This window comes from Schistocerca gregaria, chromosome 1 (assembly GCF_023897955.1).
Source record: "Schistocerca gregaria isolate iqSchGreg1 chromosome 1, iqSchGreg1.2, whole genome shotgun sequence".
Taxonomy (NCBI): domain Eukaryota; kingdom Metazoa; phylum Arthropoda; class Insecta; order Orthoptera; family Acrididae; genus Schistocerca; species Schistocerca gregaria.
Genome location: NC_064920.1, coordinates 863,992,161 through 864,113,293, shown reverse-complemented (window position 1 = coordinate 864,113,293; position 121,133 = coordinate 863,992,161). Strand labels below are relative to the sequence as shown.

The window sequence follows — 121,133 nt, the reverse complement described above, 5'->3', positions numbered from 1 at the left end:
CATCATATTTTCAAAATCATCTCCACCTGGTTCCTTGTTTTCCATTTTTGAGCACTTTCATTTTAACTTATGTTTATGTCCACTGTCCTGCGACAAACCAGGCATAGGGTCTTCTATTTCAATGTCTGCTTATTCAGTAGTGACTGTAGATTCAGGGACAGCCTCCTCATCTGACAATTGTTGACTCTCATTGTCTGAAAGTGAACTGAAGTTACTCTCCTCCAGCATCCGAAGTACGTCTTCATCGTTGATTACTGAAAATAATGCCATAAATAAATTTTTTATGTTTAAATAATCGAGATTGTAAACATTACATAACATTTTGCCACAACAATTGGATAATTATGAGGATTTCTTCACATAATACCATAACAACTAAAACTTCACAATGAATAAGGTAAGCAGGAAAACTTTGAGGTTGAGACCTGAAGTACACATACATGTAATTCGACTTTCGATGTCCACCGTATTCACAATAAGAGATAATTTGGAAAAAACATATATCAATCACATTTGTGACTATTTTTACATATGTAAAGCAAAAAATAAAGTAAAGTTAGAGTATAGAATAAGGTATTATTTTGAATTACCTTCAGAGTATGTACCGTGTGTAGCCATTTCGCTGACCCGTATCGTTAAAACATCACACAGGGCACTGCAAGCAGATTGTGGTGCAATCTGGCGGCATGAACTGAAACTGTGAAGCTTCCACAAACGTGCGAGTACGACAGGTAGTAATGATGCCCGGGCCATAAAAATGGGGATTTTCTGCCACAGCGTCGGATTTTGAACAATAAGCACACACTCACTGCACCCAGAATGAATACAAACACCACAGCAACTCTTCGATACATGGCACTCGGGTGAAAGTGTGACACTCCATGTGACATCAAAACCACGAAAATGAGTGCATGGAAATGCAATGGTAGCATATAGCATGTTTGTAGTGCTTCGAGAATTTCGGAGTAAATTCTAGAAGCATTCAGTCTTCCACCATTTCGAACACCCAATATTTTAGAGGTGTGTGGGAGAAATGAATACGCCATACTGTGCATTTCCTATTTGTATGTGCAGGTTTAGGGAAAAAAAAAACAGTTATGAGAAAAAATGGGTCTGGTGGCCGAACTGCGGTAGACAAGTATCTACTGTACAGTCCACAGAGTCTCCGTGTACAGGTCAAGAAGAACAAGGAAACTTTATGTAGTATTCTGCGCTCTTTAGTGTCTCTGTTGATTGTAAAAAGGCTAATGAACAACTGAATATAGATTTTTATGTTCATTCATGTATTTGACTCGTTTGAGACTAGAGACTTTTAACTTACTTCATGTCTTGGACTCGGAGAAGTCAAGACACATGTTCACATTTTTATGTGGTTTTTAAACTGTCTCAATGTACTTAATTATTTCTAAAGCTCGAGATATGAGTGAGACACTGAAGATATTTGTGTGTCTAAGAAGAGAATTTTATTCTGCATAGCAGTTCTTGTACGTCATTAATCAACGAGTGCGTTGGCACTAAAGTTCATATATGTGATCAATAGATTACAGAAATAAGAAGATATTATTTATGTCACCAAAAAACGTTAGAACGTGGCGACCCAAGTGACAGGACCTGAAGAAACTGGAATTTTAAAACAGAAACAGGAAGAAGATATTATGAGTTGCCATAGCAACCAGGCCAAACAAGATACGAGAACTGTTCCAAGGAATTGTATTGAGTCCAATAAACCAATGGAAGAAAGTTGTGAGTGCAACACAGTAAAAGACGTGAGAAAGTAATAGCAGCAAAAAAACAGAGAGAAGACCTCAACTTTTCGACTAAGAAGATTGGGAGTGGAGAGTAAGCAGTTTCCAGATACACACATCGCGCCAACATAGTAACCAGCCTCCGACGCCAACTGCACCAGGTGGTGCTCACCAGTGCTGACTCCGTGTCCGCTCGCAGACAATGATGCTGAAACCAACATTTGACGCTGCCAGTGCCAATGCTGTACATCGGCGCTGATTACACATTCGCTCACCAACACAGCTAGAACTCTACGCCGGGTGAGTGAAAAACAATAGTTGTTTGGTAAAGTCGAAGGAACTGTTGAATGATAAAGTGTTAGTATAGTTATTATACTCAGAAGGCAATTTTTTTAAAGATCACTAGGTCTAAAGGTATGACTATGGATCAGGAACATCAATTTGGAACAACTTCAGAGCCATCCATGGCTGGGGAAGTCGAGAGGGGAGTGCCAGACTGGACGGAGTTAGTAAAGTTAACAAGTGCCACTTTAAGCGAAAAGCTAGAAGTACAAAGTGCAGCTGCAAATGCACAAATTTGGACTTTGAAAAATTAGATGCACAGAGACAAGAACTAAATGCAAAGTTAGATGATCAAAGAACAGATTCAAATGCTCAGAATGAAGCTCTAAGGAGAGAAATAGGTTTAGTACATTCTAGTTTAAATGCTCCGAGTGAAACCTTGAACAGTCAAGCATCAAATATAGTTTTATTAAAGACTGACTTTGACAGTCTTAAAAATAAGTCGAGAATCTGAGGTTAGATTTAAAGTTTGAACTCAGAAGTTCTTTGAATACTCATGTTAATCAACTATTTACTGAATTTAATCAGAGACAGGATGAGCAACTTCAAGATTTTACTAAAAAAATAGAATTTGACATTGAAGATAAATATAATAATGTAGAATCTGAATTTAGTGAAAAATTAACATTTTGTTAAAATGTATGTAATGTTAAATTTAATTTCATAAGACAGGAAATGAATACTTTGAAAGAGAGCACAGATCGACCTACGGAAGTAATGTCGATTATTCAATCAAAAATCCCAGGTGTTACTACATGTGTTGTAAGTTCATGAGTAAATAATATAGGACAAAATTTTAAAGGAAAAACAGCCAGCTTTGACCTTGTAAATGTAAGTAGTTTGGTGGAAACATCCGAACTAATTAAAGATGAAGAAGTTACCAAGAGTATAATTTCCGGACACATTTCGACGGTTGCTTTTTCCGAACTTAATCATTTAGCAAGGTTCTGGATGACTTGTGAAAAGAATTAAAACTTGTCCATGACTAAGTAGAAAATAGAATAACTTTACCTAATGTTGTGTTACCTAGTAAAGTGGTAACTGTTTTGTTGTGGGGAGGCTTTCACACAAAATTTAATGAGAAGTATTGGTCTGTAAGTAATCGAGTGAGGTTAATGTCAGATCCATGGGATCCGGGCAGAGTCACATCTGTCTTTCAGGACGGTAACGTTCTGTGTTAGCGGACAGAGTTACGACCGTCAGATCCCTAGTTGTTTTTGGTGTTTCTTCTGTATTATTTTTCCTGCACCAAATTCCCTTCAAATCTTAAACTATTCTGTGATATTCTTGAATTATCTTATAAAGTTTGTAATTCGGAAACCACATATGACTACAAGATTGAGGCGGCCAATTTAAGGGAATCATGGATGAACAGTGATCTCTAGACATGAAGTGAAATTAATAGAATATTATATTAGTGGGAAGTATAATATGATGGTACTATTTAAACCGAGTGATGTCGAGATGACATAAACTGAATAGAGAATTTTATGTGTGTATAAAAGTATAGTATAAACTAAATGACTATGTTATCGTGTATAATTTTCTACTGTTATAGAACATTTTATACTTAAAGGGAGATGAAGTGGATGGAAGGATTTATATTAGTTTTGGAAGGGGTGGGTAGTGTAAGTACAAGCATGACTAACACTAAACACACACCACAACTATCAGACAACCCTCGCACACAACTGTGACCGTTTATTCACCATTTGCTGTTCAATAGTGGTTGCTAAGATTTTCTGGGTTGCTAAGATTTTTCTTCAGGGACTTCAACGGTGAAGGTGAGAATGTCTGTTCTGTAGGAGACGTTTAACATCATACCTCCTCCGGCTTCTCACTCAAGTACCGATGAAGTAGGGATCCTGGTGAAGGGGGGTGGAAAGGGTTTCCTGTCTATGAGGCTATCTTCTTTCTCTTCTTCAATCTTAGCAACCATTTCTACTTTTTCCTTTCTTACTTCTCATCTGAGTACGAGTCTATCTTTTCCTCTTTCCATATGCCTATACATCTATCACTGAAGTTCTTCTTATTTTCCATGGTTTCCAATAACTTTCAACTTATTTCTTATAAGCAGGCCAAAGAAACAGGCTACACAAACACACTTCCACATACACACACCATAATATGAAGATGCAAACAATGAAAGTACACATTAAAAGGATGTGAAAAAAGTCAAGTGTTGTAGCGGAAAAGAATGTGCACATAGAAAAATATGCACTTATGGTTGATTACTGTGATGGTTCTACATTGCCTAGTTACTTGGAAAAACTATCATGTAGCTATTTATTAATATTGATATATAGGAAATATATGTATAAGAAGAATGACAATTCTATATCACATAGGTACATAAGAATATAAAAACTATGATAATTTTATATCAAGTATACCTAAGTAGGAAGCGTGAATAAGGAAAGATAACATAAGCCAGAGAGGTCAGTCTAACAAATATTCTGGTGACTTGAAGGATAGTGGGACTCTTATAACCTAAGCAAGCATATTGTATATTGAATAATGTATGTAGGCATGAAGTAGATACTGGAAACGTAGAAATGGATGAGTAATGGAGTACTCTAGGGTATAAAAGAGAAGTATGAAAAAGTGAGCAAGAAGAATTTTACCAAGTAATATTATAGTGTACACAAAGGTGTATACTAAGGCAATGGACCATGCGTACCCAAGAAAGATAAGAGGGAGGGAAAGGTGGGGGGGGGGGGGGGGGGGGGGGGCACACCCAGTATGTATTAGATGAAAAGTGCAGATAAACAGACCTAAGAAAGGCTGACCTATACTGTGTGGACAGGAGCACCAAGAAGGGGATTGACCTGTGCCATAGGAAAATAGGAATTAAAAATGGGGCGTACCTGCCAAAATGGAAGGAGAAAGGGTACTCATAGGATCAGCCCCCATATGTAAGGTCTGATCTCGAGGGGAAAGGACAGTATCGTGACAAAATATTGTAGAAATTATTCTGGTAAGTTTGAATTATATAATTCACTAGCACTATTATGAATGTCAATAGGAACACTTTTATTTTGCCCTCAGTTCCTCCAGACTACAAAAAGTTTATAAATAATAAGATCATTGCCTAATAAAAAAGCAATATAAAGAATTAGAATAAAGTACTCAAATGCCATGAACACCTGGAGTTTGCGATTGGAAATTGAAGCAGAGTCCTAACGAATCCTAAATATTAGAAAAACTTAACAGATCATGATGGACCCTACAGAGTTGATGTCAAAATAGAGTGAGAGTAGAATATATGAAAGATTAGCTACAGTTTATTCTAAATGAGTACAAATATCTGTGTTGGAGAGTATATTGCTAGAACTGTATGTGATATAAATTTACATAATGATTGTATAAAATATCATGTGTTCGATTAAGGGGGCAGGGGGTCACAGAGGGGGGGGGGGGGGGGGGGGGGAGGGAGGGAATATGTAGAGCTTCAAGAATTTCGGAGTAAATTCTAGAACCACTAGGCCTTCCACCATTTCAAACACCCGATATTTTAGAGGTGAGTGGGAGAAACGAACACGCCCTATTGCGCATCACCTATTTGTATGTGCAGTTGAAAAAAAATAGTTACAAGAAAAAGATGGTCCCAGTGGCTCAACGGCGGCAGACAAGTATTTGCTGTATGGTCCACAGAGTCTCCGTGTACGGGTCGAGAAGAACAAGGAAACTTTATGTAGTATTCTGTGCTCTGTAGTATCTCTGTTGATTGTAAAAAGACTGATAAACAACTGAATATAGATTTCTATGTTCATTCATGTATTGGATTCGTTTGGGACTAGAGACTTTTGAATTACTTCAAGTCTTGGCTATTAATGAAGCAAGACACATGTATGCTATTTTAATATGTGTAAATGAGTCTAATGTTTAAGTAATAAGTTAGCTTGCAGTAGTTATTGTCTATGAAAGTTGGAAATATATAGTGATTGAACTGAAATGTATTTTATGAGTACCAAAATTATTTCAAGTATAGAGAAGTATTTAAATAAATTCCTTTAACCAGCTATAGTCTTCAGAGAAGAAGACTTTGGAAGATCGATGTAGCTGATTACCCAGAGAAGAGGATCGGCTACACACAATGTGCAAGTTAACTGAATCGAGAGACGTGTGTGCCTTGCAACCCAATACCACGCTGTCTCTTGTCATCCAAAAACCATTAGATGTTGACTGTTGGCAATTAGTTCTTGCCCCAAATCAGCCAGTGTGTCAGCATACAACCCAGGAGTGAGACTGGAGCAAACTGGACATTATTGTTAATGGGCTAAATTTAAATATGTAATGGACTTGCATATTACGAATATAATATTTTAATAAGATAAGCTGACATACCCATTCCATTAAATAAAAAAAAGAAGCCAACAATAAATGGCATCGACCCCTATCAAAAAGAGGGTGGGGGAACCCGCTGTATGTCTCCATACCATGTCAACGTACAGTGTGGGGGCAATTGTATAAGTTCATGATGAAAGAAGACCCCCAGGATGCCGCTAAGTTAATATTTATTTAAGAACAAAACAAAAATGAAACACCAACTGAATGTAATCATTGGCAAAGACGTTAATTGTGAATGTGTGGTGGGGCGCAGAAAAATGAAGGAACTTTCATTCAGTTATTTGTATATGATTTTGTTTTTCAGACAGTCTCTGTCAGGCTGTCCGGTATGCAGAAGTTTGGTTATGCTGTACTGCTCAGAGTATGACGGGCTATGAGTCTTTTGTATCATATCTGTTTCCGAAGTGTTAATCACTTTTATTAAAGTGAAATAGAACCAACTCAAGAAAAATTCCTTCATATTTTACATCATCTTGGGAGTCACTGTTGTTTCCTGGAGTCGGCTGCCCGCATCTACAATCGAAATGCAGGAAAAGAAGTCGACGGTAATATTTTCGTAAAATTAACAGAAGGAGAAACTTTCAGAAGACGAGAAATATTATATATACCGGTGGTCCATTGATCGTGACTGGGCCAAATATCTCATGAAATAAGCATCAAACGAAAAAACTACAACGAACGAAACTTGTCTAGCTTGAAGGCGGAAACCAGATTGTGCTATGGTTGGCCTGCTAGATGGTGCTGCCATAAGTCAAACAAATATCAACTGCAGTTTTTTAAAATAGGAAACCCCATTTTTTATTACATATTCATGTAGCACATTAAGAAATATGAACGTTTTAGTTGGACCACTTTTTCACTTTGTGATAGACGGTGCTGTAATAGTCACAAACATATGGCTCACAATTTTAGACAAACAATTGGTAACAGGTAGGTTTTTTAAATTAAAATTCAGAACTTAGATACGTTTGAACATTTTATTTCAGTTGTTCCAATGTGATACTTGTACCTTTGTGAGCTTATCATTTCTGAGAATGCATGCTGTTACAGCGTGATTACCTGTAAATACCACATTAATGCAATAAATGCTCAAAATGATGTCCGCCAACCTCAATGCATTTGGCAATGTGTGTAACAACATTCCTCTCAACAGTGAGCAGTTCACGTTCTGTAATGTTCACACATGCATTGACAATGCGCTGACGCATGTAGTCAGGCATTGTCGGTGCATCACAATCGCAAATATCCTTCAACTTTCCCCACAGAAATAAATCCGGGGACATCAGATCTGGTGAACGTGCGGGCCATGGTATTGTGCTTCGACGACCAATCAACCTGTCATGAAATATGCTATTCAATACCGCTTCAACCGCACGCGAGCTATGTGCCGGACATCCATCATGTTGGAAGTACATTGCCATTCTGTCACGCAGTGAAACATCTTGTAGTAACATCAGTAGAACATTATGTAGGAAATCAGCATACCTTGCACCATTTAGATTGCCATTGATAAAATGGGGGCCAATTATCCTTCCTCCCATAATGCCGCACCATACATTAAGCCGCCTAGGTCGCTCATGTTCCACTTGTCGCAGCCATTGTGGATTTTCCATTGCCCAATAGTGCATATTATGCCGGTTTACATTACCACTGTTGGTGAATGACACTTCGTCACTAAATAGAACGCGTGCAAAAAATCTGTCATCGTCCCATAATTTCTCTTGTGCCCAGTGGCAGAACTGTACACAACGTTCAAAGTCATCGCCATGCAAATGCCTATTGCATAGAAATATGATACAGATGCAATCGATGTTGATGTAGCATTCTCAACACCAACATTTTTGATATTGCTGATTCTCGCGCAGTCTGTCTGCTACTGATGTGTGGATTAGCCGCGACAGCAGCTAAAACACCTACTTGGGTATCATCATTTGTTGCAGGTCAATGGTTGATGTTTCACATGTGGCTGAACACTTCCTGTTTCCTTAAATAACATAACTATCAGGTGAATGGTCCGGACACTTGGATGATGTCGTCCAGGATACCGAGCAGTATACATAGCGCACACCCATTGGGCATTTTGATCACAATAGCCATACATCAACACGATATCGACCTTTTCCGCAATTGGTAAACGGTCCATTTTAACATTGGTAATGTATCATGAAGCAAATACCATTTGCACTGGCGGAATGTTACGTGATACCAAGTACTTATACGTTTGTGACTATTACAGCACCATCTATCACAAAGCGAAAAAAGTGGTCCAACTAAAACATTCATATTTCTTTACGTACTACACGAATATGTAATAAAAATGGGGGTTCCTATTTTAAAAAATGCAGTTGATATCCATTTGACCTATGGCAGTGCCATCTAGCGGGCCAACCTTAGTGCCATCTGGTTTCCCCCTTCAAGCTAGACAAGTTTCGTTCTTTGTAGTTTTTTTGTTCGATGCTTATTTCGTGAGATATTTAGCCTGGTCACTATCAATGGACCACCCTGTATAGTGATAAAGACACAGAAAAAGAAATGTCGCAAGGTTAAGTGAATGAACAATAGCACAGTGTTGTACATGCACAACATTTCATAATAATGCAATTGTACTAACATTCTCTCTTCATTGCAAGCAAAAGGACAATTATCAATCAATTTCTTCCATTTATTTCATTTAAAATTATTTTTTAATTATATATCTTTTTATCTTATACATGGCTGACAGTTATGTGGCACTTTTATTTATGTTGTATGCCAAGACAGATTTGGAATTGTGAACGAGTTGGAGGAGAGCGAAGTCATTTCTTCAACATTCATCAACTCTGTCAATATTTGACAAAAGATGATAACATTAACAAGCAAACATTATTCTGATTTTCCCCAAAAATTCCGTGAAAACAATTTTCTTTTCTCACTCCACTAAATTAATTTTCAGTTATGCAAATGTTAGATTACAACAACAAATTCAACTTTGTAGTTTATTTATTTTCATACTGCACCAATGAAAATTTTAAGAGGAGAAAGGAAATTATTGTACTGTATATAGGCAGGCAAGGGGATGGGGGATGAGGGTGGGGTTGGAAAGGGGGGGGGGGGGCGGAAGGCTGTTACATATACCTAGTGACAACAGTGTGCACGAGGTCGAGTGGTCAGGACTTGAGAGCGGGCATCCAGAGCTGCCATTAAATGACAGAACTGGAAATAGGTACAATAAAGAGAATATATTTCAGTGTATGGAATACAAGGGGCCTCGCCTATGGTTGGAAGTTACCAGGTTTAAACCAGTCTAGGAGGTCAAACAATTAACTGAAATGGGCAACAAAAGGGGAAGCGGTTCATATTAACTGTTATGGTCATTGGCCACTTGTTATGGTCTTCTGCACCATTTGTTAAGGCTGTTTGCTACTTGTTAGCAGCAGACACAGTGGCTGCACCAAAGACTGAGGCGGCATGGAGTTTTACAATTATTTATTGAACTTTCTTTACAATTTCTCCCTCGTCGTCACTACCCAGCCCTGCGGATCCCTCCACCTGGCTGCTGCTGTGTAGATTGTCCGACAATGCGTGCCACGCCCATCGCTGATCACACTCAGAGCCTCAGGCCACCAGTGCTCCGCTGAAGTCAGGATGCCCTGTGGTTGAGATGAACTCCTCGCCATGAGGTCAGCTGCTGAAACCTGCTGCACCGGCGGCTGGGAAGCCATCAGTCGTGATGTCCGCAAGGTCCCGTCATGGACGGACCACACGCTGTGGGGCCGAGTTGCCGTGGAGTCCGGTGCCTGTGACCAAGACCACGCTGCAGGCGGTCCTGCTGGAAGTTCCAGCTGTAGTTAGTCAGCCATGGTGCTGACCAAACTCGGGTCGACCCCCAGAGCTGAAGTTGACATCTGGCAGCGAACGCATGACTCCTGCAAGGTGAAACAGACTTCCGGAATTGTCACCTACAAAAATGGAACATTTGGACATGGACCACATCCGTCCTCATATACGAACTGCTTCCTAATGGCTTCTGTCTGTTGCTGCCTGCGCTCCACTATTTATATCCGGCAGGAGGACATTTTTGACCCTCGGTGGTAGCTTTTTGTTATTACTCCCACAGTATATTGCAGCGTAACTTAGCGTGCTGGCCTCACTTCTCCTAATTCAGCACTCTCCAGGCTTTGCTTGGCACTCGGTCTGCGTGCGTCCTTGCGTCAGCTTGTTGGTAGACTGCAACTGTCAGCAAGGCTATCTGTGCCGCGCTTACTTCGCTATGCCGCGGTGCCGGCTGCCTCTGTTTTTGCCATTCTCCATTGCGTGAAGCAACGCTTACTACATGTAGCCACAACACTGCCTCCTCCTAAAAATTAAATTCGTCCCTGAATTTACCCTATATGTAACTCTAGGTTTATTCTATATTCTGCTGCTTCCCTATATACATACAGGTTGCCCTGACTCATGCCCCACTGGTAATCCATTCTATAGGAATCTCATGGAGCAGTCTTGCATTAACATGCTGAATCCTCCATTTTAATAAGACATATACCACACCGATAAATACAATCAATATGGTAATAGTACTGGTTGAGATACCAATGGTCACTATGTTATGTTTCTGCCTGGTATCATACTCATCCACACGCCTTAATAATTGCTGCATTGAAATTTGACCTTTCTCCGAATCTACTAGTTTATCTATCATTCGCAATAGTGTAGCATCCAAGGTGTTGTTAATATACGTCACATTTTCTCCTGGACTGATACTGAATGATGTATCTGGCCAGTACAATGTCAGATGAGTATTTGTAACCTTGGTGACTATCGTGACTGTCGCTGGTAACCTAAAACGATCCCCTACTATTTCACAATTTGTCCCGTTGATTAGCAAAGCACTGTCCCGTAATTTCATCTCCGTGGCTGCTTTCCAATTCCCATTGTCATAACACTTGGCTGATATCCTGTCCGTATCGAATACATAATACAACCAATGCCTCCCAACTTGCTGAAAATGTGGCGTAGGCTTCACTATTATTCTCCGACACTCCAAAGCTTCTGATTCTGCCCTAAATAACTGGATCTCACATGCCCCTGGCCTGTGAAAACAATCTGTGATGGACAAATGGAAACTGACTCCGTTAGACATCTACTCAACTCTGAACTCAACATAGTAGCATGAGTATCCCCCTCCTTAGAAATTAATAAAATCTGCTGTGCCCTGAACTGTACGCCCTTCCCCATGCGCTCCCATCTGACCGGATAAGGATGCACTGTGTAACAGTGATATTGTCTCCCCACACTAGTTATTGGAAATCTAATCTCTATATACATCTTAACTAGATCCGTTGTTACCTTAATCCTAGACATATGATAAAAAAGGGACATGCTCACTTCAATTATTGGTACTACATGCTCTACCCCCTCTGGAAACTCTCTCTCTGCCTGCTTCAGACTCCATCTGAATTTTTCTGGTGACATCAATGTCACACTCACTTGCCCATGCACAAAAATAATACACACATGATAATTACTGCTAACTACACATCCCTTGAACGCAACTTATACTTGATACCCAGTTTATTGTATGCTTCCGACGCTTCTTTTCGCTTTCTGCCGGAAGGGGAAGTACGTATACACGAATCTACTACTTCCTGGAATGGCTTAACTCTACTAACGCGAACCACCGTTGTCTTGGCAGGCAATTGTAATTTTACATTGACAGATGATGTCATTTCCACTACCTGGTATGGTCCCTGGAACTTGTTTGTGAACTTCTTGGTTCTCCCTTTTGGAACATTTGGAACATACGGATTAGCTAGTAGCACCCATTGGCCTACTCTGTACTGTGGCAACTTCCTCGTTGTACCTCCCATCCATTCTTGTCGTTCCAACGCTTTCATGTTACCTCGTCTAACTCTCTGCCATACTTCCTTAATGGTTTTCGCAAATTGCCTTACGTGCTCATCCTCCGCTCCCAGCCTTGGACGAAGCATGTCAAAAGGTCTCGTCTAACTCTCTGCCATACTTCCTTAATGGTTTTCGCAAATTGCCTTACGTGCTCATCCTCCGCTCCCAGCCTTGGACGAAGCATGTCAAAAGGAGATGGCATCTTCCGCCCATACACCACTTTGAACGGCGACAATCCTGTCGACGTATGTACCTTACTATTATATGCACTGGTTATGAATTGCAAGCACACATCCCAGTCAGTGTGTTGACTATTTACATAGTGACTCAACATCTTAGTGATTGTGCAATGCACTCTCTTCGTTTGCCCGTTTGCTTGCGGATGGAATGGACTAGTCCATAGCTTCTTTACCTTCAGTAACTTACACAGCTGGTTCATCAGAGCAGATGTGAAATTAGTACCTTGATCCGAAAGAAAGACTGAGGTATCCCATACGTGAGTAACCAATTATTAACTAAAGCTTGTGCCACCATACTTGCTTTCTGATCTAGTAATGTGACCATGACTAAATACCTAGAAAAGTGGTCAATCACTGTTAACACATACTTATTGCCTGCTGCACTCCTATTAAGTGGACCTAATACATCGATTCCGATTTGTTGGAAAGGTCTGTCTGTCTCTGCCAATCTTTGAAGCTGAATGTTTTGATGGCTCAAATCCGCATGTTGTGCACATGGCACACAATTCCTGACTTACTCGTCCACATCCTGATGTCGTGTCCTCCACCAAAACTTCTCCGCTATCCGCCTATCCATAGCTCTTCTCCCACCATGTCCTGAAAGAAAATGGTCATGCACCTGTTGCAAAACTTCAGATCTTAACACTGCTGGTACGACGACGCGCGGGCCGCATTTCGTCGACCTACAAAGTAACCCGTCCTGTACTAGGAACTGCGGTTGCTTTCTGAAGAATTGGCAATCACTATCCATGGCTTGTGCCCTTTTCAACTCATCTTCAGTCACCCCTGTTACTTGTAATACTGCCACTTTCCTGCTCAATGCGTCAGCATTGAGTTTCAGCGCCCATCTCACTAGCCTACTTCCTGGGTCTTTCAAGACCTAATAACCATTTCAGAGCTGAATGATCCATCACAACCTTAAATCTTCTACCGTACAGATAACATTGAAAGTACGAAATCCCTTATATTACTGCTAACAATTCCTTCTCCATCCTAACTGATAACATGCCCAAGATAATTTACTTTTGCTTTCACAAAATGGCATTTGTCCAAACTTACTGTTAGCCGTGCTGCCTCTAATCTTGTAAACACCTCCTCTAACCGTTCCACATACTGCTCTATATCTCTTGAAAAAACTATAATGTCATCCAGATACACCATGCATTTTTTCGCTTTCAACCCGCGAAGGACTCCATCCAACAACCTCTGAAATGCTGCTGGAGCGTTTTTTAGTCCAAACGGCATTCTTATATACTCGAAGTGATTACAATGTGTCATAAATGCTGTTTTTGGCCTGTCCTCTGGACATACTTCAATCTGGTGATAACCACTTCCCAAATCCATAGTGGAGGAAAATTTACACTGCCCTAGGTTGTCTAACGTTTCTGTGATATTAGAAATTGGATATACATCCGCCACTGTCCATTCATTCAAGTGTCTGTAATCGCAACAAAAGCAAAATTTTTTCGACCCGTCCGCTGTCTTCTTCGGAACTAGGACCACACTACTAGACCAAGGACTATTATTGTGCTGGATTATCCTATCTTCCAGTTGTTGCTCTATTAATTGCTCTACTACTGGTTGTAATTGTTTCAGTAGTCTGTATGGCTTACGATACACCGGAGCATGATTCCCTGTTGGAATACGATGCTGTGTTGTCGGTGTAGCAGGTAACGTACCCTGTGCTTCAAACAATGCTTTATACTTTAGCAATAATACTTCCATACCCGAATGATCATTTTCTCTCAAATGATTTACCTTGTCACGAAGTGCAGATGTGCTCACGGTTTGGTTTACATCATAGTCTAGCTTCGAACTACCGATGTCCTCTTCATCCTTTAACTCAACTGTGGCTATTACTAATCCCTTCGGCAGATCGAAAGCAACCTGCCCGAAATTATCTAAACTCATTGGAACCATAAAATGTCCATTTATGTCCGTTACCCATGATACACTCCTATGAATAAAGCAATGCTTTTCGTCTAAAACCTCATTACTCGGTAGTGGCTCTACCAAAAATAAACCCTGCTGTGGCATATCGACATCCACCAGTACCCAGATGAACTTCCCTGTACCTGTTTGTACTTTGTCACACGAAATCACCTTCAATGCACTTGTACGTAGTTTAGTTGTATCACCTTAGCTATCGGTGCACCTTGTGACTGTGAAACATTTGCAACGGCTGTACCCATTGAGAACAAGTTCCCATCGAGTTCCAGCGTATGTTGGGAAAGGTCAATTTTGGCGTGATGTTTAATCAGAAAGTCCAACCCAAGTATCACTGAAAATTCCTGTCACACAGTTGACAACACCTCCATTTGCTCCCAGAACCACACGTTCCCTATCTTAAACTTGAGCTGTGCTGTCGCTAGTGCATCTAATTTTTTATTACCTACTGTGCGCAATCTGTATTTTGGAGCTTCCAATCCTTTCTTGTCCATGAGGTCCACACTGACAACTGATACATGCGCTCCAGTATCCACTAAAACTCTTCACCACTAATCTTTTATCGAAACCATCAAACTACAATCGGCCTCTTCGGGCACTCCCTGAGTATCTCTTTTTACTGGGAATGCCTCCTGACAGCAGGAACACTCCCTTTTTCATTTAACAGTTTTTTACCTGCTTTATCATTAACACGTTTCTTGGATTTGCACTGCTGTGCCTTATGCCCTATTTTCTGACAATTGAAACACTGCGGTTCCCAACATTGTCCCTTAAAATGATCTTGCTTCCCACAACGGTAACACTCTTTGGAAGACGAAAAAATTTTCTTATCATTGTGACTTCTAGTGGCGTTATCCACTTCCTGCAAATGTGTGGCTATGCGCAACGCTGCTGCCAAGTCACTAGGATTTTCCATCCATTTCCGGCATGAAAAATCCGGCGAGACCCCCTCGCAAAAATGCGTCTAAAGTTCTATTCTCTGCTTCTTTCAATAGAACTTCATTTGCACTCGCATCTTGCATTAACTCATATGTGTGTGCATTCATTCTCCTAATTCTGTCTGAAAATTCTTCTACTGTTTCACCATTTTTTGCATCATCCTCCCCAATTTTTCTCTAAAATCTGGCACTGTTTTGTTTCCTAAACCTTTGCAACAATCCCTCAGTCAACTCTGTGAATATAGTAGCATCCTTTAACCCTTCGTGGTATGCCGCATAAGTCTCTGCATCACCTACTAACCGTAACCTCGCCATGTGCAAACACATTTCATCTGACCAGCCACACAGCCTAGCCGTACTACGTACGTCACCAATGAAAACATGCACATCCTCTGATGTTTTACCCGAGAAGGAAGGTATCAAATTAGCCGCTAAACAATCTACCACACCGGAAAAGATAGTACCCTTGCATTCTACACTATCGCTTCCCAAGCTGATTTGAATATTTTGCAACAATTGTTGCTCCATCCTCTGCATGTGCTGCTTTTGCAACTTATTTTCATCAATCAGTTTCTTAACTTGCTCTTTCAATGTGACTACGGCATCACTTTTCCTGGTTGCACGTGTCTCTGTCATTTCCCATGTGGTATACCTCATCTCACAAAAATAAAATTGTATTACCCAGAAGCGAGTTAATTCCTTGCATGTCTAATGGCAAGCCATCTAGACTTACCACATTGCCCCATTACATGACCATAGAAGCCGCACACACCACAAGTGCTTGGTACAAATGTATTGCAAGGAGCGACATGACCTGTTAATCCGCACACTACGCATTTAGATGGTACTAAGTTAACATGACTATCATTCCCATGAAACTGTGGTAAGTCTACAGGGCTGCTAGGCCTATCAAATGACACTCTCACATCCCTTAACGTTACCCTTAACATGTCTAGCTACACAGAGGGAAGGCAGTTGCTGGATTCACCCTATTCGGTGAATAGGTCTGCACGGTGCTAGTCAAAGTCGTGGCATGGGTGCGCTTGACACCACTTGTTACGACAGAGGGCCATTTGTTATGGCTTCTGCACCATTTGTTATAGCCATTTGCTACTTGTTAGCAGCAGACACAGCGGCTGCGCCAAAGACTGAGACGGCGTGGAGTTTTACAATTATTTATTGAACTTTCTTTACAATTTCTCCCTCGTCGTCACTGCCAAGCCCTGCGAATCCCTCCGCCTAGCTGCTGCTGTGTAGATTCTCCAACAATGCGCGCCCGGAGCCTCAGGCCACCAGTGCTCCACTGAAGTCAGGATGCCTTGTGGTTTAGATGAACTCCTCGCCATGAGGTCAGCTGCCGACACCTGCAGCACTGGCGGCTGGGAAGCCATCAGTTGCGATGTCCGTGAGGTCCCGTCATGGACGGACCACATGCTATGGGGGCCAGGTTGCTGTGGAGTCTGGGCGTCAGTCACCTGCGGCGCCTGTGACCAAGACCGCACTGCGGCCGATCCTGCTGGAAGTTCTCACTGTAGTTAGTCAGCCATGGTGCCGACAGAACTCGGGCCGACCCCCAGAGATGAAGTTGACATCTGGCGGCAAACGGATGACTCCTGCAAGGTGGAACAGACTTCCAGAATCGTCACCTATGAAGATTGAACATTTGGACATGGACCACGTCTGTCCTCAGATCCGAACTGCTTCCTAATGGCTTCTGTCTGTTGCTGCCTGCGCTCCACTATTTATATCCGGCAGGAGGACGTTTTTTACCCTCGGTGGTAGCTTTTTGTTATTACTCCCACAGTATACTGCAGCTTAACTTAGCATGCTGGTCTCACTTCTCCTTACTCAGCACTCTCCAGGCTTCGCTCGGTGCTCGGTCTGCGTGCGTCCTTGCATCAGCTTGTTGGTTGACTGCAACTGTTAGCAATGCTATTTGTGCCACGCTTACTTCACAATGCCGCAATTGCCGGCTGCCTCTGTTTTACCATTCTCTACAGCGTGAAGAGGCTCTGCCTTCTGGAAAGAAATCTGTTCTGCTCAACGTCTGGATTACAAGAGAGAAGCAACTGTGTTCCACACCGCAGAACACTCTAGCATCCACACACGGATTGTATCCAATGCATGCTATCGCTAAAACCAATGGCATGAATTCCCTAGCAGCTTCAGCAGAGGTCTCAGGGCATCTCTTGTCAGCAGCTTTAACTGGACAGAACTGCCTTGGTTTTGAAAGACAGGCAACTTGTGTTATGCAGGCACACCATAAGTTGCTTTAGGAGTAAACTTGTAAAGATTTGACTGGGCCTTTGAAATTAATTTTTTAAATCAATTCCCTAAAATATTTCTTGACTGGCTGCCACCATGTACATTATTATTATTATTTTATGTCAAGCATAGGTAGAACATTCCAATACTGAATGGACTTCACTCCCTTGCAGTTCATGTACAATTCCACATCCTTCTAGCCTATTCCATCTCAGTGTCCTCTGCCGGCCTCAACCCTCTTAAAACTTTGAAATCCATACTAGCATTTCCACAGTTCCTCTCTTTTTCTTGATACTTTTCAATTCAAAAACTCCTGACTCTTGCTTCCAAAATGTTTATTATTTATTTAATACCTACCCTTTGGCAGCTCTCTTCCTTCCTTTATACTTTCATTTTCTCATTTGTCTTGCTGTATCTTACTCTTAATGATACTGGTTTCATCACTGTTAATAAGTAAACTATGGTGTTTTTAATAGAAGATAGTTTGTATCCTTTTATTTCCATATGTGGCAAGTATTGTCTTTTGATGCAGTAACTATAACGTCTCCTTTGTAATTAAAAGCACAAGAAAATACATCATCTTTGTGCCCTTCAAGAATCTGTAGACACTTCCCTGTTTCTGAATCCCACAGTCGTGCCGTATGGTCTGCTGATGCTGTCAGTAATTGAGAACCTGCTGGATTGAAACACACCTGCAACAATGAACAATGTAATATCAGCACTCTATTGCTGTATTTTTTTTTTACTACATTATCATTATAATAGGGAGTACATGCTAAATGCATTGTAATATTATGCAGACACACTGCTGTCACATTCTACATGTGATTAATGTAGGGTGGAACCAAATATCAGAAACTCGAAGTTGGAATATCAACAATATAGAAAGAATAGATATCTACTCAACATAAAGATGGTATGTTGAGTTTCAGACAGGTGCAATGAAAATATTGTTACTCATTTAGCTTTCAGCCAAAGACTTCTTCAGAAGAAAAACACACACACACACATTCATACACGCAAGCACACCTCTCACACAAGTGACCGCCATCTCCAGGAGCTCGGACTGGAATGCAACCATCTCACTGAATAAAAATGTAGGGTGGAGGCTGAAATGCAGCTGATGCAACAAATAATAACAAATGAGTGCCATGTACAGAAAGCTAAATCATTAATTATTAGTTTTAAAAACTCTGATAATTCTTCATAAAAGAACTAGAAAGTAAACGGGAGACAAAAAGAATTCTGGAAAGCAAGCAAATGTATAGTTCTTTCTCCCCTCTCTCTGTGCACATCTCAAAAGCAACCCTTAGTTAATGAGAACCTGAGATTCACGTTAATATTTGCAGTATTGGTACCCATTATTTTTAAAGTTATTGCTAGTATAACTATGACTAGTGTAAGTATGACTCTTCATTTTGAATTATCATCTTCCAGTATGCATTCAGTATTACAAACAAATATGTTTACAATTATACACATTTAGATGATGGTTATTAGAGATCCTGTAGTTAGACTAATAATGGATGAAAATACACTACTAGTTTAATGAGTTATACACCCGAACTTGGGTAAAACATACTAAACTCTGAGATTAGAAAATGGTCCATATCCAACACTGCTAGAAGTGGGCGCCTGTCAGAGCAGAAAGATTATTCCTGAAGCTCAATGCATTTTGTTTCTGCCTTCCACATACTTTATATACTCCAATGAAAAATCATATGATTATTTCTATAACTTCCACTAAAAATTTGGCCAAATATAAAGGACAGCAATGTCCTACTTTGTTGTTGTTGTGCTCTTCAGTCCAGAGACTGGTTTGATGCAGCTCTCCATGTTACCCTATCTTGTGCAAGTTTCTTTATCTTGAAGTACCTACTGCAACCTAGAACCTTCTGAACCTGCATAGTGTATTCATCTCTTGGTTTCTCTTTACAAATTGTACCCTCCACGCTGCCCTCCAATACTAAATTAGTGATCCCTTGATGCCTCAGAACATGTCCTACCAATGTGTTCCCTCTTTTCTCAAGTTGTGCCACAAACTCCTCTTCTCCCCAATTCTATTCAATGCCTCCTCATTAGTTATGTGAACTACCCATCTAATCTTCAGCATTCTTCTGTAGCACCACATTTCGAAAGCTTCTATTCTCTTCTTGTCCAAACTATTTATTGTCCATGTTTCACTTCCATACATGGCTACACTCCATAAAGATACTTTCAGAAATGACTTCCTGACAGTTAAATCTACACTCGATGTTAACAAATTTCTCTTCTTCAGAAACACTTTCCTTGCCATTGCCAGTCTACATTTTATATCCTCTCTACTTCAACCATCATCAGTTATTTTGCTCCCCAAATAGCAAAACTCCTTTACTACTTTAAGTGGCTCATTTCCTAATCTAATTCCCTCAGCATCACCCGACTTAATTCGACTACATTCCATTATTCTCGTTTTGCTTTTGTTGATGTTCATCTTATATCCTCCTTTCAAGACACAGTCCATTCTGTTCAACTGCTCTTCCCAGTCCTTTGCTGTCGCTGACAGAATTACAATGTCATCGGCAAACCTCAAAGTTTTTATTTCTTCTCCATGGAATTTAATACCTACACCCAATTTTTCTTTTGTTTCCTTTACTGCTTGCTCAATATACAGATTGAATAACATTGGGGAGAGGCTACAACCCTGTCTCACTCCCTTCCAAACCACTGCTTCCTTTTCATGCCCGTCGACTCTTTACAACTGCCATCTGGTTTCTGTACAAATTGTAAATAGCCTTTCGTTCCCTGTATTTGACCCCTACCACCTTCAGAATTTGAAAGAGAAGATTGCAGTCAATGTTGTCAAAAGCCTTCTCTGAGTCTACAAATGATAGAAACATGGGTTTGCCTTTCCATAATCTATCTTCTAAGATAAGTCGTAGGGTCAGTATTGCCTCACATGTTCCAACATTTCTATGGAATCCAACTGATATTCCCCAAGGTCAGCTTCTACTAGTTTTCAACTTCTCATTCACTTATCTTGAGTCTTGCATTGTTTTGCATTTTTTTTAAGCTGTTTATGTTCTTAATGTTTCCTGACACAATTTATGTTTCTTAAACAAATCTGTTACCAATAAAGTTAATTGGATGCTCATTGCATTCCTAATTTACATCACACTTCTTATGACTACCAAAAATTTTAACTGCTTTGACAGATACCAAAGTAGCAGGATTACACATTCTGATCAAGTGCCTGAAATCAATAGGTGCAAATACTGTTGGCATTTCAGCAGATTAATAAATAATTACTAACAGACTTACTGAAAATAGAACTTTTAACAAAGCTTCATTAAGCACCACTCTCATCCACTTATCTTGAGTCTTGCAATGTTTTGCATTTCTTTTGAGTTGGTTGTGTTCTTTATGTTTCCCAATGCACTTTATGTTTCTTAAACAAATCTGTTACCAATAAAGTTAACTGGATGCTCGTAACATTCTTTCTCAGTTTTTGGATTTCAGAATACAGTGTGAGGCAGTCCCCTAGATACATAACTTAAGATCAAACAATGTGCCATATAGTTTCAGTTTGTATTCAAGATACTGACTGTTATTTAAGTATACAAAAATAGTAGTCCCATCATGTTGAAATTTCCTGAACTCCAAGATGATATTCAGTCCTATCCACTTGTTTGTCTGTCTCTCTCTTTTTGTCCAGCCTAACATTCTGGGCACTGACCTGTGGTTCATAATATACACGATTCAAAAAGGGACATTTTGCCACCCTAATGAATGTGCTTGATGATGGTGATCTGTTTTTTATGGAAGCTTCTAAGCCAGCAAGTAAATTGAAAAATCAATTAAGAATGCAAGACTTTCAGTTATTGTTATGCTCTTGATCCCTTACACAAATGAATTCCTTGTATCACACATTGATGACTTATCTTGAGTATTCTGTTGAGGCATAGGACTCTCTGAGTAACACATCTACTTGCTTCAAAGAAGTTTGAAATTAGTGTGGAAATTTCATTCTGGATTCACTAGCTATCAAAGAAGTCTATTGAATTATTGCTCTTATCTTTTTGATAATCATTGAAATTGCTGTCCTTGAAATTAAAAAGTGTCATCTCAAATTTCTTACTTTTAATTTTCATTGGTTATGAACTGTAGATTAAAACTGAAGAAAATGCAAAAAGGTGGGAATTTAAGGAGATGGGACTTGGATAAACTGAAAGAACCAGATGTTGTACAGAGTTTCAGGGAGAGCGTAAGGGAACAATTGACAGGAAAGGGGGAAAGAAATACAGTAGAAGAGGAATGGGTAGCTTTGAGCGATGAAATAGTGAAGGCAGAAGAGGATCAAATAGGTAAAAAGACGAGAGCTAGTTGAAGCACTTGGGTAACAGAAGAAATATTGAATTTAATTGATGAAAGGAGAAAATATAAAAATGCAGTAAATGAAGCATGCAAAAAGGAATACAAACGTCTAAAAATGATATCAACAGGAAGTGCAAAATGGCTAAGCAGGGATGGCTAGAGGACAAATGTAAAGATGTAGAGGCTTATCTCACTACGGGTAAGATAGATACTGCCTACAGGAAAATTAGAGAGACCTTTGGAGAAAAGAGAACCACTTGTATGAATATCAAGAGCTCAGATGGAAACCCAGTTCTAATCAAAGAAGGGAAAGCAGAAAGGTGGAAGGAGTATATAGAGGGTCTATACAAGGGCGATGTACTTGAGGACAATGTTATGGAAATAGAAGAGGGTGCAGATGAAGATGAAATGGGAGATACGATATTGCGTAAAGAGTTTGACAGAGCACTGAAAGACCTGAGTCGAAACAAGGTGCCCAGAGTAGACAACATTCCATTAGAACTACTGACAGCCTTGGGAGAGCCAGTCCTGACAAAACACTACCATCTGGTGAGCAAGATGTATGAGACTGGCGAAATACCCTCAGACTTCAAGAAGAATATAATAATCCCAATCCCAAAGAAAGCAGGTGTTGACAGATGTGAAAATTACCGAACTATCAGTTTAAAAAGTCACAGCTGCAAAATACTAATGCGAATTCTTTACATACGAATGGAAAAACTGATAGAAGCCGACCTCGGGGGAGATCAGTTTGGATTTCGTAGAAATGTTGAACACGTGAGGCAATAATGACCCTACGACTTATCTTAGAAGAAAGATTAAGGAAAGGTAAACACACTTTTCTAGCAATTGTAGAGTTAGAGAAAGCTTTTGACAATGTTTATTGGAATACTCTCTTTCAAATTCTGAAGGTGGCAGGGGTAAAATACAGAGAGTGAAAGGCTATTTACAATGTGTACAGAAACCAGATGGCAGTTATTAAAGTCGAGGGGCACAAAAGGGAAGCAGTGGTTGAGAAGGGAGTGAGACAGGGTTGTAGCCTCTCCCCAATGTTATTCAATCTGTATATTGAGCAAGCACTAAAGGAAACAAAAGAAAAATTGGGTGTAGGTATTAAATTCCATGGAGAAGAAATAAAAACTTTGAGGTTCGCCGATGACATTGTAATTCTGTCAGCGACAGCAAAGGACCGGGAAGAGCAGTTGAACAGAATGGACTGTGTCTTGAAAGGAGGATATAAGATGAACATCAACAAAAGCAAAACGAGAATAATGGAATGTAGTCGAATTAAGTCGGGTGATGCTGAGGGAATTAGATTAGGAAATGAGCCACTTAAAGTAGTAAAGGAGTTTTGCTATTTGGGGAGCAAAATAACTGATGATGGTTGAAGTAGAGAGGATATAAAATGTAGACTGGCAATGGCAAGGAAAGTGTTTCTGAAGAAGAGAAATTTGTTAACATCGAGTGTAGATTTAACTGTCAGGAAGTCATTTCTGAAAGTATCTTTATGGAGTGTAGCCATGTATGGAAGTGAAACACAGACAACAAATAGTTTGGACAAGAAGAGAATAGAAGCTTTCGAAATGTGGTGCTACAGACGAATGCTGAAGATAAGGTGGATAAATCACATAACTAATGAGGAGGCATTGAATAGAATTGGGGAGAAGAGGAGTTTGTGGCACAACTTGAGAAAAGAGGGAACACATTGGTAGGACATGTTCTGAGGCATCAGGGGATCACTAATTTAGTATTGGAGGGCAGCGTGGAGGGTACAATTTGTAAAGAGAAACCAAGAGATGGATACACTATGCAGGTTCAGAAGGTTCTAGGTTGCAGTAGGTACTTCAAGATGAAGAAACTTGCACAAGATAGGGTAACATGGAGAGCTGCATCAGACCAGTCTCAGGACTGACAACCACAACAACAACAACAACAACAACAACAACAATTCCTCTAAATCACTGAATGTTAGTGATGGCAGCAAGGCATAGCAAATTGCTTACCCACCTTTGTCAACTTGAGATTGTGCTTCATCTCTAATAAATTTATCACTAGAATTGTTCTGCTGATTATCAGTATATGTTTTACAAACTTAGTATCACATCTAGGCTCTTAAATGTAAACAGCCACAAAACTGAGTGTATCTCATATACATTAAATCAGAGAATTAATGAAATGTATCGTTTGACTATGTTTTGCTGACCACACATTGTAAATATAAATTCAAGTCTGCATTGTCAGGAGCTTAAAAGCACTTAGAAGCTGCTAGTTTTTGCAAAAATAATTAAGAAAGATTTTCTAATATTATTTATTACCTTGGATACTTCCTTGGTGTGACCTTCCATAGTAGCAAGTTTGATTAGATTTCCGTTAACTTCCCATATTTGTGCTGTGGCATCACTACTTGCTGTAGCAAGCCGTCTTCCTGCAGAGTCAAATGCTATTTCCAACACCTAAGAGTAGAATGGTTGCTGATGTAAAAAACTTTGCTGTCACATACCAGGAAATATTGAAGATACCTAACTACAGCTGAGAAAATATAATAAATAAAACATAATTTACATTCACTTTTTACCCTATAAACTACTGGGGAAAGGATGGCAGAGTGTTGATCCAGTGGTTATTAAACAATGTTCCCATGAGTTCCCTCAGTATGGGCATGGGATGGATGCTGCTTCTGTGTGGGGTATGAATTTAGTTAGTATACAATGTCTGTGTCTCAATCTCTAGAAGTAGGGATTAAAGGAGGAGAAACAAAAAGATGTGGCAATACAACAGTGGACTCACATTTCACTCGTGGACCAAGTCCCAGTTTAAACATCCAGAACTTAAAGGTGGTCAAATGCAGTGCATTGTGCAAAATACCACATCCAGCTTGAATGGAATAGCAACACCCATCAGTTGAAACATAGGCATCATAATAACACCATGAATCTGGAAATATTATACCCATGTCCACTAAGGATGTTCCCTTGAACTTAAGATGAACTAATACTGACTTCAGGAATTTATAATTTTAAGATCTTTGCTCTTGTTTTCATATGGTGGTGTCATACACTTGTGCCCTGTAAAAGTTCCATTTTTTTATCAAAATACATTAATTCACCTAACTGAAATACAAGTTTAAAATCTTCAAATCACCTAAGGTAAGTCTGATATGTAAACTATTAAAAGTATTTACTCTTATAGTGAGAAAGAAAACTAGAACTACACTATTTACTCACTGTTTTATAATTATGGCTCCTTGACACACATATGATTTATAATTTTAAAAAATAAAAACAAAAAATAATGTCAATAAAATCGTTAAGCTTGGCAAGTGGCAGTCACAATGACTTACCAAGATATCAACTGAAGTATTATAAAGATGTGTTGAATAGAAATGCCTGCTAATTTTTATGCAAAATCTCTTAACACCTTATAAATACAACAAATATTATTAACATCCTACATCTTTACTCTTCATGTCTACATATTTACAGCCCTCTGCTGCTAGAGGGCTCTGAATAGTAGTGGGTAACATCGCAGTGTGTAACACAAATATTTCAGTGCATGAGAACCAGTGTGCTGTAGACAAGTTCTGAATTTGAAGAATTCATCCATGCATGGAGTACCATCTCCTTCAGCATGACAATACCAGACCACACACAAGCACTGTGGCATCTGCAACAGTGTGATGCCTTGCTTTCATTGTCAATGATCATCCAACATACAGCGTCAAATGAGCCCCATCTGATTTTTTGTCTGTTTCCAAAACTTAAAGAACACCTTTGACATTCACTTTGATAGTGATGAAGTGGTGTAAGCACAGGTGAAGTTGTGGCTCTGTCAACAAAGTCAAAACATTTTACAGTGATAGTAACAACAAACTGGTCTCTTGTTGGGAGAAATGTGTTTGCTGCCAAAGTAATTATATTGAGAAATAAACATGTAGACAAGAAGAATAAATATGTAAACTGATAACAGTGCTAGTTTTATTTAAATACCTTTCAGCGTTTTCACATAGAAAATTAAGAGGCACTACTTTTCAGCATGCCTTTGTAGTAATAATTTCAACTAAACTTAGTAGACATATGACTCACTAAATGGAATGAATAAATGTGATAGTGAGATACCCGAGGCTCCACACAGTTCCAATGACATTTAAATCCAAGTCTACTACAAGAGAATTCTGTCAATAAAATTCTTCTGGGTTTGAGCCGCATTGTCAACTATAAAATTCCAATCTTTCGGCAACTGTTGCAAGGCACCTTCCGCAGGGTGTATTGCTAACTGCTCATTCAGCAGTTAGGAAGGTTCCTTGCAACAGTCGCCAAAATGTCGGAATTTTATAGTTGACAATGCACCCTCAAACCCAGAAGAATTTTATTGACTTTGAAATCAGCTGCAGGAGCCCATGTTTACATTCAAAAGAATTCTGTTAGACTTTACAGAATGAACTAAACTGGGAAGAAAGAGTTCTCCCATATCTTTATGTTTTGTAAAGTTGGGATAAAAAAGTAACCAAGCAATGCTGGGTAAACTGAAAGTAATGTTCTGACATTTTCTCAAGTGATTATATATTGAGAGACATGAACAAGGACCGAATTGTTATGAGCCACATAGTTACATGTGAACATCATGTCATCTATAAATATACATTGCAGCCTTCTATTTAGAAATTTTCTGTCAAATGTAATGTTATACTGAAACAGGTGCTGTAATTTATGAGCCTAAAATATGTACCTTCCCAGCCCGCCCCCCTTCCCGCTTGATACCTCAGGCTTAATCTATTATACTATGCCAAAGCATTTTATTTATGTGACTATGTATTACTTCAATTTTTAAATAAATAAAAGCAAACATATTGATCATCCACAAAATTAGCAGAGCACTTTTTATTTCCTGTTTACATTGCTGGCCATTAAAATCACAATTAACAGATTATCTATGAAAGTAATATATAGTCACATAAATAAAATACTTCTGTGTGGTATAATAGATTAACCCTGAGGTTTAACGTGTGGTAATATGATTCCATTTTCATATCTAATCTAATAGTACATGTGACTGTGTCACGTACATAATGGTACACCATATCATCATGCCACATGCTGGGCCCGTGTGACGGTGATGGATGTTATCTGGCAATGTTCGCTTGCCTCAGAGCCTCTACGCATGGGTATGGGCATCAAAATGCTATATGCAGAAATGGTACACATCTGAAAAGACAGCAGTGTGCCGCTGCTGAGTCCAGTGTTTGCACTGGATGCACCACTGTCAACATGTCTCTCTTCTGCTTCATTGACAGGAGCTGCAACTACAGAAACTGTGCTGACGGCCCATAGTGCTCCAGACATCCTTGTATTATCCACGTGGACACTTGTCTTGCTACAAACAAGCCCCTTTACTGTCTCAAGAAATGTGACATGGCTGTACAATCCTGCATAGTGTCGAGCTGATCCTCCTGAACCCGTTGCTTCCACATTTATGTGACTGTCACTGGATCCCAACCAATGCAAGCAAGAATATCATGGAATGATAACCCAAAATATAGATAGATCAAAGTTCTTCCACTGTCAAATTCCACCACAAGCTGGTAGACATTTCTCACTTTTAATGAAAAAAATAGCATAACATGACCTTTTTGCAAACAAACAACATTCAAATCCAATTTCTGAAAGAGAAAATTGCTGTGTTATTTTCCTCAAATACAGAAAGTAGAAGGCTATACTACCTACTCTTCATGGTTATACTGAAATGCTTATCATCTGCATATTCAGGGATGTGGTAAACTTCAGGGCAATCTAACATTTGTTGTATACAACCTTCAAGGTGTTGCGATCTTAATAGCCAGCAATTTAAATCACTGTACATCTCTGTAGAGGTCAAGCTGCAAGAGAGTCCTTAAATCTTTGCCTTGCTTGGGCAAGTGCTCTACCAGCTGAGCTACCCAAGCATGACTCATGACCTGTTCTCGTAGCTTTACTTCTGCCAGTACCTCATCTCCCACCTTCTCATTCTGGAAACAGAGCCCTTATTTATGTCTGCAATTTCCTTTTGTTAGGTTGCTAGTGTTCCTCTTGTGTAAGTACTAACTAGCAGAAAGGCACATACTCTAATAGGAAAAAATCACAACACCAAAATGTAATTAATGTAAAGTAATGAAATGGTGGGAATATATTTGTCTAGGTAACACATTTAAGTGATTAACATTGCATGACCACAGGTTAATGTAAGTGCAAATGTGAAATTCTGGCACATCAATAACTGGTATAACCACCAGAAAGTTGAACACAAGCAAGCAAACGTACATGCATTGTATTGTACAGGTGCCTGATTTCAGTTTGTGGGTTGGAGTTCTATGCCTGTTGAATTGGTCAGTCAATGCAGGGACAGTTAATGCTGCTTGTGGCTGACGCTGGAGTTGTTGTCTGATGATGCCCTTTATGTACTTGATTGGAGGCAAATCTAGTGATCAAGCAGGCCATGGCAGCAAGTTGACACTCTGTAGAGCATGTTGAGTTAAAACAGCAGTATGTGAGCGAGCGTTATCCTTTTGGAAAACACCACCTGGAATTCTGTTCATGTATGACAGTGCAAAAGGTGATATCACCAGATATCCATCATACAAAATCACACCCCAGACCATAACTCCATGTGTAGGTCCAGTGTGTCTAGCACGTAGCCAGGCTGGTTGCAGGCCTCAACTGGCCTTCTCCTAACTGACACATGACCATCACTGGCACTGAGACAGGATCAGTTTTCATCAGAAAGCACAACAGACCTCTGCCTTTTCCTCTAATGAGCTCTCACTTGGCATCACTGAAGTCACAATCGGCAGTGCTTTAGGGTCTGTGGAATGCACACCACAGGGTGCCTAGCTAAGAGTTGTGTTTGAAGTAACCAATTTGTACCAGTTCATTATGTTACTGTGGTGCCAACTGCTTCTTAAATTGCTGCTGCATAAGCAGTACAATTTACCACTACCACACACCAAACATGCTAGTCTTCCCTCTTGGTAGTGCCACATGGCCGTATGGAGCCCAATCTTCTTGAGACCATACATTCTTTTGACAATTGCTGCTGCAAGCCATCACATACAGTGGCTACATTCCTGCAAAGTCTTTCTGCAGTATAGTAGACGGAACATACAGTTTGTCATATCTCTATTACAAGAACAGAAATTATTCTCAAAGGGCACAACATCAAGTGTGTTTTTTGACCACCAGCAAAATTGAGGAATTTATTGTGGTCGGTAAAAGACGACCTTGCTCATAGGAAATGTGGATGTATAAGATACCCTGGCAATGTGGAAAATCTTATATTAGGCACATATGGTGAACCATGTAAGAAAGTTGCATTAAACACCATTGTCATACACACCTGGGGCTACCTGAGATGTCAGCGGTGGCGGAGCATTGCCTGAACACAGACCATCATATGTTTCACAAGAAAGACTAAAATTTCATCCCTACTGTCATTGTGTTGTTAAGGAGGCCACACATGTCCATATGGCAAACAATTTTATCAAAAAGGATGCAGGGTTTCAGTTAAGCACCACCGGAAGCCTGCCATTAAATCAAACAGGGAAAACAGTAACTTTCAATTCACGACTCGACACAATGCACTGCTGAGATTTAATTCAGCTTTTAACTACAAAAGTGTCTGGCACCATAGTCATTGCCCACAGTGCTATGGAAGGCCTATCTGTGGCACCCAGCATGGGCACTAAAAGCACCACTTTCCTCCAACAGCAAGTGTCTTCCCTCGCATGCATATTGGCAGATCAAGGCCTGATTAATTCCAACGATGACATGCAATTATCGTCAGTCATGTCTTGCAGCAGTGACAGCATCAACTACCATCACCTCAAGATGTCAAGCAGTTGCATCGATGAAATATTGTGTGATTTACATCATACGATCTGGTGGTAAACCAGAGCAGTGTATTTGCTCTGAATGAATGTTTGAGCAGCTGTTTTCTTATTATTTTTTTTTTATAGCACTGCATTATCTGAAAAATGTCGTAGGTTATTATTAATATTGTCTTCTTATTTGATAACATGCAACATGAACAACAAGGGTACCAACACGCTTCCCTGGGGCACTCTATATCTGTTAAAGACTACCTATCCAAAATAATATGCTGTGTCCTCCCTATCAAGAAATCCTTGATCCAGTCTTCTTTTCTTACCACTATTTCATCATATTTTTATCAAAAAACAAAGATGCAGCAGAGAAGAGTGTAGTGCCTGGATGAGAGTGTACCTAGGAACACATGATGTTTCCTTGTCAGTGTTTCAATTTAATGACTACTTTTTGAATAACTTGAAAGTACAAGCATTAGGACACTGTCAGTTCCTGGCATTTCTACTGTTTCATTATTATGAAACATGAGGTTGTTTTGTGCAGCATTTGTACATACTGTGAGTACACATATTTAAGTGCTGTATGATATATTAACGCTGTTTGGAGGACACTGTTAATTGTTTAGTTACAGAGGTTTATGATGATTAATATTCTGTATATTTGTAAAAGTAGCTACATAAAGTGCAGACTGTTAACCCATACGTCACCAGTCACAAACCATCTTTTACCCTGAAATGGACAATGGTCCTCTACCTTAGAACACATGTAAATGAACTGAGTTTCCCTAAGGGCTTAACAGTCTTACCTGTCATGAAAACTGAAATTTGCATTAGTTGCCAGTAACTTCTATTTACTACTTCTTAATTTGATTTCACTTGGCGACTACTGGTGTGTAGTAGAATAACAATGTAACAGACTATTAAACACAGTATCAACAAGATTTTCATGATTGCAACATTTTATTGAATAGAACATTTGTTCCATGTTGTACCTTGGTATCATTTTTCAGATTTGGAAAAACCTTACTTTACTGCAGTAATTTTTGTAACTGTAGAGAAAGACTCCAGCACACATAAAGTGATTGCTATCAATTCTAAATGGAATTAGAAAATATATTAAATTTCTATTACAGGACTCACTAGGGTGAAAATCTGAGAAGTGTTCCAAGATACAACACTGTCCCTCACTGAATTGCATGATTTTTGGTAGTCAAGAAATACTGTACCTACCTGATTCCCTAAACCAGACAATGGACAATCCAGATGGAATAATGAAAATATTATGGAAAGGATAGATGTTGAGTCTCAGATAAGCAAACAGAAAGACTGCTAAAAAATAAACTTTTGGTCAGAAGGCCTTCTTCTGAATTAAACAACATACACACATTCATATAAATGCAGCTCACACACATGACCAGTGTCTCTGGCTGCCAAGGCCAGTCTGTGTTTGCATGAATGTGTGTATGTACGTTGTCTAATTCAGAAGAAAGTCTTTTGGCTGAAAGCTTAATTATTTAGTGGTCTTTGTGCTACGCCTGTCTGCAACTCAGCACTCCTCTATACAGTGAGTAACAACCTACCTGTTTCATAATATTCTCATGAGTCACTACATGGAGTTTAGCATTTCTGATTTTGATTTACAACTCTCATTTCAGTTTTTCCATCTTCCATGGGTATTTGAATACCCATTGTGCAGAAGTTACTGTTTCTTTTGAAATTTCTTCCCTAATGCAATGTCCCATGGAGAGTCTCTCCCAATGTAAACTCTCCTGTCAGGTACACATCTACCCTTTGTTTTGCCAGTTATCTTCTCCAAGCTCCACCCCAGAGTTAAATGTTTTCAGTTCTTCCCTGAGATATGACACTAATGCCTCTTTGTCTACTTTACTGAAAATGTAGATCGTCTTATTGGTTTTAATTGTCCTTTGTTATTTTTGGTAATCATTGTTACTCCAGATGCCTCAAAAGCATTGATTCGAGTTTAAACATGGACATCCTCAAAGAGATAAGGTGTATTCAAAGAGTCGGGCCTATTTGTTGTAATTAGGTTAATATAAACATATCAAAAAACGTTTTGCATCACCTTGGTTCAGTGTGTTCCTGAACCTGTACAGAAAACTAGAATAGAGTTCAACATAAACATCATTTCTGCCCATTTTATTTCTCATGAAAACCACACATGGCATGTTGCACTACCATACAGTGACACCTCCAGAGGTGGTGGTCCAGATTGCTGTACAGACCGGTACATCTAATTACCCAGTAGCACATCCTCTTGGATCGATGCATGCCTGAATTTTGTTTTTCTTTTTAAATTCCTAATGTTCTGTTTGATGTTTACATTTTGTTATCTATATGGTAGTCCTGTTACTGAATATTACAATTTATGCTATTTAATAGTAGTAATGAATATGTTCATGAAATGTCCAATGTTCTTTTCTGTTTCTTCTTTTAGTTGTATTTTAGGGTTTAACATTCCTCTTTTTCTGAAGGACATTGCTTCTAATTAAGAAAACATGTCTCACATGGTCAATATGGAAGACCTGCTCTATGTGTATGCACTATTTCATATATTAATTACTGGCTAGTCAATGATCAAACCTATTGCAGCACTGTGATGCATAGAAATTAACCGCATACATCCATCTAATACTTGAAATATCTCTAGCAAAAGGTAGTAATAATCTTTCATATCAGTAATCTTCTGGTTAAAAAAATGTGCTATGCTAAATTAATAGCATTAGTAATAACTGAGTTCACAAGCAGTCAAATGGCACACATGCAAGATGAGGAGTAGTCCTGATTTTGAATTCCAGTGTGCCCAGTAATTTAAAATGACTGGAGTAAAGTACCTGCAAAACACCTTCATTATGATTTTTCTCAAATTAGTTATGCATCTCCTGTTAGTACACAAAATACTCTCTAGAGACAAATAATAATGCACCAATAGTTCTGGTTGAAAATAATGAATTATTTAGGAATAAAGAGACAACTCACTGAAAGGCAGAAGTGCCGCATCGTCGACAGATACACAAACAGAAGGTAATGAGCTTTGCTTTGCTAGCTTTCGGAATGAAATTCCTTTCTTAAGCTGTTGGAGAAACATGCACACACACAAACACACACACACACACACACACACACACACACACACACACACAGATAAATGCGCATGCCTGTCTCCCTACACTGTGGTCATTCAACTGCCCACTCTTTCCTCGCCCACAGTGAATGTACTGGGGTGAGGTGGCAGTGTAGGTTGGGGTGGGGTGAGGGATGGAGAGAGATGGGATGCAGGGAGGGGGTTGGTGGGAAGAATCTAGCATCTCGTGGGAGAGTAGGGAGCCACCCATGGGCTGGCTAGGGATGCAGATAGAGGGGCAGGCGGCATGTGATTTCACAGACTAGGGAGTGAGATAGCAGCACACAACTATCTGACACATATTGAATGAGGACAATGGGAAAAAAAACTAAGGTAAATTACTGTCCCCTCAGTGTACACTCAATAGTGTGTGTGTGTGTGTGTGTGTGTGTGTGTGTGTTTGTATACCATACCTTTCCCACTACCCCCACCCAATATGTGTCAGCTAGTTGTGTGCAGCCATCTCACATCCTAATCTGTGAAACTGCATGCTCAGCTGTCTGCCACTGCCCCCTCAACCTGCACCCCTACCAAGCCCACAGACAGCTCCCTACTCTCCCACAAGAAGCTAGATGTTTCCCCCAATCCCCTTCCTGCTTCCCACCTCCCTCCATCTCTCATCCTACCCCATCCTGGATCCCCACCTCTCCCCAGCACACTCACGAGTACCAGAAAAGAGCTGGCAGTTGAATGAGCACAATATAGGGAGACAGGTGTATGCGTATGCGCATGTGAATGTGTGTGTGTGTGTGTGTGTGTGTGTGTGTGTGTGTGTGTTTCTCCAACAGCTTAAGAAAGGAATTTCATTCTGAAAGCTAGCAAAGCAAAGCTCATTACCTTTGGTTTGTGTATCTGTCGACGATGCAGCACCTCTGCCTTCCAGTGAGTTGTCTCTTTATTCTCAAGTAATTTGTAATTCTCTACAGACAAAAATTCACCAAAGCTAAATTCATATCAACCACTCAGTGGCAAAACACGCTGCTAAGCACATATCCAACTTTAATGGCTGCTTTACAAGCCGTGTCACCTAGATTCTCCCACATTACTGCCATCTCTTAATAATGCAAATAGGATATACCCTTATAACAGATCCTTTGATTCAGCTTTCCTCCTGGCCTCAATTTTCGCTGATCCCTGTGCCACACTCGTCTCCACCCATGTGACACAACACCCACTTCAACTCATTAATCTACACTCACACTCTCCTTAGTTCTCTTTTCTAACTCTCCTGCCTTCCTTTACAACCAATTCCCCATTTCAACACATATCAGTGGACTGCGGTGCTAGGACAAAGCTGTCTGGCCAATGTAGCTATGCATGTGCATGAGTATGTGTGTTTCTGTTAGCTCTGAAGAAGGACATTGTCCAGTAGGTCAGCTTGTAAAATGCTGAATGCCTGCACTGTTCAGTGAATGGGTTATCATTGCTCAATCCTTTATTTTTATTTCATCAGACACTTTTCATTATCCTTTTTATTTTGCTACCTAGTTGTTTATGTTTTATCAGATGAGCAGTTATTACTGTCAGGGTCAAGCATTTGATGCCCTGGCGTGTTTTCATTTTGTGATGATCAGGTAGAAAGTCGTTCATATGCTCACAGAATGCCACTATTCGTCAGTCTGAGACCGTTACACTAGGTAAGTGCCTTACAAGTGCAAACAAGTGCAAGAAACAGCAAAACATTAAAAAACTAAAGGAATAAACCAATTTATTTAGTTCAGTTACCTACAATTTTATGTACTGAGAGTCTAATCATAATGTATCAAAATGGTCACATTAAAAAAGTACTTATTTTAAAATACTTTCGGGGTTGGAGAAATAATGCTGTTCATTACTTCATAAGAAAAAAACCTGAATATTTTGAGATAAGACAAATACAAAGAAAGGAACTACATATGATACTATTTGTGTAAACATTCTACTTCTTAGCTCAGATAACCCTCGAGTGGGCATGCCTATGTATAAAGTGCGCCAACCACAAATAACACTGTCTTATACAGTTTCATTGTTGTTTTACAATTATGAACCCATGCCTATTCCTTCATTATTACTTTAGTTAACACAATGATAAATTGTTTTATCATACATCCAAGTGAGCAGAAGTAATATAAAATGAACAGGAAGCTACATGAAAAAAAATTACAATCAGTACTAGAAAATGACCCAAATTGTGACCTAGCAGCACGATCCCACAATGCAGCAGTTGCATATGGGCTAATTAGTTATCAAATAAGGAACTGGCTGGGCTATGATACAACGACACTGTTTAATGCTTCAAGTTGGTCATTAATCTGGGCTAACAGTTGTACATAGAAACAGAGTGACACAATGAAAGTTTATTTTATTATTGCTTCATTAAACAATGATGTAGGTCATATTACGCAAGTTTATTTTATCATTGTTGAACAAAACTAGGATTAATCTATAATTTTGCTCATACATGTTTACCTTGGTAATATAAAGACAGCTATTCTTTAAGTGTATACAAAGTGTTATGAAAATCAGTACACCTGCTCAAGGGTTAGTGGAGAGAAGATATGGAATATACCATTCAAACTATCCAAGCAGTGAGCTCTAACATAACTATGACTGAAGCATGGCAGTATAAGAGAACTCTCCTTTGTTCAGCTTTTATGAAAACTATTTGCGTAGTGGGAAAAAAATGAAGGAAGAGATGTAGAGTTTGCAGAAGAACTTGATGCAAGCTATAAATGAATGCCACTACTTATTACCAACAGTCTACTTCTTTGTTCTGGTTTGATATACATAATTAATAGCTGTACCTCATCGTCATGGCCTGATATGGATGCAATGCATGACATTGATCTTGGATCCCACACTTTAGCTGTTTTATCCATTGAACTGCTGGCAATAAGACTGCAGTCAAAATTGTATTGACATGAACTGATCTCTTCACTGTGTCCAAGCATAGTACCAATGCACCTGCAGAAAACTGTTGTGTATTTAAAAATAAGAAAAAAATGCATATTTAATGTAAGTTACACGCATGTCAATAACAAATCTATTTATGTCATTAATAATAGCCAATGACTATATTACCATCAAGAGTAACAAAATCCTACAATGAGACCAAGTCTTATGCTTGAAAATGGCAGAAATCCCAACATTTCAATAAAGAATTAAAAATCAGTCACAGCTTAAAACAAACATGATATCATTTAAAAATGTATAGATAATGTGACCCTTACTACAAGAAATTAACAAAAAATATAGTTGAGATCCTGTCTCTTTCCCAGTCATGGTGAATGTAATTCTTTTCAAGGTGTCTGATGTAAATTGTATTGTGTCATGCTGATTAATACATAAATTTTGAACTGAAATAGACAGGCTGTTAGAGAAAGAACAATACATAAAATTACTGATAAATTACTTTACTGAGAAGTAAATGATAGACCGAACTCAAAGCAACTCTCTGATAGTTACATAGAACAGTATTTCGACCCACAAAAACAATTATTGAAATATTACCACACTGAAAGAGAGTTTATCATTACTGTATATTAAATTTTAGTTTTATCACATGCTATAGGGCAATAAATGAAGTTTATATTGAAAGTATAATTGCTGTAAAACTCAGAAGAAAATCATTCGCCATCATTAGGTGTAATGATCTTAGTGTTTTATGACTGTTACAGATAGAAGTAGTAATACACTCTGTTGGAGGACATATGAAATTATAACAATGGTGACAGCAGTAAAAGAAGTTACAGCAGAGAAAAAGAGAAACAGACCATTAGTGGTAACAATGTCCATTTAAAAGATTACCAGATGATATAGTTGTGATTTTCATTGAATGAAAAGTATTAAGGTTTAATATCCCATTAACAATGAGATCATTAGAGATAATGACAAGTTTCTTTGGAGGGGAAAATAGTTCTTACTTTTTTCTAAAGGAATCTATCCTGGACCAGCTGGAGCGGCCGAGCGGTTCTAGGCACTACAGTCTGGAACCGCGCGACCGCTGAGGTCGCAGGTTTGAATCCTGCCTCAGGCATGGATGTGTGTGATGTCCTTAGGTTAGTTAGGTTTAAGTAGTCCTAAGTTCTAGGGGACTGATGACCACAGCAGTTAAGTCCCATAGTGTTCAGAGCCATTTGAATCTATCCTAACATCCCGTATATGATTAAAGGAAAAAACTTAAGTTTGGATGTTTGGGTGGAATATGAACTACTATTCTCCTCAATGTAAGTCCAATGTCCTATCTGCTGTGCCATCTCACTCAATCAAAAACTTACTGAAGAAATTTTTAAAAAGTAAGAGGAAGACCATTCTAATTAAATGTCGAAGTCTGTCCACATTACATCAAAACAACTGAATCTGTAAAACAACATAGGCATGTATTAACTGATCCCATGTAGATATCAAGTCATAACACAAAGAAATAAAATATAGCTATATCATCCTAATAAATGCATAATTAGAATGAGAACTATGCTTATATAAATGTAAATATTAATAAAATCTATTAAAAACAAAGATTCCAAGACTTACCAAGCGGGAAAGCGCCGGTAGATAGGCACAATGAATAAAACACACAAACACACACACAGAATTTCGAACTTTCGCAACCGGCGGCTGCTTCGTCAGGAAAGAGGGAAGGAAAAGGAAAGATGAAAGGATGTGGGTTTTAAGGGAGAGGGTAAGGAGTCATTCCAATCCCGGGAGCGGAAAGACTTACCTTAGGGGGAAAAAAGGATAGGTATATACACGCGCGCGCACCCACCCACACACACACACACACACACACACACACACACACACACACACACTAAGGTAAGTCTTTCCGCTCCCGGGATTGGAATGACTCCTTACCCTCTCCCTTAAAACTCGCATCCTTTCATCTTTCCTTTTCCTTCCCTCTTTCCTGATGAAGCAGCCGCCGGTTGTGAAAGCTCGAAATTCTGTGTGTGTGTTTGTGTGTTTTATTCATTGTGCCTATCTACCGGCACTTTCCCACTTGATAAGTCTTGAAATCTTTGTTTTTAATATATTTTTCACATGTGGAAGTTTCTTTCTATTTTATTTACATCATTATTAATAAAATCTGATATAAACAACATAAATCTTTTACCTATAAACAAAGCTTATTCTTCTAAACTACAAAAATTGCCTTACTTTTCTGTTCTGGCATCCCACAGTTTGAGTGAGTTGTCAAAGGAACCTGTAAGTAGCTGACGTCCATCATTGTTGAACTGTAAGGCTATAACTTCTCCTGTATGACCCTCAAGAACAGAAACTTCCTGCCCTAAAACAGTCAAAACAGTTCATTTATTCATGTATCAAAAGGAGAATTCATCACTTGGAAAAACTGTAAAATTCGAAAATGACCGCAGGCAAAAATTCAGTACTGCCAATAGACATATTTAAAAGTAGAGAAAACTATACCCAGGTTTTGAACTGTTGATTCTTTCCTCAGGGAGGAAAGAGGGATGGGTTTTGAAAGGATGTGAAGGAGGCACAAAAAATATTCAAATGTGTCTGTTGACAGAACTGGAATTTTGCCTCCTGAAGCTTATTAACTTCAGGAGGCAAAATTCCAGTTTGTCAACAGACACATTTGAATATAATTTGCGCCTCCTTCACATCCTTTCAAAATCCATCCCACACCATTCTCTCTCCGTGTAATTTTACATTAATTCATTCATCAAGTTCTGAAAGCCCCATCATAGAAGAGAATCATGAGGAATGATGCAAATGTCATTGTTTTATTCATCCGTGGATCAGTTTTATATGGATATTGGTCATGCCATCATGTTATGGTTTAAAAACAAACAAAATAGAACATATTTCATATGTGCAGGCCATTACATACCAACAGGTCTAGTTGACAAAGGTAGGACAGGTAGTCAGATGTGACCCAATAGTAGGAACCATCCCAGCATTTGCCTCCAGTAATTTACTGAAGCCATTGAAAACTTAAATAATGTTAGCCATCCTGCTTTGCACAAGTCCAGCAGAACCACATTCAATGCATCCTTGTTGTAAAATACCATTGTACTGTATTGCAAAAAGTCATTTAATAATATAAAAGGGTTGTGCTACACTGTCCATTCATCTCTAACTACCAGTCACTGCACACACTATGTACTTATTATTTCACAATGCAATACTATGCACATTGTCAGCCAAACAATATTAAAACTAATCATTATGTTACATAATTTTTAAATTTGTAATAATGTGACAAATTTTTAACAAATGTGTCAAATCTTATGAAATGTAGCTTAAGCACTGAGGCAGTGGCAACAATGTACATCAATGAATCAGTAGCACATTCACTAGATCCTTTTGGCACATTCTCAACATGGAATTTGGGATGGGCGACTCAAGTAATAGCTGTAGCAAGAAAAAAGAAAAATTGCAAATGTTTCTAACATTTACTAATTGACATAAATCTTACCAGCACTTTATTTTTATGCCTATTGTCAGCTTGCACTGTGTGCTGTGCTGTTCTGTATGAAAACAATTACCCCCATCAGGTTTTGGTTAATTCTGTATGGGACCACATCATTTTACATTGCTTGTGTAGCAAAAAATAAGATTAATTTACAGTATGCAAATAAAGTTTAATAAAAAGCCAAAGTGTGAGTATTCTGATAACATTATACAATACAATATTCCAGTGGTCCATGATGTCTCACACAGTGCCTGACAAAAAAGGTGAAGTGGCTAAGTTCATCTGCTTACACATCATCAGTGGTTAAGTAAATAATTAAAATTTAAATTCTCTGTGACAGACAGAATGGTCACCAGTGTGTGTTATTGTTGCTGATGTTTAATGTTGTTACCAGAACTTGTAGGGTATATAATGGACAGGAACAGAATCACATGTTGAGTGATCAGTGTGGATGTCATAGAGATGCCATTTAATCATGTAAAACAATGTTGTCAGTGCCTGACAGAGTTAGGGAAGGATCTGATTGTGGGTATCCATTTGGCCAGCTAGTCAAAACATGCTATATCCAGATTTTTGGGGAACTTGGATATGACAATGACCCGGTGTTCAGTTACATGAGGGCAAGCATACATGTTATCAAGGTTCCAGTCAATCAGAGCTGACCACCATAACACACACAAGAGAGGATCACTGCACCATGCACCAACCACATTGTAACCCCTCCACATCTTCATTTACCATCCAAGAACAAGTAATGGACTCCTTTCAACATTCACTGTCATTCCACAAGTTTGGTCAGAGGCTAGCAGCAGCTGAACTAGAGAATTACCATCCAATATGCAGGTTGCCATTAACCTTACAACGCAAATGGCTGTGTTTCAGTTGTGCCTTGACCGGGAAGCATGGACTGCTGATGACGGCACAGCATTGTGTTCAGCAATAACACACTACCCCAGATGACCATTGTTGGTGAGTTTGAAATGCTCCTTAATGCTATTTAATTGTACACTCCTGAAAATTGAAATAAGAACACCGTGAATTCATTGTCCCAGGAAGGGGAAACTTTATTGACACATTCCTGGGGTCAGATACATCACATGATCACACTGACAGAACCACAGGCACATACACACAGGCAACAGAGCATGCACAATGTCGGCACTAGTACAGTGTATATCCACCTTTCGCACCAATGCAGGCTGCTATTCTCCCATGGAGACGATCATAGAGATGCTACATGTAGTCCTGTGGAACGGCTTGCCATGCCATTTCCACCTGGCCCCTCAGTTGGACCAGCGTTCGTGCTGGACGTGCAGACCGCGTGAGACGACGCTTCATCCAGTCCCAAACATGCTCAATGGGGGACAGATCCAGAGATCTTGCTGGCCAGGGTAGTTGACTTACACCTTCTAGAGCACGTTGGGTGGCACAGGATACATGAGGACATGCATTGTCCTGTTGGAACAGCAAGTTCCCTTGCCGGTCTAGGAATGGTAGAACGATGGGTTCGATGACGGTTTGGATGTACCGTGCACTATTCAGTGTCCCCTCGACGATCACCAGAGGTGTACGGCCAGTGTAGGAGATCGCTCCCCACACCATGATGCTGGGTGTTGGCCCTATGTGCCTCGGTCGTATGCAGTCCTGATTGTGGCGCTCACCTGCACGGCACCAAACCCGCATACGACCATCATTGGCACCAAGGCAGAAGCGACTCTCATCGCTGAAGACGACACGTCTCCATTCGTCCCTCCATTCACGCCTGTCGCGACACCACTGGAGGCGGGCTGCATGATGTTGGGGCGTGAGCGGAAGACGGCCTAACGGTGTGCGGGACCGTAGCCCAGCTTCATGGAGACGGTTGCGAATGGTCCTCGCCGATACCCCAGGAGCAACAGTGTCCCTAATTTGCTGGGAAGTGGCGGTGCGGTCCCCTACGGCACTGCATAGGATCCTACGGTCTTGGCGTGCATCTGTGCGTCGCTGCGGTCCGGTCCCAGGTCGACGGGCACGTGCACCTTCCGCCGACCACTGGCGACAACATCGATGTACTGTGGAGATCTCACACCCCACGTGTTGAGCAATTCGGCGGTACGTCCACCCGGCCTCCCGCATGCCCACTATACGCCCTCGCTCAAAGTCCATCAACTGCACATACGGTTCACGTCCATGCTGTCGCAGCATGCTACCAGTGTTAAAGACTGCGATGGAGCTCCGTATGCCACGGCAAACTGGCTGACACTGACTGCGGCGGTGCACAAATGCTGCACAGCTAGCGCCATTCGACGGCCAACACCGCGGTTCCTGGTGTGTCCGCTGTGCCGTGCGTGTGACCATTGCTTGTACAGCCCTCTCGCAGTGTCCGGAGCAAGTATGGTGGGTCTGACACACCGGTGTCAATGTGTTCTTTTTTCCATTTCCAGGAGTGTATATCAAAAGCGTGGCGAATGGGAAATGTGATGTATTTGTCACAATAGACAAGACATTAAAATCCACTGAGACACAAGTAGAAACTGCATGTGAGACTATGTGGGCAAGATTCATTACCAGGAGTGGGTATAACATTGCAATCGGTTCCTTCTGATGTAACCAAAAGCTTTAGAGAAAACCTCAGTTTGCTTGTACACAACTTCTGCAATCAAATTGTAATGACTGGTGAAGAGTTTAATCATACAACAACAAATTGGGAAAAGTTACAGTTTTGTTAGAGGTAGGTATGACAAGAAATCCTGTGAAATAATACTAAATGCCTTCTCTGAAGACTACTTACAACAGATAGTTCAGAACCCCACTCATGATGGAAATATATTAAAACTAATAGCAAAAAAGCATACCTAACCTGTCTGTGGATGTCTACATCAAAACTAGTATCAGCAACCATGATGTAGTTGAGCCAACAGTGGTTATTAAAGTACAAATAAGGGCAATAGAAACAAGTAGAAAGATATAATGTTCAGTAACAATAATGGCAATTCCTGGATGGAGCAGTACATAAAATAAGAGAAAGGCAACCTCTCACCTATAACAGATCGATGCATGAAGCACAGTAACACATAACAGAAAACGACATTCACACCAGTTTTCAGGCACTATCTCTTTTTCCAGCAGTGATACACACATTCACACACACAACAATACTGACACCCAAATGCACACTCCTGTGGCCATGGCAAGACTAATTATGGATACTTGATTACTGAAAGCAGTTTCTTGAATTGATGGAGGTGGGAAGAGGTAGGGAAGGACGCAAGGTGGAGATCAAGGGAAAGAAACAGGTCTCGGGATGGATGATTTTGCAGTTGAACGAGAAGACTAAAAAAGTACAGAGGGTACAATGAGAGATGTAGGAAGAAGGTGAGGGGGACTGAGAGGATAAAAAGGGAGGGGGGAGAAGAGAAAGGAGAAGATCAAGTGGGAGAAAGGAAGAGGAGAGAGAAGGGAGAGGGGTTGAAAAGAGGTAAAAGGAGAGGAGAGAGTCGGGGAGGGAGAGGGAGAATGATCACATGGAGTGATGGCAAGAGAGGAATATTGGTGGGAGAAGGCACGAAGGCATGATTCACTTATGAAATTTTCATGACCTGGACTCACAGCAAGGACTATCTTTGATCTTTCCTCCATAACCTCAACACCCACCCCAAATCTATTTCTCCTAGTCCTTCTCAACTCATTGACCACCTTCCTAGACATTAATCTCCACCTCTCACATTGATCCAAAAACGTTTCAGTCCAGGTCAAGCACATCAAACCACCAACAGTACCTCCACCCTGACAGCTTTCACCTACTCCATGTCAGAATCTCTCTTCCTTATAGCCTTGCCATCTGTGGATGCTGCATCTGCAGTGGAAAGTAGGAGATGTCAAAATATGCTGATAAACTTACCAAAACCTTTACTCACAGACAATGTATTATCCAGCTCATCCATAAACAAGTCTCCCATGCCATTTCCTTCTCTGACACCAGTAAACCTGTTAACCAGCCACCAACCAGCACTCTGATCTTGACAATCTCAACCACATTGTCCACCAGGGCTTCAATGACCTGAGGTGAGGGATACTCTACACAAAATCTTACCTACATCCCACAAAGTAGTGTTCTGACGCCCACCCAACCTACAGAATATCTCTGTCCATCCCTAATCTAGTCCTGCTCCCAATCCTGCATCCCATGGGTCGTTCCCTTATAGTGAGCCCAGGTGTAAGACCTGTCCCATACACCCAGCCACCACCTCCTACTGCCATCTAGTCACATGCATTTCCTACCCAATAAAAGGCAGAGCCACTTGTGAAAGCAGCCATGTTATATATCAGCTATGCTGCTATTACAGAATGGCATTTTGTGTAGGCATGACAAGTAACCAACTTTCTGATCACATGAATGGCCACCGCAAAACTGTGGCAAACTGCAAACTTGACCAGCCAGTTGCCAAATACGCTGCATACAACAACACAAATGATGTCAGCAGCTGCTTTACTCTGCAGGCTGTTTGGGTACTCACTTCCAGCACAACTTACTCAGAACTATGCAGATTGTAATAGTCTCTCCAACACACTCTCCACTCTCACAATCCCCCTGGCCTAAAGCTCTGCTAACCTTTTCCATCTGACCCATCTTCCCTTTTCATTTCTCTCTTCTGTACAAACCACACCTTCTCCATCCAGACCATGCACTCACTACCTGCTTCCACCACTCTTCCTCACCCCCCCCCCCCCCTCCCATGGGCATTCTCTCTCTCTCTCTCTCTCTCTCTCTCTCTCTCTCTCTCTCTCTCTCTCTCTCTCCCCCCTTCTCTCCTTCTCCCACAACCTCTCCCTGTCCCTCTCTTTCTCCTCTCTCCCCTCCTTTTCTCCCTTTTCACTTCCAACTTTCTCTTATCCCCCCCTCCTCTTCCCCCTTCATTTACACCCCGCCCCCATCTCCCTCTTCTTACATGTCTTGTTGTGCCCTATGTAATGTTAATGTTTTCGTTTTCTTGTACAGCCACAAAGTCATCTGTCCAAAGACTGCCTCTTTCCTGTTGCCCCCACCTTGAGTTCTCCCCTACACCCTCCCCATCTCCATCAGCTCAGGGAACTGCTTTCAATAACAGAGTGTCAATAATTACTTTTGGTAGTGGTTTTGCCAGTTCCCATTAGATCACCAAAGTTAAGCACTGTTGGGCTAGGCTAGAACATGGATGGATGGCTCAACACCTGCACTCAGTCCTTCTGGGGCCAATTGAGGAGCTACTTGATTGAGAAGTAGTGGCTCCAGTCACAAAAACTGAGAATGGCCAGGAGAGTGGTGTGCTGACAACGTGCCTTTCCCCTTCCACATCCAGTGATGCCTATGGGCTGAGGATGACACAGCGGATGGTCAGTACCAATGGGCATTACACAGTTGTTCAGACAGAGAGAGGGAAAATTAGTCTTGCCGTGGCCATGGAGTGTGTGTTTGGGTGTCTGTGTTGTTGTGTGTTTGAATGTGTGTACTATCGCTGGAAAAAGAGGTAGCATTCAAAAGCTAGTGTGGATGCTCTTTTCTGTTATGTGCTATACATGAGCAGTTGCCTTTTCCTTATTTTACATATGCATTCAGTAAACTTGATAAAAAAGCAGTAGTGTTATATCTGAATGAAGAACTTCAAACTTTTAGCACAGGACAGGAGCATGCAGAGGAACTAGAGCTCAACTTTAAAAGAATACTTGACCATGCACTGAATAGTATGCGCCCAGTGGAACAGTTAATAATGTTAGGGATCCTCCATGGTCTATAGTTACTGTAAATAAACTTCTAAAGCAATGGAGCCCATTGCATATGAGGTGTAAAACAAAGCACAAGGCTATATTGTCAAATGATCTTTCACAAAGCTCAGAGAAATTCTGGCCATATGTAAAGGCTGTTACTGGCACCAGAGTTAGTGTTTGGTCATTTGTGGATGAGACAGGAACTGAAACTGAAGATAGCAAAGCAAAAGAGAAATGCTGAATTCTGTTATCAAATGTTCCCTTACAAAAGAAAATGCAGGAGAAGTGTCCCAGTTTAATATTAGTGCTATGAGTGCAATAGGTGTTAATGTTAGTGGTGTTGAAAAAAAGTTGAAATTATTAAAATTGAACAAAGCTTCAGGGACTGATGGAATCTCTGTCACATGCTATACTGAATTTGCAATTGAGTTAGGCCCTCTCTCCACTGTAAATAAAAAAAAAATAAAAAAAAAAAAACGTGCCCACCAGTTGGAAGAAAGCACAATTCACATTCATTTACAAGAAGGGTAGCAGAAGTGATCCACAAATCTGCCATCCCATATCCTTAACATTGATTTGTTGTAGAATCTTAGAACACGTTCTGATTTCAGACGTAATGAGATATCTTGAACAGAATAACTTCCTCTAGGCCAGCCAGCAAGAATTTTGAAAACTTTGATCATGTACAACCAACCCCAAACTTTTCTCAAATGATTTATTGCAAGCTTTGTATCAGAGCAGTCATGTAGACACAGTATTCCTTGATATCTAAAAAGCATTTGGGTCAGTATCACATCTATGATTATTATGAAAAGTAAAATAGTATGGGGTATCAAGATTCTGGGCCTATGTTATCAGATATAAAGTTGCAGGACTCCTCTTGGTAGGTCAGGGTTGCACAACACAAAGGAAGCCATTATTTGGCTACCAGAGTATTTGTAGAGTGCACATGTGGATTGTGCACATGTGGATTGTGTAGTTTGAAGTACTCCAATAGGTACTCAACACATGGATAGTAAAAGCAGACCATATTCAGAGTAAAGACACTTTGACTGTCAAAGTTTTATCAGTAAAATCTCAAAGTATTCGTGACAAAGATCCCAATGTACTGTCTTCCAAGAAATTTGTCAGGCTCAATTTATTCTTGGTAACAAGAGCTGACTGAAACACAAAGTAGAAAGCTCTGAAATATTTAGCAAATCATGGAATTTACATTGGATATATGCAGTTTTTGGCATAAGTCTATGGCTTGCAGAAAATAAACTAATGCTAAATCACAGTAAGACTCCAATTGAACAAAACCCAATGTTTTATTTTCACAGAAAGGGCATATGATTAGTGAAACTAAACAGTTCAAATTTCTAGATGTTCAAATAGATAGTAAACTGTCATGGAAAGAGCACATTCAGGATATTGTTCACACTTAATGCTCCCATTTTCACTATTCAAACAGTATCTGAAGTAAATGATAATTCAATATGAAAAGTAGTCTACTTTGCTTATTTTCATTTGCTTATGAAATATGGTATTATATTTTGGGGTAACTCTTCCCATTCTCAAAGGATATTTTTGGCTCAGAAATGGGCAGTTTGGGCAATAAGTGGTGCAAGTTTGCAAACCTTTTGTCAATCCCTGTTCATTAGTCGGGCATCCTCATATTGGCTTCTCAATGTATATATTCTTTATTGTCATTTCTTGTTAACAGTAGCAGTTTATTCCGAAAAATTAGTAGCTTTCACTCAGTTAACACTAGGCCAAAATCCAATCTACATTTGGATTGCACTTCCTTGACTCTTGTTCAGAAAGGTGTGCAGTATACTGCTGCATCCATTTTCAATAAGCTACCACATGAATTCAAAAATCTTAGCTGTTTCACAAGCTGCAGCATGGTAGAGAATTAAACAGAGACCTGCATTTCATTTACTTTACATCTGTGGTCACAAATTATTGTCGTCAGACTACTGGTTTCAGTCTCTAATGACCATCTTCAGATCTGCAGCAAACTATGGGAAAACATAAATACACTAGCAGATTGTCTATAGCTTGCAACAATAAAATAGTACTTTAAGTATGAAGAGGTGTACCTGTCCTAATGTACTGCATTTCACAATGCCACTATGGCTGCAGCACATTGAGACATGTTTTTATAAAACAGGTATGCCTCTTCACACTTTAAAGTGCACAAATGTGAATGTATGTCAGTATTACTTTTCATTATGGTCTATTTTATTGTCTTAAGCTGTAGACAATCTGCTAGTGTATTTATGTTTTCTCATATTTTGCTGCAGATCTGAAGACGGCCAGTATAGACCAAAACCAGTAGTCTGATGACAAAAGTTTGTGACCACAGATGTAAAATAACTAGACATGTAAAATAAAATAAATAAAAACACTAGTGCAACACATTCTTAAGGTGTTTGGGATCACCAGGTACACATTAATGAAAGACATTGAATTAAATTAGAGGTGGACTGCTAGATTTGTTACTGGTTGCTTCAATCAACATGCAAGTAAAACAGAGATGCTTCATGAACTCAAATGGGCATTCCTGGAAAGGAGGAAATGTTGTCCTTGGGAAATGCTATTGAGAAAATTTAGAGAACTGGCACTTCAAGCTAACTGCAGAATGGTCCTACTGCCACCAACTGCCAGTACTACTCAGTTAATTATGTCCTCGATTGCCAATGTTCTTTTCATTTTGGTAACACCAATTCCCACCCAATCACCCAAGTTAAGAAATGTTGGGGCCAGCTAGTGCTTGAATGGGTGAATGTCTGGGGAAAACCAGGTGTCACTGGTTTTAAAAACAGACAAGTTGCTGAAGTGACATCGATAGTTAGCCTCACAAGGCTGATTTCACCTTGTTCAGTTCTCTTGCCAGGAAAAACCCTTGGCATTATCGGGAATCGAACCTTGGTTCTCCCCTTGCCAGTCAGCTGTGCTGTCCCCTCAGCTATGGAGGCAGAGCAACAAACTATAAGGTAACTCTTAATATGAGAAAACTAACAACATGAACATCTATGTAAATAAAATACCTAAGACAACAACACATGAAATACAAAATGAGACCACAGGTAATAGTACAAAATTTTTAGATTTATATGTTGATCAGCATTTAAAATGGGATAAACATATCAGAAAAATTGGAATTAACAGAGAATGAATATTAACCACAGATAGTGCCTGAGAACAACACATACTTTGTACACACGCATTCTAGCATCAGTTATGACAAAATATTTTGGGGTTCAAATATCAAGAATATGGAAAATATTTTAAAGTGCAAAACATGCTGCCAGAATAATTAGCAGGTGGCAAAAGGGCCCACTGCATTGAGTGTTTTAAGAAATTGGGGTATTCTGAGAGTTCAAGGTGAATGCATCTTTCACACTATAGTTTTTATACAGAAAAACACTGAGCAATATGCAGCAAACAGCTCCATACATGATTACCGAACCAGATACAGCAGATGCTTTAAGCAGATAAAAATAATAAAGTTAAGACCCAAACCACTATATTTTACCAAGGAGTCAAGCTACACAACAAACTGCCAAAATTAATGAAAACTTGAAGGACCTGTGTAAATTTAAAATACATCGTGAAGCATATTTATTAAAAAATAGTTTTCACTTATTTAAAGAGTTCATGCAAAAATTTATTACAAATAAATAATCAAGTTGATCAATAACAAAACAGTGGAGTGTGTAATTAACAAAACAGTTTGCAAACGATTACATTTAATCCAAAAACCCAGGTGTATTATCAGACGGGTCTTGTGATTCATTTCAATCGTTTGAACCAGGATTCTTTCTCTCCCTTTAACGTTAACTAATTTAATTCAGTGATCAATAGTGTATGTATGTCTGTATCATTAATTTTTTATTTGTATCCCATTTTCCATTATATTCCTCTTATGTCACTATCGTCATCATCATCATCAACAGTTCTCTTCTATATTAGCAGCTCCTATGTACCTCTGTACATCACACAGAGTGTATCTGAAATGAATATATAAAATGAGAGTGCTGGTAGAGTGGGCCATAACAAATGCATTTCACATAGCAACCCTTAACCACATCCCTTAGCATATGGCATGAGCCATCGTTGAACAGCACCGTGTGCCACAATGAGGGTAGGCACCCAACATGCCATCTGAGCCATCATGTTAGCAGGTCTGCAGAGCAATGATTTTAATGTATTTCTGACATTGAAGGTAAAAAGACATCAGGTTGAAGTTTTATGACCTTTATTTACAAATGTGGAAGTCAATATAATTGTGGATTTTGCAGGTGGGACAACACTACAGGTTTTCCGCCTCATACTGGAATGTGAAAATGCTTTTACCTGTGCCAATGCATGTTTGATAGGTGATGCATAGACAGCAGCACTTGTGCACACTGTGGAGTCTGGTTTGCCCTGTGTCAGTTTGTCCTCAAACAGGGAAATGCTTGTGCTTGGTATTGTGTGGAGAGGACAGCAACTGGAGTGCTATTCTTGAGAGGAAATGGCAGACATGCACTGTGCCTATGGAGCAGCATATGGAAATGCTCATGCTGCCCAACGTCCGAACATTTGGCGGTTTCCAAATCATTGAATGCCAGCTCCATGCACATTTACTGCCATCCACAGGTCCCTACAAGAGACACGTTTGCTTAAAATACATTTTCCACTAGCACATTCTCATAGTGGCACATGTTTATTTAAGGCCTACTTCAAAACCTGGCATACTCATTTTGTGTTACAGGTATGAATGCCTGATGGATGCAGTCATCAACATACAGTGTGTACACCAGTACTTGAAGAACAGGCATAATCTCTGCTGGAAAACAAAACACACCCTCAACAAGCTCACAGTGTGTTGCATGGGAAATAGGTATAAGATATTCCATAATATGGCATGCGTGGCATGAAGATGATTTGACCCCTACCACCTTCAGAAGGTTGATGCCCTTAACCCACATGATTTTCCACATTGAACTGAATTCTGTCAGTGGTTTTTACAAAAGTGACCCCTTCAACTGGACTTCTTGAACTATGTACTTTTTACAGATGAGGCATCCTTTACATGAGAGGATATGTTCAACAAACTCAATGGGAAAGATCTCACACCGTCTATGTTCATGGTCACCAAGATCACTTCACTGTCAACATTTGGACTGGCTTTGTAGATGATAATCTGGTCTCTCTCCATACATGTTTGCAGAGCGACTGAACGCAAAGAGATATTTAATCTATTTAAAGAGAAACTCTTCCAAAGTTGTTGGAAAATTTTCCACTCAAAAGGCAACAGCAAATGTGATACCAATATCATCGTGCACCTGTGCACTTTGCACATGCAGTGTAAATGATTTTGGATGAAACCTTTGGTGAGAAATGGATAGGCGGCAGTGGGCTGGTGGCATAGCCTGCATCTTCTCACAACTTAATGACCACTGATTTTTCTTTTCTGGGGCCACCTGAAATCTGTTGTCTGAAACACCCACTGAGACTGATGAAGAGTTGATAGCATGCATTAATGCAGCCTCCTATGCAATTTCCAGTTCACCAGGAATGTTCTGTGTCACTCAAGCATCTTTGCACAGTGTGCATTCAAGCAGAAGGACATAATTTTGAGCACTTTTGTAACTGTTTTCAAATAGACATTATAAAACTTCACCCCTACTTCTCATTTACCGTGATGCCACAAAATACAGTGAAAACATTGCCCTGCAAACCTGCTACCATGACAGCTCAGATGGCATGTTGCGTGCCTACCCTCATGCCAGCGCATGACGCTGTTCAAAGACACCTAGTGCCATACGCAAGGGGATGCGGACATGTGTTGCTACGAGAAATTTGCTTCTTATGGTCTACTCTAGCAGCCCTCTCATTTTATACATTAATTTCGGATACAGTTTATACATACAGGTGTTCATTTTATTGAAGACATTTAAAAATCTCTCGAAAACTATACATAAGAGTAAAAAAAAGTTATACTTCCAGTTTGTTTGCCTCAGAGGGGCCTATCCAATTATACCACTCTCAACACCACCACCCCAACCCATGCATGGGTGGCAAAAGGCAGCTTCAAAATCTTCAGTGAAATCTCCCATTTTTTATTGATGGTTATGATTTTAAGGCAAAATCTACATATATTTTTTCTGAAGTATTTTCTATGTTTCACCACAGATGGCACTGCAATCGGAAGAATAGAAATGGGTATGCAATCATAATTTACAACATGCTACTCAATGGCCCTTGAATATCCAATGGCACTCAAGACCCCACCTCCATGCTATGAGAGTACGGCAGGCCAGTGTTTCATAACTTCTAATTGGAAATTCCATTCACAACCTTGTATTCACCTGACTTATTGAACAAGGGACTACTTGACGTGCCATCATGGCCATGTAGCGAACTACGACATATCATAACAGGCACTACACTGCAATTGGAACTCACATATTGTGCAGACATAGAACAGACAGCAGCTCTAAAAAGCAAGATACTTGCAAAGTGTTTATTGCCTGCACTTCAGCCTGATACTTAGAGAACAAACATGCAAGTGAAGTGGATGATAAATGTTCCAACTACAAAAGAAAAAAATTAAACAATCATGATTAAGGGAGAATGCTGAGTGCTTTCCACAGAAAACTTTCTCTCATTCATTCTTTTACAAGGTTGTGAATGCCTTTATGTCTGATGGCAGTGTACAGATCAGCAAAAGGAAATGAAGCAGACTTGTTACAGGAGAAGCTAATGAAATAGCTGCACTAACAACAATGCGCCACAATCCATGGACAAGTGCCTGGTAAATACATCGTGATTCCGCTACGTCTGTAGATAGTATTGTCCCAATACTGCTTCATTATAAGTATTACCATACCATGTGTCACTGTACCAAGAATGTCATGGTGCTGATTTCCATAATGAGGTTTTGTTCTGTGAATGAGCACATCCACAAGTGCGAATGACCCCTATGTTCTTTGCCAAGGTACTATTTTCTGATAAGTCTATATTCACAAACCATGGTAGCATTAACCAGGATAACAAGCATTACTGGAGTGTAGACAATCCCCACTGTTTATGACAAACTGACATCAGTGTCCTTGTTTGGTTAACATATGGTGTGGCATCATGAGGAACAAATTCATTGGCCCATATTTTGTTGTTGGCACATTAAATGGACACAAATATCAAATACTTCTACTATCATACTCATCATTTAAAGTCATTAAGACAGTACCTGCAGATTTTATTTAATTGCAATATTTCATTTATAAATTACTATGTTGCTTTAAAAATTCGCAATTTCTGAATGATAGGAACCTTCGACCATTTGATTCATGTGTGTATTGATATTGTATACTGTAGACTCAGCAGTATTTGCCTTGTAATGCGGCAACTACGTATCCCAGCCCCTAGACAATGAGACCAGGCAAAACTTTTAAAATTTTAACTCTGAGCCTGAGCGTACATAGTTGAGGGCCACAACATATCACCTTACATTTTTTATTTGAAAGCCCGCAATTGGGGGCTCATCCGGTATAATTTTAACTCTGAGCCTGAGCGTACATAGTTGAGGGGCACAACATATCACCTCACATTTTGTATTTGAAAGCCCACAACTGGGGGCTCATCCGGGATTTGTGTTCTGCAAAGTGGTAATTCCTTTGTCCTCTGTTATTCAGCGTACTATGTGAAGTGTCAAATCATTTGCAAAACCATTAGAGATTTCTGTAGAGTGAAAAAACACAGTGTGATATCGGTTTTATCCGCAAATAGGTTTCTGGAAACAGTGAAATTATGCAGCAAATTCCACAACTAACACATGCTATTGATAGAGGTCCTTATCTATCACATTAAAGGCAATTTGGATGGGGACTCAGAGTCTAAATAAGCTGAGCAAGGAATAGTAGCAGTTAGCACATTTAAAGGACAGCGGTATCGAAGACAGCTGTAACACACGGTAACCGGCAGCAATCACATTTACGTCAGGCAATCTTTTCCAGTGGCGGGTGCAGATCAACAGCAATACGACAGCAGTGCCTTCGAGTACTCCAGGGCAGTCTTCAATATCAACTTCCACTACAACTGACAGCAGCACCATGGCAGAAGAAACCATCTCAGATGGGCAAATAGTAAGATAGTGTTTGAGTCTTAAGTTCAAGCTCCACTTATAGATCTTGTGAATATAAAACAGTCACCTAGTATGTGTGATTCTAAAAACAGAAATAAGCCGGTCAGTCTGAAATCAGAGTGTGAAAGTGTAACTAGTAGGAATTCAGGCAAGGGGAATGAATGTAGGGGGAGATATGATGTATCAGCTAATGCAAATGATCCAGGGATTGGGAAATAATATGAATACAATGGCAAACAATATCAGTACAATTCGAACAGACATGGGTACAATGTGAACTGAAATAGGTTCCGCTGTGAAAGAGGAAGTTGAAAACATTATGGGTAACCTTGAAAAAGCAATTGATGATAAATTAAAATGTGTCCAAGTGGATATGGGGAAAATTACACGTGAAGTTGTAATTGTAAAACATAAAATCGAATCAGTGGAAAAAGATCTTGGGGAAAAATGGATAAGATACAGATGGAACTTGTGGGCAAGGTAAGTGACAGTATAAAAGCGCTAGATGCTCATAAAAGTGATATACATTTAGCAGTTAGTGACATTGCCAATCATGTATATAAAAAGTGATTTAAATTCGTTAGCCTTCCAACAGGCCACAATGGTTTTAAATATCCCTTGGGCAAATACCAGATCTGTGAAATGTTACACAGATGACAGAAGAAATCACTCAGTTAATTTCTTGGCTGCATGTAGGGACGCCTTTGTTCATGGTATGTCGGACGAAGCGAAAATAAAATATGTTAAATGGCATTTGGATGGAGACCCACAGTCATTAACTGTAGTTCGTGTGAATCATACAAAGAGTTTGAAAAGTGCTTTTTGAATAAATTTTGGAGTGAGGCAAAACAGATGCGGATCCAAAATGAATTTTTAAAGTGGCCGAGTTACAGGTATGGTAACGGGAACATGAGAGATTTTTGCAAGAGCGAGCTTGGCAAGCTTATGCTTGTGAAACATCTGTTGGGGGTTTTAAGAGAAATCATCATGTTAAAACTTGATTACCTGATATTTGGAGTGAGATCCCATGGACGAATTTCTAGAATTTGTAAAAAAATTAGAGACGGCTTTGAAATTCAAACCTCAGAGCAAACTGGGTGGTAGTTATCAAAATGGGAATCCAAATAATCACCACCAAAATAATAATTGTGAGAGGAATCCAAGGAATTCTCAGGGAGACAGTAGCTGGAATGAGCAGAATGATCAGAGAACAAACAGGAGTGATAACATTCAACAGGTTCCAAGTAAAGAATGCAGATTTGATGGGTGAAATTTGTGCAAAGTGCGATCGCATGACAGCCAGTTGGGAAACTGATGTTCGCCACATCTCAGGTCCGGGAATGGCAATCTAAACAGGCAATGAAAAGTACTGGAGATAATGGTAATGGCAGAAAAGTTGATAGGTTTGGAGAAAGGCAACAAATATGTAATATGGAGTATGTTAAAGAGGAAGGCTATATAGGTGGAACTTTCAAAAAAAGCAGGCGCGAATGGCGGAAGCATATATTTGTGAGAGATTTAAGTAAAAGTAATGGGAATAAATTTGCGCGGCATGATACATTCTAATGTCGGGTTTGGCGTGGCCACGCAGGCCCTCTTGGCGGGCCGTGGCCCGGCAGCAACCATATGATGCTGAGCATGAGGGGTAGCCCCAAGCGCGTGGGCTATTGGCCGCATCGCTGGGAATTTCATGGTGACGCTGTATTGATGAAAGAAACCATCATGGCAGACATTTCACAGTTAGTATAGAAATTAATAATAGCCAGATGATTCATGATACCTCAAAAAGAAACATGTACATTACCATTATTTGCACGACAATTCTGATGGTGTAATTAGATTTTCAATAGCTTATAAGTTTAAAATTTAGTATCTGACTGTAAATTATACAAGTAACACCCAGCAATGTATTTCCAAAATTGAAATGGTTCATCTGATTTTGTCGATCGACGTGTCTTTAGAAAACTCAGTGTAAACCTAAATTGGTATGAATTACAGATATGTAACTTGAAGAATACCTGTGTTATTGGAGGTCAAAGTGGCCGATTACTATCGATCGCATCAGGCCATAAGTACTCCACAGTTACACAAAAAAAGGTAGCAGCAAGCTTATAAATATATCTGTTCATCTATGTATTTGTTTATATCCAATGTATCCTATTCATGAAGAAATTGGTCAAATATTTACTGTGTTTTAGAAAGCACAGAGACATTAGGCTACTGGCCTACTTTTGCTTGCTATTCCTGTGATATATGTTTATTTGATTTGTTTATGTATTGAATAATATGTGTTAGAGAGTGTTTATGGTCCAGCCATAGGAATATTTATTTAATTTCAAGTTATTTAAATGTAAATCCAGTATTTTGTATGTGTTTCAATATGTTTGTGAATGTACGTTGGCTTGGAGACAGGGCGGGAACACTCTTACCAATCACTGCGATCGTTCCAAAAAGGACATGTGAAAAGACTGTATGGAGTGGAGGAGGAGGATCATTTTGGGCGCAGACAGTACGGTGCGAGTGAGAGAACGACAGGAGAGGAGGTGCTGGACTCTATGGCACGACAGACGTATGGTCGCTGGAAAGACTTGGAGAGTGTGGAGCAGTTTGCTTCGGAGTGCCGACTTGTGAACGTGTGAGATTTCCGTGGTGTCTACAGTGAAGATATAGTATACATTTAGAAGTGAATATCTCATGAGCTATGTTATCGTTCATAACTAATTACGTGAAATTGGAATCTATTGTTTCCCTTTATTCAACTTATATTTTATTTAATTGCTGGACCATTGACACCAATAAGTGTTTGCAGGAATATACCACATTCTCAAAAGTACTTCTGCTATCATACTCATCATTTAAAGTTGTTGAGATATTACCTTCAGATTTTATTAAATTGCAATCTTTCATATATAAATTGCTATGTTGCTTTAAAAATTCGCAATTGCCAAGTTTTAAGAATCTTCGACCAATCCGTACATGTGTATGCTCATATTGTATACTGTAGACTCAGCAGTATTTGGCTTGTAATGCGGCAACTACGTATCCCAGCCCCTAGACAACAAAACCAGCCAAAACTTTTAATATTTCAACTCTTGAGTCTGAGGGTACGTAGTTGACTGCTACAACACAACACCTCATATTTTTTACTTGAAAGCCCGCACCTTGCAGAATAATACGGTATGTGTGACACTATTTTTCAAATAAATTAAACAGACATTGTCATTAATTGTTCTAACACATGGCCTATTTGTGTTACACTTATTCCACCGTTAAGTTGATGCATTGTTGTTACTCTAACCAATACATATTTCCTGTCTGAAAATCGGCCGTGGCCTGACTGTTTTGGGAACAAAAACCAGTCCTTTACATATCCTCGAAATAATAGGCACTGAAACTACACATTGTTTGATGTTTAAGTTACAGAAATTACAATCAAAACATAACTCATTAAATTAAGTGAATACATCAAAAAATTCATCCTTTTTTAACAGTTCCTTCTATCACAAATGTCAGGATGAATTATTTGTTTAAATAATGAAATTAACAGATATAGTTATACAAACAATGTTCTTGACAAACCTGGTAATTATTTTGGAATTAATTAAGGGCTGGCTTTGCTAATATGTTTCAAAATAGAGCCAAATAAATACTTTAAGAATCCTTGTAGTTCTCCTTCCAAATGTTTATAATTATTACTAAACTTATATTTGTTTATAAGTCAACAATAGAATGTAAGTCACGAAACAATTGCTGATCCCAATCTATAACAAAAGGTATTAACTAGGGATAATCAAAATAAGTTAGGAAATTAATTACATACACAAAACTAAGCACAAAATTAGACCTGGTGCTATATTTCTTAAGACTGAGGATTAACCTTTCTCTTTTATGGAAATTCAGATTATACTCATGTATATTACTGGTAATTAGGCAAAAATGAAAATAAAATGAATTTAAGGAGACAGATGGCAAAACAAGAGAGAATGTAAAGAGATCTCAGCTTGCTTCATCACAACTTGTTTTGACTGCCAAAATAATTTTATCATCATCATCTCATGCCTTATCGAAGGTACCTTCAGTACCGGATGGAAGGTTTTGCATGTTCTAGTGAAGTTGAGGGCGACGCCAGTGGTAGCTACTGGCAGTGTCACCCGAGTCGGATGGGCCTCAACAGAGAAGCCAGCTGAAATGTGTCCCACCTAGGGAAGGGGGGTCTCTATAGACGTGGTGAAGCCAACCTTCCTAGGGGAGTAAAAGCTGATAACAAATCCTGGTCCTCCAAGTTGGGACTGGCTCAATGGGCCAGCACCCCATTATCCATAAAAAAACTTCTACGAGCTCTTGAATCTGAAGCGAAGCCTCGGAAATCGCATAGAAACTCTTTATGACAATTATTGACAAGGAAAAGGACATTGAGAGTTGGTACATGGAACATTTAAAGCCTGAAAAATAAACACACCGAAATAGAAAATTAAATTAGTCACTGAAGGTGGACATAATTATTCTGTCAGAAACAAAAAAGAAGGGACAAGGGAATGAGAAATCATCAATTTTTGGTCTGGAGTCAATAAACATAAATGAGCAAAAGCAAGTGTTTCCATTCTAATTAACAAAGCTCTAAATGCTTACATCACGGACTATGCTTGTATATGTGAAAGAATTGTCGCTATATCATCAAGTTATACGGCATTGAAACAGTTATAATAGGGGTGTATGCACCAAACGATAATGCGGCACAACAAACCAAAGACCATTTCTACCAGAAATTAGACCATCTACTCAACCAAGTCAAAAAGCACCAAGAAGTAATAACAGCACGAGATTTTAATGTGAGGATTGGCTCACAAGTAAATGATGCAATAGTAGGAAGATATGGAGAAAATGTCATTAATAGTTCTGGAGAAAATCTTGTAGAATTCTGTAACCAATATGACTTGAAAATTCTGAACACACACTATTCACACAAAAATATCCACAGATATACATGAGAGAGACCATCCTTACAGCGAAAATCAATAATTGATTACATAATTACCAAGCAATGGCCAAAAATGATAGTTCAAGGCTGTTGGGTCAAGTGGGGAGCCAACTGTGGGTCTGATCACTACTTAGTTTTAGCAAAGTTGACATACCCATTTAGGAGAAAACCATCAATAACTGGACAAGTGGCTGATCACAGCAATCATGAGAAATTAGAGCAGGCAAGGTATAAGCTCTTTCTCCTGAAGCAGTTCAGCATCAAGGATTTATTTCAACGTAGATTATAAAATGAACTAAAAGCGACTCCAGAAGACGACAATGTTGAAGTAGAATATGAAAATATTAAAAAAGCACTTACAAAAATTTCTCTATAGGTACTTGGGACAGAGAGTAAGAGTCTAGATAAATGGGATCCTCCATGGATGTCTGATGACCTGAAGATATTGATTAGGGAAAAGAAAAATCTCTACAAAAAATGGTTATCAACTAAATCACTTCAGGACAGGCAAAACTACCAGACAACAAATTACAAATTAAGAAACGGAATTAAATTAGCCAAGAACAAGATTGGGAACAGAAACATATTGAAATTGAGAGTCTAATAGGTGGATTAGAAACAACAGAAGTGTGAAGAACAATTACCAGTATGAAGAAAATACAAGTAAACAAAGCAGTGGACAACCTAATTCCCTTAAAGGAATGGTAAAAGCATTATGCAGACCTTTTAACTGAAGATAGGCCATATTACACGCAAAGAATTGAAGAGAAGATGGAGGTAATTGATCAAAATATAAGCATTGCAATAGAGGAAGTGAATTGTGCATTAATTAAAATGAAGAATAGCTGATCACCTGGTCCAGGAAACATTCCTGTTGAATAATTGAAGGTTGGAGGAAGATATCTGAAAAAAACAAATAACCTGCCTGATGAACAACTGTTGTAAAAGGACTGAAATTCCCTCAGAATGGAAAATGTCACATATGGTTTCTATTTTCAGGAAAGGGAATAGAAAAGACACAAACTGCTATAGAGTTATTAGTGTCAACTGCACAATGAGCTGCTTATTTGGCAAGATAATGTTTGAAAAAATTATACAAATTGTTGACCACCATATTGGGGAAGACCACAGCAGGTTTAGGCAGAACAGATCACATACGGATGACCTATTTATTTTACAACAACTAATGGAGAATTTAATGGCAGTACGGAAGAAGCTACACATTGCCTTTGTGGATTTAGCAAAAGCTTAGGATACAGTTCCTAGATATAAGCTGTAGAAAGTTATGAAAGATATAGGTATAGATGATCACCTTTTACAAATTATTATTGAATTGTACAGAGATAATGTTGTGCAGATTAAATGAGGTTCAACGTTATCAGAAGCTATTAATGTCACTAAAGGTTAGTGACAAGGTTTCAGTATGTCACCCATCTTGTTCAATTTATATGTAGAAGTAGCTCTCTGAAATTGGAAGAACAGCTGTAGAGGAATGGGAATCACTGTCAACGAAGTACAGATATTTTCATTAAATTTTGCTGACAATCAAGTTATTATAGCACAAGATGATTATGATATTGAGTTCATGATACAATGATTACATCAGGAATACAACAGATGGGGTTCTACAAATGAGTCTAACAAAAACAGAGTATCTGGTGGTGAAGTACACATCAATGACAAAGCAGTTATGAGACAGGTAGATAAATTTAAATATCTCAGGGCACATATTGATAAAAATGGATTGGGCCATACAGAAATAAAATATAGACTACAGCAAAGCAGAAAAGTGTTAGGGTGTATGAATTCTTTGTGATGGGATAAGAATATTTCCAATATCAGTAAGAAAAGAGTAGGTAAGATAATGATTGAATCAATGCTATGCTATGGATCAGAACTATGGGTCCTAAATCTGGATCTCAAAAGAAGACTAATAGCTGTGGAAATGGATTATTTGCTTAGGAGTGCCAGAATATCAAGAATCAAAAGGAAAACTAATGATGAAGTAAGAGCTAGAATGAAGGCAAATGATATAGTGATAGATAGAATTGAAATAAAATCATTAAAATGGTACGGACATATGATGAGAATGCCAGATCATCAGTGGCCAAAGAAGGTTTATGAATAGAAACCACCCGGCAAACATAAGCTTTGAAGACCACGGCGTTCTTGGACAGACCACATAAACAGGATAATGGAACATCGCATCATCGACAAGGAAGATGTGCTGGATAAAGAGGCTTGGTGGAGGATAACAGGAAAACAATAAGATATTGTTATTAATTAATATTTGTATTGATTAATCCTATTATAATAATAATCTCATGATGTGTTTTTGGATGAAAAATTGGATATAGTGCAAGATATTAAAAGAAGTACATTGCAACAACATAGTAAGAGTGAAGAAGACAGTTATTAAATTCAATACAGAGTATCTTGTCACTTAAAACCCCATAACACCTTCAGTGTCCAACTGACATAAGCATTTAAAAAAAAAAAAAAGAGCACACACACACACACACACACACACACACTCACACACAATTTCATCAAGGGCTGGCACTAGTCAAAGTAATACCTATGACATTAGGCATAATTGTTATATGATAACAGCATACTTCAAAAGTACGTATATTATTTACATTCTATATTTAAGGAAAAATGTCAGTAAATGGAGTCCAATTTGTACCAACAAGGCAGTAGCTGGAGCATTCCAAAGCTGATGTAATTGAATATTGGGAAGCAGCACTTACTGAAACAGCTTAGTAAGCAAATATACATCACAAAACCAAAATTATAAAAGGATCAGTAAGTATAAAACTTTTATAAACTGAAGAAGGAAGGGACATTCATTGTAATTAAGAGGAACCATTGACATTTATGGCCTAGTAGCAGGTCACAATTATAATATCGAGGCCATCAGTCATTACAATTACTTTATAAAATAGTGAAATTAGCAGTCAATTCAATTACAAATTTTTACCAACAAAGCTATAGCTGGGGGGCATCCAGCTGCTATAATTCAAACATAGGTATGTGGCACATATGGAATACTCAATATGTATATTTCAAGCAAACAACTCAGAAACAACAGTACGTGGAATAATAAAGATTATAAGACATTTAAGAAGAACCCGTGACATTTACCGCCTAATAGTGGGTTACACATATAGTATCATCACTGTACATTTCAATTACACTGCAAAGCATTAGGACAATCAGTCATTGTAATTTCATGACATGGCACCAATGGGATGCCCCACCCCCACCTAAAACAAAGCAAAGCAGAACCACAACCATGACACTGTGGAAGCTGCAGATCAGAGTGCACAGCACAGAATCCAAAATTAAATGTACGAGGGTGACCCCAAAAGTAAGGTCTCCAATTTTTTTTTAAAAAACTATAAAGAAATGTTTATTTATAACAAATTATAAATAGTTTTGAAGCTTGAACCTTTTTTCTATTTTTCCACATAACTGCCATTTTGATTGTTGATTGTTGTAAATGATGTAACAGTTTTTGTATGATCATGTCACATCAGCCCACCACCATGCAACTGAAGAAGCATCTGACCTCATCTTTCACTTTGTCTTCATCACTGAAGCACCTTCCAACCAAGTGTTTTTTCAACTTGGGAAATAAGTGGCAGTCACAGGGTGCTAAGTTCAGACTAAAGAGGGGAGAGGTGGTGACATCACCCCAAACTGTTTCAGAAGATTCATGGTTTGATTGGTGATACTGGGATGGACATTGTCATGGAGAAGCCTTAAGCCCTTGCTCAGAATTTCTCTTCTTTCATTCTGAATCGCCCATCTGAGTTTTTTTAATGCCTGGTGATACCTGTCAGTATTTATTGTTGTCCCAGGAATCATGAAGTTCATCAACAATATTCCCTTTTGACCCCAAAACACAATAGCCATGACTTTACCAGCTAACTGTGTTCTTTTGAATTTCCATGACTAGGATGAATCAGGATGCTTTTGCTACTGTGACAGTTGTTTTGTCTCAGGTGTGAGGAGTAAAGCCCAGGTTTCATCACCAGTGACTATTGAATCCAAAAGGTTGTCCCTTTCATCTGCATAACATTGAAGAAACTGGTGGTAAGTTTCAATGTGTTGCCGTTTGTGGTCTTCTGTCAGTGCTCTTGGGACCCATCTTGTGCACATCTTCCAAAATTTCAACACTACAATCAACGTCTTGTGAATGGTGCTTCGAAAAATCTTGGGAACAACCCTGCAGAGCTCACTGATGGTGACCCACTGATCCAGAAGCATGATTTGTTCAATCATTGTTATTGTCTCTTTGGGAATTGGCAGTCTCCTGCCTCTTTCCTCACAATGAATTCCAGTACAAACTATCTACAAACTCTCTACACCACTTGCAGATATTTTTGACATCCGTCAGTGACTCTCCATATACTTCCATCAACAGCTAGGTACACATCATTTCACTCTACTTCTCATCAAATACATTCATGTCAGAGTTCTCTTCTGTTTTGATGCAAGGTACATAAGTAATACACTAGCATGAAAATTTTGTGTGCAGCATTTACAAGATGAATGAGGCCTCCTCGAAGAAATATTAATTTTATTTTCCATTCACAAGTAAACTCATATTTAATATATGAGTCTGTAGAATATCCAAAACAGATTATAGGAGATGCTCGTGTAATATTAACACAGGGCTTAAAAGATTAGCAAAAGACATGAAAAGCTGGAGTCTAGCATCACACTACGCAAAACACAGATAAACTAAAAAAAAAAAAAAAAAAGAGAGAAGTCTGTAAAACAAGAGAGAGCCAAGAATTCAGTCTGAACAGACACATCAAAGATGAAGCAGAGCACATATGATCACCATGCAACATCGAAAGGAAAGAATTGTTTTGGTTTCACAAGAACATGGTTGTGAGTTGAACAGAATATAGAATAAATTTTCTTTACTTCATGTCTATGGTCACAAATTATTTGTGCTTGGACTACCAGTTTCGGTCTATAATGACCACCTTCAGATCTGTTTTATAAAAACATGTCCTAATACACTGGAGCCATAGCAGCAGCATCAAATGCTAAACACAAAATGCTTTGAACAGTAGTGTTGTCAACAAGAAAACTCTTCTGTTGTTGTTGTTGTGATCTTCAGTCCTGAGACTGGTTTGATGCAGCTCTCCATGCTACTCTATCCTGTGCAAGCTTCTTCATCTTGAAGTACCTACTGCAACCTACATCCTTCTGAATTTGCTTAGTGTATTCATCTCTTGGTCTCCCTCTACAATTTTTACCCTCTACACTGCCCTCCAATACTAAATTGGTGATCCCTTGATGCCTCAACACATGTCCTACCAACCAATCCCTTCTTCTAGTCAAGTTGTGCCACAAACTTCTCTTCTCTCCAATCCTATTCAACACTTCCTCATTAGTTATGTGATCTAGTGATCTACCCATCTAATCTTCAATATTCTTCTGTAGCACCACATTTCAAAAGCTTCATGACTCTTCTATATACCATTTTTTTTATGTACATCTGACGATTCTGGTGCCGGTTTTGTGTTTAGCATTTGATGATGCTGCTATGGCTCCAGTATATTAGGATATGTTTTTATAAAACAGATCTAAAGATGTTCATTATAGACCCAAACTGGTAGCCTGATAACAAAAAAAAATGTGACCATTGATGTGAAGTAAGGGAAATTGTCTTGGTGTTATTGTATTAATGACTGCAAAAATACTGACAATTTTAAATTAAAAAGTATTCATCAAGAGGGATTCTTTAATGTGTGACGTGTTTTGTACCATCAAATCACAGGTTCTGTTCAGTTTTTTTATGAAGAAATAGCTCATGTTAACAGCATACCTGGCTCTGTAATATATTTTTGATGATTTTTAGTTTACAATATAGAAGTTCTCTTCTTATTATACAAATTTACCTGTAAGTGTATTGTGTAAACGAGCAGTACAATCCATTGATGCTGTAGCTATAGTAGTATTCAGTGGACTGAATTGTGCACAGACAACTTCTGCTGTATGACCCCAGTATGTGTGAAGGCATTCTCCTGTGACTGATGACCACAAGCGTGCAGTTTTATCAAATGATCCTGTGAGGATTTTGTCACTGGCAACAAACAAACACTAAACCAAAGTTGTTACTTTTAAATTTACAACAGAGCTAATTTAATTTTTACATCCAAATACCTATGTGGGTTGTTGAAAGAAACTGCATACACAATGTTCTTATGTCCTTCCAGGTTAAGGAGTCCTTTGCCTGTCTCAACATCCCACATTTTACATGTTCGATCATAGCTTCCTGTAAGACACCTACAAAAGTTTGAAAGTACACATTAATGATACTGTGTAACAGGTATGGCCATAGACATCAGCATGGAGGGCAAGAGGAGGAATTTGCCCTCCCCCCCTCCACACCTGAAATATGGAGTACAGAGTTTTTATCCATTAAAGAATTCTCATGCACTTCTAGAAGTGAGTCGATAACCATAAGTTCTCTGGGATATAATAAGTTTTTTTGTATCATACGCAAAATTGGTTCTTGTGGCATAACACATCTTGAAACTGACCAACTAATTAATATGAAAATGGCAATTTTAGAGTCTTACTCCCACCCCTGAGTTGATTTCTGCAGGCATCTCCAAAGATGACTAAACAAGGTATATTAAACACCCTCAATCAGTGATCAACTTCGAAGGAAATAAGTATCACACAGGATCAGTGATCACAGATACTTCAAACATACTGTATTTTGAATTTAAAATATAAATGTGACTTAACAGAAAACCAGCCACAAGGCTGCTAACAAAGATAGTCTGAGTAACTCTCTTAGATTGCTTGCAGATGACACTGTCATTTATCACCTAGTAAAGTCTTAGAATTAATTAAAAGTGAGTTATACAAGACATCTGCATGTTGTGAAAAGTGGCAACTGACCTTGAACAATAAAAAGTGTGTGTACTTCCATATGAATCTAAAAAAAATTCCATTCATTTACACCAAAAAAATCATGCAAACTTGATGGATGTCAAGTCAGCTAAATATCTAGGGGTTACAATTACAAACAGTGTGAATAGCAACTATCTCATAGAAGATGTTGGGGGGAAAGCAAACCAAAGACTGTGTTTTATTGGCAGAACATCAGAAAATGCAACAAATCTGTTAGTCTGCCTAAACTACATTTATCCACTTACCTATCCTTACCAGATAGGATCGATGGAGGACATGAAAACAGATCAGAGAAGGGCAGCTTGGTTTACGGGATAGACTGTCACAGATACTATAAGCGAGATGGGAGAGGCAATCATTAAAATGAAATTATTTTTCTTTTTGGCAGGATTGTTTCACAACATTACAATCAGCAATTTTCTCTTCCAAATGCCACACATTTTGTTGACCCCCACATAATAATTAGAAATGCCCATCATGATGAAACAAGAGAAATCAGAGCTCATACAGTGCTAATTTTTCCATACGATATTTGAGAGTAGAAGTGTCAACCAAGAGTGTGAATGTGGTTCTATGAACCCTTAGCCAAACACTTCACTGTGAACTGGAGAGGAATCATGTAGTTAAAAAGCCCAGGATGTAATCTCAGCTGTATTATGAAAAGGATAGATTGCTACACGCCGTAAATATGACATGCTGAGTTGCAGATAGGAGCAATGAAAAAACTGTCACATATAAGCTTTCAGCCAAAGCTTTCTTCAGTAAAGAGAAATGCACACACATTCACACAAGCAAGCACACCTCCCCTGCACATGACAAAGTGGATCAACCTATGGCACAACATGCAATTGACACAAAATACTTTATTTCAATGACTGCTGCATAACCTGAGACATCTGGATCCTCCCCTCCCCTACTAGCTTTTCTGAGCTGCACATATGAGAGTTATCCTTACAACACATTCTCTGCTCCCAAAACCATCCCAGCCTCAACCTATGATAATTTACTGCCCTCCCACCCTCCACCCAACAGTTTCCTCCCTCCTGTCCTCTCCTCACAGTCATTGTGTGTTACACTCTATTGACACATCCACTGGTCTTTTCCCCTTATCTGTTCCTCTCCTTTCTATTACCAACTTTTTCCTCTTCTCTCCCTTCCCTACAATCTTCTGACAATGCCCCTGACAGACCTGTCCTGCCACATGTAATCCCCGCATGCTCTGCCAAGCACCACCAACTCCTCTTCCCCCACTTGTACCCTGCTATCCTCCCCTCTTCCCTGTCCCACTCTGGATTGTTGCTCTCATTCAGTGTGTTTCTTTTGAAGTCTGGACAGTGGACAACCTTTTAACATCTCACAGTCTTCACCATTGCCTCCCAGACTGATGATAACTCATAATCCCAAGAAACAGTCACAACAGTACAGTGTTCTCAACCTCTTGTCTGATGCACTCTCCCCTCTTGAATTATCTAAGTTATCTTAGGATCTCACTTTCAGCCATAAACATGCATTGGATCATGCTGCTTTGGTGAAAGACCTACTTTCCTTCATATGTAATGTCAACCCAATACCAAAATCTTTTCAACAGCGAACCCGACATTGAATCCTGCCTTGAACAGTTCTGACTATGATCTCAACTTGATCCACCCCCACTATCTCAAAATCATCCATTACAAACCTTCCAAGAACTCCTCACATAAAGCACTGCTTCACATCCCTTCTCCAGGTCCCTACAACATGACCCTAACCTGTTCTCTGCAGAACTCCGGGTTCTATGTTCCCTAGAAGCTGATGATGCCATCATTATCCTCCCAGCAGACGAAGGATCTACCACTGTGGTACTAGACCAAAGGAAGTATGAAGTATACTAGTGAAGGTCTATGCCAACTTTCTGACACCTCTACAAACAGCATGTGCCATATACCATCAATACCCCATCCCTGTGATTCAAACTGACCTGCAGTCCCTCCTTAAAATCTCAGGCCCCTCCCCTCACAGGATTAACACCTCAATCCACAAAACTTCTTAGTCCCCCCCCCCCAACCTCCCCCACCTTTTACCTTCTCCCATCCACAAACCCATTCATCCTGGCCATCCTATAGTTGCTGGGTTCAAAACACCCACCAGACACATATCTGCCTTAACTAGTCAGCATCTACAACCCAAAGTAAAAATACTTCCGTCCTGAATCAAACACAGCAACCATTTCTAGATTGTCTGAAATCCTTGGCCATCCCACTCCCACCCCATGCCTTTTCTGTCACCATTGATGCCATGTCCCTCTATATTAACTTCCCCCAAGTACATGGCCTGTCTGCTGCTGAACATATACTCAGTGCAGAATGAGATTTTCACTCTGCAGCGGAGTGTGCACTGATATGAAACTTCCTGGCAGATTAAAGCTGTGTGCCCAACTGAGACTCGAACTTAGGACCTTTGCCTTTCGCGGGCAAGTGCTCTACCATCTGAGCTACCGAAGCACGACTCACGCCCGGTTCTCACAGCTTTACTTCTGCCAGTATCTTGTCTCCTACCTTCCAAACTTTACAGAAGCTCTGGTGGGCAGCTTGCAGGTTTAAATCACCTCGCGGTATTGCCATGCGATGCATTTGACCTGCGGTCGATGCACGGTGATGCTGGCAGCAGCCCGCATACGCAGAGGTGTGTTGGTGCATGTCAGAGTGCAGTGCAGTGACTAAGTGTGCAGACATGTTCAGACATCTAATGGTGATTGCGTGTTGAAAATGGCTCAAAGAACACATATTGATGACGTTGTGAGGGGTAGAATACTAGGGTGACTGGAGGCTGGTCAAACACAGCAGGTAGTAGCAAGGGCCCACCGTGTGCCAAAAAGTGTGATCTCAAGATTATGGCAATGATTCCAGCAGACGTGTCCAGGCGCAACAGTACGGGATGTCCACAGTGTACAACACCACAAGAAGACCGATATCTCACCATGAGTGCCTGCAGACAGCCACGGAGTACTGCAGGTAGCATTGCTCGGGACCTTACCACAGCCATTGGAATAGTTGTCTCCAGACATACAGTCTACAGATGACTGAACAGACATGGTTTATTTGCACAGAGACCTGCAAGATGGATTCCACTGACCCCTGGCCACAGGAGAGCCCGTAAAGCCTGGTGTCAAGAACACAGTACATAGTCATTGGAACAGTGGTCCCAAGTTATGTTCATGGATGAGTCCAGGTATAGTCTGAACAGTGATTCTCGCTGGGTTTTCATCTGCTGTAAACCAGATACCAACCCCTTAATGTCCTTGAAAGGGACCTGTACAGAGGTCATTGTTTGATGGTGTGGGGTGGGATTATGATTGGTGCATGAACACCACTACATGTCTTTGGCAGAGGAACTGCAACAGGTCAGGTGTATCGGGACGTCACTTTGCACCAGTATGTCCGCCTTTTCAGGGGTGCAGTGGGTCACACCTTCTTCCTGATGGACGATAACGCACAGCCACTTCACTTGGCTCTCTTCAAACCAGTGTGCGACTTTCCTTGTCAACAACTTGCTCCTCTGTGATACCTCCATCCACACTCCTGTCGACATTAATCCCACCAACAACCAACAGTGTCTGCATTTCAACAGCTGTCATCCCACACAAAAAATCACTCCCACATAGACTGGCCACCCGGGAACGGTGTGTTTGCAGTGGTGGGAGCTCCACTGCCCAGTATGCTGAATGTCTTATGAAGACATCCACTGATAGACACCATCCCCCTGACATAGCCCACAAACAGATTTTCTGTGCCATATCCCCAAATAGCCCCAAGAATCAGTTATAAAGGAGCATCCTGTTCATCACCCAATACCACCCTTGACTGGAACAACTGAACCACATCCTTCATCAGGGCTTTGCTTGCCTATCATCAAGCCCTGAAATTATGGACATACAACCCAAGATACTTTTCACGCCCTCCCCCCCCCCTCCCCCAAGGAGGTGTTCTATTGCCCACCCAACCTTCACAACAGTCTAGTACATCCCTATGCCACTCCCAACCTCAACCCCTTGCCATAAGGATCATATACCTGTGGAGGACCCAGGTGCACAACCTGCCCATTCCACCCACCCAGCCGGCCGCAGTGGTCTCGCGGTTCTAGGCGCTCAGTCTGGAACCGTGCGACTGCTGCGGTCGCAGGTTCGAATCCTGCCTCGGGCATGGATGTGTGTGATGTCCTTAGGTTAGTTAGGTTTAAGTAGTTCTAAGTTCTAGGGGACTGATGACCACAGATGTTAAGTCCCATAGTGCTCAGAGCCATTTGAACCATTTGAACCACCCACCCAGCGCTTCCTATTCCAGCCCTGTCACTGCTTCATCTTACCACATCAGAGGCCAGATCACCTGTGACAGCAGAGACATTATATACCAGTTCTGTTGCAATGATTCTTCAATTTTTTATACTGGTATGGCTGCCAACCAGCTGTCTACGAGGACAAATGGCCACCACCAAATTGTGGGCAAGAGCGAAGTGGATCACCCTGTGGCACAACATTCAGTTGTAAACAACGTACTTGATTTTACTGGCTGCTTCACAACCCCCTGGTTCCTCCCCTCCACCACCAGCTTTCTTGAACTTCACAGACGGAAAGTTACACTTACAACACATTCTGCACTCCCACAACCATCTCTGCCTCAACTATGGTAACTCATTATCCCATCACCCTCCACCAAAATGTTTCTGCCCCCTTTGTCCTGTCACCTCCTGACAGCTTGCCTTCCCTACCCTCATTGTGTGCTCCCTATTGGTGCATCCAACAGTTTTTTGCCCTTCTCTGCTACTCTCCTTTCCATTCCCTGTTTTTCCCTCCTCCTCTCCCTCCACAACAACCTTCCAGTGCTGTTGTGCCTGTTGGCAAGTCCTAGTACCTCTAGCCACTGCAAGCTCCACCAGGCAGTGCTGATTCCTCTTCCCCCACATATACCCTGTTGTGTCTAACTCTCAACCCCCCCCCCCCCCCTCACCTGCTCCAGATTGTTTCTCCCATTCAATGCATCTCTGTTGCAGTGTGTGGTCATGTGTATGTGCAGTGTGGTTGCCTGTATGAATGTGTGTGTGTGCACGACTCTCTTTTCCTATGAAGTCTTTGGCTGAAATTTTATATATCATGCATGTCTGCAACTCAACATGTCATCTCTTCAGAGAGTAGCACTATCTTTTTCATAATACGGTAGAGTTATCACGTAGATGTAGATATAGACAACACACCTAAGCAAAGTATGGAATTTAACATTTGGCATAATGAAATATATCAGGGATTTAAAACACTACTGAATTATTATTTCTTTATCCAAATAAAATATTTAGCTTTTTAATTATTTTTCATCTGCGTCAACTTATATACATGACAATGCATTATGAGCATAACAGTAAATACTGTGTATCTGGTGAAAATCTTCCTATATATGTAGATGAAGAACAGTTAATACCAACAAGTCAGAAGAATAAAATGATGAATTAATTGATAGCAATGGGAAAATTATTTATTTAACAGTGACTAATTTTTAATAACTCTTCTACTGAAAATCTACTGAATATAACATATTTTGAAAAACACGCAGTTATTTATATTATGTGTGCCTCTCATTCTTTAGATGTCCATACTAATTTTACCTCTTTACAGTTAAAATAGTCAGAAAATTGATTTTTGTGAAACTTTAAAGTGAATGGCATTAAAAAATGCATGTATAATAAAATTTTACTTACTTTTTCCCTTCTCTATCAAATGCAACATTTGTAAGAGGTAGTAAATGAGCTTTAAGTACTAAGCATTTCTGAAACCGATGATCTACAGATTCCTTAAGTTTCTTCTGTAGCTTCAAAAGTAAATCTATTAACTGCTGAACAATTTTCTCTGTTATAAGTGGCTCATGTTTTGCAATTAACTCCACCAACTGCAGTACATTTGTCCTTTAATTGTAATTAGCATCACATTACAAATTTGAAATATTATACATCAGAAATCATTTATTTAAAAAAGAAAACATAAAATTGAATTTATGTGTTACAACAGCCATATAAGTTAAAACCAGTAATGGAACTGTACTCACTTGTCAGAAAAATTGATAAGATCATTCATCTTAATCTTAGACCGTCCGTGTTTCGTATATTCCCAGCCAACACCTAATTAAGAAAATATATATAAAATAATTAATTCTAACAAACTCAGTTCCAAATGAAGATAATGTAATGCAATAACAAAAAATAATTGTTAAAGGGATTTATTTTACAAATTTAGCACAGAAACACTTTTTAAAAACATACACATATATCTTCTTGACCTCAATGTCACATATAAAATTATTTATAGTTATATTTTTTTTCTTTATAAGTAAACTTAAACATCTATTATGACAAAATTATCAGTATGATTTTTTGTCAATGACTGTCCGCCTGCTTTGCCGAGTGGTAACATATTCGCCTACCGTGCAGCGAGCCGAGGTTCGATTCCCAGCTGGGTTGGAGATTTTCTCCGCTCCGGGACTGGGTGTTTTTTTGCCCTCATAATCATTTCATCATCACCATCACACATGTCACCCAACGGGTGTCACCGGAAATAAGACTTGCAACTCAGCAGCTGAACTTTCCTAGATGGGGCCTCCTGGCCAACAATGCCACATGATCATTTCATTACATTGTCATGACTCTGTATAAGGGCTAGTGTTAAATAAAAGCAGTTAGTTCATAAGATGCAAAAGAATTACAGACATTGGCTGTGAGCAGTCATTGATTAATTGGTAGTTGTTACTCAGTTGTTGCAGAGTTGTTGTAAGGCACCAGTTTTGTGACCAGTATGTGAATTGTTGGCTGTCCAAATTGTTAATAAATAAGGAAATCATGTAAATTTGAAATTTATTCAAAAATCACAAAAGCTTCTCCAAGTCATGTACATAATTGAAAAAAGAAAAATCCAGAACTTTCGCTGTGAAAAAGAATGAAGAATTATCACAGTCAACAATCAACGGCAGCATTGACCTTACAACTTAACTATGCGAGACATCATGTCACATTTCCTGTTTCAAAACTATTATTATATTGCAATAATCTCATATAATTACTTGAGAAAATTCAGTCAATGACTCAACATTTTTGTGTCAGCTTTTAAACATATTTGGAGCAGAGGTAATACAACATACGTTCAAACATGAATGGGATTCCACAGTGATATGGTTCAAGACAATGAATACACCAACAGATGAAAACAAATGTTCTGCAGTCCAGTTGTAGAGCATCCATAGTTCGTATCCATTATTTAGTTTAGCAATTTTCTTACATACTTCTGAGAAGAAGTGAATAGTGTATGTTCATTTATCTGTTTTTAGAAGTGTTATTTACTTTGATGTATTTTGTGATCACTAGTGCAGAGTGAAATAACTTCATCTTGCTGTTGCATGGCGCCATCAATGCTATTGTCACCTAATTTACTTGAATTTTGCAGCTGTTTCGCAGTAAAAAGTCAGTTGTGCTCCAGTTGTAGAGCATAGAGAACCTCACAGTGGCAGTGGCAGCAGCATCAGTAGTACTTAGTTCAAATATGTCATTTATTTTGACAGTTTCCTCATGTGCTTCTGAGAAGACCAACTGCATCAGAAGCTGTAGTGCAGAGCATTTCAGAGACAGCTTAGAGAATATCATGAGTAAGTTTCCTAATCATGTTATCATAACTGGAGGAGACTTCAACATTACAGCTATGGAATGGGAGAGTCATACAATCAAAACTGGCTCTGTGGGCAAGGGTTCATTTGAGAGTGTTTTTAATGTCAACATTGCTTGAAGCAGACAGTTTGGGAGCTTGCTGGTGAGAACATCTCAGACCTCCTGCTGCCTAACAGATCTAAAATTTTAGGACAGAGGTGGGTGTCAATGATCATGAAGCTATAACGATCACAGACATTACAAGGAATGGTAATAAAGATGGAAAATATTTTTGCTTTGCAAGAAGGGAAATATACAGACTGCAGAGTGTTTGAGTAGCCAACATCAAATACTTTACCTTTGAGGATGAAGATTTGGAGCACAAATATATAAAATTAAGAATTATTTTAGAACAGGCCTTCACCCCACCCCACATCCTCACCTCACCCAGTACACTCACCGAGGGCCGGTAAAGAGCTGGCAGTCGATTGAGCACAATGTAGAGAGATGGGTGTGTGCTTGTGAGTGAATGTGTGTGTGTCTTTGTGTGCATGTGAGTGAATGTGTGTGTGTGTGTTTGTGTGCATGTTTTTCCTACAGCTAGAAAAAGGAAATGCATTCCAAAAGCTAGCCAAGATCCTTATCATTTGTTTATGTGTCTATCAATGACACAGTGCTTCTGCCTTTTGGTGAGTCATCTCTTTTATTCCTAAATACACTCCTGGAAATTGAAATAAGAACACCGTGAATTCATTGCTCAGGAAGGGGAAACTTTATTGACACATTCCTGGGGTCAGATACATCACATGATCACACTGACAGAACCACAGGGACATAGACACAGGCAACAGAGCATGCACAATGTCGGCACTAGTACAGTGTATATCCACCTTTCGCACCAATGCAGGCTGCTATTCTCCCATGGAGACGATCGTAGAGATGCGGGATGTAGTCCTGTGGAACGGCTTGCCATGCCATTTCCACCTGGCGCCTCAGTTGGACCAGTGTACGTGCTGGACGTGCAGACCGCGTGAGACGACGCTTCATCCAATCCCAAACATGCTCAATGGGGGACAGATCCGGAGATCTTGCTGGCCAGGGTAGTTGACTTACACCTTCTAGAGCACGTTGGGTGGCACGGGATACATGCGGACGTGCATTGTCCTGTTGGAACAGCAAGTTCCCTTGCCGGTCTAGCAATGGTAGAACGATGGGTTCGATGACGGTTTGGATGTACCGTGCACTATTCAGTGTCCCCTCGACGATCACCAGAGGTGTACGGCCAGTGTAGGAGATCGCTCCCCACACCATGATGCCGGGTGTTGGCCCTGTGTGCCTCGGTCGTATGCAGTCCTGATTGTGGCGCTCACCTGCACGGCGCCAAACACGCATACGACCATCATTGGCACCAAGGCAGAAGCGACTCTCATCGCTGAAGACGACACGTCTCCATTCGTCCCTCCATTCACGCCTGTCGCGACACCACTGGAGGCGGGCTGCACGATGTTGGGGCATGAGCGGAAGACGGCCTAACGGTGTGCGGGACCGTAGCCGAGCTTCATGGAGACGGTTGGGAATGGTCCTCGCCGATACCCCAGGAGCAACAGTGTCCCTAATTTGCTGGGAAGTGGCGGTGCGGTCCCCTACGGCACTGCGTAGGATCCTACGGTCTTGGCGTGCATCCGTGCGTCGCTGCGGTCCGGTCCCAGGTTGAAGGGCACGTGCACCTTCCGCCGACCACTGGCGACAACATCGATGTATTGTGGAGACCTCACGCCCCACGTGTTGAGCAATTCGGCGGTACGTCCACCCGGCCTCCCGCATGCCCACTATACGCCCTCGCTCAAAGTCCGTCAACTGCACATACGGTTCACGTCCACGCTGTCGCGGCATGCTACCAGTGATAAAGACTGCGATGGAGCTCCGTATGCCACGGCAAACTGGCTGACACTTACGGCGGCGGTGCACAAATGCTGCACAGCTAGCGCCATTCGACGGCCAACACAGCGGTTCCTGGTGTGTCCGCTGTGCCGTGCGTGTGATCATTGCTTGTTCAGCCCTCTCGCAGTGTCCGGAGCAAGTATGGTGGGTCTGACACACCGGTGTCAATGTGTTCTTTTTTCCATTTCCAGGAGTGTAATTTGTAATTTTCAACCAGAACTTTCTGTACATTATTATGAATCTTTTCATGCTATTTTCAGACTACTTAGGCAGTGCTTCATCAAATTACGGATGCCAGCTGTCTTCCCCCAGGTAATTGTCCAGTGATGAATCATCTATAAGCTGACATGAATGTTATGGTATTGTTTAAGTTGGAGCTTGGTCCTGCCCTGTTTTGGTAAGCAGATGGGTTTCTCAACAATTATTCAAATACAGCTGCAATTCCAGAATTACATCTCACAATTCATGGCCTCTGTCTTCTAGTGATACACTGTGACAAAGGACAAATTAACATTTATATAAATACTAATTATGATACAGGTGGTAATAGGGTAACATTTATATAAATACTAATTATGATACTGGTGGTAATAGAGCTTTAGCTCTTGACTACACCATGTTCTCTATTTTACGGGGTGTCTCTTCTTTCCTAAAACAAGGTACTTTAAACCTAAAATGTATCTATATCTTATCTTTACTTCGGTTCTGTTTTGCCATTGTTAATTTTAAGTGGGCAATACTAAGAGGGCCGTAAAGAGAGAGACTTACTAATGACTGCATTCTCTGCAAAATGAACAAAGGAATGAAGTTCCAAAACCAGTAAAATACAGAAAACTACAATATCTCAGCCATGTAATGAGAAATGAAACAGCTATAAAACTGCTGCAGAGCATTCTTAATGGGAAGGTACCTGGTAAAACAGGATGAGGAAGAAGAAGGACATGTTGGCTTGGAAGCTTAGGGACACGGACTTCACATGTAAGTGAGGAACTCTTTCTGACAAACAAAATTGATATAGCTTTGGTGGTCACGAGTACCCAAAATGAATAGGCACTAGAAGAAGAAGTTTAAGGGGAAAAAATACTCAAAGTGCTGTAGGAATATGTTTGAAAAAGAATTAAATTTTCCATCTATACTCTCTGTCTTGTAAATCTCTCCCCAGCATTATTTTTGTAATTTATCTCTAGACCGAGTCACTGTTTATGATTCTGTAATATGATGGTTTTCTTTCACTACCTGTGCCTAACTGAACAGTATACTTTAATGTTAACATTTTAAGTTTCACAGTCAGATAATCTATTGTTTTATTGGTTCTATAGCTACACTGAGGAGCCAAAATACTGGTACATCTGCCTAATGTATAGGCCCCTTGTAAGCACGCAAAAGTGCCACAACATGACATGGCATGAACTTGACTAATGTCTGAAGTAGTGCTGGAGAGAACTGACATTATGAATCCTGCAGGGCTGTCCATAAATCCATAGGAGTACAAGAGGCTGGAGATCTTTTCTGAGCAACACATTGCAAGGCATCCCAGGTATGCTCAGTAATGTTCATGTCTGGGAAGTGTGGTGGCCAGCAGAAGTGTTTAAACTCAGAAGAGTATTTCTGGAGCCACTTTGTAGCAATTCTGGATGTGTGGGGTGTCACATTGTCCTGTTGGAATTGCCCAAGTCTGTCAGAATGCACAATGAACGTGTGTCACCTGTCAGAGTCATATCTAGATGTATTAGGAGTGCAATCTCACTCCAACTGCACATGCTCCACACCATTACAGAGCCTCCACCATCTTGAACAGTCCCCTGCTCCATCTCTAATGACCTCGTTGTCGACGGGATGTTAAACACTAACCACTACCACCACCACCAGTCCCCTGCTGACATGTAGTGTCTATGGCTTCATGAGGTAGTCTCCACACCCGTATACATCCATCTGCTCAATACTATTTGAAATGAGACTTGTCCAACCTGGCAACATATTTCCAATTATCAACAGTCCAATGTCGGTGTTGACAGGTCCAGACGAGGTGTGAACCTTTGTGTTGTGCAGTGATCAAGGGTACACGAGTGTGCCTTTGGCTTCAAAAGCCCATATTGATGATGTTTTGTTGAATGGTTCACATTCTGACACTTTCTGATGGCCCAGCAATGAAATCTGCCACAATCTGAAGAAGGGTTGCACTTCTGTCACTTTGAACGATTCTCTTCATTGTCATTGATCCCATTCATACAGAATCTTTTTCCAGCTGCAGCAATGTCAGATATTTTATTTGTTCTCTGGATTCCTGATATTCACAGTACACTCATGAAATGGTCATACAGGAAAATCCCCACCTCATCGCTACCTCGGAGATGATGTGTCTCAGCGCTCATGCGCCAACTATAACACAACATTCAAACTCACTTAAATCTTGATAACCTGCCATTGTAGCAGCAGTAACCAGTCTAAAAACTGCACCAGACAATTGTCTCTTATATAGGTGTTGCCAACTGCAGTGCCGTATTCTGCCTGTTTACATATCTCTGTATTTGTATTTGTATTTCTTTGGCACTTCAGTGTCTATCACTTAAGTTTGTTGGAGCTAAAAACAAATTATCAGATACTGTTACACTGTGTTCTTCAGTCTTTGTATTGAGACAGACAATCCAAAGTGGGACATCCTAATCTCAATCTGAACTGCCCGATGTCTGGTATTTCCACCTGATAGTCAATTAACTGTCAGTACTACATGCTTGTTTGTTTTCTGATCCAACATTGTGAACAGTATTGTAAATGATAAATAACATACACACAGGAAAATCCAGGATGGAATGTGTGTCTGGCTTTAGCTGCCAGAGACTGTAGTCATGTGAGTGTGAGTTGCTTTTGTGTCAATGTGTGTGTGGGCGTGTGTGTTGTCTATTTTCATGTGTGTGTATGTGTTTGTGTGTGTATTTGTTTGTGTGTGTGTGTGTGTGTGGGTGGGTGGGTGGGTGGGTGGGTGGCTGTGGGTGTTTTGTCTGCTTTCGACAAAGGCCTTGCTGGCCGAAAGCTCGCTTTCTGACAGTCCTTTCGTTATGCCTATCTGCACCTCAGCATCTCTGCTATATGGTGAGTAGCGACTAATATTGATATTAAACACAATTTTTTATGAACCTGAACGGCCTAGGACTTTGTTCCTTTTTTTATTATTCTTTTCATTTTATTATTTTTTTCATATGTATAAACTTCCTCCTTCTTACTTGTTCTAAAACCCATGAAAAGTACAATGCAAACAGGTTACAGACACCATAATCCAACAGCAGTCCTTGCAATATCAACCTTTGCAGAGAGCATCAGCAGGCTGATTGAAGACAAGGAGGTAGAACAGGACAGGTTTATCTTAGCCTAAAGAGAGAAGGCCAGAAGATGAGGCAGCCTTTTATTAAGCACATCTACTTATATACTCTGAAAACCAATGAGAAGTGCATAGCAGAGGGTATGCCTGTATGAGTTGACTGGTTCCAATAGTGATTCATTGGTATTATAGTAAAAGGATAATTTGTTTTGTTTTGTTTTGTGAAGGTGCACAATTTTACATCTCTGAACACTGAATGCAAGCTGCAAATTGCTGCACTACTCTGAAACCTTATCAACATCTAACAGAACATTTGGACAGCTTTTTTCAGACAGTAGGGAACTGCATCACCTGCAAAAATTTTGAGGTGACTATTTATATTGTCTCCAAGGTCATTCACATACAGTATTAACAGCAAGAGTCCCAACACACTTCCCCGGGGCACACCCAATCCTACTACTACATCTGTTGATGAGTCTCCATCCAAAATAACTAGCTACATCCTTCCTACCAAAAAGTCACCAATCCAGTCACAAATTTCGCTCAACACACCGTACAATCATACTTTTTTTTTTGATAATAATTGTAGATGTGGTACTGAGTAAAATGCTTTTCAAAAACTGAGGAACAATGTGTCTACCTAACTGCCCTTATCCATGGCTTTTAATATGTCACACAAGAATAGTTAGAGTGGGGTTTCACACAATTTATGTTTTCAGGATCCATGCTGGTTGGTATGGAGGAGGTTACTCTGTTTCAGATGCGTCACTGTATTTGAGCTCATAATACATCCTAAGATTCTACAACAAATCATTGTCAAGGACACTGAATGGTAGTTTTGTGCAGTTCTGCTACCCTTGTTGTACACAGGTGTTACTTGTGCTTTCTTCCAACTACTGGGCACAGCTTATTGTTAAAGAGATCTATGGTAGATCATAGTTTTTTTAAAAAAAAATGGGAATACCTCAGCCACAAAACTAATAAGTATTCAAAGACCTGCAGCTTGGTGTAATTTTAACGATTGAAGGCATTTCTCAATACCACTCATACTAGTATCTACTCCACTCATCTTTTCAGTGGTGTGAGAATTAAAATGTGCCAGTATTCTTTGTAAAAGATGGAGTTGTGCTATCCTCAGTTTCAGTTCCTGCCTCATCCACAAGTGACTGGACATTAACTCTGACACCACTAACAGCCTCTATATGCGAACAGATTTTCTTTGTGTTCTATTCAAAATATTTTGACAATATGCTGCTACAGCTGACATTGATGGTTTCATACGTCTCTCTCTTGCAGCCAAATGCTTTTCATTCAACATATGTGAATCTGTAGACCTCTGCATTGTTTTACACCTAATATGCAGCAGTCTATTTCTTTAAGGTGACTGCATACCATGGAGGGTCCCTCCCACTACTAACTGTTCTATTAAGTACATGTCTGTCCATAGCATGGTCAACTACTCTTTTAAACTTGAGTCATAGTTGTTCTACATGTTTCTGCCCTGAGTTGAAAGCTTCATGCTTTCCATTGATCTACACATTCTTTACCTAGTTTAATGAACATATAAATCTTTCTACTCATTCTAGTTGTCTGTTTTGCTTTTGTTTTTGCTGTCGCTACAACTGCCTCATAGTCACTGATACCAGTTTTGATGTGGGAATCCTGAAAGAGGTTAGTCTATTTGTTACTGTTAGATCTAATATATATCCATCACGATTGGGGTTCCATCCATCTGTTGTTTGTGGTTTTCAGAGAAAGCATTTAATAATGTTTAGAGCATGTCTTGTCATGCCCACCACTGAGTATAAACTAAATACAAAAAAATTATCATTGATGGTGTAGTTCATATGTATCTCGGGAGCACTTTATGATAATTTCTTATCAATACTAATTATTAATAAATACCTTTATCCACTACACATCGCCAGAGATTCTCTGTCATGATGGAATGTACAGAATACAATGCATGAACACTGCTCTGTATACATTTAGAATTCAGATGTTTGCTTTTGAATTCCTGTCTCTCATATTTACATTCATGGCATGCACAACACATTTTAAGTAATGAGTAATGCAGTATTGATGCTTAAACCATTTTAACCCTTCATTCATGAAGATGGACCAAGACCGAAACTGGTAGAAGTTGGGTTTAAAATAAAAACAGCTGATGATTCGCATATGCATTTTACACAAACCAGAAAGACTTACCTGAGAATATGATGAGACTATTATCAACAACACTTATATTATCATGGCACATCACTGTTATATGGAATATGATGAAAGGACTTACACAGTAATACATTTCTAGTCATTAAAATTGCAGTACCAGGAAGCAAGCAAATAATGAAATTCCTATTATACAGTATACTAGGAAGTGTACACTTTAAGCTTCTAGCTGATTTTTGGTAGGAGGGGGATACTGGGTGGGGTAGCTCTAATCCAGCTGGGTATCAACTGGTACAGTCGCTCAGGATGCTTTTTTAACAGTTAGGACGTCTTTGTACCACTTAGCACTTTGAAATGATAATTAAATCAAGACCCTAAGCTGTCGACAGGTGTTGATATACATCAACGGGGCAGTTGAAAATGTGTGCCCCGACCAGGACTCGAACCCGGGATCTCCTGTTTACTTGGCAGACACTCTGTCCATCTGAGCCACTAAGGGCACAGAGAAAGTGCAACTGCAGGGATTTATCCCTTGCACACTCTCCATGAGACCCACATTCCAAACTTAATGTCCACACAGTACATTTGTAGTGCCTCTGCCCATTACACTCATTACTCGCAGCAGACAATCTTACTGAGTCCCGTCAGAGTTTGGGCAATGCAATTTCATCCAGCACAGAAGAAGAAGGTCAATGGTCAATTAGCCTTAACTATATGAAGGTGGCATCTGTTCTTTCGGACATGTCCGAAAGATAACTGTTAATATATGAAGATAGTATCTGTTCTTTCAGACCTTCTTCTTCTGTGCTGGATGCACACGCATTGCCCGAACTCTTATGGGACTCAGTAAGATTGTCTGCTGTGAGTAATGAGTGTAACGGGCAGAGGCACTACGAATATAGTGTGTGGGCATTAATTTGAGAATGTGGGTTGCGCAGGGAGCGTGCAAGGGATAAATCCCTGCAGTCGCACTATCCTCTGTGCCCTCGGTGGCTCAGATGAATAAAGCACCTGCCATGTAAGCAGGAGATCCCGGGTTCAAGCCCCAGTCGTGGCACAGATTTTCAACTGTCCCGTTGATGTATATCAACACCTGTCGACAGCTTAGGGTCTTGATTTAATTAATATTTCATTCTAAGAGAGCTGCATGGTAACCAATGGTATATGTTCTTTTGGACATGTCTGAAAGAACAGATACCTTCTTCATACTTAGCACTTCTGCTTCAAATGGCTGCTGCTTCACCTTCTTGCATTATTTTGTACTGAAAGTAAATTTTTATAACATCTGTGATTTCTAGTTAGTATTTCAGCTATCTTTCCAACTCCCTACACGCTCTTAGGCTTGTGATTACCTTTTAATTGTGTTGTCTATAATGGGAACTTTTGGCAACAGTGATTTAAGTTGAACGATGTCAGGTCGATAAAAATACATTCGTATTTCAAAGTAAACCTGCAGTACTGACTTAACAATATTAATTTTTAAATCTTATTAATATCTGCTTTCCTTCTGGCATGATCTAAATTTAACCAGAGCATTAGACAAAGGAAAAATTTAAGCGTGGTCTTAAGTTATCCTGAATGACAGTGTACCTTTGTAACACTATTAAAATTGAAATTTTACTCTAACAGGGCATAGTTAGCATCCATTTTGCAAGTGATCAGTAACTACAAATGCTACAATGTCTTTTGCAATGTATAATTTATTTTGGGTCCAGTATTTTCAAAAAATTGTTAAATGTCATAGTAAGTTACCCCGATTGATTGTATGTCATTTCACGCTTCATTAATGCCATACCGAAGCTCATCATAATGGCTGGCAAATGGTGGTATGCCAGTCCCTCTGCAACTGATGACCAGCTGTTTCAATGGGTGATGAATCTGAGGAATGTGCTCTCAGGGCAATAATCATACATCCCCTGCATTCACATAACACAGGACAAAAAGGGCAACAGGAGGTCTTGTGTTACCATTCTTAAGATCTCAAAGACAGGACACTTTACAAATCAGGAAATGTTGATAGATACATTTCTTGTCACTCTGTACACACAATTAAAACTCATTTGAAAAGACAGTATGCTACCTCTCCTTTGTTCAGTACTGTCATTGGTTGCACCACTATCGGCAGGCCTGTCTCTGCTGACGCACACGGGGGAGCTGCAACAGTGGTTGCTGTACAGAAAGTCTGTTATGCCACAGACATTGTTGACCTGTCTGTGTGAATACTGGTTTTGCTGGAAACAAGACCAATTTCTACCCCAAGGTAAGTGATGTGGCAGTATGGTCCCGCACAATCAGGCAAACAATATATCTCTAGGTATGTGGGGCACTGACTTCCTGTATAACATTAAATATGGCCCTCCTAAACTCACTGATTCCATATTTTTATGATGGTTTTGGAGTCCTGACCAACACGAGCAGCAATACTACAGAATGATAAACTGCAGCATAGATCTGGAGCAATTGTTCTGCTGTTAAATTTCGACAATTGTTGGTAGATGTCTGTCCCTTTTTACGTGAGCCGTAGCACAACCTTCTCACAAATGAGCAACTTCCAAATGCAGTTACTGATTGTGTAACTCACTGTGTAATCTTTCCTTAGATACAGAATGCATGTGGCATTACTCCTACATACTTCATGTAGTTGTGCTGAAATGATAAATCTTTGCATATCCATGTATGTAGTACATTTTATGCCAATTTGACATTTGTTGCATGATGCCTTCATGCTGTTACAGTTTTAATGTCCAACAATGTACGTAAGTGGCTGCAATTTAGTATTCAATGTGTATGCATTTCTGACATACTGGTTGCAATCCTATATCATTCTATCAGTCACAAAGAAATAGTGCAAGAGATAATTAAAGCACATATTATTGGGTATAAGAGTCGAATGAGTACCTCCAACTACATTTTCAAGTAATCATAAAGGAACTGTGTAATCAGGTCCAGAGGACAACATGATATTGATTGGCTGCCATGTCATCTTCAACCATATGGAGTCATTTGGATGTAGTGTGGATGGTGCAAGGCATCAACATGCTGCTCACTCAGTTACAGTAGCTTTCCAGAACTTCAAGCCTTTACTTGTCAATCTAGCTGTTTCTCCACTGGACTTACAAGGCTAAGTGGACCCTGTTCCAGACATCATACCACGGAAAAATACCTGTCAGTGCCAGAAACTGAATACAGGTCCAACATATGGGAGTCAAATACAATGAATGCACAGCTGTGGTACTGGATGTTCAAGTTATATACCGTGTCATACGTCTGAATTCAAAATAATACTTCTGATAACACAGGCATACTTGTTGGAATTCTTGGTCATTCTATCAGCCACAGAGAAATAATGCGAGGGATAACCAAATCGCACGTTACTGGACATAAGGGTAGATGAGTGCCTACAGCAACTCTGTTAATTTTTTTTAATTAATTCCCGAGTGAGTCTACACCATCTGACGTGCTATGACGTCATGGATGATATATTTTAATTATTCGTCTTTGCCAACATTATTCCGATAGGATTTCTACGAATAATGTCTAAAGTTCGAAATAAATGTAAAAGGAACTCAAAATACATTTTAGCAACTTAACTAAATGTGATGAGAAATTAGAAATTTAGAACACTACTTAACACCTGTACAAACTGTGAGGTTTCTTAGCGCCAATTTTCCATTGTCATTGTAGGGGCTAATTGGAACATTGTGCAAAGGCGTGTTCAGTACCAATGTCCCCATCATATTTACAAAAGCCAATCAGGAGATGTTACAGTTTTATTATTGAATGACTACATTTCCGACGAATGTTCATTCGCATTACCCTTATTAAGCCGTCGCACCTCACAACAGTGATGACACAATATCAGAGAAAATAATATCGAAGTATGGCAAATTTGCTGCAAATTTAACCCCTCGGCGATCTGATGAAAACTGTGGAGGCTGACGGGTTTTTATTTGGCATTCGTCGCCGCAGTATCATATACTTTAAGTTCATGTAGACTGTATGGCTATCAGATTCAATAAAAACAAATCAATGTAATGATAGTACGGTCCCGATATAAATGAACGAATACTAAAATCTTTGGCGCACATTAATTACAAATGAGTTGTCCACACTAATTGCTTTCATCTTACCAACCTGGCGGAAAGTAGCGAAGCAGGAACTTATTAATCCTCATTTCTAAACCTTATACTGCATGAAAAAAACAAAAAAGTGATATGTACAGTCTCCTTGGCTACAGCATACAGCTTCTGTCTCACATTGTTTAACTCCTAACCGCATTCTGGTCTCGTTGAGTCGTTGTGCAACGGTTGCTACGAGCAACAGCACTTGATATCGTTGCCTGGCAAAACAATTAATTTGCTATTTAATACAGACTGTCCTTAATAACAAAGTTTTCTGTGTATTATTCACCGTTTTAATGTTCATCTCCCACATTCATACCCTAAACAACTGTCAGCTGCATGGAAGAGGCTTTTTCAAATTTTCTATTTCACAAATCTGCAAATATGAGGTGTTTTTTTAAAGACAATTTCATTGGCTTTCTATGAGGCGAGTTAACATGATACAATGCAATTCACAATTACAAAAACAATGAGAACACGTTTTTTTCTCATTGAACTATTCTGTCTGAGTTAACTGTCATTTTTCATAAATCTCCGTTCGGCAGGGACATACAAAAAGGAAATATCTGCATCTACATAATTACTCTGAAGTTCATAATTAAATGCCAGGCAGAGGGTTAAACTTAAAATTCATACAGACTGCACTGCTATCAAATTCAAAAAAAATACATGAAAGTAATGATAGTACGGTTCCAATACGAATCAACGAACACTAAACCCTTTGGCGTCACATTACTTACAAATGAGTTATCCAAACCGATTTTTTTCATCTTCCCAACCTGGCGGGAAACAGTGAAGCAGAAACTTAATTAATCTTCGTTTTTAAACCATATACTGGTACCTCAATGTCACAAACAAAAAAGTGTTAGGTACAGTTTCCTTGTATACTGTTTACAGCTTGTGTCTCCAATTGTTTAACTCGTAACAGTATTCTGTAATTTCTTATTTATCTATATTTCTATTGCGCGGCTATAAGTTAAATTTGGACGCCTCTTCTGCAGTAGCACTGTCTGGATTGAGGAGAAAGTTCATACTACACTTCACATTTGAAAGATATTTTTCACTATTCGTACAGGTTATGGTAATTTCTGAACATGCACAACATTAACATGAAAATGTCAGCTGATTTTTCCCACTTATCAGTTGAATACCATCAATCTTTTCGGATCGCTCTGAATAATGCTGAACAGTTTACAGCCAAAGTGTCAGCAGTAGACAAAATTTGTTTATCGTTGGGGCGATTGGAGAGCATTGTGCACAATGTAGGTATGGTATCGTACACCTACTAATTTGTTGGAGCTATACGTTGCGCTTTATAATAAGGATCATTTTTACATTTCCTTTTCGTCTCTCCATAAAAAGTATTGTTTCCATCAGCTGAAATAGTTGCCATACTTTTAACACTGAACTTTTCCAGGAAATGTAAGACATATAAAGTCAACATTCTGAGTATTCAACACCACTAATTTTCAATTCCAAGACTCGAACGACAATACATTTATCTGAAAGGTAAAACTCGGTAAATAAAAAACCAGTCTGTAATCTATGTGGCTGTAGCTATGGGAAGGATCATTTGTTAAATAAATTTTGCACCTTTGGGGATTCATAAATTGTTCCATAGTAAATTCTGCAATTACTTTCGTGTTAACTGATTTTGTGTTCGTTTGGGAGCAGGAAACCTTCTGGTTGAAAAGTGTTGATTGTGCGTTATAGTTGATATGGTATGTAGGTGACGCATCATTCACTGTAAATTTTTGTTCTAGGTTTGTGGCTGTTTTCACAGTTAGGTAAACTATTCCTCAGTTTCAATTCTCAACGATTTGTTTTGAACAGCGAGAATATGTTTGTTTTACTTCACATGATTTGGTGGGTTGCGATATTGGTAGCCTTCCGCGTCCAATGCTAAATTTTGCAATGCATACTTTATAGGCCTAGTTACCATTCTCATTCTGCCCTTTAACGAAAGGAAAGTCTTCCAGATATTTACTGTCCACTTTACAACTACATTTCCCCATGACTAACGGAGGAAATAATACGTTTTTACTTATCAGAGTAACAGTTTTAAGTACTAGAAGCAATTTTTAAACTTTAGAGATAAAAAAAACTGAGTGGTAAGAGAACATCAAAGTATGAATAAGGCACATGATGAATGAACAGCGAAACCCATGAATTTTCGAAAAAAAATCTGTGTAGTCCTACACAGGGTGTTTCATAAGTTCCATTATAGGCTTAGGGATTGCGAAGAGGACTTAGTAGATAAATAGCTGATGAGGAATTCGTGTCAATGAATGTACCATTTGGAAATAAAATATGTTTGACAATGGGATCACTTTCAAATCTTCTGATTCATGGAATGGTACGTAAATGCTAGAGCTGCACAACACATCAATCAAGCATGTTTCCCAGATCAGTTTATCACATGCAATTCTCACCTACGTACAACAACAGCTGCGAGAACTTTGCAACTAGGAGGTTGGACTATGGTGCTCGATGGACATGCCCTATTGTTTGTGGAAGGTGTGTATGAAAACGTGATTCGCAAATACACCTTATGCAATGAACAGCACAGCTGTCACGTGGTGCAGCTCCTGCAGAGCACACAGGTCAAAGCTCATTGTCTCCAAGTAATGACGATGGTTGCGAAAGTTAATAAATTCAAAAATTAATAAATAATGTCAATAGAGAAAAGGCTAGGCAGTTTATATGCTGGAAAGAACAGATAAGCAGTCATTAGCATCCTACTTAGACAATGACTGGTCATTATTTAGTTCCAGTATGATGGACATAAAGGAATTATGGGCAGGTTTTAAACTGTTCGTAAATCGCACACTGGAGAAGTTGTGCTGAGTAAGTAGATTAAGGGTGGAAAAGGGTGGAATAGTTTAATAACAAAATTTGGAAACTTCTGAGGAAACAGAACTGTTGCACTTTCATTTCAAACAAGAGTGCTTGCTGAATCCATGGTATTTTTGATAAAGCCACGTGGGCACGTGTGTCAGTCTAAACAACAAGTACCTGAGAGAGCCCAGTCTTCATTTGCTGGGTACTGGCTTAGCAAACTCAGGTTCCTGATCTAGGGACTGGTAAGTGCTGATAGTCTTCCGTGACCATGAGCTATGTGCATGCTTCAGAAACCACCATCCAATGCAGCAGTGGAATGTTGTGTGTCACAGTGAATTGGGGTATTGGCTCAACTGACCAGATTGAGAGAATGATGGCATCCCCTACAAAAAACGCAGCTTGCTGATGGCATGCATGGTGTGCAACATCACTAATAGGCAACCTCTGGGGAATCCATTGCACGTCAGTTGTATAAGGCTTTCACAAGCAAGTGGTTCTTTGTCTTGTTGGACCCTTACTTCCATAGCTTCTCATAGGACCAAGATGAAATCCTCAAACTATCGTTACCAACTTCCAGCTGAATGGGTGTACAGTTGGTGGGTATCAACAGTCCACCTAACAAGAGGGGTCGAGTAGCCAGTCCTCCTGACAGAGGGGCTATTCAAAGTATTTCCGTTTATAGCAACAGAACACATGCTGCTAGACAGAATGAGTTTTTAACAGTTAAAATAAAGAGGACAGTTGTGAGAAAGTTTCACCTTTCTGCATTCAAAAGCTTTTACAAGAAGAAGAAGAAACTTTAATCTCTGTAAAGCAATTGAGAAATGGGACATTGCTGGCTGAAGGTTCTAGTTCCCAACAAGCAACGAACTTCCATGCAGTTATAAATGTCTTGGAACATACAATGGAAAATTCATAGCCGCGCGGGATTAGCCGAGCGGTCTATGGCGCTGCAGTCATGGACTGTGCGGCTGGTCCTGGCGGAGGTTCGAGTCCTCCCTTGGGCATGGGTGTGTGTGTTGGTCCTTAGGATAATTTAGGTTAAGTAGTGTGTAAGCTTAGGGACGGATGACCTCAGCAGTTAAGTCCCTTAAGATTTCACACACATTTGAACAGGTGAACATTTGAAAATTCATACAAACACCTTGAACTACAGCAAAGGTGGTGTCTCATGCAGCGATATTATAAATGTTCCCAAAGAGAAACTGAAAGATGAGTGAGCTCAAGATTGTGTCAGTGACATGCAAAATATAACAAAATACACTCCTGGAAATGGAAAAAAGAACACATTGACACCGGTGTGTCAGACCCACCATACTTGCTCCGGACACTGCGAGAGGGCTGTACAAGGAATAATCACACGCACGGCACAGCGGACACACCAGGAACCGCGGTGTTGGCCATCGAATGACGCTAGCTGCGCAGCATTTGTGCACCGCCGCCGTCAGTGTCAGCCAGGGTTTGCCGTGGCATACGGAGCTCCATCGCAGTCTTTATCACTGGTAGCATGCGCGACAGCGTGGACGTGAACCGTATGTGCAGTTGACGGACTTTGAGCGAGGGTGTATAGTGGGCATGCGGGAGGCCGGGTGGACGTACCGCCGAATTGCTCAACACGTGGGGCGTGAGGTCTCCACAGTACATCGATGACGTCGCCAGTGGTCGGCGGAAGGTGCACGTGCCCTTCAACCTGGGACCGGACCGCAGCGACGCACGGATGCACGCCAAGACCGTAGGATCCTACGCAGTGCCGTAGGGGACCGCACCGCCACTTCCCAGCAAATTAGGGACACTGTTGCTCCTGGGGTATCGGCGACGACCATTCGCAACCGTCTCCATGAAGCTGGGCTACGGTCCCGCACACCGTTAGGCCGTCTTCCGCTCACGCCCCAACATCGTGCAGCCTGCCTCCAGTGGTATCGCGACAGGCGTGAATGGAGGGACGAATGGTGACGTGTCGTCTTCAGCGATGAGAGTCGCTTCTGCCTTGGTGCCAATGATGGTCGTATGCGTGTTTGGCGCCGTGCAGGTGAGCGCCACAATCAGGACTGCATACGACCGAGGCACACAGGGCCAACACCCGGCATCATGGTGTGGGGAGCGATCTCCTACACTGGCCATACACCTCTGGTGATCGTCGAGGGGACACTGAATAGTGCACGGTACATCCAAACCGTCATCGAACCCATCGTTCTACCATTCCTAGACCGGCAAGGGAACTTGCTGTTCCAACAGGACAATGCACGTCCGCATGTATCCCGTGCCACCCAACGTGCTCTAGAAGGTGTAAGTCAACTACCCTGGCCAGCAAGATCTCCGGATCTGTCCCCCATTGAGCATGTTTGGGACTGGATGAAGCGTCGTCTCACGCGGTCTGCACGTCCAGCACGAACGCTGGTCCAACTGAGGCGCCAGGTGGAAATGGCATGGCAAGCTGTTCTACAGGACTACATCCCGCATCTCTACGATCGTCTCCATGGGAGAATAGCAGCCTGCATTGCTGCGAAATGTGGATATACACTGTATTAGTGCCGACATTGTGCATGCTCTGTTGCCTGTGTGTATGTGCCTGTGGTTCTGTCAGTGTGATCATGTGATGTATCTGACCCCAGGAATGTGTCAATAAAGTTTCCCGATCTTCTACAGCCGACTCAAAGGAACCACAGAAACGATTAAAATTTATTAAAACATTTAACACCTAACTATTATGCCTAATTTCTTCGTTGTTGTTGTTGTGGTCTTCAGTCCTGAAACTGGTTTGATACAGCTCTCCATGCTACTCTATCCTGTGCAAGCTTCTTCATCTCCCAGTACCTACTGCAACCTACATCCTTCTGAATGTGCTTGGTGTATTCATCTCGTGGTCTCCCTCTACAATTTTTACCCTCCACGCTGCCCTCCAATACTAAATTGGTGCCTCAGAACATGTCCTACCAACCGATCCCTTCTTCTAAATGCTTTGGTCACATGTGTTCAGGAGTAGACAGGTCACATCTGCTTTAGTTTTATACTGTTTTTTAGAGGTTATGGCATGCACAGTGTATTGATCAGCAAGTTTCTTGCCTGAAAATCATTGATGTTGAGGATTAAGTAGGCTAAATTTGCTTAGAGGACTAGCCTCATACCCAGTCTCCATGCTGAGCCTGGGGCACTGCCACTCACATATGGCAGCAACTCATGGTGTTTCAAGCATGTAACTTGTTCATTGCTCCAAGCTTACCAGTATACCGTGCTGTTGCGTGTCCAGCTATGGAAGACCTTGGAAGTTGTCCATTATAATTACCAACTTCCAAATCTCATGTTTTACGTGTCTGTTACTCAAAGCAATTTTTGCTGTAATATCTCTGCCCACTAGGATGACTGTCCATGTGCTCAGCCCTACTTCTTCTGTCTTAACTAATGTCTTTGGAGTGAGCATTGACTCAGCAAATGAAAATTAAAGACGTTTGTGCAGACAGTACGGAATGCGAATTTGAAGGTGAATAAAGCTCCTTCTATCGAACCTGTTATGTTCTAAGTTACATGCTGTTGACTTCTTGTGGTGTTACAATGTGGTAAGAAACGTAGTTGCTATGAATTACATTGAAGTGGAAGGAGGGTGGTGTACAAATGCAGCCTGGGTTTAAACATGAGAAGTTATTATGACTGTTGTGTACAACAGTTTTCTATGATCCTACAATGGAAAAAAGTAACGGTTTTCTGGCAAACCATATTGGTACGAGGGGTTTATATTTGAACTGAGGTATGCTAAGTAGCGAAGTGAGTGTAACAGTTACGATTAATGTTGGCAAGTTTCCATTCTCTTCACATGATTTATTTGATTTATAATCGAGTTGAGCAAACACAGCCTTCAGTCTTGTCATGTTTCTTGCATTTCTGTTAGCTTCATGAGTACCTGTTCAGTAGACAAAATCTTTCTCTTATTGTGCTATCAGTACCACAAGTAACATTAATTGTGGTTCTTCCTGCAAACCAACTGAATCTTTTGGGCTTCAATAATTATCAAGCAATAAAAAGTCTTTCGCATTTGTTTACACATCATCACTTAATCAAACTGAGTGTAAGTGTACATCTCCATAAAGTTTGGCTATGAAGAACCATGGAATTATGCATGTATACAGACTCCAACTGTCGCCAGCTACTCACTGCAGAGCAGCAAGTATCTTACTTAGATCTTTCTGGGTTTTCTTAGTAGTTCCATGCATGTCTTTCTATCTAAAAGGTGTTTCTTGCATTTTGTATTTGTTAAGTGTTGATTCAGGCAGTCTGTAGAGCATTTGTTACTTATTTGTTTGTTTCAGCCCATTCTGTTTCCAAATGTCGACTATTTCACACTTGCAGAGCAGCAAGCTACATATTTAGCTTTTTCTTTGTTTTCTTAATGGTGTAAGTTGGATGTTTCTATGCTGTATGTGGACACAGGAGGAGCTGGCCACCGTTTCTGAACAGATGACGATTCCTTTGGCTGTGGTCAGCTATCTTGAGACAGCTGCCTGTGAAGCAGCAGCAGCAGAGCATGAAGCACATCTCCTGGCACACCTCAGTTTTGGTTTGTTTCGCCCATGGGTTTTGCTGCCAAGGCACCTTCCAGTTGATTCAACTTGGGGGATCTGCTCTCACTGGATTGTGAGTGTTGTTGGCTGCCAATGTGTTTGCATTGCTCTAGGCAGGGGGCTGTAGTGGACGCTGGCTGTCTGGCCTCTCCTGTTTACCTGGTGACTGGATGGGTAGCTGTTCCTTTAGCAAGGTCTGAGCAGGCACAAGGTGGGGGAGGGGGGGGGCAAGCTACTGGGAGCTAAAAATGTTAGCTCTTAAAGAAACAGTGTTCAGGGCCAGAAAGGAAGCCAATGGGCACTGGGTATTTCTGCTGAGAGGCCACATCTGACATGTAGAGCAACCCTTGCCTGTGGCTACTAAACGTGCAGGGTGCAGTCATCTGCAAGTTGTGGCTCATGTCGGCACCAATGATGCCTGTCAGTTGGTTCTGAGGCCATCTTCAGTTTATATGGGTGGCTCGTGGAAGTTGGAATGGTTGTTGGACCTGTGTGTGGGGTACAATCAGATATCGCAGTTTTCAGCATTGTTCCCAGGGTTGATCAGTGTGCTTTGATATTGAACCGGGGGGGGGGGGGGGTCTTAGCCAAAGGCTTCATTGAGTCTGTGGCGGTCTTGGCTGCAGATTTTTGGACTCCTCTTGAAGGTCAGGAGTGAACTACACAATGGAAGCACCTAATCAGGTAGTAGAATATTTCTGGAGAGCACATGGGGATAGTCTGAGGTACTCTGATGAACACTCACCAGTCGAGATGCAGATATTGAAATCAGACTAGATTCAGAGCAAAGACACTTCGACTGTCAAAATTTTATCAGTAAATTGTCAAGGCATTCGTAACAAATTTCCCAAAATTAATGAGATGCGGGGACTTTGATGCACTCAGATTATTCTCAGAACTGAGATCTGGCTGAAACCCAAAGCAGAAAACTCTGAAACATTTTTGACTCGTAGAATATACATCAGAAAGACAGATTAGCCACCGTACGAGGGGGAATGTCCATTATATTTGACAAAAATTTTGTCTCTAATGAGATGTATTTTGAGTTTGACCATGAAGTTATCTGGACATGTCTATGTGAAATGAAGTTAATTACAGGATGTTTTTACCAGCCACTGAACTCCCTATGGCAGTTTTTGAGTCCTCCAAAGAATATACGCACAGTAGTGTAAAAATGCCCAGATCATGCAATATTTGTTGGAGTTGACTTAACTCCTTGACTACAGACAGGGATGTCTATGGTATCATTCCAGGGCTACAGACAGGCAGTCTTGGTAAGTACGTTTGGAAATTTGAAAACATTTTCCAAAAGCTGTCTTGAGCACCTACACATGAAGCAAATAATTTAGGCTCTGTAGTTACAAACAGGCCTGACCTTGTCAACAGTGTCAGTACACATACAGGGATTAGTAATTATGATAACATCGTAGTGACAATAGTTACTAAAGTTAATAAATAATTCAAGAAGCCTAGGCAGGGATTTTTGTTAGAAACAGCAAATAAGCAGTTGCTAGCATCCCACTTAAACAATGAATGGAGGTCGTATGTTTCCCCTATGATGGAAGCAGAGAAATTTTGGTCAAAGTTTAAATGGATTGTAAACTGCGGTCTGTAGAGCTGTGTGCTGAGTTAGTGGATTATGACAGAAGAGACGCACCATGGTTTAATAACAAAATTCGAAAAGTGCTGACAAAGCAAAGACTTTTACACTTTTAGTTCAAAAGAGAACGCTCAAATGACAACAGGCAAATGTTAGTAGAGATTCTTGTGTCTGTAAAAAGATCCACGTTAGAGCGTACATCTACTACCATCACATCTTAGCAAAGGATCTAGCTGAAAACCTGAGAAAACTCTGGTCCTATGTAGAATCGCTGAGTGGTTGAAAAATTCAATCTAACCCCTTGTTAACTAATCTGGTGTGGCAACAGAAGATAGCAAAAAGAAAGCTGAAGTTTTAAATTTCGCGTTTAAGAAATGATTCACACAGGAGGATCATACAAACATACTGTCATTTGACAATCGCACAGACTATCAAATGGAAGAGATAGTAATAGGCATCCCTGGCTTAGGAAAGCAACTGAAAGAGTTGTAAACAAATACTTCACCAGGTCTGAATGGAACCCCAATTCGGTTTCACGAAGAGTACTCTACAGCATTGGCCTCTTACATAGCTTTGATTTATCGTGAATCTCTAGCCCAATGGAAAGATCCAAGCGACTGAAAAAAAGCGCTGGTAACTCTGTATATAAGAAGGGTAAAAGAACTGACCCACAAAATTACATCGGTTTGCTGCAGGCTTCATGAACACATTCTCAGTTCGAATACAATAAATTTCCTAGAGATAGAAAAGCCTCTATTCACAAATCACCACAGTTTTAGAAATCATCACTCATACGAAACTCAGCTGCCTTTTCTCACATGATATCCTGTGAACTGTAGATGAAGACCAACTGACAGCTTCCATACTCCTATATTTCCGAAGAACATTTGACGTTGTGCCCCATTGCAGAATGTTAGGAAATGAGCATACAGAATAGGTTCGCAGATATATGAGTGGCTTGAAGACTTCTTAAGTAACAGGACCCAGAACTTTGTTCTTGATGGTGAATGTTCATTAGAGACAGGAGTGCTCCTGGGAAGCGTGATAACCGCTATTATTCTTTCTGTATATAAATGATTTGATGGTCAGGGTGAGCATCAATCTACAACTGTTTGCTGAGACTGCTGTGGTGTGCTGTACTGTGCTATGTCCTAACTGAGTGACTGCAGGAGGATAAAAGAATGACTTAAACAGAATTTTGTGATGGATGATAGCTAGATCTAAATGCATAAAAATGAAAAGTTAATACAAATTAGTTGGGAAACAATCTCATAATTATCGAATATAGCAGTAGTTACATGCTACTTGACACAGTCAGGTCGATTAAATACCTTGGCGTAATGTTACAAGAACACGAAATGGAACAAGCATATAACGATTCTAATGGAGAAGGCGGATGGTCGACTTTGGTTTACTGGGAGAGTTTCAGGGAAGTGCGGCTTCATTTTATAATAAAACTGGTTGTAATGCATGTTTCAAAGATGATTTTGGACCAAGAGATCGATACGTGAGAGTATTTTCTTTGCCACATGTTATTATAGGTACGTTTTTGTTCTTGTTCAGTACAAGTTTGGAATGGGAGTTGGGAGTGCGAGTATGGAGTACAAGTTATATGTTTATTGTGTTAGCATGGTGGCTAATGTTAATTTTTATTGTGAAATGAAATGACTAAAAATATATCTATCCAACAACATAAACTGAACCAGTGTTGATCTTATTTAACAAAATGAAGTTGGCCATCCCCTATACCAGTATTTAAAGTGTCATTTCAGAATGGACTATAAGCCTAAAACTTTCAAAAATGAAAGACAATAAAAGATGAGTATAATGAAAACTGTTCATGCAGTTTCTACAGGTGCTACCGCTCTCTGCAGTGTATCACTATTTCAGCATGCCAACTGCTGCAAAAATGTGACCAGCTGCCCAATTTTAAACTTACTTCAAAATTTATAAATCGATTGTGGGTTATAATAGGGTGTTGACGGTCAGAATTTGTAAATGAGACCATATACAGGGTGGTCCATTGATCGTAACCGGGCCAAACATCTCACGAAATAAGCGTCAAACGAAAAAACAAAGAACGAAACTTGTCTAGCTTGAAGGGGGAAACCAGATGGTGCTGTGGTTGGCCCACTAGGTGGCGCTGCCATAGGTCAAACTGATATCAACTGTATTTTTTTAAAATAGGAACCCCCACTTTTGTGTTATATATTCGTGTAGCACTCAAAGAAATAAGAATTTTTTTAGTTGGACCACTTTTTTCTCTTTGTGATAGATGGCGCTGTAATGGTCACAAACATATGGCTCACAATTTTAGACGAACAGTTGGTAACAGGTAGGTTTTTTTAATAAAAATGCAGAACGAAGGTACGTTTGAACATTTTATTTCAGTTGTTCCAGCGTGATACATGTAGCTTTGTGAACTTATCATTTCTGAGAGCGCAAGCTCTTACAGCGTTATTACCTGTAAATACCACATTAATGCAATAAATGCTCAAAATGATGTCCGTCAACCTCAGTGCATTTGGCAATATGTGTGACGACATTCCTCTCAACACCGACGTCTGTGAGATTCTCGATTCTCGCGCAATTTGTCTCCTACTGATGTGCGGATTAGCCGCAACAGCAGCTAAAACACCTACTTGGGCATCATCATTTGTTGCAGGTCGTGGTTGACGTTTCACATGTGGCTGAACACTTCCTGTTCCCTTAAATAACGTAACTATCTGGCGAACGGTCCGGTCATTTGGATGATGTCGTCCAGGATACCGAGCAGCATACATAGCACGCTCCCGTTGGGCATTTTGTTCACAATAGCCATACATCAACACGATATCAACCTTTTTCGCAATTGGTAAACGGTCCATATTAACACAGGTAATGTATCACTAAGCAAATACCGTCCGCACTGGCGGAATGTTACGTGATACCACGTACGTATACGTTTGTGATTATTGCAGCACCATCTATCACAAAGCGAAAAAAGTGGTCCAACTAAAACATTCATATTTCTTTACGTACTACACGAATATGTAATAAAAATGGGGATTCCTATTTTAAAAAAAACGCTGTTGATATCCGTTGGACCTATGGCAGCGCCATCTAGCGGGCCAACCATAGCGCCATCTGGTTTCCCCCTTCAAGCTAGACACGTTTCATTCTTTGTAGTTTTTTCGTTTGATGCTAATTTCGTGAGATATTTAGCCCAGTCACTATCAGTGGACCACCCTGCATATAACACTAGCGGAAGCCATTGACGAGTCCTTCTCGAATGCTTAGGATCCCCACTAGGTCTGATAAAAAATACTGCTAGATTTGTTACCAGTAGGTTCGATCAACGAGCAAGCATTATGGAGACGCTTCAGGAACTGAAATGGGAATCCCTGGAGGGAAGGAGACGTTGTTGTCAGGGAGTCCTATTGATGAAATTGAGAGAACTACCATTTGGAGCTGACTTTAGAACGATCCAACTGCCACCAATGTACAGTTCGCGAAAGGACGACTAACGTACGGTAAGAGAAATTAGGGCTCGTACAGAGTCATATATATATATATATATATGCGCCAAAGAAACTGGTATAGGCTCGAGTATTCAAAAGCAGAGATGTGTAAACAGGCAGGATACGGCGCTGCGGTCGGCAAAACCTATATAAAACGTAAGTGTCTAGTGCCATTGTTAGATCGGTTACTGCTGCTACAATGGCAGGTTATCAAAATTTAAGTGAGTTTGAACGTGGTTTCATAGTCGGTGCATGAGCGATGGGACGCAGCATCTCCGAGGTAGCGATGAAATGGGGATTTTCCTGTAGGATCATTGCACGAGTGTACTGTGAATATCAGGAATCTGGTAAAACATCAAATCTCCAGCATTACTGCGACTGGAAAAAGATCGTGCAAGAACAGGACCAACGGCGACTGAAGAGAATCGTTCAACGTAATAGAAGTACAACCCTCTCGCAAATTACTGCAGATTTCAATGGTGGGCCATCAGAAGTGTCAGTGTGTGTACCATCCAACGAAACACCACCGATATTGGCTTTCGGAGCTGTACTCCCACTGGTGTACCCTTGATAACTGCATGACACACAGCTTTATGCCTAACCTGGGCCCATCAACACTGACATTAGACTTTTGATGACTGGAAACATGTTGCCTGGTGGAACGAGCCTCGTTTCAAATTTTATCGAGCGCATGGACACGTACTGGCATGGAGACAATGTCATGAATCCATGGACCCTGCATAACAGCAGGAGACTGTTCAAACTGGTTCATGCTCTGTAATGGTGTGGGACGTGTGCAGTTGGAGTGATATGGGACCCCTGATATGCCTAGATACGACTCTGGCAGGTGACATGTATGTAAGCATCCTGTCTGATCCCCTGCATCCATTCATGTCCACTGTGCATAACAACAGACTTGGACAATTCCCTCAGAACAATCGCGACACCCCACACGTCCAGAATTCCTACAGAGTAGCTCCAGGAACATACTTCTGACTATAAACACGTCTGCTGGCCACCAAACTCCACAGAAATAAACATTATTGAGCAAATCTGGGATGCCTTTCAACTTTCCGTTCACAAGAGATCTCCAACTCCCTCGTACTCATACGGATTTATGGACAGCCCTGCAGGATTCATTGTGTCCATTTCCTCCAGCACTACTTCAGACATTAGTCGAGTCCATGCCACGTCATGTTGCGGCAGCTTCTGCTTGCTCACAGGGGCCCTACATGATATTAAGCAAGTGTAGCAGTTTGTTTGGTTCCTCAGCGTAGATGTACATTGGCCAGCAAATCTGACTGAGTATACTACACTCCTGGAAATGGAAAAAAGAACACATTGACACCGGTGTGTCAGACCCACCATACTTGCTCCGGAAACTGCGAGAGGGCTGTACAAGCAATGATCACACGCACGGCACAGCGGACACACCAGGAACCGCGGTGTTGGCCGTCGAATAACGCTAGCTGCGCAGCATTTGTGCACCGCCGCCGTCAGTGTCAGCCAGTTTGCCGTGGCATACGGAGCTCCATCGCAGTCTTTAACACTGGTAGCATGCCGCGACAGCGTGGACGTGAACCGTATGTGCAGTTGACGGACTTTGAGCGAGGGCGTATAGTGGGCATGCGGGAGGCCGGGTGGACGTACCGCAGAATTGCTCAACACGTGGGGAGCGAGGTCTCCACAGTACATCGATGTTGTCGCCAGTGCTCGGCGGAAGGTGCACGTGCCCATCGACCTGGGACCGGACCGCAGCGACGCACGGATGTACGCCAAGACCGTAGGATCCTACGCAGTGCCGTAGGGTACCACACCGCCACTTCCCAGCAAATTAGGGACACTGTTGCTCCTGGGGTATCGGCGAGGACCATTCGCAACCGTCTCCATGAAGCTTGGCTACAGTCCCGCACACCGTTAGGCCGTCTTCCGCTCACGCCCCAACATCGTGCAGCCCGCCTCCAGTGGTGTCGCGACAGGCGTGAATGGAGGGACGAATGGAGACGTGTCGTCTTCAGCGATGAGAGTCGCTTCTGCCTTGGTGCCAATGATGGTCGTATGCGTGTTTGGCGCCGTGCAGGTGAGCGCCACAATCAGGACTGCATACGACCGGGGCACATAGGGCCAACACCCGGCATCGTGGTGTGGGGAGCGATCTCCTACATTGGCCGTACACCTCTGGTGATCGTCGAGGGTACACTGAATAGTGCACGGTACATCCAAACCGTCATCGAACCCATCGTTCTACCATTCCTAGACCGGCAAGGGAACTTGCTGTTCCAACAGGACAATGCACGTCCTCATGTATCCTGTGCCACCCAACGTGCTCTAGAAGGTGTAAGTCAACTACCCTGGCCAGCAAGATCTCTGGATCTGTCCCCCATTGAGCATGTTTGGGACTGGATGAAGCGTCGTCTCACGCGGTCTGCACGTCCAGCACGAACGCTGGTCCAACTGAGGCGCCAGGTGGAAATGGCATGGCAAGCCGTTCCACAGGACTACATCCAGCATCTCTACGATCGTCTCCATGGGAGAATAGCAGCCTGCATTGCTGCGAAAGGTGGATATACGCTGTACTAGTGCCGACATTGTGCATGCTCTGTTGCCTGTGTGTATGTGCCTGTGGTTCTGTCAGTGTGATCATGTGATGTATCTGACCCCAGGAATGTGTCAATAAAGTTTCCCCTTCCTGGGACAATGAATTCACGGTGTTCTTATTTCAATTTCCAGGAGTGTATTATGCCTTTCAGCATGATCATTATTTCCATGAGAATATTTTACTCACTGTACAGACTTCTTGAGAGTGTGAGATTGCTTATAACGTTATAGTAGATTGCTTTAGATTTAAAAAAAAAATGGTTCAAATGGCTCTGAGCACTATGGGACTTAACATCTGTGGTCATCAGGCCCCTAGAACTTACACTACTTAAACCTAACCAACCTAAGGACATCACACACATCCATGCCCGAAGCAGGATTCGAACCTGCGACCGTAGCAGTCCCACGGTTCCGGACTGCGCGCCTAGAACCACTAGACCACCGCAGTTGGCCTTTAGATTCCATCGAGAACTTCAGGTCAGCAGTTGTGACTGTGGTACCATGTTCCATGCAATGTTCTAGGAAAATTCTGTGTTATCAACTTCTTTATAGAAAAGTGTTGTGAATTACAGATGAGAGCCAACCACGCTTATTGCATCTGTTATGCCTATCAGGTGTATGATAGGAAATGTTTATAATGTCACATTTATTTTCTGTGATAGGAAGGTTACTCAGCACAAAAGAATAAGTAATTCACAGCCCTGATTTTACCATCACACTTAACATGTGTATCTGCTTTCTTCTTCTTTTGCTGTTGTCTTGTCCTGTGGTTTCACAGGATCGGTATGGTTAGGAAAAGATTTGGGAAGGTTAATTTTAAGGGGTGGCTGGATGCCCTTTCTGCCACAACTCCATACCCCCCCCAGGACGGAATTAGTGTACCCCAGCTGTCTGCATCTAGCGGAATCCATAGAATAGATTGAATATGTTCAGATGTCTGCTAGTCGTGTAACTAAGGCGGAACGTGGGGATCAGTCCAGTGTTCACCTAGTGGGATGTGGAAAACCGCTTAAAAACCACAATCACACTGGCCAGCACGCTGGCCGATGTCGGGAATCCACTGGGAGGATTCGATGCGGGCTGGCGCCCCTACCCAATTCCAGGAATCAGCACATTAGAGCTCTCGGCTAATATGACGGGTCACTTAACACGTGTATCTGTGTCAAGTTATTCCCGAAGGTTAGTCAGATTGTGTCATGATATCATTTTTATGGGTCAATAGTCACAAGGAAAGGAAGGTATTTTTCGCCATCCCAGTTTTCTGAGCACTTCAGTATCCACTAGTCCAGTTTCTATAAACTTCACAGACAGATTACAACATTTTCTCCAGTTGTTCATGAGCACCAACGCTGTCTGGGATTTGTGTGGAGAATTATAAGGACTGTGCTGGAATCACTCGGTGTAGGTAAAGTACAACCCAAATTCAGGAGAGGAACCGATTGCCACCCCAGTTACTGCAGAAGCGCAGAGTAATTTTAGATTGAAGGAGGCACAAGAGAGCTTGCAGACTTGCATCTGTTTCTAATTCAGTAATTTACAACATTTAAACAAGCACCACAACTGCAGAGCTGTATTCACAAGAGAGGCTACACAGGGGAACACCGTTGGTTGCTCTGTTGTTGTTGCCTAAAGACTTCACTGTGTTTGATGCAGAATCATATGTGATTCTGATGGCACTGGAGCAGAGGAGTTGTGTTGTGACTGCTAAATTCCTGCTCTGTGTCGCTGAGTGCCCTTGATTTTCTACAGTACCTTTACCCAACAAATAGGATAATCTGGAATATCCAGGTGTCTGTCTGCTGGGTGCACAGAGATGCTAAGGGAAATGAAATGAGAGATGTAGCAGCCAAGGTGGAACTTTCAGTAATTCGGTAGCTCAGTGTACCATCCCTCTAAATGCTATCATCTTATTGCTGAGGTACAGAGTACATCTAGATGGGAAGAAGAATGGCTGGGAGTGACAGACTAGAAACTATGTCCAGTAAAGTCAACAACTCTGCCACAGCGTACGTCCTTCTAGCTATGCAGATGGAATGAGGTATTCACTCATCTTTGCAATTGACGCAGCCCTATGATGCATAGCTTCTTGCTCCAGCGGGAGGATCCTTCAATGTACCAATGTGTGGTGCTTGTGGTGCACAGATCACAGTGCACCACATTTTAGTAGACTGTTTTTATGTTCAGACAAGGGGGTGGCAGCTAATTTACCAATAGATTTACCCTTTATTTTAATTGACAGACAGACGAATTTTATGCGCCGTTAAAGGCTTTGTGACATCTCCAACTTATTCGCTAAAATTCGAAGGAGAAATTTTTAATATGTTATCTGGGTGGATGGCTCACCTACGTTTTTTGTAGGTGGTCAGCCAGTCACATTTTCCTGTGTCATTATTTTAGTTTTCCTACTGCCTTACGCATATTTTAATTGCCAGTTTTAGAATGTCTCACCAGTATTACACTTCTTAAAATATGAGAGGCAGTGAAAGCGTGTGGGTAATTGTGAATGAAGTTGCGATTCAGTGAACATAATTGTGTCACAGCTACCCCTACTTGTTTTCTGATATTTTAATCATCTTCGTTCCTACATATTTTCATACAGGCGCTGAAAACCTAGCTGTTGAGCACCCACAAACTGTAACTACACGTTCATTCACGCACACTCAAACAGGCACACAGACAGACATGCACACACACACACACACACACACACACACACACACACACACACACACACACACACACACACTTGCAAAAGTATGTGTAAATTTAAACAGCCAAAATTTAATAGAAATTCATGTGCCTATAAGACGACTAATCCACAAAATATATAGCTACTTCGACCATCATACCATAGTGAAAGATATTACTGAGAACCCCAAAAAATTCTGAGCCAATCTAAAATCAGTAAGTGGGTCGAAAGTTTCTATCTAGTCATCCTCCATCAGCCCGAGTGACAAGAGAAGATAGCAAAAAGGAAGCTGAAGTTTTGAATTTCGTGTTTAAAAAGTCATTCATACACGAGAAGTGTACAGACAAGTAACTGTTTGGCCATCAGACAAACAAAAATGGTTCTGAGCACTATGGGACTTAACTTCCGAGGTCATTAGTCCCCTAGAACTTAGAACTAGTTAAACCTAACTAACCTAAGGACATCACACACATCCATGCCCGAGGCAAGATTCAAACCTGCGACCTTAGCGTTGAGCGGTTCCAGACTGCAGAGCCTAGAACCGCTCGGTCACTTCAGCCGGCGTCATCAGAGAGATCCCTGAACAGAGGGCATTAAAGTAAGTGTACCTGGAGTTGAGAAGAGGCTGAAAGAGTTTGGAACCAAAAAGTCTCCAGGGCAGGAAGAAATCGCAGTTCAGTTTTACAAAGAGTACTCTTGTGCATTGGCCCATTACTTAGCTTGCGTTTATCGCAGTCTCTCGCCAAACTGAAAGTCTCAAGTGAAGAACACAGGTGACTCCTGTTTACAAGAAAGGTTACAGAACAGACCCACAAAATTACAAATCAGTGTCCTTAATATAGGCTCGCTGCACAGTTCCTGAATTCATTCTGAGGTTGAATACAAAAAATTTCCTCGAGGCAGAAAATCTTCTGTACACAAATAAGCATGGATTTAAAAAGCATCTCTTCTGCGAAATTCGGCTTTCCCTTTTCTTGCACAATAATGTGTAATCATTGGACGAAGGGCAGCCGGCAGATATCGTATTCCAAGGTTTGTGGAAAGAGTTTGACAAGGTGCCCCACTGCAGAGTGTTCACGAAGGTTCAGGAGTAGAAGGGCAGTGACAAAACGAGCTCAAAGATTACTGATGTCAGCATCAGCATTCTAGGAATCACTGACGTAAGCATCAGCATTCCCGGAATTGCTAATGTCCACATTAACATTCATGTAACTGCTGACATCAGCATCAGTATTTCCGGAATTGCCAGCATTGATGACATATGCAGTATTCCTGGAATTCGCTCCCTTCCCAATTCCCCCTGTCACAATGATATTATACAATGTCACTGTGCTCTCAGGTAATCTCTATGAAGCTCCAAAGCACTGGCGTTTCAGCTGATGGCGTCAAATCTCAGCTCTCACTCCTCTAGCAGTTTTAATTTTTACAATTCGCTTGCATGAGGAGTATTATTTGTTTGCTGACTGCACATATGTCCTGGTCTCACTTGTTCAGTTGACGAGATGCTCGCACTGATGAAATAAAACTTCAACAAATCTATTTTTTATAAACATCTTTGAGAGAAATTTACTCACAGCTTTCTGCATCAAGGATGAAAATGCAGGATAACGGAGGAGTGTGTGACTGCAGACAAGAGGAATACTGTTCAGTAAATAATGTCATTGCAACAAAATAGCTGGAAGATGCATTACCTGGTTGGATCTGCCAACACAACATATTGCATTAGCTGAAATTGTATACCCTTTTTATGAGAAGCGATTATGAGCTGTTCTGTAAAAACCTGTCAGTCAGTAATCAGTCATCATTAACAGTATATTATGTGTATATATGAGTGGTTATTATCATAATTCTCATTTGTAAATGAATATTACTTATAAAAATTGTTTTATTTTCATTCATATTAACCAATAACAGCGCCCACACACCTGCAGTTTATAAAGTGCCAGCAGCAGGCTCTTGCAACTGTCAGCTGTATCACAGTGTATGTGCATCCTCATACATATCAAGTACACACACAGCACCATAAGTTTGAAGTTTGTAATGTAAATGGATAGAATACACACATAATTGTAGTTGCTGTAGTCGATCTACTTATGTTCAGATTTGAAGCAAGAATCAATTTGATGTACTTGCCCAATGCAAGACAGTCACTGAATGAGCACCAAGAGTGCTATTTGTGTGCTGTGACTAGTCTAGTTTTGAGGTGTGACTGCTCCTGTAGCCAGGGTATATACCTCCCACACATGGACTTTTCATGTGTAACTCCAATGTGATGTTACACCATTACAACACTATCCATATACTGTGCATACACTGATCAGCTAAAAATTATGACCACTGACCTACTATCATTATAAAACCAACCAGGCCACAGCAGCATCATCAGGTGAGGAATGACTGCTAGTCGGATACAACACACAGTGCATGTAGTATCAGTGAGAGTGCTGTCCATGAGTAGAATGGGGAAGATGAGCGATGTATCTGACTTTGACTGATGGCATATTATGATGGCCCAGAGACTTGCCATGAACATTTCAGGAACTGCAGGACTTGGTGGGTGTTTGAGGAGTCCTACGGTGAATGTCTTCAACACATGGTTAAACCAAAGTGAAACTATGACCAGACACTGAGGTGGTGGGCAGCCATCCCTCGTTACAGATGTCAGATGTCCTAGGCTGTGCGGATTGGTGAAACAAAACAGGCAGAGAACTGTGGTGGAACTTGAATGCTGGGCAAAGTACAAGTGTGTCTGAACACACTGTTCACTGAACACTCCTAATGAGAGGCCTCCGCAGCCAACAACCCATGCACGTGCCAGTGTTAACATATCAACATTAGCAAGTATGATTCAAATGGTCACATGACCATCAGCACTGAACATTGGCCCAACGGCAGAGCAGTGCATAGTCTGTTGGATCCTGATACCTTCTTCATCATGCTGAAGGGAGGGCGCAAATTCATCATCCTCCAAGGGAACAGCTCCTTGACACCTGTACCATGGGAGGGGACAGTTGTCAGTGGCTCCATTATGCTATGGGGAACACTCACATGGGCATCCATGGATCCCGAGGAGCTTATGAAAGGCATCATGATGGGCAAGGAGTATCGTACACTGGTTGTAGACCGTGTCACACCCTATCATGACAATCATGTTTCCCGCTGGCAGTGGCATGTCACTAGGCCAGAAGTGTGATGGAGTCGTTTGAGGAACATAGTGGCAAATTCGAACTGATGTGCTGGTTCCCCAATTCACCTGATCTGAACCCAATCGAACACATCTGTGATGTGATTGAATGTGGCGTCAGACCTCATTGCCCCATTCCCTGGAATTTACGGGAATTAGGTGACTTATGTTTGAAGATGTTGTGCCAACTCCTTACAGCGACTTACAAAGGCCTTATTGCTTCCATGCCATGATATGTTGCTGCTGTTATCCATGCCAAATGTGGACATACCGGCTATTAGTTAGATGGTTATATTGTTCTGGCTGATCAGTGTATTCTGCAATTACTCCATATATGCCACATTTTTGCCTCACATATGGAAGAATTACGCTACAAATACACCACAGTTGCATTGAACAGTGTTGTACATACACCACAATTACGCTGCATATGACGCAGTTATGCTATACATACAATGCACACAATGTGGACACATCAGTCCCTACTTTGCTTTTGAGACACAGTATCAAAGATAATAATTCATTATACTGGAACCTATATATTTACAGCCATCGATAAACCATTTAACCAGTTGTGTGAGAATTCTCAAAAGGCGAACACATCGAAGTGTATAGAGGTGAAACAGTCATCTTGTTAGTATTAGAATCGATGGTGCTAATCAATAAAAGTGCAGTAGACAATATATAATATGTTTAATTAATAATTTGTTCTTCTTTCCTCTTACAGACAAGGCGCCACCATTGTAGCAGCAGCAGTCACCCAATGGGAAACTAATGTTTTAGTGTAACTATACCTCCAGCTTCAACAAATATGGTATTAGAATTATGTTTTCGTGTAGGGATAAATTTGCATCGTTAATTCTAACCGGCAGCGCTATTTGAAAACCTACGATTTAGTGATGTCAGAGTAACAGTATCCCTGGATGACTGGATTCGTCTAACTGTAAGTGGTGTTTCAGTGCACATTTCTGATTTGTTTCTTGGAAACATACCCTCCTCCTCGGTGGCGCTGGGTGAACACACAGTCTTTGTAGGGTTGTTCACATGAAAAGTTAAAATATTTAATGACAGGGAGTGCACACATTTACAGGAGCACATCTTTAAAAATCTAATGCTTGCCAGCTACACAATTCAGCATGATCAGACTGTTGGGTCAGATGGCAACTGCATATCCATCTGTTCTATGAGAAATTGTGGAGCGATCTGTTGGAAATGCCATGAAAAACTTGTCAGCCATCAGAAGAAACCATCATTCAACTCTACAAGTCATGCTGTGTGTCAATACAAGCAGGAATGTATGAAGCACCTGTGCTGGATACAGGCTCTGAACTACAGTCTTATGTCATTAGATTAGATTAGATTTACTTTCATTCCAATTGATCCATAGTGCGGAGGTCCTCCAGGATGTAGAACATGTCTGAAAAACAACAATACATGACCAATATTTACAACAAGAACAAATAAGCTAATGTACCATTCCACAGGTCCCAAGTGGAATGATCGTCATTTTTTAATGAATACTATATGAAAGAGTCATTTTACAAATACTAATGCACTGAATTTAAAATAAAAAAAAGTTTTTTATTTATTTATAAGGTAATAAATGTGTAATACAACTACTATAATACTTATTTACAATGAACATATTACTGCACTGAAATAGTGCAGAAGTTAGATTGTACTTAACACACAAACACACACATACACACACACACACACACACACACACACACACACACACACACACACACAGAGACACACACACAAACACACATTTCCAATGAACACATTACTGCACTGAAATTGTGCAGAAGTTACATTATATCTACAAGCAACTGGTATATATATATATATATATATATATATAAATTCATCAATAGAGTAGAAGGAGTTGGCCACCAATAAATCTTTTAGGCTTCTCCTAAACTGATTTTCCCATCTTTGTGTATTTTGTGGTAAGGAGGAAACAAGATGGACAAATGGACAGCATGACGTTAATAATGATATATGCATTGTGAAGAACTCATGTTAAGTTTTTTCCACATGGCCTGTGGTAAGCAGAATCAGACACCTGAAGAAGCGTCTACACTGTTCTGTTATTCAGCCCACACTGGTCTGTACTTTGTCAAGTGTGTGCCTGTGTGCATCACATCATTCTAAAAATTTGGCCTACCGGTAAATTGTTGGCAAACCAACAGATGCCGAGCATCACTAGCTTGTGCTGGCTGTAAGTAGTGCTCATGCATTTTTCAGTGCAGCTGCCACAGTCTTACCGAGGCAGCAGGTGAGATGTTCAATGACAGAATTGAGGAAGTCAACGCAGTACTAATGGCTGTGCTTAGATTTATCAGGGTGTTAACGTGAAATAAATACAGGGTGTTCCACCTAACTCTGTGACATCAAATATTTCCAAAAAAATTAATTGGTCAGGGATGCACCTATAGTAGGGGCTCACACAATAGGTAGGAATGTACAATCCATAAATGTAAACAAGCATTTCTTTCAACAGAAAGTTATTTTGTTTTTAAATGGCACATGTACGTTTCATCTTCATAAAAGAAAACTAGAGGTACAAATAGTGATGGCAGACTTGGTTTCACTGCTCTTCACCTCATAACTCCTGCAATAGCAAACCTTTAAACGATGACAAAGCGCCACTGTTTCTGCAGTAATGCGCAGAGCAAGGGTTGCCTACTACAGGCTTCAGGACAGTGCAGGCAGTCCGCATTATGGCATTACAGCACTATGGCAGAAAACGTCTAAGTATTCCAGGAAGTATGAGATTTAGAGCAGTGAACCAAGTCTGCCATAATTAATTGTACCTCCAGTTTTCACTTTGGCAGAAAAAAAACAAACATGCTCCATTTAAGAAACTATAACTTTGTGTTGAAATAGATGTTTGTTTACTTTTTTGGGATTCTGGGTTTCTGCCCACTCTGACATAGGTGCATCCCTGGTCAGTTGCATTTTCGCATCATGTTTCGTTTCGGATGTATATGAGGGCACACAGACAGGTCACCCTATACTCGCCTAGTACACAACAGTGTACCGACAACAAAGCATAGGTACTGAAGCGCGGAAATAAGTTCGATGGAAATTACGACTGTTAAAATTAGGACAGCTATAACGAGAACAGCCTCTCTGAAACGGTTCTCACAAACTATGGATGGAGGAAGAAGAGCAGAAGAAATATGAGAAGACAATGAAAAAGAAGGAAACACTATTAACAATTACTTTAACGAACACGTTGATAGAGACTTTCAAGTGCATAACAGCTGCAAACTATGTATACACAAGATTAAATTTACGACTAACAGATTACATAAATTTTTTACAATGGTGTCAATAAAATTTGATTAAAAGAGTCTAAAAATTACATTTATGCTGTAAGCACAGCAATAGTCATCAATAAAAGGAACAAAAATTACGTGATCATCTAGGACTCGTCTCAGCTTTAGCCTTTTTTTTCTTTATTGTTATTTCAACCTTCCTCGGCCCATATGAGCGAAGTGGGGGAGGGGCAGGGTTTGTCATTGGTACAATCAACCAACTCTTCAGCCAACTGGCAAGAAAACTAAATGGAATGAAAAACACCAACAGAAAAGTGAGACATTTACGTTGAACTTAAAAAATTTTAAAGATGAAAATAAAATGGATATTTTTGTATCTGAGAGATAAATTTCTTCGCTTTTTGTTAAAAACAGTAATAGTAAAAGGTGAACATGAAACACAGTCAGACTAGATTTAAAAACATGTAAAACATATGCAAACCACTGATCTTAAAAAGAAACATTTCACTGTCATTCAAACTGGAAAGACCTGTCCTGGTATACTTGGTCTCTTGTTTTAGGGGAAAAGGATAGAGGGTGGTGATATAGAGATGAAGGACTGGTGAGTAATGTCAACAGGGTGAATACAAAGAGGGGGGTAGAGTAGAGAAGTATCAGCATGGTTAAAACTTGATTGGGAAAATGGAGTAGGCAAAGAAGGGCAGAAGGGGAAAAAAGGGGATAGGAAAATGTGAGGAGGAGAAGGAGAGGTAGCCCTGAATGGGTAGATTAGTTGGGAAGGATTTGTTAGGATGGGTAAATGTTGGGATGGAGTTCATAATCTGAGAGGGGTTGCGAGACTATGTGAAGTGTGCTTGCGTGTGAGGTCTTTGGGATGGTGCAGATCGTTCAAAAATAAGGAGAGGTGGAAATTTGACGAGTTGATAAAGGATCTTAGTGGAGGAAGGTAATAGGAAACGGAAAATGAGGAAGAGTGCAAGATGTTCCAGGATATGGAGGGACCCATAGAGCTTAGGTGGGGTGGATAATTCGCATGACAATGGATGGTCTGAATCAAGGTTTTGTAGGTCTGGAGAACTGCAGATATGCGCAGTCCCCAAGTTCAGCTGATAATCAGTTTTATTAGTTTCAGTCTATTGTGAGCTTCCTGTTGGATGTTTAATAGGTAAGATTTTTATGGTAGTTGCCAGACTATGGTTAGTCCAAGACATTTTAGTGTATTAGTTAACTGGATAGGACAGCCATAAATGGTAAAGTAGAATTCGTGGAGCTGGAAGATGTGGTTGGTGCTTTCTGTAGTTATTGCATGAGTTTTGGAAGGATTCATCTTGAGAAGCCATTGGTTAAACCAGGAGTTAAACTGACTGAGGTGGTTTCAGCGGGGTTGTTGTGACTTCTGGAGTGTAGGATAGAGGACAAGGAAAGTGATGTCATCAGTTTACTGGACTCATGTAGGTGGTTTGGGCAAATCAGCGGTGTATAGGAGACAAAGGAGAAGAGAGAGGACAGATCCTTGGAGCATGCCTGCACTGGGATGGAAGGTATGAGAATGGGTGTTGTTAGTGGTGCAAAGGATGGGTAGTAGAGAGAAAGGATGTAATGAGATGGAAATAATTAATTGGAAGTGCCTAAGTCTGAAATCTGTAAAAGAGACCTGAATGCCATTCACAGTTGTAGGCTTTATCTAGATCTAGGGAGACAAAAATAGTGAATTTAAGGGTGTTAAGCTGGTGGGATGGGAGGTGCTGGTAGATAATGTGGTCATGATCAGAGGATGTATTGTGTTTTCTGTGAAGTCGTAGTTTCATGTTCATGTGCTGTAATCAGGGTGTTTAATTCTGCTTGTGGTATGTTTTCCAAGTACTGGAAGCTGGCGGCAAGAGTAGTACAGTGGTATTTGTGCATTTGTGGATGGTAGGGAATAGGCAGTGATCGAAGTGAGGGTAGTCGGGAGTGGGAAGGTGTCAGAGTGGTATGATGCAAAGTGATCAACTTGCTGAGGTTGTCAATTAAGGATTAAGGGATGGTTGTTGTGGAGAGGCAGGTAGTGATGGACAGAACGACTGCCACTGAGTCAGTTGAATGCTTTCCCATACTTGGATGAGGAGTGTAGTGTTGAGTATTTTTGCATGTCTGGCATCAGTTCCATTTTTTATTAGCGCTGAGTAAATTTATGATGTGTCTTTATTTGCCAGTAATATGTGAGTGTATCCTTGTCATGAGTACTTGTAAAAGAGGGTATAAGTGTCAGGAGTCTGTGAGAAGGAGTAGAGCTTGTATGGGGGGGGGGGGGGAGGAGTGAGGGGGGGAAGAGTGGGACAATGAGGATATATGAGCTTGGTAGGAAAGCATCTGAGAAGGTCTGCTGCAGGAATGCCATGGCATAGGGGATATTGCCAGGTTGCTGCAATATTAGGCAGTTGCTCCCAATCTGGGTAGCAATAGATTCCCAGTAGATATTCCAGTTCACAAGGCAGCACTCATGGATAACTTTTAGCCAGAGGCTGGGACCAGTTCGATGGGGATGAGGTAATGTGCAGCAGATGGTGAAAAAGACGGATAGGTAGTCCCTTCCAATTGGATCAAGGAGTTCTGCAGTGAGGTGTCCAACAAGTTTGCAAGATTCTAGGACGACATCCGGGGTGATGTTACTTTCAGGGAAGGTATGGGGAGGTGGGAACAATATCACCTTGGAGGGATTCTGTAAACTGATGCCACCATTGGAGTTCTGCAGCAGATGTACTACAGATGATGAGGTCAGCGGCAATAACATAGGTGGAAAATGTATGATAAATGTGAGTGAACAAATCGTAGGGGATGAGATTATTAGGCTGGATACAGATAGCATCGCAGATAGCAGTTAGATGTTTGAAGAACAGGCTAAGAGCAAGGTGTCTGTTGGGATTACTGAGTATGGGTTGTGGCCGAATAGGGAGGTTCTTGCCACAGCCAATTGCAGTTTCACCTCTGGCCAGGAAAGGGGATTATCTGCATGGTGGATGACACAGATAGAGGTTCAGATGGGGTGATAGTGTTGAAGGAACTTTCCATTAAGAACTAAACTATTGACACGCATTAAAAGGAGCTTGTTGGTGGGTAGGAAATGTATGGCATGGTACAGGATGCTCTATTGATGTTATGACATGAACAGAGTCTAGGGATTGGGTTGTATTGGTGAGGGGGTGAAGAGGTTTAAAGAAGGGTGTCTAGACGGTTGAAAACGAAGTGACTTGTTTTCATGGCTTGGGTACTTAGATGGAGCAAATTGTGAGAGAAAATTGCTGTAGGGCATACAGTCATTGGAAGGGGGTGGATATTTTGAAGGAGAGTGATGAGGAATCTGATGATACCTCTGGCAGTGGGGAGTAGATGGAGAGAGTTATTGGGATGGATGGTATGATCAATAGCACAGATAAGCACAGTTCAGTCTGGTTTGATGGATGACACTTTGCTTTGCATTTGGCAGAGTAGAGTAAGTCAGGTAGGTATCATTGCAGGTGGGATGGGAGGCAAGGTTTGGACATTGTTTGAGGAAGTGGTAGGTCTTACAGTGAGTACTGGTAGGTGAAATTTTACAATCGGGGATGAGGTGGTCATTATAAAAGAGGCAGAGTATAAAGTTTTTTTCTTTCTTGCTATTTCACCCAACCACCCCTTACGGGTAGAGGATGGGCTGTCAGTAGATACGATATGCCACTCACAGCCACATAGGAGGAAAGATTTTAAAACATAATATAAAATTTGAAAAACATAATACGAAAGGTGGACCTGACATTGACAACAATAAACGTCTTGTACAATAAAAAGGCAGTTACATAAGCTAAAATTTAAAAGGTTGATTTGGATTAAATAAAATGTTGACAAAGGTGAATGTTACACAAATATACAAAAATAGATAGACACTTGCATATGGTAAAATGGAAAGGCGAGTATATTGACTGACTGAAATAGATACATATATGACTGAAAAGATGAGTAGATGTAGACTGCCAAGGATAAAGGTATGATGGGAATGTACCATTTGAAGGCAGAGCGTGGGAGGGTGATATGAGGGTGGGTGTTTGGAGGAGGGATTGGGGAAAATTGGACAGGGATGTGTTTTCAAACCAAGACTTAGAAAATGGGTGGAGAGGATTTGAGGTGAAGGGATCCCTGACAAGAGGAGGATGGTAGGGATCACATAGATCTGCTAGGATTAATATATATCAAGGCAGATTCCATGGTCAGGTAAGTAAAAGCAATTAAAGGTTCATTGGGAGAGGACATAGAGGGTGTGGAAGTGTAGTGTTCAGGTGATGTGATGGCAGAGGCAGGGCAGAGTAGCAGGATCAGTGAGCAGGGGTTGAAACTAAGTGGTAGGTAGTGTCGAGTTTATGGATAACATAAGACATTTAGAGGTGTTCAGGATGGAAGAGTAGGCTAGGCGATTTTATAAGTTAGTAGAGGATGAGTGTGTGTGGGAGGGTAAGCAGATCTGAAAGCCTAGGCAGTTTGCATGGCATTCGAGGATCTGCAGGGTGTGATAAAAGGAGGGAGGAGCGGATGTCCATGCTACATTTGTCTAGCAGAGGGTGGGTCAGGTCAGAGTTTTATAGCTGCGGTGGATTTTGGAAGGGTGGAATCTCCATGTTCAGTTGGTTAGTAGTTTTATTAATTTTAGTCTATTTTGGGATTTCTGTTGAATGGTTAGGAGATGGGGCTTCCATTTTAGTTGGTGAACTAGTGTTAGTCCGAGACATTTTAATGAGTTAGTTAACTGTATAGAACTCTCATATGCCACGTGGGATTAGCCGAACGGTCTAAGGCACTGCAGTCATGGACTGTGCGGCTAGTCCCGGCGGAGGTTCGCGTCCTCCCTCAGGCATGGGTGTGTGTGTTTGTCCTTAGGATAATTTAGGTTAAGTAGTGTGTAAGCTTAGGGACTGATGACCTTAGCAGTTGAGTCCCATAAGATTTCACACACATTTGAACATTTTTTGAGCTCTCGTAATTGGAAAGGTAAAAGTCGTGAGGGCAGAAGCTGCAGGTATTTTGGACTATAATTATTGCCTGGATTTTAGTAGGGCTGTTTCTGAAGAGCCATTGGTTATATCAGGAGGTGAACTGATTGAGATGGCCTTGAGGGATCGTTAGAATTTCTGAAGGGTAGGGTAGAGGGCGAGGAGGACAGTGTCATCAGCCTAATCAGCCTTAGTTACATACACCATATAAGTGTAAAATGCACACATGTATTATGAGAATGTGTCCGAAAACACACAAATAAATGCAACAATCTTCACTACATTTATCTCATTTACTATTATGTCATAGAAAGGATAAAAACACTAACTGCACATGTCAGTGTATTGGTCAAAACAAGTAGGAAAGAGTTCCAAAGAATTAAAACCATCTCCAAAGACTAGACTTAAGACTCATGCAGGTGTCCTGATACACAACTTTTGCTAGCAAAAAAAGTTTATTCTTGGGTACTAATCTTACAGAAATTGGAAAAAAGTTCAATTAAACTTTATTAAGAGTGGTAAAAACACTGGTAAGAAACGTACATATTCCTAAACTAGCAGCTGTCTTTATCCCTACATGGTTATGAAGGCAAATACTATAACAAAACTACATAATTATCTGATTTTTACATAATATCCGTCGACAAGTCACAATGACACTAAGCAGTGCAAACACACTTATGAGTGTCAGAAAGCACAACCATAATATTAAAAACCTGAAAAAATATCACCTTGCTGTCGAAATACAAGATATGTTCCCCACTATCACACATAAACATAACAGATAAAGTGTGAGGCTGAGGCAGATATCGTGCCACAGAGGCATTAAACAGAGCAAAAAACATTATTCTGTGGCAAGTATAAAAGAACAGCCACAAACTATTGTGGTCATCTTCATTTCTACATCTGAGTATAAATAAAACACATGTGTTGTTGTGCCTAACATGTCTTGTAATATCTTACTGCCTCTCTAGGGGACATCACCTTGATGAAGCACTGTCCATGCAGCTGGAGAGGATTGTGTATCTGCGCAAAGCAGAGGGCTATGCTGAAGGTAGAGAACCTACTTCCAGAAAGGCCTTAGCTGATGGATCAGAGTAAGAGTGTCCCACACCATTCTGTCTTCCTTATCCACTCCTAGTCTGTACCCAATTCCCTTTTCCAATGTAAGGTGTGATGCGATCTGTGTAGAGGGGTGCATGGGACATGGGAAGATGTTTTACAAATGGAGCCTCACGGATACTAGGTGAACTTACTGAGAAATAGCCTTACACCACATGAGGAGGTTTTCGTAGTGTGGGCCGTGTAGATCCCCAAATCTCGTGGAACCAAGATGGACACGACAAAAGAAAATAAATTAAAACAAACTGATGTGCAAACTGATACCCCAGACACCCAAACATCGGGGTTAGGACCGATGGAATGCACTCCCACCACTGAATCAGGGTCTAGACCTGAACCAGAAGTGGGTACTGTATCTGAAAAGTTGGACCAGATCAAGATTAAACTCCTTAGGAAACAGGGCAAGATTAAACTCCTTAGGGGACAGAGACAAAAGGAAGGGAAAGAATGGCTTCCCAAACACAAGTGGAGAGAATTCAAAGGGCCTGAGCCCAAGACCCTCAAGAGAAAACTGTCTCAGGTTGAAGGGGATATACAGACCCCCACAATGTCAAAGACAGGTAGCAAGAGGATAAGGAAGGGATCTAAGACTCCCTCCTCCCTGGATAAGCGAGCCCAGAAAAAGTCAAGGCAAGAATTAGAGAAACAGACCTACAGTACTGCAATCTCGGATTTAAGATGGCAGTTATCCAGGAGGGCTATCCACTGGTAGCCACCACCTCACAGCAGGAGGAACTTATGCAGATGGCCCTATTTGGAATGATTTGGGGGGGGGGGGGGGCGCTGGACCAGGACCCAACCTCAGGAGGGTCTATCTAGATCGTGGTGCCCTCGTTTTTGTCTGTGAGGGGGTGCACATGGTGGAATGGCTTAAGGAAAAGGTGCCCGTGATAAACCCACGGGAGGATGTGAAGCTGCTGGTCAAGCCGACAACAGAGCTTCTTAAGACTGCAAAGGTACCAAAAATCCTTAAGGATGTCTCTCCAAAGACTCTGTTCGAGAAAATAGGGGTCCAGAACCCAAAAGTCTCGACAGAAGACCAGAGAGTAATCAACCAGAAGGCTGTACTGGAAGGACGAACCCTGGTGATGGAGGTCAGAGAGAAGTCCCTGAAGGTGATGCGAGAGCAAGACCTGAAATTGTTTTCAGAGTTCTCACAGGCCATCGTCAGGGTAAGACCTCAAAGGCAATGATGGGAGCTGTATGGAGGCTGGAGGTGATGCAGATTAATCTGCAGCACAGTAAAGGGGCCACTGCTGCCCTGAGCCGCTGCCTGGGGAGACAGAAAGTGGATGTGGCCCTGATACAAGAACCCTACTTATATAAAGGGGTCATATCGCGTCTAGGTGGCACTGGAGGTAAGCTGATCTACACTAGAAATTTCAGAAACTCCTGAACATGCATCTATGTAGGAAATAGAATTTCTTTCATGCCAATGATGGATTTTTGCTCTGGGGGCCTAGTGAGCATGATGTTGCAGGAACAAGAGGAAGGTATCATGAGGGAAGTTGTTTTGGTCTCAGCATACCTTTCTTACGAAGACAGCTCTCCTCCTGCTTTGGAGGTGAGGAGACTGATAAAAGCTTGCCATTGGCAAGGTGACGAACTGTCTGATGGTTGTGATGCCAATGCCCACAACCTCATGTGGGGCAGCAAGGACACCAACAGTAGAGGTGCATACTTTCTTGAATTTCTCTTGTCTAACAACTTTGAGGTCCTGAATAGGGGCAATGAAACTACATTCAGGGATAGCAGAAGGGAAGAAGTAATTTACATAACATTTTGTTCCATGATGATGGGCAGCTATGTCAAACAGTGGCAGTAGAGCCATCCTCATTGGACCACATGTATATAAGATTAAAGGATGAAATGGGAATCAGACAGACCATGACCTATAGGAATCCCAGGAAAACAGACTGGGAGACATACAGAAGTGACCTTAACTTAAGCTTATCAGAAATTAAAACCTCGATAAGAAATCGAGTAGGGTTTGTGGAAGTTGCAGAGGCTGTTACCTCTGCCATTGTGACCTCATACCAGGACAACTACGCAATCGCAAAGAAGTGCAGAAATAGGAGTGTGCCTTGGTGGAACAATAACTTGTAAACGCAAAGAAAACAGGTACGTACACTGTTTAATCTTGCAAGACGTAAAGGAGAATGGGCAAAATATCGTGAGGCTCTTGTCAACTACAACCTTGCAATTACATGAGCGAACGAGGAATCCTGGAAGGCATTCTGTGAGGAAGTGGGGAGCATGGCTGCTCTAGCCAGACTTCACAGAATCCTCACTAGAGTACCAACCAAACCTAGAGATACGTTGAGGAAGGAGGATGGGGAATATACATAGACAGCACATGAAACACTGGAAATGCTCCTCAAAACTCACTTTCCTCAATATGCTCTGGGAGATATCACAGACCAGAATGTGATCCCACAGAGGCAATGGTTCTCAGGTTCTTGAAGAGAGGACTGGGAATCGGCTAACGAATGTGTGGACTTCAATAAAATCCAATGGGAGGTGGAAACATTCTGAACGTTCACGTCACCTGGCCCAGATGGAATTTTTCCAGCTCTCCTGCAACAGGCAGGAGAGAATCTCATAAGAGTCCTATGCAGGTTATTCAGGGTTAGCCTAGCAGCAGGGATCATTCCCAATGTTTGGAGGGTAGTGAAGGTTGTCTTCATTCCAAAGCCAGTGAGAACTGATCATACCAAGACCATGGATAAGAGACCAATCAGTCTGTACTCCTTCATTCTCAAAACATAGGAAAAACTTGTTAATGTATATGTTGAAGGGAGGAGGCTTATTAGGGCCCCTCTACATTCAAACCAACATGCATATCAACCAGATGAATCATCTGAGACATCTCTCCATCAACTCGATAGGAAAGTGGAGAAAGCACTTCACATTCAAGATCATTTTCCCACAACAGGCTTGTGTAACTCCTGCAGGTTACTTGAGATGGCATATAATACAATATTGAAATTTGACAATGTCCGACATACATAGTCACATTTACTCACAGGCCGACAAAACACATAATAAAATAAATACTGATTTTATTAGTTCTTTCTGAAGTTATAAGGTATTTGAATTTTTTTAAAGTAAATTTTAGTTAATCAATTCTATACCATGATACTTCAGGTGAGTATTTCAATTGACAACCAAAAACAGGACATAAATGTTCCCAGGTGAATTTCCTTTCTTAAGTGTAGTTTTTCTAACTTTAAAGTAATTTTTTCTATTTCCGAAAATATGCCCACTAGAAAGCTCAGATTTTCATACCACCTTACTATTAATAACAAAGTGCAGTATACAAATATCTTTTATTTAGCTTCTTATAGGCAGTGAATGTACACATTCAGTAAGAGACACTGAATAACTTTCCCATGGCAGGCAGTGACAGATGCATGTGTGTCTCCTGGGTACGACACTAGATGTCAGCCCCTGATACAACAAGCTATCCTAAAACAAACGTTCGCTCGAAACAACTTGTGATGCTACATGTGTTCTATGATGCATCCTCACAATATATTGATGTATTTTGTATATTATTTAGATTGTATATTTGACTAAGGCTAGCAGAAGCTTCCACTGATGGCTACTGTGTGCTTACAGCATTAACTAATTTTTCTTTTCTTTTAATAAAGGAAAAACACCAATTTGCTTTTGTTCTAAAATATTAATTTTATTGTGTTAACCAGTTTTTGCTTACAAGGCCATCTTCAGACATTTAATTTAATTCAGATTTTCGTGAACCCACTGTAAAACGTGTACCGGAATTGTTATAGCCTTTAAGCGTTTGGAAATCAACAAATGGTAAAATTACAATAGGGGATTGTTAATAAAGATACAGTCAATGGCGAACATGAAGTGAGTCAAAGAATTTTACAAGGCTGTGAATCAACAGGAAAAACAATTTGTACAGTGATAGGTAATAAGACTGTATTTGGGGCCATAAATGCTAGGTAGCCACTCCATACATTTAATCAAGAATGCAATACAGGTAAGGAATATGAAATTTGAGAAAACCCCACGTTTATTAGAGATAACATTCTTCAAAACTTCATGTCTTGAGACATATCTACGAAAGAGAAACAAACATATGCTGAAATGTTACATATAAATAACGCCTACAGCACAGGCAACAACCCAAAACGATGAATAAAAGGCTTTAAAGTAAGAAATACTATCGTATTATTAATCCCAACTTCAAAGGTGTATATGGTACATGTGAAGGCATTGGCATCACCATAAAAGGTTGAACTCTATACCCCTGAAGCACATATACTATGATGTCCAGAACAAAATCATAGAACAGACACTACTGCTTATAGCATTGGACACAACAGGGACTACAGCTCACGTGAGTGGTATGATATCAGTCACTTCAGAGCTTCAAGAAAAACGTATCATTGAGTAATTATGGCGACATTAGTTAACGAGCTTCTCAAACATGCAACAAAATATTTCCATGCACAGCTTTCATAAAGCAATGTTTAGATGTTTTATGGCAAGCCAGTCTCATAGACAGGAATCAACATTCACGAATAAAGCTTCAAATACACAGGAAGTTAGATGTATAGTTACAGATATTGTGATCCTTGGTACCTTGATACGTACTCATTTCAGTGTGTTAGTTGTTTTTCTCTGCATCTAACGGTCTTCCCATAAACACAGCACATCATATTCTTCCTGATGCTTTCTGCATCATCATAATAGTTCCAAGAAGTGGACTAGGCCTGTCAGTACAGACTATCAATTTTGCATCCCTGTGTCTGCACTTCAATACCTGATCTGCTGCCAAGGGGAAAATAAACATTAATGACTTGCTTGTGCTAAGCTTAGTTCAGCATAATTTCTGTATCAACTATGCTACAGATCCGCCTAGTAGGCCTACAATTTATGAGCGGCATAAATGGTTTGTAGAAACAGGGTGTTTGGTAAGATATGGGAACTCATCAGGCCGCCTAAGCACATCTGTCGACGTCACTGAGCGAGTGAGTTAGCGTTTTATCAACAGCCCAAGAAATCGACCCAGCATGCATCTCATGGACTGCAAATCCCCCATACGACTGTTTGGCGTGTTTTGAGAAACTGTTTGCATTTGAAACCATTCAGATTGACTATCGTACAAGCAATAAAAGACACTGATGAAATTTCTCGCAAGAACTTCTTTGCGCATGTGTTAGATCGATTACATGAGGATGAATCTTTCTTGGACAAAAATCATCTTTTCTGCCGAGTCAACTTGTCACTTAAGTGGCAATATTAACACAAATAACTGTAGAATTTGGGGCAGTGAAAACTCACATCAAACATTGCAATATGTTCGTGAAAGCCCTAAACTGAACTTTTTTGTGCACTGAGCAAGAATAAAGTATATGCCTCATTTTTCTGTGAGAGAACCATCAATGCGTAGTGTACCTGGAAATATAACAATTTTTGATACCACAGATCGATAAGGATGAGCAAGAACGAAAACTTTACTTCGTGCAAGATGGCGCACCACCCCACTACCTGGCTGACATCCGAGATTTTCACAGTTACAGCTTTCAAGGTCAATGGATTGGCTGTGATGCGCCAGTTGCAAGGCCTCCATGTTCCCCAAACCTTACACCACTTGATTTTTTTTTATGGTGGTTCATCGAGGATATCGTGTTTGTACCTACTGTGCTGACTTCTCTACCTGAACTTAGAGTAAGAATTTACGCCGCCATTGAGCGAGTTACACTTGCAATGCTGCAGCGAGTTTGGGAAGAAATTGACTTCCAGTGGAATGTGTGTAGGATAACCAACAGAAACCACATACAACATCTTCAGTTTAAGACCAAAAAAACTTGATGTGTTTCCCTACAACATAACATGAAACCCAGCTCTATATCTTCTTTCAATAAATTTATATGAATTTATAAAGTTATAGCCCCTTTTGAAACACTCTGTATATTGTTAGTATGATTGTGTACCACGTATGTGTTCTTTTTTGCAAAGTATGTGTGCTTGCATATACTGCATATATGTAGTCAATGCATGCATGTGTGGGTCTTCCTTCTTCACCTGTGTCTGCTAGTCCGCACATGGTATAAATACTGTACATAAAAAAAGTCAGTCGTAGTCGTAGTAGTAGTATTAGTGTTACAAAAATGGTTCAAATGGCTCTGAGCACTATGGGACTTAACATCTGTGGTCATCAGTCCCCTAGAACTTAGAACTACTTAAACCTAACTAACCTAGGGACATCAAACACATCCATGCCCGACGTAGGATTCGAACCTGCGACCGTAGCGGTCACGCAGTTCCAGACTGAAGCGCCTAG

The 121,133-nt window shown here is 40.5% G+C and overlaps 1 protein-coding gene across 1 annotated transcript; it reads right to left on the bottom strand.

Moving 5' to 3' along the window:
• Positions 1 to 18,200: 18,200 nt before the first annotated feature.
• LOC126307306 (dynein assembly factor with WDR repeat domains 1) lies at positions 18,201 to 84,490 on the bottom strand. Its single transcript, XM_049992071.1, has 9 exons — positions 84,451 to 84,490; positions 71,306 to 71,378; positions 70,962 to 71,165; positions 64,479 to 64,601; positions 64,214 to 64,398; positions 38,187 to 38,316; positions 35,834 to 35,993; positions 24,375 to 24,512; positions 18,201 to 18,398 (listed from the first exon to the last, which is right to left on the bottom strand). The coding sequence occupies exons 1-9, from the start codon at positions 84,488 to 84,490 to the stop codon at positions 18,201 to 18,203; spliced, it is 1,251 nt and encodes a 416-aa protein (XP_049848028.1).
• Positions 84,491 to 121,133: the final 36,643 nt, after the last annotated feature.

Bases quoted from the DNA above. Each gene is read 5' to 3' on its own strand.
- LOC126307306 (XM_049992071.1), bottom strand. From the start codon at position 84,490: ATGAGGATTAATAAGTTCCTGCTTCGCTACTTTCCGCCAG. The intron at 71,166-71,305 runs GTGAGTACAGTT...TTACAATTAAAG, and splicing joins CTTATCAATTTTTCTGACAA to GACAAATGTACTGCAGTTGG. The intron at 38,317-64,213 runs GTAAATTTGTAT...TGACTGTTTTAG, and splicing joins TTTACACAATACACTTACAG to GGCAGGAAGTTTCTGTTCTT.